The 120,000-nt window shown below is 45.6% G+C and overlaps 6 protein-coding genes, 1 long non-coding RNA gene and 1 pseudogene across 8 annotated transcripts; 3 read left to right on the top strand and 5 right to left on the bottom strand.

Moving 5' to 3' along the window:
• The first annotated feature begins 9,540 nt into the window (after window positions 1-9,540).
• Window positions 9,541-23,704, top strand: meiob (meiosis specific with OB-fold). Its single transcript, XM_056577274.1, has 14 exons — window positions 9,541-9,740; window positions 9,892-10,003; window positions 10,250-10,307; window positions 10,488-10,619; window positions 19,354-19,426; window positions 19,662-19,857; window positions 20,165-20,265; window positions 20,581-20,633; window positions 20,801-20,896; window positions 21,365-21,457; window positions 21,644-21,788; window positions 22,315-22,501; window positions 23,033-23,119; window positions 23,400-23,704. The coding sequence occupies exons 2-14, from the start codon at window positions 9,947-9,949 to the stop codon at window positions 23,505-23,507; spliced, it is 1,386 nt and encodes a 461-aa protein (XP_056433249.1). The 5' UTR covers window positions 9,541-9,740; window positions 9,892-9,946; the 3' UTR covers window positions 23,508-23,704.
• Window positions 23,705-23,928: 224 nt separating this feature from the next.
• Window positions 23,929-28,399, top strand: mlst8 (MTOR associated protein, LST8 homolog (S. cerevisiae)). Its single transcript, XM_056576948.1, has 9 exons — window positions 23,929-23,994; window positions 24,274-24,441; window positions 24,623-24,674; window positions 24,787-24,949; window positions 25,039-25,114; window positions 25,384-25,536; window positions 26,055-26,179; window positions 26,658-26,821; window positions 27,246-28,399. Exons 2-9 carry the CDS (start codon window positions 24,310-24,312, stop codon window positions 27,362-27,364), a joined length of 984 nt encoding a protein of 327 aa, XP_056432923.1. The 5' UTR covers window positions 23,929-23,994; window positions 24,274-24,309; the 3' UTR covers window positions 27,365-28,399.
• A 299-nt stretch (window positions 28,400-28,698) lies between these two features.
• On the bottom strand, window positions 28,699-33,890 carry bricd5 (BRICHOS domain containing 5). The gene is made up of 6 exons (XM_056577758.1): window positions 33,837-33,890; window positions 33,149-33,289; window positions 32,771-32,920; window positions 32,328-32,435; window positions 30,013-30,166; window positions 28,699-28,793 (listed from the first exon to the last, which is right to left on the bottom strand). The coding sequence occupies exons 1-6, from the start codon at window positions 33,888-33,890 to the stop codon at window positions 28,699-28,701; spliced, it is 702 nt and encodes a 233-aa protein (XP_056433733.1).
• Window positions 33,891-34,519: 629 nt separating this feature from the next.
• pgp (phosphoglycolate phosphatase) lies at window positions 34,520-38,155 on the bottom strand. The gene is made up of 2 exons (XM_056577143.1): window positions 37,286-38,155; window positions 34,520-35,732 (listed from the first exon to the last, which is right to left on the bottom strand). The coding sequence occupies exons 1-2, from the start codon at window positions 37,878-37,880 to the stop codon at window positions 35,407-35,409; spliced, it is 921 nt and encodes a 306-aa protein (XP_056433118.1). The 5' UTR covers window positions 37,881-38,155; the 3' UTR covers window positions 34,520-35,406.
• A 457-nt stretch (window positions 38,156-38,612) lies between these two features.
• zdhhc4 (zinc finger DHHC-type palmitoyltransferase 4) lies at window positions 38,613-42,360 on the bottom strand. Of its 2 annotated transcripts, none has more exons than XM_056577141.1 (7): window positions 42,244-42,354; window positions 41,875-42,047; window positions 41,682-41,755; window positions 41,409-41,587; window positions 40,840-40,965; window positions 39,835-40,079; window positions 38,613-39,416 (listed from the first exon to the last, which is right to left on the bottom strand). In XM_056577141.1, exons 2-7 carry the CDS (start codon window positions 41,995-41,997, stop codon window positions 39,108-39,110), a joined length of 1,056 nt encoding a protein of 351 aa, XP_056433116.1. In that variant the 5' UTR covers window positions 41,998-42,047; window positions 42,244-42,354; the 3' UTR covers window positions 38,613-39,107. The 2 variants fall into 2 exon arrangements, with proteins under 2 accessions (XP_056433116.1, XP_056433115.1); XM_056577140.1 differs by having other exon boundaries at window positions 38,617-39,416; window positions 41,875-42,004; window positions 42,244-42,360.
• An 18,665-nt stretch (window positions 42,361-61,025) lies between these two features.
• On the top strand, window positions 61,026-83,222 carry grid2ipb (glutamate receptor, ionotropic, delta 2 (Grid2) interacting protein, b). Its single transcript, XM_056577139.1, has 22 exons — window positions 61,026-61,232; window positions 61,377-61,438; window positions 63,908-63,993; window positions 66,155-66,224; window positions 67,422-67,583; window positions 68,836-68,991; window positions 70,307-70,458; window positions 71,474-71,611; window positions 72,793-72,878; window positions 73,408-73,567; window positions 74,122-74,441; window positions 76,238-77,005; window positions 77,841-77,999; window positions 78,336-78,423; window positions 79,016-79,105; window positions 79,588-79,784; window positions 80,732-80,887; window positions 81,256-81,342; window positions 81,538-81,667; window positions 81,925-82,043; window positions 82,648-82,812; window positions 83,143-83,222. The coding sequence occupies exons 1-22, from the start codon at window positions 61,026-61,028 to the stop codon at window positions 83,212-83,214; spliced, it is 3,630 nt and encodes a 1,209-aa protein (XP_056433114.1). The 3' UTR covers window positions 83,215-83,222.
• An 8,239-nt stretch (window positions 83,223-91,461) lies between these two features.
• Window positions 91,462-106,454, bottom strand: LOC130371422 (uncharacterized). The gene is made up of 5 exons (XR_008893190.1): window positions 106,403-106,454; window positions 94,766-94,847; window positions 94,311-94,430; window positions 93,471-93,522; window positions 91,462-92,164 (listed from the first exon to the last, which is right to left on the bottom strand). It is a non-coding gene; the product is annotated as an uncharacterized LOC130371422 (long non-coding RNA).
• Window positions 106,455-107,859: 1,405 nt separating this feature from the next.
• On the bottom strand, window positions 107,860-119,933 carry LOC130371834 (rho GTPase-activating protein 17-like; annotated as a pseudogene).
• Between the last annotated feature and the right edge of the window lie 67 nt (window positions 119,934-120,000).

The following is a 120,000-nucleotide window of genomic DNA, read 5'->3' as shown; positions in this document are numbered from 1 at the left end:
AGGGAGAGAGAGAGAGAGAGGCTTAGAAACAGAGAGAGAGAGAGAGAGAGAGAGAGAGAGAGAGAGAGAGAAGAAGAGCAAGCGATAGATAGAGGGAGGAAGAGAGAGCTAGAGAGAGGTCGGGCCTGGAGGCCTGGAGTTCATTCCATCAATTCCACTGGAGTCTGGAGATGGGAACCACGCAATAGAGCTCAGCTCTCTGAGGGGGTCTGAGCGACGACCAGATACCCTCTCTGTGAGTAACGTTACTTCATCTCAGAGTGCATTTAGGCCCACCGCTTACAGCTGCTCATAGGCTTGTACAGGAGAGAGGGAGTTGGTTCATGATTTCAATAGAGTGGAATGCTGAAATATTAAATGCACAATTACTGAGAGTTATGCTGGCCGGAAAAAGTGAAAGAAAGAAAAGACTTGAAGGAAGAATGAAACGGCAAGAGATGTGTGCCGGGACAGGATGTCAGTGTGCAGGGCCCGATGGAAGCTTTTTCAGATCTTGGATATTTGTGGCTATTGGTACAAGGACTTGCCCAGAGAGTAACTTCTCCCAGATGTGATTATCACTCACAATTTGCGTTAGCAAGAGAAATTATATGATTTCAATATGCGGACAAAATATCATATGTAATTTCTTTCAGTGTGCTTCTCTTTAAGCCGGGCCAATGTCTCCATGGCCGTAGGTTCAGTAGTGCTGGATGTCACAGAAGGACAACCGCTCGGGGCAGGCTGACATACTAGGGTTTGAGGAGGGGAGACTACCCAGAGCAATGCCGCAGAGAAGAATATTTGCATCAATATTTATATCATTCTTCCAAAAAGACTTATTACTTGGAGAATACCGAAGAAGTGAAGGATGGAAAAGGAAAGGATATTTTGCGATGTATTGAACCACGGATGTGGAGAAACAGGCCTGCAGGGTTGCATACTTTCATGCACAGAGATAGCAATATCTATATAAATATCGTTCACAACACAAGTCCCACACGGCAGCTGTGATAAACTCTGTATGACAATAAGCAGGCATCCTTCAACAGAATGGGGGGCCTGTGTGTGTGTGTGTGTCTGTCTATGTGTGTGTGTGTGTGTGTGTGTGTGTGTGTGTGTGTGTGTGTGTGTGTGTGTGTGTGTGTGTGTGTGTGTGTGTGTGTGTGTGTGTGTGTGTGTGTGTGTGTCTGTTACTGTGTGTGTGTGTGTGTGTGTGTGTGTGTGTGTGTGTGTGTGTGTGTGTGTGTGTGTGTGTGTGTGTGTGTGTGTGTGTGTGTGTGTGTGTGTGTGTGTGTGTGTGTTGGGGGGTAGCCATATTGCTCCGCGTTACAGACTGACACTAAGATGCAGGTAATAGAGCACATGGTAACCAGAACACGGACAGCCACCACTGGCTGGATCAATACATAGCTAACAGGTAATATGATATTGATGGACTGGCAATGAAATGGAGCGAGAGGCTGAACAGATGTTTCCCTTCTCACTGTCTGTGTGTGTGTGTGTGTGTGTGTGTGTGTGTGTGTGTGTGTGTGTGTGTGTGTGTGTGTGTGTGTGTGTGTGTGTGTGTGTGTGTGTGTGTGTGTGTGTGTGTGGGTGGGTGGGTGTGTGTGTGTGTGTGGGTGTGTGTGTGTGTGTGTGTGTGTGTGTGTGTGTGTGTGTGTGTGTGTGTGTGTGTGTGTGTGTGTGTGTGTGTGTGTGTGTGTGTGTGTGTGTCAGTGTTTGTGTACAGCGTGATGTGTGTGTGTGTGTGTGTGTGTGTGTTTATGTTTGTGTGTGTGTATTATTATATATATTTGTGTATATTTGGTACAGCATTTTTGTGTTAGTTTGGCGCACACACACACGCGCGTCTATGCGTGTGTGTGCATGTGCCGTTTCCATTCTGTGTGTTTCTGTGTGTGTGTGGGGGATGGTTGTGCACCTCCATAATAGATGCATGCACACGTGCCTGCCTTGATACCTAATACGAAAGTTTACAATATCAATGTATTTTCCTTTCACATAACATACCAATGCATTTTTAACCACCAGCCGCAGTGCTCATCAGTCTGATGTACTGGGCAGGCTATTGGCCTATAGCAAATCAATGACATAAAAACATTTTTTTTTATAAAAATAACGTAGCGTTACTTGATTTTAGATGGCAGGAGGAACTGAACAGTAAAACGATATATACAAATATGGATAGTTATAGGACATATAGATTGATCTATATACATACTATAGATGGATTTTCTTGAAATCGATATGATTAACATTTAGTGGTTCGCAGATAGGTCGAATTGTGTATGTGTGTGTGTATAGTTTGTGCGTGTGTGTATCCAGGTTGCGTGTGGGGGTTCGGTTGAGTGTATGTGTGTGTGTGTGTGGGGGGGAGGGGGGGTCTGAGAGAGGGAGTGTTTGTGTGCATACTCTGCCTGCAATTCATTTAATGATTATTCAGTTGGCCTGACGCGTTCCTAATTCAAAATGGAGACCTGAGAAAGGGCTTGTGTTCATTACCGTCGATTGAAATAAAATAAAAAACCAAAGATAATTCCCCTCTCCATTACTTTCTGTTGATAATAAAATACACGTTTCATTTAAGATTATTGAACCAGGTAAATGTGCGCAAATGGGCACATTCTATTAAATCACAAATATGATGGCTAGGCTCTATATAGAGAGAATTTGCTCTTCTAGTGACCAAGACTAGTGATTCAACTAAAGTTAATATCAAGATGTGTGCAACCATGGTGGTCCGAGATGGCAAACAAAGTAGGAAAGTCAAACTAATATCCAAATGTAACATGTTGTATTTTGAAAGGATAACGCAGACAGGGATGGTGAGTGGGAAGTGGTGAGGGGTGGGGTTGGGAGGTCCAACTCTGCCCTACACCAGCTAGGAGGTCTGGGGTGGTGGTGGTGATGGTGGTGGTGGTGGTGGTGGTGGTGGTGGTGCATGAGTCAAGTGTGAAGTCCGAAAATAACTAGAAATAAGGAAGTTGTCTCATTTACAGTAAAGAAAAGCGTTTCAACGAAAAGCCACTTACAAGTGAGGCTATAAACCATTAAACCATACTGGAAAATGGTCCACTTCAACCTTGGCTTCCAAGAGCTTAAATCTACAAGGGACAATTACATGTATTAATATTATCAAAATAACATATCAACGAACACATATACACAAGGAAGACGGCTTGTTTGTCGAGATGAAGCAACTGCTCTGATCCAACTGTCCTTGATATACCCCAGCAGCCACCTGGTAAAGCACACAACACACACACACAGACACCGTAACCAATCATTAAATACACCCTCGCAGAAACGCAAACCACAGGCAAATCAAAAAAATACAGGAGCGGTGGAGGTTCACTGACAACGTTAGACCAGCCGGAACAAACATTTCAAGTGCTGAAACGTTTTGAAGTGACGATAACTTAAGGAGAAAACTGGTGTGCAGAGAAAGAGTCAATGTCACATATTGTTTACAGGGCTCATGTAACAGACATCGCATGCGTCGCTGCTGTAGGTCTAAACTGACACACACTGACCAATTAGATCCCTCGGCCCTGTCGGCTGATTCAGAGGTACAGACAGGTTCCTGGCTCCAGGGAGCCAGGAGGTTAGCTACTTTCCCCTGGCCCACCCAACAAGCTTTAGGGCTCCCTGGCACTACCTCCACTGTACCACCGCCATTTTGATGAGCCTCATCGTTCTCCGACTGAAGCTTTCACAGGGCTGACGCTGACTTGTTTTCCTCCACATAGACCGATAAATTGAGGGTGTCAGCCATGCTAAGGCAAAGGGTTGTAATCCAAGGGGGTCCCAGGTGGGTATATAGACCCCCCATGTGGGACTCAATGTCACCACCCAATTAGTGTTAAAGACAACCCTGCTGTGTGTGTCCCCAAGAGCCAGTGTACAGTTAGAGATTTAAGCTGTATAAATACATTCTTTGAATTGGCCAGTGAAAGTCTGCAAAACATTTGATCTGTCATTTCCTTCAGGCGACATCAACCGCCTCTTATTTTTCTGTGTATTATTGACTCAACTTCAGAAATACATTTCTATGGTTTTGAGGACCTTCTGTCTTCAATTTCCAAAAAGTGCCTCGGATGATTTAGTTTTTTCCTTACTATGAATGTGTCTTTTTTACAGATTTAAAGATCTTTTAATACTTTTTTCAGTTAAAGAGATTAGCTTTCTTCTTTATTTCTCTTCTATCACTATTTTATCACACTTTTTTTATGGGTTCCTAATCCACAGTGAACCTCCCAAAAGACCATTCCATTCCCCGACTTTCTATCTCCCTCAACTCACTCTTCCATGTCCCCTCTACCTCTCTCTCCTTTTCTCACATCCTGCCTTTCATATCTCTCTGTCTTTCTGGATATATAACTCTCATCCCTGGCTTATGTACTCCCTCTATACCTCACTCTATTTCTTATGCACCCAATACACAATCTCTCTCTCTCTCTCTCTCTCTCTCTCTCTCTCTCTCTCTCTCTCTCTCTCTCTCTCTCTCTCTCTCTCTCTCTCTCTCTCTCTCTCTCTCTCTCTCTCTCTCTCTCTCTCTCTCTCTCTCTCTCTCTCTCTCTCTCTCTCTCTCTCTCTCTCTCTCTTTCTCTTCTCTCTGCCAGACTCGGTCGGTCTGGAATGGTGTCCTGAGCCACACAGCTCTCAGTACATGACAGTCTGGCTGCAATCTGGCTACAGTCTGGCTACAGCCTGGCTACAGTACAGCATGGCTGGGCCAGAAGCCATCCTTGGTTCCATTCCTTTCTACTTAACCCATGGCCACACTAGTTATTAGTGTGCCTGGTGAAGGGGAGAATCGCTAACACCATGATGTCTTCCATATGAGCTCCTCCGGAGAAACAGACCCCCCCCAAAAAAAACCTTAAGCAGAAGAAGACCAGACCAAGATCTTCTTCTATCTTGGTTACAGCATGCACGCTTTGATTAGTGAGACTGGTTCAAAAGCAGCTCACGCATGTGTTTTCAAAGACGCACGGTTTTTGCAGTTGGAAATGCATGACTTCTGCACTAGAACTCCTCACATCCATGATTAGAGAGAGAGCCTGCTGTGCAGAAGTCAAGTTGTCTGCATAGTTTAAATTGGTATGAAACGTAAGAACCCAAATCCTTATTTTTTCTTCTTGAATAAACCAATTAGCAGATAATTTATTGGAGGTTATTTTGGCTGAAAATGGGAGCAATATATTATTCCTTCTAACAATTGTTTTCATGGATGGATCAAAATTGTAGTTCAGAATGAGTTCAACATTCTGTTTAAAGTAGGACTTCTCCCAAGAAGGAATTTGTACGTTTTACCTTCCATTGTTTTCGGTAAACCTGTTATAATTTCCAAAAGTTATTGGAAATGTCGATGAATGTATTTAATTCGTGACCCTTTTCCTGTTCCAGGAAGGAAATATCTGGCAACCGTGTGATTGTTCAATGGAAGCCATATTGGGGCACAAATAACAATCATTCCCAAAGCGTACGAACATTGAAATGACACACGTAATAAAATACAGCATAAAGAGGTTCTCTGTAATGCATAATATTTTTCAAAATGCTGTACATAATATCTAACCAAGATAGCAAGCCAAACATACAATTCATCATTATGTTACAGGATTCAAGATATTCCAGATACCAAATGCAACATAATGAAGTGATATGCATTCCTTTGCAAAGTACTTTCCAGGCATGAAACCAGTGAGGAACCACCAGATCGATAGATCCCAGGCAGATCAGCACCATACAGGGTGTAATGCCTCCTGCTTGTGGGCCCGGTGTGATGCATTAAGGCTTAAGCTGAAGTGCTGGAGGGGACAACCAACTAACCCTCCCTGAGATCTGAACAATCTTGGAGGAACGTACATTCTGTACCGCGCTGACAGCGGGGACAGCTTGTGGGCAGGAGATACTGGACTATCTCTATTCTGCTGTCAACACCAGATCAGTTGGAAAATCGATGGACTCGCTTTTTTGATTGCCTTGGACCAGAAGGGAATATTTGAGTTTTTCAGCTTTTATGTGGTGGCTTGCCTGTGAGCGACATCACATACTTGTTTTTAAGAAACTGAATTTCTAATCGGAGAGGTTAATTTGTGTCTTCCACTTCTAATATTGCATGTTGACTTGGAGAAAAGAGCGAGTTGAGGCAAACCAAAACGGTGGAGGGACAATGGTGAATAAGAAACAAAGCAACACAAGCCGAGTTGATGGCTGTAACTCATTATGCTAGTTTAAACCTTTTTTTCCTCCGAACAATAGACCGTGTGAGTGAATGCGCCTACGGAACCGAGTTCACTTAAGAAGGGTACAAAAGAGGGGATCTATTTTGAAAAAATAACTAAAATAAAAATTAAGCCTGTGACGTGCTTCTTTTGAAACAACAAATCACATTTTCCACAGTCTTTTAAAGACCGCGGTGGAGCAGACACATGATTTTCTGTACATTTTGAGTTGGCACGGTGTGCGCACTCCTTCCACACAGTGGAAATAAATCCTACACACACGAATGGCGTGTACACATGGCGTGCAAAATCAGTGCATAAACAGAATATCGCAGGAATCACTTGACGAATCGGCATACGAAGGACATTGTTGTAAAATAACAGGAAGCTCTGAGCGGAGGCTGACTCAGTGCCTCCCCCTTCTCCCTCCCTCCCCCCCCCCCCCCCCCCCCGGCCCCCGAGCAAAATGGCTCCATTGTTCATTAGTGCACATGCCGTTAAGATGTAAAAGCTTCTGTTTTATATATCACTCTCAAATAATTGGATAAACATGTTACCCATCTCATTCGAAGGGGGAAAGAAGCTTCAAAGGCCTTGATTTCTTTTTTCTTTATTTGAAGGGGGAACAAATTGGGGGGATGGGGGGGGGGGGGGTTTGGGGGGGTCAAATTTAGAGTGAGACTTTGGTGCCAGGGGCTTGTCAGAGGGTGGTAAGCTAAACATTCAATGCTCATGAGGGACAGCTCCGATAGGCCGGGACAGAAGGGCATGCTTTGATGTCGGTGGAATTTTATGTGTCTCCGGGTATTTCCACGGTAAAAGGACAAATTGTACATCTCGTCTCAGTGTAGAATTAAAATGACAGTAGTTGTATATCAAGGTTTTTTTCTACTTTCTCTTCTATGTGAGTGGATACATCGTTTGGAACTGAGTGATGTAAGTGCACACGTGCGTGAAGAACACACAACCACACACACTTGCACGCACATACACACACACATGTGGATACACATAGACAGACACACACAAACACACGATTATGCATTACCTCACTCAAACCAATGTTACCCTGTTTATAATCTTTATAATTAGGATCATAATAGACATAACTATTACAGGCATATTTAACATGTTTTTTTTTAATTATCGTTGCCATATGTGGTATTACATAACATTATTTTTGAATTGTGACAGTATACACGAGTGAGTGAGTGAGCGGGTGAGTTCAGTGAGGGAGTGAAATACCAAACACTTTTTGGGTGTGGTGGTTTGTTTATCTGTTATCTTGGCAAATGGTTTCGGAAGACAATTGTCATGCAACTTCACTTTGATTACTTTTATATTTTCAGTGTCAATTCAAATGTATTTTTATTAATTATTTAGTTTCAAACACACTTGGGTCTACAACCTTACAAAGAAACATGGCAGGGCAATTTGAAATGACTAATGCGGCAGTGTGTCTTTTTATTACTTTAATGCTGCATTATAATTGACGGTTGACATCATGCACGATTCCAGCCCCGCTCCATTTAATCCGGACGACTTTTCACCAGCACGTTATTAACAATATTCAATGTTTCCTCTGGAGTCATGTCAGCTCCGTGCGAGGGCAGCGGGACGAAGAGACAAGGCCCATTGTAGTGAGCCCGAGCCCAGCTGGACCTAATACTGGAAGAGGGAGACTAGCGCTGGAGCCAGCCCAGGGCCCCATCGGCCTGCCATACAGGTGGCAGGTAAATTACCGTCTTGGAATCCCTCTCAAATTGGACAGCTTTCCACTTGGGGGAGTCAATAAAGGAGTGACTGGGACACGGCCAAGATGTCTGCAGATGCTCCGGTTGAATGTGAAAGCGTTTGGTGGTGCTCTGCCAAGATGTTCCTGTTTCATGCCCAGTTTTAATTATCTCCAAGAGAAATAATTGAGTTCCAAACATAATAAGACTACTTTAGGGCCATGGACCAACAGAGTATTTTCTGTGTGTGTGTGCGTGTGTGTTTTCGCACGTGTGTGTTTGCGTGTGTGTCTGTTTGTGCGTGTGTCCATAATGATTAATGCCTAAGCTTTCTTCCATGCTTTTTGCTCCTCCTTGCCTTTAACCGAATTCCACGTTTGTAAATGTTCTTCACGTTGTTGACTTTATGATTAATTGTATTTATCTTTGATTTATACGAAGGAGGTTGGGTTAGCATGCCGACTCTTTTCAGACAATGGCCTGTTTCACAATCACACACACATGCTCCTCGTAAAGGCCATAAACACTGACGGACACTCACAGACCGACAGACAGACAGATGGACACGCACACACACATGATGGAATCATGCATGTAACACATGGTGCGCGCACACACACACACACACACACACACACACACACACACACACACACACACACACACACACACACACACACACACACACACACACACACACACACACACACACACACACACACATAATCTATACACAAACCTTTCCATGCATGTGTATGCACATAGATTGATGTGGTTGATTAATGTTTGCAGGGGTCATCAAAACTCAGAAGGGTCTCACCAGGCTTTGGGCTTCCAGGAAGCTGACCTTCTGGCAGAGAGGTCACCCAATCAACCAATCGCAGCACATTCCTGCAGTCGTTGTGTTCAGGGGCCCGGGGCCACACACTTACTGGTTGACTTCGAATGCAGTCATCTTCAGAGATGCCAGGGGGAGGCTGGTGATTCGCAAATCGTACTCCAGTCAGGTCTTCTATTGAAGTACTTTCTATGGGGGGGATGGGGGTTCAACTGTGTTTAAGGGATGATTAATGGAAGCTATGCATTTATATTCGATAAATCATGAAGCTGAATGCGAGGATCATTTTGATTAATCCGTTTGCATAAGGACTCCGTGATTAATGGACCCTAGAAATGCAGTCTGAATATCTAATAAGATTGGAACTTAAAATCTTGCAATTTAAACCGCTGTAAGACTCACTGGTGGAGATTGAGGATTGATTATTTTACATATATGAATATTTTACTTATTCGTTTATTTAATCACTTTTTATTTACTCTCTCAAAATTAAAATTAAAATTAAACAACCTGACAGAATTTAGAAATCTAACAAATAACTAATCCTCATCAAAACAATCAGAATTGTTTTGTCTACCCATATAGCTACCTTTTTCCACATAGGCCTAGATATCCAGAATAAGAATCACTGTAAAATGTCAAACCGCAGTATTTTGGTCAGTAAAAGCTGTTGCAAGTATATGCCTAATCAAGGTGAGGGTGAGGTGAACTCACGCAAACACACACGCAAGTAGGCCTGCTCGCACACATTCGCACGCATGCGGGTACATTTACTCAAAATTGATGCACGAGCAATTTAGTTTTGTGTCGGCGCGAGGGCGTCAATGCCGCGAAAATCTGAAATGTGAGGATTGGAATAAAAAGTATATCATTCTACCCGTTACGTTTCTTTCAGTAAGATTAAGCTAGTTTATATGAATATATTGTAACCAACTCTACTGTCGATTACCTATCAAGGTGAGTCAGATGTTTTGAGAATCGTTAATTTTAATTCATAAGTGTAATTGTATGCCTACATACGCAAACCTATTCAATATATACGATAAGCTATGGTTTTGAAGAATAGACGTTGACAATTACTTATATATGTTCTTATCCCCACAATTAGGCAATCACAAGATATTTAAGTGTTCCAAAGAGAGCTTTTACATTCGGTGTGGAAGATGTCTGCTCAGAATAATATCGCCATCTGTGAATTGCACCCCAACATCTCCCACCCGGTGAGCTGAATATAATAAAGTTATTAAACTATATCTCATCAATAGGCTGAAAACAGCTTTTCTGTCTATGGACGGCTACCCATGTTTTGTTATAATTCCTTATAAATGTAGGCCTATATATACTTAATTGGGGCTGAGACTAAGGTCAGGGGCTACATCTCTGACGTAGGCATATTATTATTATTATTTCATCATTTGTTAAATGCAGAAAGTAAAACGTGATCGATGTACCTGCTGTTTTTGCAGAGGGTAGTTGGTGTAGTCATCGGCAAAACGGATGTCCGGAGCTTCCCCGACAGAAAAAGTGAATATATATTTTTCTTTTATAGTATTTTGACTGCTAGACTTTGGTTTTTATAGTTAACTTAAACTATAAATGGAAATAAATGTTTTGTACAATACTCCCACCTTGTGGTACTTTTGTTATTTTTTCTCCTCAATTGAAATATACAGCAGGACACAACCCCATACTTCTGAATTACAGATATCGGCTTTGATAGATTCACCTTCAGTTTTACGGTGAAGGACTCCCCGGATTACTTCATCAACGTGTCGGCCTGGGGTAACGATGGATTCATCAATGTCCTCTCTGGCAGCTTTAACATTGGAGAATGTGGTGAGCAGTGCCGTGCACAGGAATTATGAAGAGCGGGGTCTCAAGCAAAGATATAACCCCCCCTTTTAATGATACCCTGTTCATACCAAGCTTTTGTTACAAAAGAAAAGATGCAATGTCCTCACGTAGTTTGTTTTTAGTAATGTTTATTTTATATAGATGGGTTGAAAATCCAGTCGCTTCCGTGTAATGCAGCAGGGCAAGTTCAAAACTTTTTTATAACTTATGTCAGAGTTAAGGCTGCTCTGCTCCAAATATTGCATTTGTTTTTCCTTCCATTTTAAAGTTTTAATAGTCTGAGTACATTTCCCCTCATGGCGATTGTTACCACCCTGAGGTTGATAGACGTGGTAGGGAGGTAACATAGCAAAAAGGGATTGAAATTAAATGTTACCAGGCACCATTCAAACAAAGGGTTAATTATAAATAAACTGTATGGAATACAGGAACAAAGACATAAGCAAAAAAAATGCTTTGGGGTAGCCACAATAACCAGAAAATCCCAGATATTGAAACAAAACTTGCAGTCCAGGCTTAAAAATATTTTTAAACATCTCTAATCCCACTCTACACCAAGACAAGAGAAAAAAACATGGGAAAACAAAACAATGGCTTACCCTTCAAGAACTTATCAATGCTCTTTAAAAACAAAACACCACGACCAGAGCACTCACTGCAAAACAACAGCCAGTGAGCAAGCAAAAGAGCGAAAAGAGAGAGGGCACAGTCTCTGGTGCTGACAGCGATGTACACTAGTGATTCACATAATAGCGTAAACTTAAGTGGCCATGGCAGTGTCCAACAACAGTACACTCAGCAGTGGTGCAACTTAACCTAGTAACAGCATTTCAGACAAGTACAAACTACATAAAATGTTGACAAAGGGATTCAGACCACACCCCCTGCAATCCTGAGTCTTTCCAGGGGAGTTAGGAATCCCTCAAAGGTTTTGTGAGAGGCCACCAAGATAGTTGATAGAGAGTAGAGTAAGTTACAAGTTAGTTAAAAGAGGCCAAGGCAGTGAAGGGCTTAGGCCTAAAAAAAAATTTTGTTTGGTTCCGGTTTCCGACCGACCCTGTCCATTTGTGTGCGACCCAAATTATTTTATGAGCTTTAAAAAAATTTTTTTTTTTTTTTTTTATGCAAACTATAATTACGTTTTTGTACAGCATCTCTTCATTCTGTACAAGGATGAGCGCATTCTCTCGTTTTTAAATGAAAACAACCTACTTATCATTCGCTGCCGCTGGAAAAAATAAAATAAAAAAATAAAATAAATTCCCTACCTACCCATGACCTCAACTGACAACCAACAGGAACTAAACTTTTTTTTTTTTTAGGCCCTAGCAATGGCTTTGGCCATGGAGAGCAGTATCTTTGTGATCCTTGCTTCGCTCCCTACCACGAGGGGGTCCAATCTGGCTTGTCTTCTGGTTTGAGGATTCAGGGAGGCACCAGGGGCAGCAGGCTGAGATAGTCCAGCCCCTGAGGCTGGGGCAGAGGCCAAAGACTGCAAGTCTTTGGGAGACTGGAAGTATTCCAGGCTTCAAGTTGAATTGACCTGGGTTAGGGGGGTTAGGAAGCTGTCATCGAAGGGTTGGGGAGGGGTCGCAGGTAGTGAAGGGCTTGCAAACGGCTTTGACCATGGAGGACAGTATCTTGCGGAGGCTGCTTGGGCCCTTGGGCTTCTCACCGTCAGGGTCTCCAGAATTAGTATTTTGAAACTATTCACACCCGCTGCCCTTGTGGACTTGCAATCTGGTGTCGGGTGATTTACCGGCTAGGTTGTTGTGGTCGGTGTCAGGAGGAGGCACAGTGGGGACTAGCAGAGGACTGACTCTGGAGGACTCCTTCCTCGTCCATAGCTTCAGGGAGGCAGCAGGGGCAGTGGGCTGAGATGGTCTAGCCCCTGAGGCTGGGGCAGAGGCCAAAGACTGTCTGATCTTGGCCTCCGCCATTTAATTTCCTTTGCCTGAAAACGCTTAGCTGAAACCAGCAACAGACGACAGCAGGATGGAGTGCCTGGAACAGTCTTGGTGGTGATGGTAGTGGATTAACCACCTGATAATAAATCAGGGGGTTCCAGTTTAATAGGTCTTGAATATGGGTGTGGTTAGCGGACATCAAAGGGTTGGAGCAGGGGCGCAGGTAGTGAAGGGCTTGGCAGTCCTTGGCCATGGAGGACTTCCATCTTGAGGATGCCACTGGGGTACTTGTGTCGTTCCCCAGCGGGAAGGGCTCCAGTCTGGCCAGGCTTCTGGGCAGAGATGCCTCAGGAGGCAGCAGGCCGAGATAGCAGGCCGAGGCTAAAGACTGTCTGATCTTGGCCTCAGCCTTTTCGTTTCCTTCTCCTGGCAAAGCTTCGCTGACAACCAGCAAGAGACAACAGCCCTTGCAGGACAGCATCTTCCTCAGCGACTCGCAGAGGACTGACGGTGGAGGACTTGCAGTGGTCGCTGGGGCCATTAGGCCGCTAACCAACAGGAGGGGCTCCAGTCTGGCTTGTCTTCTGGGTTGAGATCCCTGTCCAACAGAACAATTATAATCAACTAGTTAAATATTGGTTCTTAATAACACAATGCAAAAACACTCTCTGTGTTCAAACGTATTACAACATCTTGTTCAATTTGTATTTTGAAACTATTTACACGCACTGCCATTTTTTACTTTTCTTTTAAATCTGTCATGTGTCGGGTCATTTACCGGCTAGGTTGTTGTTGTCGATGTCAGGAGCAGGCACAGCGGGGACTAGCAGAGGACTGACTTTACTTCTTCCTCGTCCATAGCTTCAGGGGGTCAGCAGGGGCAGCGGGCTGAGATGGTCTAGCCCCTGAGGCTGGGGCAGAGGCCAAAGACTGTCTGATCTTGGCCACAACCATTCAATTTCCTTGGCCTGAAAACTGTTTGCTGAAATCAGCAGCAGACAACAGCAGGTTGTGGGGCCTGGACCAGTTTTGGTGGTGAGGGTAGTGGACTAACCACCTGATAATTAATCCGGGGGCTACAGTTGAATAGGTCTGGGATAGGGGGATGAGTAGCTGTCATCAAAGGGTTGGAGCAGGGGCGCAGGTAGTGAAGGGCTTGGCAATAGCTTCGGCCCTAGGGGACGTCCATCTTGAGTATGCCGCTGGGGCACTTGCGTCGCTCCCTAGCGGGAAGGGCTCCAGTCTGGCCAGGCTTCTGGGCAGAGAGGCCTCAGGAGGCAGCAGGCCGAGATAGTCCAACCCCTGAGGCTGGGGCCGAGGCTAAAGACTGTCTGATCTTGGCCTCAGCCTTTTCATTTCCTTCTCCTGGCAACACTTTGCTGACAACCAGCAAGAGACAGCGGCCCTTGCAGGACAGCACCTTGCGGGGGGCCGCTGGGACCCTTGGGCCGCTCACCGTCAGGAGGGGCTCCAGCCTGACTGGTCTTCTGGGTGGAGGACCCTGTCCAACAGAGGGGTTATAATCAACTAACTCAACCAACTTAATATCGGTTCTTATTAACACAATGTATGAACACTCTCCCTGTTCAAACATATTACAACATCTTGTCAAATTAGCATTTTGAAACAATTTACCCACGCTGCCCTTTGTGACTTTTTTTGTACCTGGGTTATATGTCGGGTAACTTACCGGCTATGTTGTTGTGGTCGGTGCCAGGAGCCGGCACAGCGGGGACTAGGACTGACTTTGGAGGACCTCTTTCCCTTCCATAGCTTCAGGGAGGCAGCAGGGACAGAGGCCAAAGACCTCGGCTTATGCCTCAGCAGGGTGCTTTGATAAATAAAAAATAATAAAAGATCAAGACCTTGAAAGTGCTAGGATTATGAAGGAGGTCCTTAACCATGCTTGGATTTAGCCGACCGGGATCTCTGAGCGTGAGCCTCGTGCTCTCCGTCATCTCAAAATTCACCTATGATAAAAAAAATGACCTTGGCCTCACCCTTTTAACTTCCTTCTCCTGGCAACCCTTCGCTGGCAACCAGTGACAGTCGACCCCAACGCTGGACAGCAGCCCCCTGCAGGGTCGTGCTGAGAGGCCTCATCCAAGTACTCGCAGGATGGGGTGCCTGGAGCCGTCTCGGTGCTGATTTTCCAGACCCACCACCTAATAAGTAATCCAGGCTTTGAGTTGAATAGGCCTGGGTTAGGGCGTTAGCAAGCTGTTATCAAAGGGTTGTGGAAGGGGTGCAGGTAGTGAGAGGCTTACCTATGGCTTTGGCCAGGGAGGACAGCATCTTGCGGAGGCTGCTGGGGCGCTTGGGCCCCTCACCGACAGGAGGGGCTCCAGTTGGACTTGTCTTCTGGGTGGAGAACCCTGTCCAACAGCGCAAATATAATCAACTCATTAAATATCTGTTCTTATTGACACAATAAACAAACATATTACAACATCTTGTCAAATTAGCATTTTGAAACTAGTCACACACGCCGCCCTTTTTGACCTTTTTTTTTGCCATCTGGGGCAAGTGTCGGGTAACTTACCGGGCGGCTAGGTTGTTGTGGTCGGTGTCAGGAGGCGGCACAGCGGGGACTAGAAAGCCAAAGAACTGGGCTTGAGCCTCAGCAGGGTTGTCATGGGTCCGGCATCATCCAATTCCTCAAAAGATGGGGTTCAAGGAGCCATCCTGGGGATGGTGGTGGGACACCTGCGTCGCTCCCCACTGGGAAGGGCTCCCAGACTTCTAGGCGGAGATGCCTCAGGATGCAGCAGCTCGAGTCCAGCCCCTGAGGCTGGGGCAGAGGCCAAAGACTGTCTGGTCTTGGCCTCAGCTCAGCCAATTAATTTCCTTCTCTTGGCAACGATTCGCTGACAACCAGCCACAGACAACCGCCCTACCTTTGGACTCTAGAGAGCGCTAGTGCGTTAGAGCTGAGGGGCATCCGCAAAGTCATGGCAGACTTGGGTGCCTGGAGCCGTTTTGGTGGCGATTGTGCCAGACTCACCTCCTAATTAGTAATCCAGGCTACGAGTTAGATCGGCCTGGGTTAGGGGGTTAGGAAGCCGTCACAAAAGGGTTGTGCAGGGGGCGGAGGGAGTGAAGGTCTTTCCAAAGGCTTTAGCCATGGAGGACACCATCTTGCTGAGGAGGCTGGGCCGCTTGGACCGCTCACCGACAGGAGGGGCTCCAGTCTGACTTGTCTCCTGGGTGGAGATCCCTGTCCAACAGAACAATCACAATCGACTAATTCAATATTTTTCAATGTCAGATTTTTTGTAAACTGGGCTGAGTGTCGGGTCATTTACCGGCTGGGTTGCTGTTGTCGGCGTCAGGAGCCGGCACAGCAAGGACTAGCAGAGGACTGACTCTGGAGGACTTGCAGAGGCCGCTGGGGCCCTTGGGCCGCTCACCGACAGGAGGGGCTCCAGCCTGGCTTGTCTTCTGGGTGGAGGTCCCTGTCCAACAAAGCCATTACTCATTAAAAAGTGGTTATTATTAACACAATGCATTGTCCGATTTTTTGTACTCTGGGCTGTGTCGAGTAATTTACCGGCTGGGATGCTGTTGTCGGTGTCAGGAGCCGGCACAGCAAGGACTAGCAGAGGACTGACTCTGGAGGACTTGCAGAGGAAGCTGACAGGAGGAGCTCCGGTCTGGCTTGTCTTCTTGATAGAGATCCCTGTCCAACAGAGTAATTGTAATCAACTAATTAAATATTGGTTCTAATTAACACGATGCACAAACCGTGTTCTAATATATTACAACATCTTGATTTTTTTAACCTTGGCTATGCGTCGGGTAACTTACCGGCTACGTTGTTGTGGTCGGTGTCAGGAGCCGGCACAGCGGGGACTAGCAGAGGACTGACTTTAGAGGACCTCTTCCTCGTCCATAGCTTAAGGGAGGCAGCAGGGGCAGAGGCCGAAGACCTGATCCTGAGCCTCAGTCTTTTGATTTCCTTTGCCTGGGAAGGCTTTGCTGACAACCCGTCTTTTGCCAGCTTCATTAGCCGTCTAAAAATGCCTTTTTTGCGTTTCTGTTCTCTGCTGTATTCATACAAGAGGTTGGCCGGACAGAGCCCTGACTCAGGACCGAGCCCTGACTCAGGACTGAGCCCTGACTCTGGAGAGCCACCCCCTGCTGGGTCGTGCTGAGGGGCATCATCCAATGACTGACTGGGTAGGGTCCCAGGAGCCATCTTGATGGTGGTGGAAGCCTCCCCGTCACCCTCCAGTGTGCGCCGAGGGGCCTTGCTGACGCCACCGGGCTTACCCACAATATGGTCCAGTGAGCCCTTAATGATGGTGGCCAAGTGGACCACCAACATCTGCAGCGTCTCACAGGAGACAGTGGAGGCAACGCTGAGAGTCACCGGTACGCTGGACTCCAAGATGGGCGTGGTCATGGCAGTGAGGATGACCGCGTTGGCCATCAAGCTGACCTCAGCCACTATCAGCTGGGTCAGTGAGTCCATGGCAAGTCGCTGCGGGACTTCAAAAATACTGGTGAGGGCCTTCTGTAGGGACCCAACAAAGCTGGCTCTGAGTCCTTCTTCCGTCAGCTGGAAGTAAGGGAGGTCCTTCTCTGTGGGTGGAGTCTTGTATCTAAAAGAGCACCATTGGAACATAATATTCGCTTAATATTCTGGAATTACTGACCCGATCCTAACATGTTGAGGTGGCTTTTGGTGATTAACATTTCTGATCCTTTCAAATTAGTTCGTCCAAATGAGGTGAATTAAATCTCTTTGCAACCGGTTAGAATTTTTTTTAACATATCTACGCAAAAAATGAAAACAATATTCTAAACTTCAGACATCTTCAGCATCGCTTCAACGTACGCAACGTCCATGTTTCGACAGGCGTGGCCATGGCTCTGTATGTATTCCCCAATCCTCGGCATGACGGGAGCCAGAGTGGCCTTCACTAGGAACGAGATCAGGTCCGTTAACATGGCCACCATCTGGTCACACACACAGGGCTCCAGCTGCCCGCTCGTCAGATCCCTCCACAGCCTGAAAGATAAAGAGATTCGGTTTTTGCACCATGTTACGTTAAAACCAGAAAATAAAACAAAAACGTGTGTGGTTGGCATTTGGGCCCACTATCACGCTAAAATCCTATCTAGTGGACCCCCCCCCCCCCCATAAAAAAATAGAATTTAATAGATTTGATTTCCTGTATGTATGTATGTGCATTTTGGGAATGGCCACTACCTATTTACCTACTATTCATTCAGATTCATAGCCTACATTCTGACTTGCAGGGCCTGGACAAGCTTACGCTGCATATACAGACCTAGTTTATGGCCATTCCACCAGCCATTGCTATTTGGCCAATTGTTTTTATTCTGATATTGAGACAAATCATGATCACTGTCCTATAGCGTCCATTTTTTGTGAGTCTCAATGTCTACTTCAAATGCAGTTAGAAATATGGGACAGTTGCTTCATTTTGTATATGCTACAGGCCGAAAGACTAAATTTATATGTAACTTACTGCTGCTGAGGGAGGTAGCCTATTTGATTGATTCGCTGAATTGTCCAATCATGTGGTGATAACAAAAAGACAAGCGATACCATTGGCCCGGGGCGCACACTGGTGCGACCCGATGGCGAATTTTCATGCACCAATGAAAAGCTGTCTCTGCTTGATAGACAGCAAAAAGTTGGCGAGCTTACATTAGCTGTGTTCGAAATCGTTCCCTATTCACTCACTCACTATTCCCTATATAGTGTTCATGATATAGTGCACTATATAGGGAGCGAACAAACGAGAATTCGGACACTACGCTGAACATTTCTAAACGTCATTTGCGTCAGTAAATGCTTCGGGTATTTGCGTGATGCAGACAGAGATGCTCCCACATTATGTAAACAAACCGGGCACTCACGAGGAAAGCTGGAGGTTGTATTGATGTCGAGTGTTTCATTTTCTTGATCAAGTTTTTTTTTTTTATTAATTTTGAATGTAAAATCCCAAATAAATTGTTGACATTTCTAAACGAAAGCCGGAGACTCCATCATTAAAAGTATTCTTTTTCGCAGTTATTCAGGTTCTTCTTCTCCTCCGGAAAAACACGATGCACTTATGCCTGTGTGTAAATAGTTCTCAATCGACGAAGCGCATGTTGTTATTAGTAACTAGGCAACGGTTCGGCAAATAGCTCATCGCTATAAACTTTTTAAACATGTTGGCATAATGGTCTGATACCGTGAGAACTAGGCCTATATGAGAAGATGTTTACACAATCGGGCAGGCGAATAAACATAAAAATAAAGTTGATAAAGTGGCACACGATATGGCCCAACAAGCATTGCGATCACCAAACATTCCATTTGCGTTGCTTTAACTTCAGCGTTGACTTTAGCTGTCCAACTTACCGAGGTGTGAAACGGTTCAGGCCGTCGAGGATCACCTGTCGGATCGAGTTCATGCGAACCGGAGCGTACTCAGGCTGGATAATCTTGATAGCGAAATCAGTCATCTTCTTCCACTTCTTGATTTTTCTCCTGTCTCTCGTCGAGTCTTCTTTCAAAACCGACGCAAACGATGCCACACGCGAATTTATAGATGCATAGACGTCACAAAGGTAGATGCAGGCCCTGGTTGTTGGGGTTACGGATGGGTTTGGAACGTAATTAAAGCCTTCTGATTGGTCAGGCGATTGGTCAAAGTGATTGACAGGTTATTCCAGCCTTTTAATTGGACGTTTTGAAATGAGCTTTATTCAGTTCTGATTGGTTGCCATTTGCTTGCTTTTTGTTGACTAATTTATTTAAACATTTTTCTTTGTCTTTCTTGACAAAGTGGTTGTTGAAAATCCTTTAGTGTCCAGCAAAGATCCAGAGAAAGATGAAAAATATTGCCCCACAACACCAAGGTAAAAAAACAACTGTTTATTTGTTCTTACTTTTACCATTTAAACAGGTGATTTTTTTTTGCTAAGGCCTGGTTGTAGATTGTTTATATGGATAATATTCGTTTCATTCTTGTCCGTTGACAGCACATGTGTCAGTCTGACAGTTAAGTAGTTACAATTTACCAACATCGGACACATCAAAGTGTCCACCTTTGACCCATGGACTTCCCTTCGCCCGTCCTGTCCTCTCCTCCAGCCTCTACAGGCTGCTGGTGTCAGAGGCCCACTCTCGGGTGCTGCTGTGTGCAGACATGGACACAGCCGATAAGCTCCTCCCTCTGCTCCACCTGCCTGTGAAGGACCCCCGAGACTTCTACTCCCTCGGGGACATAGTGGCCAATGGGCAGAGTCTGGACGGCAGCGTCCTGAATATACTGGCTGCAGTGAGATCGGTAGGGTACTTTAATTGAGGGTGAGTATATGTAGGCAATGGGCAAATTGTTGGAAGCATGCTGGGTAGCAATTTAGCTGAGAATGAGCACGATACAATCTTTGAAATGTAATTCTCTTTGAAATGTAAAATGTAATAGGGTACTTTGGACTAGACTTGTTCATCTGGCAAATGCACTTGGATAATGTGAACACCTATGTGTTCAATGTAAAGAAGGGACTCAAAGCATATGTGATCAAATCATCCATCCTCCAACCAAAACCTAAAAAGGCTTAATGATATGAAACATGTTGTATAAATGTCTTTAGATTGCAGAGCCGAAGCAGTTCACCACATCAGACGGCCGTAGAGGCCAGAGGCTGGAGGTGAAGCTCTTTGATGACTCCGTGACTTCCTTCTCCTTAGTCTGGTAAGGGTGGCTTTCCATTTGCCTCAGCACAAAATGCTTGAGAATGTATATTATATGTGTGTATAACATGCACATGTAGATGAAAGGGAAAATAAAAGTAAGCAGTGCATGCTTATTTTACATCGAATTGTATTTTACATAGCAACAGAGAAAATAGCTCAGTAAGCATATTTTCAACCGAGCTTGCCATCAATCATTAGATTGATTGATTGGTCGAGTGATTGCCCGGACCTCTGTTCACCCCCATGTGTCTTTGATTTTCACCATGTGTCCACCCCACCTCTGCGTTTCAACTCCCCAACCTCACACACACAGCTGGGACAGAGAGGCCATTCAACTCATACAAACTCTGGTACCAAAGGAGACGGGTAGGTTAACAGCAGCTAACCCCTCTCGCTTACAAAATGAATATTTCCTTAACCTAATGCAGAAATAACATGCCTGTCAAATTCCATAGGCTGTGAGTCTTCATATAGACATTCACTATAACCGACAGTTGTGTTTTTTTTCTCTTTCCTGCTTTCTTTTCTCAAAGTTCTCTTCATCGCAGATGCCAAGATTAGTTTTGACAGTTTCCGAAACTGTATGGCGGCAACAGTTAACTCCAAAACTATTGTTACTGTCAACCCTGGTAAGAATATATTTGACCTGTAGGCGTAGCTTAATGTTTACCCAAACTGCATCCTGGGTACCAACTTGGGTCATGCATCATTGTTGGTTTGTAACTTAAGTGAAAAACTGCTACAATGTTGAACCCGTGTTTGTTACAGCCTCATCATATGGATTCCTGCCTTCATTGACATTTCATTGAATGAAGTCGATCTTGAATGACCTCTTGAATTATTAATAATAGGTTCTGTCAAATAGGACACACACCACAGTTAACCTTCTCTAAGCCACACATCACAACAGCACTGAGAAAGCCAGAAGCCATTCAGTTCCATTCCAACCTTTTGAGAATACTTCACATTTCACCAACCACAACTGTGATTGACATCTCTGGGCTTCAGTACATGTTACTAACACAAAAATTGCTGTGAACAATTTGTGTCTAACTATGTGTATGTAAACTTGAAGAGAGTGTTTGTGTCCATCACAGACACCAAGGAAGCTGGCCTGCTGTTCAGCCGTGCCAAGGAGATGTCTAGCTCAGGGCTGCTGGTGGACGACGACAGGCCAGACGACATGCCCGGTAGGTCAGACAGGAGCCTTGCTGTTTGACCATCTTACTGTTTTATCATTCTTCTATACTTGTTTGATATTAACACAAATACAAACAATGACTAATAGCTTGTCAGGAAGATGAAGGACGTCCATACTTCCTCTTTACGGTCAAATGTGTTGTTTGTGTGTTTGCGTCCTTCTCGTCGCTCCCCAGTGGACTCCATCACGGACGTGTACACGGTGAACCATCTGAAGCTGAGGGCCCAGGAGAGCCCGGAGGTCTTCTTCGGCCTCACCTACAGCTTCATCTCCAAGCTGGACTTGGACTCCTCCATCTCCAGAGTCATCAAAACCAAGTGGTAGGTTGACCCACCAGCATGACAGGCGGAGTCGTTCTACCACAGATTCACATTAAGTTCAGATCCTAACTTCTACATTTACCGCAATTTTCTATCCACCACTTTTCAGAAAATGTGGATGTTTAAAAAATTATAATTTCAAACAAAGTCAATAATATACAGATCATGGTTTTCATATTCATAGTAACAGAAGAGACGCAATTCTTCATTAAAAATCCCTATAAAAAACTGGTTGAGAATTTAACCAGCAAACCTCTTAAATCAATAAGTGCCATAGATATACAGATGAGTAGATGTTTGGCTGAATGGACAGACCTTTATTCATCCCACAGGAAATAACATTGATTACCAGATGTTTACCCTAGCACAAAGAGTATTTAGGCCCAATCCCATTTCTTCCCCATACCCCTTCCCCTTACCCCTTCAAAACAAGGGGGAGGGGTAAGGGGTAGAAATGGGATTGGGCCTTAAGGTATATCATGCTTCCTATCAGCATCCAGTGACCCAACCCCCACCACCTCCTCAGCGCTAGGTGCAAGTACCAGGTGAACGAGGAGCTGCAGAGCTGCACCAACCCCTCGTGTCCGGGCAGGGACCAGCCCCTGTCCCTGACCACAGGGTTCGACCTGACGGTGGATGTCACAGACCACACCGGCACCCTGCAGGCCTGCTCCCTAAGGAGCCCTGTGGCTGAGAAGACGCTGGGCTGCACTGTGAGTAGGCCCCCGGAGGGTGGGGACTCCTGGACTGAAGCGACCCTCAGACTATATGGCCCAATCCCATTTCTACCCCTTACCCCTCCCCCCTTCCCCTTACCCCTTCAAAACAAGGGGGAGGGGGGAGGGGAAGGGGTAAGGGGTTGAAATGAGATTGGGCCCTTAGGCATGAAGGTATCTCGACCAACTATGGATTTCATTGATTTATATATTACTAGTGCAGCACCACAGTGCCACCCAGTGTGCAATAGGTTGAACTCGAAACAATGATCCATACATTTTCTCCAAAATAGTGTCCAAGTGATTAAAAATTGATGTTAATGAATTGAGAATCTGAACCCTGTTTGACTTATAGCAGTAAAATGACTAATGTACTATTTAGATGTTTCTTAAAACCCTGTTCGTTGCCTGCAAATTTATGTGCAAGCTATTTTCTAGTGACAAAGAATGTATTTTTATACATGGAATTTGATTGAGTGTCTCTGAAACAGAAAGATAACAAGACGATTTTCATACTTTCTGTTGCAGATCGAGGAGTTCACAGGTCTCACTGATGAACAGCGTACTGCGTTCAAATGGAAGTTTCTTCTGGAGAGATGCAAAATACACATGAAGGTAGATCTAAAGAATTGGCCACACAGTCTACCACTGCGTTTCTACTACAATATAGTCGTTTGGCAGACACTTTCCATCCAAAGCGGCCTACGGTGAGTTCAGATACATGTTAGGAGAAACGGTATAGGGGATGGGCAATCTCGCTCATGGATTACTTCAGTTAGGCTTCTGGCACAGGAATCAAACCCAGTTCCCTTTTTCTGAGAATCAATTACCAAATGAATAATTAATATTAACATGTCTTCAACTTATGTTAATCAAAACATATAAACCATTGTAGGTTCTCCCGTCCACCAAGGTGAGGTCAGGTGTCAGAGGGATGATCCTTGCGTGCTCATTGGCTGATCCAGGGGAAGTGAAGCAGCATATGTCCGCCCTGCTGCAGTGAGCTCCAGTGTAAAGCAAGAGGAGCCGAGCAGGAAGTTCCTACAGCGCGGCTCTTTAACTGCTCTTTGATAGGTTACAGCAAAGACGTAGTGTTAGATTATATATTTGACTATGCTGAGAGGTTACTTTGTGTATGTCTAGGTCTATGTTTGGAAAAATGTATTTATGAAATTGATGCAGGTGTTCACATGTGTACTACTACTAATAATAATTATATTTAATAACATTTTTCAATAATAATAAAGATTTAATTGAACAAAATTCTGATTTGTTTCCATTAAATGTTTAAGTCCTATTTTTACTGTGTGTTCTTTTCTTTGCCTGTTTATAACGGGTTCAGCCTGGAAATTAATTTGACTGCTATAATAAAGCAACACAAAAGAGATTAAATATGAGCTTCATTTTAACGAAGCGGAACCATCGTACAGTTATGTTGTTGTGGGGGCATTTTACGGACGCACACACTAAACATCACATCTACCTTCAAGGTAGGGTTTACCTTGTGTTATTCTGTTTTGCAACGATTTTTTCACTGTTCATTGAGTTTCAATATTCCATTCCAAACTTAATCGACTCGATCAAAATCGTTTTCTCATAGCTGACGATTCGTCTAACTCTTAGCAAGTTAGCTTTCCATGCTATCTTTGTTGATACTGACCTTGTTGACATAGTTCAGTAAAAATATATAGAATGATACTATATTCCGAAAACAATGTGCAACCTTACATCTTATAAAATGACAAGTTAGAATGTGTTTATTTCGATAGCTTCCTCGATAGGTCCGGGGACAACTATCTGCAAGAATGAATGTAAACCAGGGGGGGACCGTGGGGAGTGATCCAGTGATACTGGCCACGGCTGGATACGACCATACAGTACGTTTTTGGCAGGCCCACAGCGGGATCTGCACCAGGACGGTCCAGCATCAAGACTCGGTATCCTTTGTTTTTACGCCCTTTGCCTTGGTATGTTTTGTTTGGCACAAATAATATCGTTCAACTGAAATGTATCTCGGTACACCTGAAATCTATTAACCAGCAAGTGTCAGTGCCGTGGTGTACTGTTTCATGTCGGAATACCAAAAACCTGTTATGCGTTTGCTTAACAAGCTCTCAGCAGGTAAACTCACTTGAGGTGACACCAGATAGGAGTATGATTGCAGCTGCAGGTATGTTTATCATCACAATTTATTGACCGCTCCTCAAATCTATATTATCAACCAATTCACAACATAGAAGTAACAACTTGTTTTTTTGGGGGGGGGGTTTCTCTGTTTTTAGGCTACCAACACATCCGCATGTATGACCTGAACTCCAACAACCCAAACCCAGTGATCACATACGATGGCGTCAGCAAAAACATCACATCAGTGGGCTTCCATGAGGATGGGCGCTGGATGTACACCGGAGGGGAGGACTGCATGGCTCGGATCTGGGACCTACGGTACTCCCCTCGCATTCGATGCATGCATGGGGGTGAATCAAATGCTAATAAAATGCTAACCTGTGTTGGTCTCCCCTGATATTTTTAAGGTCCAGGAACCTGCAGTGTCAAAGGATCTTCCAGGTCAATGCACCCATCAACTGTGTGTGCCTGCACCCTAACCAGGTGAGACAAAGAAGACCATTTACTGTGATTGTCAATGCTTCGATTTCCCTTGAAATTGAAAGTACAAAAGTACAAGTACAAAAATGTTTTAAGTACAAATTGTCAAAGTGCATAATTACCTTCTGTGTAAGAAATGTGTAAGAATTTGTCCTTTTTCTTTTTCCTGGTATTATAAGCGATGCACCGATATATTGTTTGCTATAGGCCAGACTGTGCGATATCAGTATCTGCAGAGTTGAACAACATGGCTGTCGTCTTGTGTGCTCCAGGCAGAGCTGATCGTAGGCGACCAGAGCGGCGTGATCCACATCTGGGATCTGAAGACGGACCACAACGAGCAGTTGATCCCCGAGCCCGACGTCGCCATCAACTCTGTCCACATCGACCCGGACGCTAGCTACATGGCAGCGGTCAACAGCTCGGTCAGTGGATTTGGTGGTCTCATGGAGTCCGACAGGAAGTTACTCTGCCCTCCTCTATAGCAATGCATTACATGCACAGATGCTCACGGTTTACATGTTCTTAGGTGGTGCTAGTGACCGAAATCTAGTGCCGGATCAGTGACTAGCTCGGATCGTCCGGACTCTATTTTGGCTTAGTTAGGGTTCTGAGTCTCCTAGTGGACAGGAAGGCTGCTCTCTCTCTCAAATAATATAAGGTTTCTCAACAACAACTGGATGGGCATCCTGAAGGTCTCTCTATCTCATTATTATGCCATTATTTGAGTGTTGGCCAACCCCCTGATTATAAAGCTATTACTTGAACCAAATCTTTATTAACTGTGTATTAACATGCAATTTCACTGCTGTGTCTGAGTTGATTTGGAAAGGAGGGACTGAATGGGGGCTCTTGGCTGCGTTGCTCTCTTCTGAAACGCTGAGCATTGTGTGGTGGCTGATTATTTATTTTCTGTCGTTGTGGGGCATCCATCTACCTCCAGGGGAACTGCTACGTATGGAACCTTGCGGGGGGCATGGGAGACGAGGTCACTCAGCTCATCCCCAAGACCAAGATCCCGGCCCACAAGCGCTACTCGCTGCGCTGCAAGTTCAGCCCTGACTCCACGTGAGTAAACCCTCTGCTTTCCTACTGTATTCATGTGTGGTTGTTCAGCTCAGACCTGTGTTTTGTGTGGCCAGCTTTTGGAGGATGAGTAAAGTCTTGTGATGAATGTTGCGTTGAATTAACTGAATTACCACGTCTTCTGTTTTATTTTTGTATTAAACATACCGTGGTATGCATACGGTTGATTCATACATTGCATCCAGATGCCATTCAAATCTTTTATCTAAATACTTGGAACCCCATTAAGAGTGGAATAATAAATAAAATAAACTTATGTTGTTGAGGAAATCGCATGCCATTACATTATACATTTTAAATGCGTATTCAAACCAGACCAAAGGACTCCTCGTTGAGTTGGATAACTTTGAGGTAAAAAGACGAGTGAGAATACCACAGGGACAAGCAACAGAACGCTTTTGCTTGCACAACAATCGTTGACTCACAGGAGTGATGCCTGTTTCTATGTTTGTGTCGGCAGCCTGTTGGCCACCTGCTCAGCAGACCAGACCTGCAAGATCTGGAGAACGTCCAACTTCTCCCTGATGACTGAGCTGAGCATCAAGAGCAACAACCCAGGGGAGACCTCTAGGGGCTGGATGTGGGACTGCGCCTTCTCTGGCGACTCCCAGTACATCGTCACAGGTTAGTACTACAGGCCAACTGAACGTGGCAGTGTTGGGATTCGGTATGATTGAGAAAAACACCTACACATCTAGTTGTAACTTAAACTTTGACGGTTTAGGCTTCAAGAAAACCACCTTGCAACGCTAATGTTGCCAAGGCCATCTAGAAACAACATAAAAAATTAATTGATTTGTTAAAAGCTGTTTGCACTCAAGCAAGGCATTAGAATCCCAGGTCCTATGCGAGACCATAAGATGAATGCTGAACTTGTACATGCTGCTATAGTATTATATATTTGGGTGGTTAAGTAACCAATAGCTCAATCAAAACCTCAACAGAAGTGTAATGAAATAGTACGGATGTGCTAACAAGGGTTTTTGATGTAGAACGTGAAACTTTGTCTGATTTCTCTCTCTCTGTCTCTCTCTCGCCATTCCTGCAGCCTCGTCAGACAACCTGGCGCGCCTGTGGTGCGTGGAGACCGGGGAGATCAAGCGGGAATACAGTGGGCACCAGAAGGCCGTGGTCTGCCTGGCCTTCAACGACAGCGTGCTGGGCTGATGAAGAGGAGGAGAAGGACGGCGTCGAGCGAACGGAAAAGAAAAAAACGATTTTGGGCAGGAGAACAGAAGTGCGGAGAGGAGGAAGAAGAACGAATGAATGAATGGACGCCTGCCAGCAGAAGGGTTGGAACGAGGAACGGAATCGACACGCATGGGAACATATTGATCGCTTGTTAACTCTGGTGGGGATGATCCGTGAGTTGGTATTGAGACCGCGGCAACTTCTTTGGATCGGCGTTGACGAGCCAGACCACGGTGTGATGAGCATGATCGGGACTCCATCCCCACAGCAGCCAGAAGACGTTGATGATGATGATGATGATGAAGAGGAGATCAGGAGTGTCTGAATGTCAGCCCTCCTTATAAGTTATTCCCAAACGCATCCACCTGCTGTCTTTTAAATGATGTAACATCTGGTAATAACGATATTAATATTTTGCCCGTATGAATGATTCCGATGCAGCTCTCTCATCTGCCAATTTGGAGGAATGAAATTCTTGACACTTCCATTCATTTGCTAACTAGGTTTTTAACTTTTTGTGCCAATCTTTCCAAAGGGCATGTCCTTATGGTGACATCTTTTAGAAATGAAGCAACCGGTAGCGAGCGGTCTGCAACACCACTGAGGGCGAATTAATACAAGCTTTGTTTTTAGAAATGGGCCGTATTTAAGACCACGTGATTTGCATTATATCCAGGATGCTGGCTCGCCTGTGCCGTTGGAATTGGTTATGTCTTGTTTGTGTCTTATGTATAAATGATATCATTATATTCCCGGGCCAATGTTTTAATATTTTGAAGACTGATTTTCCCCAGTAAAGACTTGGGTCAGTCATACGTCTTGCAAAACCTGTTTTCTGATTCGTTATCGCTCCGTTCTTACTTCCTCCTCACGCGACACACACAAATAACTGCCCAACATTACACAACAAATATTTATTGGCAAGATAAAAAACACTGCATCTCTATAATAATGGTTAACGGTAAACAGGATCTTGGGCCACCAGGGAAGAGGCATTACAACATGACGAGGGGTTAAGGAGAGAATAATGACGTCTGCATCATGTGTGTGTGTGTGTGTGTGTGTGTGTGTGTGTGTGTGTGTGTGTGTGTGTGTGTGTGTGTGTGTGTGTGTGTGTGTGTGTGTGTGTGTGTGTGTGTGTGTGTGTGTGTGTGTGTGTGTGTGTGTGTGTGTGTTGGGAAGGAGAGAGCCTGAGGCTACTCATCTCTCCTGATGAGGCTTGTGTGGAGCGAAGGTGGTGCTTTTGCTGTGTGATAAAGGTGAGGGTGCAGGGCGGGACAGAGGGGTGTTCTGGTGAGGGGTGCAGAAGGTCACTCAGGAAGGTAGTAGAAGCACACGGACACGCAGATGTTGCTGGGGAAGCAGATGTCGATGCAGAAGTAGACGAGTCTCTGTCGCCCCGGGCCTGGAGAGACGAGAGGAACATGGTTTGACAATACAGTGGTCTCACGGGAAACAAACATCTAACAAATGACCTGTTTTTACATACAATTTGGGCATATTAATTACAATGTTAAGATGCTTTTAGTTAAGTGTGTAAGTTGCCCGATAATTAGTACTTATGGTTTTTGGGAACAATTAGAACATGATAAGGTTAGACAGGTTGAGGAGAATTCTCACAGGGAAAGCTTCTGTCAGGTGGAACTTTAGAGGTTGTGTTAGAGAACGCATACAAGGTCACCAAACACCACTGAGTTATTGTGATTATAAGGGATAGTGTTATTTTCAAATGTCATGTCGACACAAGGATGCGCATCATTAAAACCTTTCTGGAGGAAACTCAGCCTTTTAGTTTCAAGTCAATCTCAAATGTATGCCTTGCTTGTTCTCAGACCGGTTTGTAAGTCGCTTTGGATGAAAGCGTTTGCCTAATGACCTTGATCTTTGTTGAGTGCTCAGTTCACACAAGCAAAAGTCTCGTTGGTAAAAGCATTGAATACACTGGAAAAGGTCAGTAAAGGTCAGGCAGTTATGGTTGCAGATTACATTTCTCTTGCTCTCACTCCCACACTACACATCCTTAGTCCATTGGCCAGCCACCAAGAAACCCCCTCTTCTGTGTTGGTTCATATCGTCTCAGTAATTCATTCAGGAGCTACACCAACGTTCAGTCACATTAACACACATTCAGGGCAACACAGTTCCGGTCCAGTGGTATCAAACTGTTGCAATCGCATTCATTAAACAGTGTTATGAGAGATGCTTTGTTCGTTGTAGTGAAAGGGATCATTTTAAATGCTACATACATACAAATAGATCCTTTCTGATCCTTTGGCTGCTGATTTCGTCTTTAGGTATATGTTCTGCGTGGTAGCCCTTCCATAATCCTTTATGTGTGAATGCAGGGTGTCTAGTGGTCGGGGTGTTCGAATCCCAACCAAAAGGTTCTGGGTTTGATCCCCAATGTCCACAGCCTATCGTCTCTGTGAAATCCCTTAAATACATATCTGAATTCACTGCAATGTTAATTTGGATTAAAACCTCTGCTAAATGTCTACATTAGTACCAATAAACCCCCTATTTAAGACCTCAGTCATCCTCCTGTAGTGACACCAATGATGACAGAAATACATGGCAGACATACAATACAACGGGAGTGTGTGTGGCCGTCTATGGGGTCTCACCCTCTGCCCTCCTGGTCCAGTGGACCGGGCTGTCCCGACACAGGGCCTGGAAGGGCTCCTCCAGGGTGGACACGTTGACCCCGTGGCCCCCCAGCACCCCCAGGAACTCAGTCTGTCTGTGGATCTCACTCCCAGACAGCTGGAACTGGCTCATCTGTGGAAGGGGAAACAAAATACCGACCAGGGGATTCAAGGTTCAGTCTAAGTCAGAGTCTTTATCTCCCCGTTGCGGTTAGCAAACACAATCAGAGTCAGAGATGGTTTCGCACACAGTGGCTACGTGGTGAGAGAGAATGAGAAGTGTTCATAACACGGCCTAGATATCCGTCAAAGAGCAAGTGAGGGCGGCTGAAACCCGAGCCGTTATAACAGCGATACGCCGGCCCACTTGCTTTGGCTCTCCTCCGCTGAAACAAAGGATGTGTGTGGGGGGTGGGGGGGGTTGATGCTGATGCAAATCAGCATCTATATCGCTGCACAGGAGACAATGGCAGGCCTCCCCTCCGCACTCTCCTCCACTCCTCACCCATTTATGAGGGCAGAGAAGGGGTGCGGCCCCGGAGGTCCACCAAGGATTAAATGAGCGCTATCTCCGAGCGTCTGAATGAACGCCGACGCGGCGGCGTCTCTGCGGGACATGGGACACCGTGGGAGAGGACGCTCTGGTGCATCAACACTAGTGGTTGTTTTGATTGGTTACTGTCCTCTGAGGAACTGGTTACAGATCGGAGGGAGGACCACCAGAGGAGATGGAAGACCCCCCCCCCCTTGCTTGATTTGGAGCCTTTTGACAGATGGTCAATATTAGGTTTAAGTTCACTTCCTGTTCCTGTCATTCTTACATTCGGTTTTATTCACGTCTTTTGCAGCCTCAGCATGGTCGGTTGACTAGTGGTGTCTATACTGGTGCACTGCCATACCTAAATCGAAAGCCCCATAATGAATGTTATGAGCTACAACTGTATCTTCCCTGGTGTGAAAAGGGTCTCTTAATAACACCAGCTCCACTTCAACAACAACCGGCCAGGTGGAGACAAGATGTACTTTCTAAATCCCAGATGGGGAAATTTGGTCCTGCAAAATGTTTTTTAAAGCCGAAAAAATCGGTTAATTGGCAGATGATAAACTGCTGGTGCTGCCAAGATAAACCCCACATCCTCTCTCTCTCTCTCTCTCTCTCTCTCTCGCTCTCGCTCTCGCTCTCTCTCTCGCTCTCTTTCTTTCTCTCTGGGTCATCATCGGACCTAACAGGCTGTATCTTCCTGCAACAGAGAAGACCTTAAAAGCTGAAAGCCCCCCCAGACAGAGCAGGCATTGTGCGGGGTCCCGGGCTCAGGCTTGCTGCCTGACCCGTCCGGTAAGACGAGCCTGGGCGCCGAGAGGGGGGGCTGGGGGGTTGGGGCGGGATCAGGTGTGCTGAAGAATTTAGTCATGGAAGAGAGGGCACACACACACACACACACACACACACACACACACACACACACACACACACACACACACACACTCACACTCACACTCACACTCACACACACACACACACACACAAATGCACCCTCCCACGCATGCACTCACACACAAACGTGCACACACTCATATTCACACACACACACACACACACACACACACACACACACACACACACACACACACACACACACACACACACACACACACACACACACACACACACACACACACACACACACACACACAAATGCACCCTCCCACGCATGCACTCACACACAAACGTGCACACACTCATATTCACACACACACACACACACACACACACACACACACACACACACACACACACACACACACACACACACACACACACACACACACACACACTCTTTCAGACACCCACACAGACGCACGTACATACGGACCCACACACGCTCGCACACCTTACACTCACAAACACGCATATACTCATTCAGACACACACAGACATGCACACACACACACATATACACTCATATGGACACATTGACGCACACATACGCATGCATGTGTGCCCTCACACACTTTGTGCTGTGTGGCGCAGGAGTAAGAACAGCATGAACCAACTGTTGCTAAGTGAGGTCGCTCCTTTCGAAATAAACCAGAGAGTTCAATGCACTGCTAATGTTAGTCCTCCTATCAGCAATCGTGTCAAAAAGAGACTTTGTTTCGGAAAGTTGAATCATTGAGGTGATTTGTATCCATAGCAACTTGCAGTGAATTATTTGAGACACATGCCATCTGTCTTCTTTCACCAATTAGCCACTGCATTCTCCTTAGTTGATGGAGAAAGGTCACATCGTTACCTGGTGCGTTGACTCGGGCAGGACGGAGCCAACACGTTGGTAATCCGATTGGTCCATTTCACGCAGGAAGCAGCTCTCCTGGTTGGCCGGTTTGTAACAAACCAGCCCCTGATGAACAGGTGACCTTTAAACTTTTATCTTATAACATAGGCTTGCTATGTGTACAGTGCAAAGACATTTCCTTCCTTTAGTTCACTCTTAAAACAAATATATACATATATATATGTATATATATAATATCTTAATCAAATTGTACACACACACACACACACACACACACACACAACACACACACACACACACACACACATTTATTTATATATGTATATTATATTTAAATGCATGCCAATGCACACATGCCATGTTTGATGGACATGACTCAGGAACACTGTATTGATTAAAAATAGGCTACAAAATACAATCCACAAAATGAATTGACTTACATGTTTGACATCAAAGAGCACAGTGGAGGAGAGGTTTGACGGTGAGGTCACTGAAAAGGTCACCAGGTCATTCTCCTTGTCCACTACTGTTGATTGGTTGATCACAGTGCCAGTTGGATCGGGACCGGTGATTCGGACAATGTGTATAGACTACGATACAAACAAAAACCATGGGCAACGGGTTAATGAAAGGGTAGTCAAGTCAATATTAAAACAATATACTATATTAGCAATATAAGTATTATTATTAGTGTATGAACATGCAATAGAAAACCATACATTAAGTGTAGGAAATATTCTAGACTGAAAAGAACAAGATGTTTGAAAGGGCGTACTGTAGATGAGGAAGGGGTGTTGTTTATTTCAGGGTAACTATACCTGGGCAGGGTCTTCCAGCATCCCGGAGTTACCCAGGTTGCCTGTCAACGCCAGAGCGATCAAGACCACGAGCAGACAGACCACCACGCTCACCCAGAAGGCCTTGTGGGGGAACCAGGGTTTCACCGCAGGAACTCCCTCCTAGCAATAAAGTGACAATACATAGGTTAAATGTGGACCTGTTGTTCAGGACAGATTCAGGACACTTGCTCAAGAATGCCAACTGGTAAACCAAGAACATTCAAGGTGGGAGTCACACATCTTAACCCCTGGACCATCCTGCTCCATGATTGTCCTTGAACAACAGAATGCTGAGCTGAATGAACTTCTCTCCACATAAAATGATTGCCGATCCTAGATTTGTGTTTCCTTATCGGAGGCTTCTGATGAGTCATTTCCAAATTACCCAAATTCCTGCCATCTATATTGATCCTTATACTTCTTGACTATATCTCTTGGCCACTTCTATCCACCTATCTCTCTCTCTCTCTCTCCCTCACATTTTTGTTATCAATGAAAAGTCATTTGGATGCTTATACTCCAACAAATCAAACTCTAGATCTGGTAAGAGCTAAAAATAAATCAATACAGCCCACTGCAGTCACAAAAGCAAGCCCAAAAACACTCGTTCCACCCCCCCCCCCCCCCCCCCCCCCGATGAAAAGTGAGTTTGTTGCGTATTTCTTACCGTGCATCGTACTTCCTCTACGCTGTGCTCTGAGGGTCTCCCACAGCCCACCATCCTGTGTCCTTTGACGGCTCCTCACACACTCTGCGGCCGTCCGCTGCTGCTGGCTATCGGCATGGAGCTGTGGTCCCAGCACTCATCCAGACTCCCCCACGCCACACACCTGCTGGCAGCCTTCTCTTTGGTCACACCCCCCACCCACCCCAAACCAGCCCCCTGCTCCTTCCCTTCCCATGGTCCCTTCCTCTCTCCCATTGAGATGTCACCCCCACCCCCACGACCCAACTCCAGTCTTCTGTTTCCTTCCAAAACCTCCCCCTTCTCCCTCCACCACTTTGATAGACCTGCCAAATTTTGTTTGAAGAGGTGTCAACACCTCCCCCCATCTTAGACGGCCAGGTTAACCCTAACCCCTACTTCCCCACACTCCATCTCACATACACACACACACACACACACACACACGTGACAGCCATTGGCTAGGCCTTCCTTCCCAGACAAAGAACAAGAGGGTGGCCGTGGCTGAGCAGGCTCTCCGTCAACACGACATGAGAGGCAATATGAGGTTCCGCTGGCCAGGGCCGCCCAGGCGCTGACAGCACCCCAAGGTGACTTCCAAACCCCAGGGATTAACAATGACAATGGAGGGCGGGGAGGTGGTGGTTGCACTTGTGACTGCACCAGTAATGAGACAGCAGAGGTAGATTTGTGTTTTTTAAATAAAAGTAGAGGTTTTATTTTGTGAATTTGATCAGTGAGTTTGCTCCTGGATGGCTTGAGGAGACAAGGATGGAGGATGACTGACAACAGAGAGAAAAATACAAACTCCTTTAAAATAGCAATATCTCCCTAGAATATATATATTGTTCTTTAATAATTACACATGCAAACAGTGCTTACAACATTACCCGCTCCAATTTCATTTGTGAATAGACACTTTAATATAGCTATATCCTGTGTTATTAGTTTGAATAAATTTGTACATACTTTAAAAGATCATTATATGATGATGACACATCTCTTGATTGAAACCAACCAAACTGGTCAGCTTCAACCACACAACTTGAGAAATCCATCAGCACATCGACATCATTGCTTAAGCATGTAGTGATTGCATCACAGAAAAAGAACGGAGAGTACACACAACACCTTTTGTCATTTTAAGAAACACACGCTAAATTTGATTAAAAAAAACAATACTGCACATTGTTCACGTGTTGTCGATCAGTCAATTGATACTGAAACAGAGTTGGAGTTGAATATGTGTGGGATTTTTTTCGTAAAGCTCTCTAGCCTCCCTTAGGTCTCAAATTACAACAGCTCACGTCGAACCACAGATTAGCAGCGCAAGGTTGATAGCTATTGGCTGATTGGTGTTGCGTGATGATTGGGCATAACCACCCCACACCACCGGCGCAATAGCATTAAACAAAAGCAGGTGCATTAAAGAGATCAATTTGCATCAAAGGGATGAATTTCACCATGTATCGCAACAGTGGACCGCATGAGCTAGCGTCGACCACAGCAGGGCAGGATGGGAGTTGACCAGAGGGGCCGTTATCCGCGGCGCCTACCCCTGGAGAAAGGGCAGGAGATCGGCGATGCTCTCCACGTAGTAGTCGGGGACCATCTTCTGCCTCTCGGGACACCCGCTGCCCTGGTGGGCCTGGGCGTCCGCCAGCGTGTTCACCCCCGTCAGGGTGAGCACCGTCTTCAGGCCACAGTTGGTGCCGAGCATGATGTCAGTGTCCAGGCGGTCGCCCACCATCATGCAGCGGCTGCGGTCCAGGCCGCACTGCGACGCCACGCAGTCCACCATGAAGCCGTTGGGCTTGCCCACCTTCTGCGCCTGCCGCTGGGCCGCCATCTCCACCGCGGTCACCAGGGAGCCCGTACCTGGGAAGGAAAGACAGCCATGTTATGGTCCTTCCTCTGACAGGTTTATCACCAGAGCTATTGGGTTAAAAAGACACCGAGTAAAGTGACAGTCTGGCCACGTCAAGCTGTGCACGATACATTATTTGCCATTCAGCAGACGCGTTTTATCCAATTATGTCATATAATGAGCATAGTTAGTCATGTTTCCCTGGAGAGTCCAACACTCTTAAAACTTTCCATTCCATCACTTGCAAGGAGTGGAACTGGCTATGCTATATGAATAAAGTAGATTTGATTTCTTATATACACATGGTGCAGTTTATATTGTGTATAGCATGGTTTGAGATAAGGCCCTAACCAAAACACACAGATGAACAGATAAACGTACAGATAAACGCTTATCTGTACGCCTTGTGCGCATTACCCAAGTCTTATCTGTTATCTGCAAAATTGATGATTCATGCCAGAAATCCGGTTTAAGCATGCTTACTAGGTGACGCATGGTTCCTAATTCATCCCTACTAGTATCAATCTGATCAACACAAGGTAGAAGGATTGGACAGTCAGAGGCTGACCTGGATGATGGGATTGGGTGTATCATAACAGGTCACACATGTGGTATGTGACAGTGGGTTATTGTAGGGCTGTTTTGTATGTACACTTCATGTTTTGCATCGCCAGTGTTTCCCCTTCAAGTCTTTGCAGCAGTGGCGCTGAGTTGAGTGTGAGGTGCACCATGTCGATGACGGTGTGTGCACTTGCAACAGAGGTCTGATTCTGATCACTGGTTCCAGTAAGGCTCTGGTACATTCCAACAGTAATGGTATGAAACAAGGTTATAATAGTAGTAATACATAACTAGAAATAGCTTGCGATAGTGTTAATTATTACATAACAGAACAATATTGAGCGGTCTGTACTTTTCCACAATACTTCCTCTATTACAATTTTCACAATGTAACTGTTGAGGAGGTTGCAGTTAACCTGAAGCACCAGATGGCTTGTTACACAGAACCATATGTGTCATTGGAATTGGGCAAGCACTTTCAAAAACTAGTTGGAAGGTGTTTGGATGAACCATCTGTCTATCATCGTCCATGTATGTATGTATGTATGTATGTATGTATGTATGTATGTATGTATGTATGTATGTATGTATGTATGTATGTATGTATGTATGTGTATGTATGTATGTAATGTATGCATGTATATTAATAAATAAATACACTTTTTCTATGAAACAAATAGGGCGCCCAACATGGTTTATAGTTCTAAAGTATGCATATCACATATAAATTATTTTGTTTTGCATGACTTGGCGCTAGTATTCCAGCGGTGGCGCTGTGCCACTGCGGGGTGCATGAAGAGGGAACACTGAACTGTACTTTTTTCGCCGAGCCTATGAATATGTACAAAAAGTCCCCCTTGAGGAAATAAAGTTACGTTATGTTGTATTCCATTTTAAAGTTTTGATGCTGCCTGTCTGATTAAGACAGGCTGTAAAATAAATGCACGAATACCATATCTGCATATTTCAACAAAGTGTCACAGTAAATAGACTCTGAAGTTACCTGGGACAGCCTTGCCTCCTTCCAGCGGTAGTCTGGTGTCTGTGTTGGTCGCGACGAATAGACAACTGGGATCGTTGAGGTACTGCATGGCCCTGTTAACCTTCATGTAACTGAAGTGCTCGTCAAAGCCCACCACAACCGCCTTGACCTCCGGGTCCAGGGGTACATTGGCCCAATCGCTCTGCGCGCCAGATATATGATCAGGTCCCACACCAGTTTGTTGTATGCCCACATCTTCCAGCTCTTGCTTCAACGCATTGCTTCCGATAAGATACACTTTGCCCTTAAAATTAGCGACCGTCTTGAGATACATAGCCGTGCAGTACGCGGTGCCGAAAACGTCCTCCTCTTTCACGTTAAATCCCATGCGTCCCATTTTCTGCGCGTACAGCTTTCTGGTCTTGCTGCTGTTATTGGTGACAAAATACACGTTCTTGCCGTGTTTCTTGAGGAGATTGATCACCTCCGCTGCACCGGGCACAGCGCTGTCCCCTCGCCAGATGACCCCGTCGCAGTCGAACAGGACGCTGTCTACGCTGTCCAGGACCTGCTTGATCAGGGCGCCGTTCAGCCGCGTGCATTTTGAACCAGCCATCGGATGAGATGATCGTGCTACTGTACTACCTTATTAAAATCAATCTGTCTGACGCCGTCGGCTCATACGTCGTTCCGTAAGCCGATTGTAACAGTCCACTCAACTTACTACGAGCGAGTGAGGCATGCAGAGTAAGTAATGGATTTATTTGCCGTATTTGGTATGTTGTAATTCAACATCCATGGGTAATACCTGACCTTCCAGTGCTGAATCAATTTAAATTGTGCCGTTTTACTTCCGTGCCGGCTTAAAGGGGAAGAGCACAAGGGAGGGCTTGAAGCTGTCAAACACGAGTGAAAGGGAGGAGTTATGATTTGGGTGTCTCAACCGAAATTTAACCTTTGTCAATAACTAAGTATTGTAAACCATGGAACAGAAGTAGCCTAGTCATGGCGGCACGTTTAAGTCCGTTAGCACTCTTCTTCCACTATTCGGCTGCCGCTCGAGCTAAAGGAATCACGCGCAGTGCCGCCATCATTCGGATTTACAAGCCGTAATTAGCCAAAGGCTTGTACATCTGAATGCGATATGGGAGTCATTAGAATAATAGTAGCCTACTGTAAAAGTCCTAAATGAATCTAAATATACCATAAGTAAAGAAAACCTTGTTTGGCCACGTCTTGCACGAGAACACAATGTTCCCCATAATGTCAAATCATTTCACTATGAATTACTAAACAATGACCAAAATACATTATAACTAGCACGATAACTATTATTAAAATCCTTATTGCTATATGCTTCTATAATGGAGGCGGTCATTGCGATGTTACAGCGATTGTAGAAGCTGTTTAGGTTAATGTATTGTAGTAACTAGTTTATAGACCTGAAAACAGATTACGTCAGAAAGTTCCCTACCTTTTGATTCTTATTTCAACACCCAAGATAGATGTTCTGAATTTCTTCTAAAATGAAATCACCACATACCTTAATTTAAAAGTAACAATTCTTATACACAGAGAAAAAACACACAAAAACAGATGAACCACTAGGGTTCAATTAGTCTATTCAACTTAGTAGGACTAATAGTTAAATGGTGTGCGTCTTAGGACTCAGACAGGAAATTTACATCAGGTTATTTGTAGTCTGACATCCCAAAAAGAATTACACCTTTTTGTTTATAAAAACACCTTTATTTAAATATCCACATCCCTTAGGTGTCAAATTAGAAAAACTATAAAACACAACTTGAACACACTGCAAAGCAGTGTCCAAATGACCATTGCCTCAATTGTCTTTCTTATGCACAGGACAGAGAGGGAAGAAGATCTCCCCTAGATTCCTCCACATGCCTCGACTGTAAAAGTGTCTTCTAGAACGGTCGGGGGCGGGGCCACAGTGGCTGTCTGCTGAGGTGGCCGGATTGTTGGGGTGGCAGTGTTGGCACACCGTGCCTCTGCCCTTGTACCACTCGTTGGAGGTCTGGTTGACCAGGGCCAGGTAGCAGTGGAACAGGGCGTAGCCGGCCAGCAGGAGACACACAAACACCAGGAAGCCCAGCATGAAGACGATTCGGGGGAAGGTGAGGAATAGATGCTGATGGTCGGTAGGGGAGGGAAGGTAGGGGAAAACCAAAAACAAATATTAAGAGAATATGTATTTTAAAGGATACTTTCCATCTTAGGGACTTAGATGAATTGTCTTCTGCCTAGTAACATGCTTGCCCGAACTTATTATTTACTTTCCCTCAAATTCATACTGGGTAGGAAAATAAGTTACTTGTTATGATAAAACTTAAATGTGGTTTCTCAGAAAATCCTTTCACAGATTTTAAATAGCATTTTACGGGCAACTTACTTTCAGAGAATTTTCTTAAACCAAATCTTAAATTAACCTCAAATTTGGTAAATCAAAATCGGCACAGATCAAAAACGACTTTGTCGACAATAACAATATCGTGGAGAGGGGCGGGGCTCAACACAAAAAGAACCTCAACAATCCAACATGGCAGTACCTGGAAGACAAACAGGGGCCCCGCCTGCTGCCGCTGGCCCTGCCCGTCCATGTAGGACGACCTCAGGAGCCCCGAGCGGAGCACGGCGTGGAGAAGCATGTCACCTGTCAGCAGCGCCATGCTCCCCGCCATGGCGCACACGCTCATCAGGTAGAGGATGAAGTAGCGCGTGTTGCGGGCCCCCAAGCAGTTGTTCACCCAGATGCAGTGGTGGTCGAAGCGCTGGACGCACCTGTCGCACACTCCTAATTGGAGTTAAACAAGTTGGTCATTCGTTCGGTAGTTAAGCATAATAAAAGGGAAGTATAGGATTTCATGGTTAGAAAAGGGGAGGGGTAGGGTTTGGTATACATATCTATAACTAATAAGTCACATTTAACGATAATGTAGCAGGACAGTCTAGTGCAGGGGTCGGCAACCCTAGGCACGTGTGCCACTTACACGGGGCAGCATAATCATTGGCACACTTGAAAAGAAAATCGTTAAAAAAATGTCGATTTTTTTTGCCCTTTATTCTGTTTTGGGCATTTCCCCCCAGTGCAAATATGTTTAAATTAGTTACAGAAAGCAGTGTTATGAAATGGGATCAATTAATAGTTTTAACCCGTCATTATTCAGCTTAATTTTAATATAGGTAAACTCATTAACGAGAAAATGTCAAACTGGCACTGCATGTTGAAAAGGTTGCTGACCCCCTGGTCAGGTGGGTAGGGAGGTAAGCTCCTAGCCGAAAGGCACTGGGTCTGAGATCGGATATTCGTAGCCTACCTTCAGTAGGTGAAGTATGATACCTGCCTGCTCTTTAATGAGCGGTAGCCGAACTTAGCTTTGGATAAAAGGGTCTGCTAAATATATTCATTGTATTACTATACTGAATAACTAAACATTTGGCTGTTGGATATGTTGAATATACTCAACATTTCCCTTGCTAATACTTTGTTATTTCTTTATTGCCAAGGACATTTTGTATTCAGCCGGATGGGACTTTGACGAACATATACGTACTGCAGTGTTTGGAGCGAGCCGGTTTGACCAGTTGGCAGGTTGGACAAGGCACCCCAGGGTGGAACATCCTTCGGTCATAAGGGTAGATGGAGAGCTGGCCAGACATCTTGGCCTGCGTGACTGTGCCTGGTGGAGCCAAGGTTGAAAAGGGCATAGGGTTGACAAATCCACACTGCCCTAATCAGTCCTCGCCAGATACACTATGCACCATCATCACTTAGTACACACACAAAGTGTGAGGAACACAATAGACCCAACTATAACCACAGTTGACTCAAGGGAGATTACATTCTTATTGTGGGCACCAGAGCGTTACTTAAACTAGGTAGTTTTCAAGATGGACTGCACACTCATTGCTCAGAAATTGATATAATCATCAGAATAAGATTAAGGTGAGGGCAATGGTTGACTACGGTGGTAAAGGATGATAAAGGAGTACTCGTTATCTCCACACCAATACTGTATTGACACAGCCACATGCTTTATACTTTGTTTGCAGGAATCACACTCATATATATCTCGGTGGTCATTGCAATGCATTGCCCCAATGAATTGAACAATGGCGTTACCTGGATCAGTGGTGATGCAAAGGTAGAACAAGTAGGTCTTCACAGCCAGCAGGATGTAAGGCACTGACAGGCTAGTGAGAGTGGTGTCCATATCCCTGCAGAAGCCAAACACCTCATAGCTAAACTCTCCGTAGGCCAACAGCTCCAACAGCAGATGGAGGTAGATGAAGGTGCGGTTCCTTAAATTAGATAAGCCAGACGAGGACATGAATGAAAGCATAGATACGTTTTCCTATAGTTGTTTTAACATACTTTTTATACTGAATAACCTACCTTTGATGGAAGAGACCATGCAAACTTCTCTGCGACAACCTTTGAAGCCATACTGGTACAAATGGTGCGGTTACCTGGTCATTAAAAGGTAATAGTCTTGTTAAGCCACAGGATGATTCCTACCTCAGAAACCAGTAACGTTACTAAACAGTGCCATTAAGCAGAAATACAATAAGTTGGTATTCATTCTTACCCTTGAAATACAGTTGAATATTACACCAAAAGGCGTTTGTTGCTGGCCCGAGTACTTGCAAACCAGGGCGATACACGTCAGGATCACCACAACATAGACGGCGAAGAGGGTGAGGAAATCCATGGTTCACCTTCACACAACAGGTGTGAACAACGGCGAACCGACATGGGATGCTCATATGTATGAAAGATATGTACGGTTTATTATTAGGTAAAGAGAACTTCAAATGTACAATTAAGTTAACGTTAGCTCCGAGAAGTTTGACGTCAGTAATGCCATACAAACACACCGCAGCGTTTCAACTACTACAGTTGAAACGCTGCCTGGTAACAAAAAGGCATTATCCATATTAAGTGTCCCACAACTTACTTTAAGTTAGCATCATTTAGATGAACAGTGGAGGTTGTAGCCACCCGCTTCTGTGTCGGCTCATTCTCCTGGGTCACTCCCTTGGCCACAACACTTCCTTAGCATTCATGCGGCTAATTCCCAGCTACCATTTGGGTTAATTCCTACTATTCAAAGAGCGCTTACATAATTTATTTTATGGTTGTTTTAATCGTAACAAATGTACACGCTTACAATTAGGAAGGTGTACAAATGGCACATTAAAGCATAATATGAAAACGTAAATGATTTCATTACTTAATTTTTTCATTTCACTATTTACTAATAATTTAATTCGTTTAGTCATTCTAATGGAGGAAATACAACGTAGCCTATTTCAAAGAAAGATTGTTTTTTATTTTCTTTTATTTTTCAACGGTTCGGTTCTGTGTTGCACCAAAAAAAAAAGAACATGCCATGCCACCTGTTGGATGTTGTTGCTGTTTATGCGCTTCTGTAGGCCGAGCGGCGCGGAGGTAGAGAGGTCCGGTGGTTGTGGAGGGGCAGACCGCACGTCTATGAATGCAGTTTAGTAAGGTAAGAATAAGACACAAAGAAAAAGTTTAAATTAGTATGGAAAGAAAATGCATGGAATGGCTTGAGAGAAAATATGTATTTAGCATAGACGAGACTATTCGTGATTAATAGCTGTTCGACATCGAATGGTTATACTCTTAAAACATGTTTATTTCAATCATTTAATTTATTTGGCTGTAGGCCACGTGGTACAGCGGTAAAAATAAGAGCAAATGCACATTTGATTTCATTGTTTTGAATTTATGAATATTCATCATGTTCTGAGCGTGGAAGCCATAAGACACTATTTAACAGTGTGTTCAATTGCGTCTGAAATGTCCTCGTAAGTTACTTGGCAGTGTAACCATTTTCGCTGAAAAGTGTAAGAGGAGAGTTAACTGAAGTGAACAGAGGCTGTTTGGAAACACAACCACTTGCCCTTAATTATTCAGTGTGAGTGCTGGACTAGGCATTCCTTATTGTGCTGCTGTGTCTATGATTACACAGGAGGTTGGACTCACATCTCTAAAATAACCCTCCTTTTCTCCCTTTACCATCATTTAATTCAACTGTGGCTTTATATGCCGGAAATACCTCACAGTTGTTCGGCAATGGTTGTTAAAAGTGGCTGTTAGACCATTTCTACTCTCCTTATAGTTTACTTTCTCCAAATGAAACGCTCTAAAGGCCCCTAAGCCATTACTTTACCAACAACTATAGACCACCATGTCTCCTGGCTGCATAAGAATAGATGCTTGATCGGAGTGCGCCACTGCTGTTATAGATTCTAGATGGAGAGGCTGTGGAATCCTATAGGTCCACCTTACCAACAACTACATCCAAATACCCTATTCAGATATTTATATGGGGGAAAACTCTGACCAATTTTTCAACGCCAGCATCAATGGTACTGCAGCCCTCGGCCATTGTCTTTGCACCTACCATGAGCATGCTTTATATCGCTCATGACTAATTAAGAACGGGTTGACATCTAGCGATAATAGATTCATTCTATCTTATTCTCTTATTCTCAGAAGGAAAATGCAATTTCATTGAATCCAAGTGTGAAGTCCAAGGCTATTACTGTCTGCCAGCCGTCTTACATTGTCTTTATTCCACTTCTACTGCATTGTTACTGCATACACTCTCACTCCCACCACTCAATGATAAGTGTGTCCCCCGATGAAAACACTCTTTACTTCCTGAAAGCAGTGCTGGTATAGGGACTGCTTAAGAAAAGCCCAATCTATGGAGTGGATCTGCTCAGTGGATCAGGTAGAGGGGGGTGTGTGGACATAGCCACACAGACCTCATGCTCCTAGGGGGGGGGGGCGGTAGGGGCTTAGGGAGGTAGGCTCTCTAGGGGGTGGAGAATGAGACATGAAGACTTGAATCTCAGACCACCCCCCCCTTTAATCCTAGTAGTAATCCTACTACTGGATAAAGAATTCAACTGCCCCTACTTCTCCTTATCCCGGACCAAACCATTCGGGCCTGCATGGACACATACATATTCCATGCACACCCACACACACACAGGCACGCACACATGCTAGCACGTGCACCATTATGGACATGCATACGTCCCAATTAGTGCTCATGAAGAATGGTGGCGTTGGAAGGGATTCTGGGCCATCAGCAGGCTCGGCCCCTCTGAGAGCCTTCTAGCCAAGAGGGGCGGAGGCTGGAAGAAGCGACACGGGTGTATTTATAGAAGAAACAAGGTCTCACTACACCTTCTTTGGGAGCGAGAGAGAAAGAGAGAGCGAGGGAGAGAGAATGATTAAGAAAAATAATTCGGCGCACGTCCCAGTTTTTCAACGTGGTGGTGGTGGTGGGGCTGTGCTTTTTTTTCCCTCTTTTTTTTTTACACGTGCACGAAACCCGGAGCCGGTCTCAGGGATGAGAAGTGCTCAGCGGTTGTGACTGGACCCACGCATGCTCGCAGTCATGACTGTTCACCCGGCATTTTGTGCACAGTCACCCCATGCTGGGGAGGATGCGGCGACCACGCGGCTTCCGCTCCCGTTTTGGCTGAGCGCACGCGGCGAGGCCGAGCTTTGATCCTCACTCCCTCCTGTTGACCCAAGGGCCTTTATTTTTGTGTCCCAGAGTCTGGAAAGAGGGCGTCCTCCCTATCTTCAACTTTTTTTTCTACTCTTGTCGAGAGTGTGGATGGTATCGCAGAAATTTACTATTGATTGGTGCTATCATTTTTAACAATTCAAGATGAAGAAGTTCTTGCAGAACCAAAAGGGGAGATACTCCTTCCGCCAGGGCAAGCGGGGGTCGACGTATCCTCCGAAAGATTTTTGTAAGTCTCCCATCTGCTTTTTGTCCAGGGGGTGAAATCCCAGGGTGGAATCTCTTCACAATCACTGCAGAACTGTAGCTTGAATAGAGAAGGATGTCAAGGTTTTCGTAATCGTGCCATTTGACAGGGGCATGATTGACACCGATATGATATATAAAACCTGTACCCCTAGGGGATAGTTTAGTTTTGAAAATATCCACCTCACCTTCACCTCACAGATGTGTCATGTTACAGACGTGTAATCACAGAAATACTTGGAGCAATCTGCATCCGCCAGACTTTGTCTCTTGCTCTGCTGCTAATGTGATTGCCTGCTGCGAACGGTGAACCAGGTCAGGGCTCTCTGAGGCTGTCATAGTTCAGCTCAGAGAGGGTCACCTACAGCGCAGTCGACGGCACCACCTCGGAGAGTGAACACGCACGACGAGCGCTTTTACCTTCTTCTTATATGACATGTTAGAATTGGCTGGGAGATGCTAAGTTTGACATCACTGTCAGCAAAGGGTATGTCTTTCGACTTTCATGTTCATGTTTATGTCTGTAGGAGTTCACCATCCGTGTATGTGTGTGTGGTTTGTGATTTATTGTATAGTTTGTACCAGTATAGCTTTGGCCCGGCGTGGAGAAAAACAGCTACTCCGACGTTATTTCGACGTGCGTTACATACGACGAAGGACGTTGTGATGAAGGGCGACCCGAATGGATGTGCGACGACGCATCCATTTTGGTCCCCTTTACTTCTTGTTGATTCGATGCTAACCAAACCTAAATCTCCCCCTCCCCTCCACTCCCTCACAGTCCTCAACATGCCGTCGTCCAATCAGGGCTGGCCGGAGGATTTCGGCTTCAAGATGGGTGGGACCGGCCCCACCTACATCCTGTCTGTGGAGGAGGGCAGCAGTGCCCACCTGGCCGGCCTGCAGCCCGGGGACCAGGTGCTGGAGATCGAGGGCCAGAACGTGTCCACGCTGGGGGCTCAGGCCGTGGCCGCCATCGCCCAGACCCAGAAGAACATCCCGCCCAGCATCGGAGTGGTGTCGCGCATCCAGCAGGTCTCACACAGGGGAGAACGCTTGATTGTCTCCTTGATTGAAGACAATAGAGTGTCATTCTCGATAACATCTTCTTGCATCACCATATTTCAGTATTTCTTTCATAGGGCAGAGAAACTTCTTATTTTTGACAATAAATTATTTAAACAACTTAGCGGTTGTTTTTGATGTAATGTTACTATGGGATATTTGCCGTCGATGAACAGCTAGGGGCTAGTCATCTTGCATGATGATGCGCTACACCAATCATGCCCCAATTTTTTTCCAGTTGCTATTGTCGTAATATCACAACGCAGCCCACCCAGTGTGTACCATCACCCTCGCCATTCTCCCCAGATGGACATCATCCCAGGCCCGGACGGTCGCTTCGGCTTCACCATCGTAGGAGACTGCCCCCTGTTGGTGGACGACTGCTCCCCGTGCTCCCCGGCGGGCCGCAGCGGCCTGCGGGCCGGGGACTACGTCATGGAGGTCAACGGCATCCCGGTCCGGCAGCACGAGATGGCGGCCACGCTGATCAAGTCCTCCCAGGGACGGACCCTGCGGCTGGGGGTTCTGTGTCTGGGCCCCAGGCAGAAACGCAACAGCGGCATCGAGGTCAGCACGCTGGGCGGTGGGGAGGGCCCCAAGATGGACCGCAAACACAAGGCCCTGGAGTTCAACCGCAGGGTGAGAGGACTTTGCCTTTATGATGTTGAGATTAGTTCTGAGGTGTGTGTGCGTGTGCGTGTGCGTGTGCGTGTGCGTGTGCGTGTGCGTGTGCGTGTGGGAGGTGAGCACGGATGCCAGGTGGTTCAGCAGATTGTAAATAATCTAAATACTTATCTTCTACGATATAACCCAGGATGAAATTAGTATTAGAATGACTCATCAAACCAATCAAAGCCCACAGGAATCTTAGCGAGAACGTTTTGCATGATGAGGACACCTCTCTCCTTGCAAAGTGGCATCAACACGTCGTCTCCTCCATCCATCAGATCGAGCAGATCCTCGGGGACGAGCCGGAGGTGAAGGAGAGGCTGTTTGGCGTGCTGAAGCAGTACGCGGCGGAGAAGAAGGTGGATTGGCTGGCGTCAGTGCTGCCTGATGTCCTGACCACGGACGAACAGAGACAGCTCATCTCCAATATCAGGTACAGCTGCACTGCCGCTGTTCTCCTGCCCAGGTTATTTCGGTACCCTCCACCAAAGTGGGTCGATACAGACAGAATACCGCCTGTGACAGGGAGAGGAGGAGAGGGCTCGCTGCGGCTGCCAAAGAGAGAGATAAGGTAAAGATGAGATCTTTATCTCACAGAGGCTCACACCGGACGCTGGGATGTTTGGGGAAAAGGAACGCCCTTTGGTCAAGGTTGAAAAATACCGTATCCACAGTATTTGTCAAACGCATGTTATAAAGTCACCAAAATGAAAGTAACACTTGATACAATGATGTCATTTACTTGGAATGGACCATGCTGTAACTATGTAACTGAGTCTTCTTCACAATCCTTAATCCACACTATGCCTATTAAAGCTAATGTTAATCTCCTGGGATAGAAATCCTTCATGACCCTGTTAGCCGGCTTTTGCATTTGCCTGTCCTGTTTTGGGGAGGGATTAGAGTGGAGGCGGTGGGGGTCTCGCTTAGTTCCCCACCCTCAATCACTAGGCAACTGACTTTGGGCTCCATCTGCCACCCTGGGTGAACCCCACCACCCGCGCACCATCACCACCCCCCACCTCCACCACGCCCACCTTCCATCTGAGATAGTGTAAAGCAAATACACTTGGACACAGTCCCCAGCTTGGCGTGTGTGTGCTTGGCACCAACTACAGTACTACCACTTGGATGTGTTTGAAGGTAATCCCACTGATTCAATTAAAATGGGTGATTTTTCAAAGTGGTGTTTGGAGAGCGAAGCATATGCGGAAAACTGACACGTTCACACCAATGCTGGAAAAATAGTGTTTCTTTGCTACTTCGTTTTCACGTTGGGCTTTGTGCTCGTCGTTGTGCTTGGTTAAAACAAACCGGTGATATATATAGATTACGTATCTGTCTTTGTGGATTGCCGCTGGTGAAAACGGAGACAATGTGCAGAGGGAAACGTTAATGAACATGTACGATAATTGGAACCACAGGCGGTAGGGGGCGGGACATGTCCTCGGATGACATGCCCGAGAAGAACAGTGTGATTGGTCAGCCCACTGGGAATCCTAGAAATGGTTTCAAAAGGCACTCAGGGGCTCCAATTAACTGTGTGCATTATCTGTATCTTGTGTCTTACTATTGCACCTGTATTGTTCACAATTGATATTCCTGGTTACTGAGATGTAACTATCATTTCAACTGGACTTCATGCTAATTATTATTTTGTTATTTCGTTTTTTATTCTAAGCGTCTTATATGGGATTCCTATACATCTTAGGGCATCTAGCTTAAGGATGCCAGGAAGACTTTAGAGACATTGGGGATCAAACCCAGTACCTTTAGTTTTGGAGTCAAATACCACAACATCTACTACTCTGTCCTGCCCCCACCACACTAAGATGTCCTTAATGGTTCTATCCAGAGACCGATATCATTGTTACATTTGATGATACTCTATGTTGAGTGGTGGCTGGTTGTTTAAAGCAGAATCGTTTGACTGAGTCAGGCAGTGATTGTCAGCAAGTGGCTCATGATAGGGCTGTCACGGTTGAGGAATTTTCACCGCGGTGAAGACAGGGGGCGCAATATCGCGGTATGCGATATTATTGCAATTTATTTATTTATTTTTAAAAAGGTTATTAAAAAAAAGACGAGGCAATTTTATAACACTTCTTATTTATTGAATGCAGATCAAAGGGCGGTAACGGCACAGATGCAAGTTGTTTCTCCTGATTGAACTTAAAAACTAAATTCAGGATAAGGCTGAACGTTTAAATGCATAAAATAAAATAAATAATAAATAAAATAATTGCCCGTTTTTTTTTTTTTAAATTAAGTAGCCTATACAAAATAAGAGAAACCAGGCACTACAATTTCACATTCACACACACACACACACACACACACACAGGGCGATGATTTATAACTCGGTCGTGTCCTTGTTACGAGCAAGGAAAACCAGCATGTTAACCTTATGCGGTTTGAGAGAGGATCTGAGAGGGGTGACAACATTTCCAGCGACACTGAAAACCCTCTCGGATGGTGTGCTTGTTGCGCAAATACGCATGTACTTGCGTGCCACTTTGGAGAGCAAGGGAAATCTCTCCTGGTTGTTTCACCACCATGCCAGGGGGTTGTCATTAGAGTCGGTGGGTTCCTCCGGCAGGTAGCGAGTGAGCTCCAGGTCGGCTCTCTTCGGGACGGTTGCAGACGTGCTTGTCCGTGACTTCAGCAGGTCTCCGAGCGTTCTTTTTTTGGTGGGTGGTGGCACCGCTGTCTGCGCCAAGGACTCTGGCTGGTCAGCAGCTGACGCACTGCTGGCACCGCTCTCTCTGTCTTCCGTGTCCAACATTTCATTGTTTAGCGCGCACTTTGTCTCCTCCTCCGCATACTCATCAAAATTGTTGCCCCGATATCTTGGGTCCAGCAAGCAGGACTTTGCCAAAGTTGCTTGTAGAGCAGCTGGTCTGTACTTCTCCTCGAGAACAGTGCACATCTTCCGCTTGATGTCTGAGGCGGTAACCTTCCGCGAGCCGGGCATATCAAACTGTTTATTGCCCTGCCTTGGGGTGATTATTCAGTTTATTCTACTTCGCGCCAGCCAACATAAAACAATTCATATACTTTAATAATTAGCCTTTTTCTTATTCGTATTGCATGCTTATTAAATGTATGCTCTGTTTAATTCCATCTCCCTCGAAAAGTAGTTCCCTTTAGAACTACGGTGAATAACGTTAGCTCAACTGTAGGTAACGCGTTTCTATAGCAACCACACAAGGCTGGATCTGATCTCACTAGTTTAACAACGTAGTTGTTACATTCGTATCAAGTCAGCTTTAATGACGATCGATCAAACATGCACTCCTTGGTTTATTTTTACAACGGACCTCATGTGTGAAATGTATGTGATAGAAAACGATACAAGCGGCGTATTGATCTACTGTGCTCAGTCAGCAGCAAGCAGAACCGACAAGTCAGCGGGCAATATGCCGGATTAATGCACCCCTCCCAGCCAATCAGAATCGAGCATTCTTAAATGAAGTATAGTAATGAACGTTAATGAATGGGTATCATGGCAACGCACGTTTCATTCTAGAATTCCACGGTCAGTTTCATGAACGCGCAACCCGCACCAGGTCATATGCGGTGATCGCGATGGCCCATTATCTACCGCGGTGTGCTCTAAATATCGCGATATTTCATTTTTGCGATTATTGCGACAGCCCTAGCTCATGAATCATTCAGAGTCCACAGACGTCCCCCGGTAGTGCTGGCGTTATCAAACATGCGTCTGTCTGCACAAATCAATCTAAACCAATATCAACCTAATAAATGCTGATTCCCCCTATCACTCACCTCTCTCTGTCTCTGTCGATATCTTTCCCCTCTTCTGTCTCTCTTTCTCTATTCCTCTGTCTCACTCTCTCACTCACTCTCTCTTTCTCCTCCTCTCCATTTCCCTCTCTCTATAACTGTATACCTCTCTCTTTTACTCCATCCCCACTCTATTATTCTCTTTTCTCTGTCACAAAGTCATCTGATCTATTGTGTTCTCTTTCTCTATGTCCCTGACTCCCTGCATGTCTCTCTCACTCTATATTAATCCCTCTCTCTTTCTCTCACCCTTTCTCTGTTTATCTCTCCATCTTCTTATCTTATCCCCCCTCCAATCTCTCTCTCATTCCCCTCCTACCACTCTCCCTCTCTCATATCCCCCCTACCGCTTTCTCTCCCTCTCTCTCCCTCTCTCTCGCTCATGCCCCCTCCCCCCCCCCCCCTACCTCTTTCTCATGTCCCCCCCCCCCACCTCTCTCCCTCTCTCTATCTCATGTCCCCCTACCCCTCTCTTCGTCTCTTGCTCTCTGTGGTAGTGTGAGAGGGGCTGTGTTCAGTTCATTTTCTGCTGTGGTCTCTCTCTCTCTGCTATCTCTGTATGGTGGCTCTCTGGGTTTTCCCATGTTGGTTTTCCCACAGCAGAAGACCCTTAGTTTATCCATCAGTTGGGAGGGCGTGTGTTAGACAAAGGCATGCGGGATGCTCAATACCTGTAATGCTATATAGTCCTAACAGACGCTACGCTAAGCTACACTACCTGCTTCTAATGTGTACCTGGGGAATGCCTGCCTGTTGAAAAAGCATGAGTTGCTTTGGGTGAGTACTTAATCATGTTATGATAGTAAGGATTGGTTTACAGTATAGCTGAATGCAGTGGTTTTAATATAAATGATGCAGTGTTTTTTGGTTTAATGCATTTGTTATAATATAAATAAATGCATTAGTTTATAGTAAAGTTTAATGCAATGTTTTTAATATGAATCAATGCAGTGGTTCATAGTATAATAGTTGAATGCAGTGGTTTTAATATGAATCAATGCAGTGTTTTATAGTATTGCAGTGATTTCATTATGAATGATTGCAGTGGTTTTTACTATGGTTCAATGCAATGGTTTTGGTACGAATGAATTCAGTAGTTTATAGTATAGCTTAATGCTATTCTTATTCACATCACGTTTGTTAGTGTGTGTGTACTTTCTATTAGTGTGTGTGTACTTTATAGATATCTGTGTGTGTGTCGGTGCCGTTAGTACATGATGCAGCAATTCCAGGGTTGACGGTTTGATTTCCAAAGAGCCTTTGCACCACAGGTTTAAGAATTCAGATGTTTTGATTGTGGAGGGGTGGTCTTTGTGTTTTATTTGTGTCTAGTGTGTTTTTATCATGAGCTCTCTGTTTATTTTTTGTATGTGTGTTAGTTGTTCTGCGTATGATTCTGTGTATGTATGAATTTGTTTGTGTGTGTGTGTGTGTGTTTTTGTGTGTGTTTGTGTGTGTGCGCGTGCATGTGTGTGGAATGCAATAATAATGCCTGTTCTGATCTAAATCAGTAGGGGAGGTCGTTTTTTTTGTTTGCTCCCTTCCTGCCCGATGCTGCAGTATTCAATTATGCCAACCAATTCTCTTGGATCAACTGCATTCATTCAGATGTAGGGCACAGTAGCTCAGCATGCTGCTAAGCTAAACCTGGTTAGGATGATTATAGCAGTACTGTAGCTAGCTGGCTTGAACCATAATCTATTGGTTATATCGACATGGTCCCATGATTATAAACAAAAGTTCTCTGGTTATTGTTGCTGGTTTAGAGGCTGGTTCCAGTTCTCTGGTTATTGTTGTTGTTAGTGTAGATGCTGGTACCAGTTCTCTGTGGGGTATTCCACAAAGCCGGTTTTACCACATAACTGGGTAAGTTAACTCACGGTTTGCGGTAACCCTAGGTTTTCCGTTCCAAAATGAACACGGTATGTTATTTACTATAGAAACATATCCTCTGAATCAAACCTGGTCGGAGCAGGTTTTGAGCAGGTTAAGTTTGGAACATAACCCGGTTTTGGGTATTTAAACCCGCGTTCACAGCAGATATCATGTGTTCACAATGGCATGCCGTTTTGATGAGAGAACTGCTGATATCGGAGCACAAATTATTCGTGCAATCCACCGGGAGTGATTAATAAGACCACGGCTCGACATCTTGGCATATCCGGATGACTTTTTGCTTGAGAGATATAGATTCTCGCGCAAATCTTTAATACATTTAAATAGCCTTCTCCAGCCTTACATAGCCACCACTACCAATCGAGGACCTGGCCTCAGTTCACTCATCTTCAGATGACCCATCCAGGTCCGGACCAAGATTTTCATCGGCCTCCTATCATACAAAGAGCAATATTGTCTGAGTACTATGCCGAGAGGCGCTTACAACATAAAGTATAAAATAGTCCTAACAGACTTACATCCACTGGAGAGTGTTCGATCGTAGCCAGGGGCTCCATTACAAGCACTAATCCATTTTGATCTGTGAAGTTGATGAATTGTCACTTTTAGTTTTTCTACCCAGTTACCAAAAAAAAACATTTGGAACATTTGCGCTGTGGCACGCACATGGTTTGCATGTGTTACTTCGAAGACAAACAAAATCTAAAAAGCAAGAAAAACAGAAAAACCTACATTCAACCAGTGGGGAACCCTCACATGGCCCCTGACTCTCTGAGGAGGTACCTCCAGGTACCGCTTCCTTGCCAGGGCGCCCTGAATTTATGTCGATTGCCAGCTCCTCCACCGGGGTCAATACAATCTGAGGGCCAAATCCAGTATGCCGACTGTCGGCCTTTTTACGATTGGCTTAAAAAAAAGGGCTTATTTAAATGCAGGAGTGACAAATATGGTATGACAATTTAAATGCTGGACTGACAAAATGTACCAATACGATGGTGGGAAAAGCTTACCAGTTTGTATGTTTTTATACTTCATTTTTACTTGATCCGCTGACCGCTTGCGAGCCATCGGAGTACATATTTTTTAGAAGAAAAGGGTTATGTGGTAGGAACGTTAAGAATGCTTAACTGGGGTATTAATAGATTCATGACTCAAATATTATGGATCATGCTTTTGACATGTAACTAACGCATTTACGCGGTCAACGATCCGCTGCCAGGCTTTGGTTCTCTGGGTTGCAGAGGCTTTAGCGTTCCCTATTCTTGTGATAATGTCCTTCTCCTCCTCATAGGAGAACCTGGGAGAACCTGGAGTTCCGTTTCATTGAAATAAGCGGCCCGTTTTTGCCATTTCGATCAGGGTTTCCATGATCCATACATCACGTCTTTATAGGTTTGGCGTGGACACGCACAACCCTGTGTTAACCAACCCCGTGGTGATTGAACTAATGCATAACCCGTGTGGTGGAACCGACAGCTCTGGTTTAGTTGGCACAGGGTCAATCAACCTAGAGTTCAGCGTTAACTCTGTGTTTGTTAAACCTTAGTTTGTGGAATACCCCTCAGTTCTCTGGTTATTGTTGTTGTTAGTGTAGAGGGTGGTACCAGTTCTCTGGTTATTGCTGTTGTTAGTGTAGATGCATGTAACGGCTACCTGGTATAATTTGCAGCAGTCTTTATTCATCTGCATTGTTCTTGCAGATCTCAGCTGTGTCAAACATGCTATAAATGTGAAGTTTAGTGCTGACAAGTCAGTTATTCACGTCGTTGACAAACAAGAACATGAATAAACTATTATCTCCTATCTCTTCCCTTTTCTCCAACTCCCACGCACTGTCATTCTCTCTCTCTCTCTCCCTCTCTCCCTCTCTCCCTCTCTCTCTCTCTCTCTCTCTCTCTCTCTCTCTCTCTCTCTCTCTCTCTCTCTCTCTCTCTCTCTCTCTCTCTCTCTTTTAGTTTTGGGAAATTAAACATTTGTCGGCTCCAGATTATCAAATGAATAATTTAGTTTTGCTCGGCTGTTTTTCAGACAAAGCATGCACACTCACGACAGGGATGGCTTTGTTCTTTGGTAACATGTGGTAGGCATTTGCCATTGTTTATGACAGATATGATAAGTAAAAGTGATTTAAACTGGAATTTAATTGAGAGATTGATTCATTAGAACTGTGAACATAATGTTGAAACTCAGCCCTTAGTAATTCTATCAACTCCACGTGACCGGTCCATAATAAGTCATCAGTGACCTTTAGTGATGGGTCGCTCAGAACGAACGAATCCCGAAGGTGAACGACGAGAACTGATTCCAAAAACAAGAGAACTGATTCTTTTTTTTCTTCTTTTGTAAACATTTAACACATTTTTTTTCACATAAATAAAATATACAAACGAACAGAGCTTCCTCTCCCCGCGACCTTATATTGATTGAGTCTAAAACCTTCTCAACGATTCAGCCGTTGCCATGGCACATGGGTAAACAAATGATAAGGCACCACCACACAAGTTGACTAACGATATACGTTTACATTTGCATTAACTAATGATATACATTTACATTTACATTTAGGGCATTTAGCAGATGCTGTCATCTAAAGCGGCTTACAATTAGTACATTTGTCAGAAGAGAGAGAAACAACAATATATTGCAGCCGGTACAGAAAGTATGTTCATAGAAACAAGTGCCAAGCCCTTACAATCGCTAGTCTAACCCATTCCCTGTATACAACATGATAGCTAGGATAAGATGCTACACAATGCTAGGTACTATTTGTAAGTGCCAGGACGTACAACATACAATAAGTGCGTACATTAACTACCATGACGTACAACACATATAGACTTTGATATAGACATATCTACTAACCGGGAGTTTGTGAGCCTGCAGTTCAACGCTGGCTTCATCGGTCCTCTATTTATGGCTCCGGATCATCAGGTGGCCTTGGAGACCAGTCATTGAGTTTTTACCTGTCGGAGTCTGACCCCATTGTGCCTGTAGAGAATGATAAGTGAGCGGGCATCTGACTTTGCTTCAATGACGCGCAGCACATGCAGACACTCTGTTCCCTTGACGATTTCAGTTGGACGTTGACCAAGAAGCTGAAAGGGGAAGGGGGGGGGGGGGGGGTTGGGGTGTGATGTAGTGTTAACCAATAATGGGAACCAAGCAGAATATAAACAGATTGATGAGTGTTCTTTTTATTATGCTATGTAATTTATTATGGCTGTTCCATATGCCGAGATATGCTGATGGATAAATATGAAGATTGTAAATGATAAAAGGAGTGGAATTTTAAAGAAAATCCCCATAAATAACTATAATGTTTGTGATTTTAATTAACAGTTAACTCTTATCAAGTGTTACGTCTTACACTGTGAGCCTTTTTAAAAGGAGTACAGGAAGTGGACCAAATTACTTGGAACAATAACATCACCGACGACCATGAGCCTCAAACTCCTCTATTCCAGTCTGAAAGCTGAATTACTCACCAGTACGTTGATTGCATCCTATCCAAACTGTAAGTTATGTGGCTGATTTACCCTCAAGATATAATGGGGCCGGCCCGGCCGGGGGCTGACATTAACATTTTCATTGAGTCACCATCGACTAATACAATCGATATCTCAGCAACTACACAAAAAAGCAACACAGGCTAGTTTATTAAAAAGTCTCACACCTGCACATAATTCAGATTACCTGCAGGAACCATAACACAAGGTCGGTATTGGAACTGCGTTGCTTCTGGAAGAATATTGGATCACATCAGCTTGCCTTATCGCATGTATCTGCAATCTCATTGAGAGTAGAGATTCCACTAAACTGTGTTCACTAGTCTGTTTGTGTTGAGAAACACGTGAAGCTACGTATATATAAAATGGAATAATGTTAGGGTTTAGAATCAGTGTGCAGGTGGATGCTCAACTCTGTATATTGTATTCACATATTTACGTTACAGCATTTATAAAATATCTTATTAATTAATATTTTCCATTTAGTGATGCTTTTATGCAAGATGCCTTACAATACCCCCTATGTGTAAAGTAAGTACGCTAAAGTACACAAATATATAACGTACATTACATTTTCTACTGTCCAGGAGTGGCATGTCAGCCTAGAAAGCCTGAGATCCATTCCACACCCGCATGTAGACATTAAAACTGAAACCAGGTCTCCTCTATATAGATTTCTGCCTGTCATTCTTCCCTTTTGAGAATCTCTCTCTCTCTCTCTCTCTCTCTCTCTCTCTCTCTCTCTCTCTCTCTCTCTCTCTCTCTCTCTCTCTCTCTCTCTCTCTCTCTCTCTCTCTCTCTCTCTCTCTCTCTCTCTCTCTCTCTCTCTCTCTCTCTCTCTCTCTCTCTCTCTCTCTCTCTCTCTCTCTCTCTCTCTCTCTCTCTCTCTCTCTCTCTCCCGCCCCTCTATGTTGCCCACTCAGCCACTCATCCACTCACCCACCCACCCACGGATATATATAGATTGTCATTCTTTGTAAAAAGAGGCCAAATCAGGGAACTCAATTAGTTTAGAAGAGAAAACTTTTATGTCGTGAGGAAATGGTTTCAACAGATGCTGTCTGGAATGTGCAGAACACATAAGACGTGTATTGACGTGTGCTCACAGGCAGATGGATGGATGGATGGAAGGTTCTTGGGTAGAGTGGTATGTAGGGATGAATAGATGGACAGATAGACATACCACACACACACACACACACACACACACACACACACACACACACACACACACACACACACACACACACACACACACACACACACACACACACACACACACACACACACACAGCACAGAGTGCTTCTGTGTGGGCTGACACCGTCCTTGCGTATGCGTTCCTTTTGATATGATGCTTAATGGAGCCACTCCCTCCATACGTCAGGAGACCCTGACCCCCCTGGCTTCACATGAAAAGGCTGTCCACGAGGAGACCATGAGAGTTCTGGCCCGAGATGGGTTTTGCATAACTGCGCCAAACATTCACTCTCTCTGCTGTGACCAAGGTCACGCCCGTCCACTCTTCATGAGATCAGTATGGCGCTCGGGAAATAATAATTAAAAAAAATGGTCTGCTTTTTAATAGTAAATATTGTTTCACAAAGGAATATAAAATAATTTATTGTTGGTATTCAAAGACTGCGAAGAGGAGTATCTGCTGCACTGTGAAGTGATAGTTGATGCATGTTTACCCGTGGGTTTAGCTATGGAATGAATGATCGATGAGATTGTGCGCTCATCTCCTGTACATCATCCCACTTTAGATCAGAGGTTTGATTCCCTGCCCAAACCCGGTGCCGGGTCGGGTTCGCATTTCTCCTCCACTCCTTGTGCCAATCATGTTTTTATCACAATTCAATCAAAGGTTACCATTTTAAATTGGTAACCTAACCTTTGATTTGTCAGTATGGGGTTCCTGCTGCCTCCGGCACCACGGAGGAAGTGGGCTGGTCAATAACATGTCCTTTTGAACAGATTTTTGTCATTCAAAAGTCTTTGAATTAGTGAAATTATCAACAACAATGAGTAGCCTGAGTAGACCCCATTGTTACCATTCCAATGATCTATCCACACATTGCATGTTTTTCTCTCTCTCTCTCTCTCTCTCTCTCTCTCTCTCTCTCTCTCTCTCTCTCAAACACCTCCACTCTGTTTGCTTTATTTAGCCACCTAGGCTCTTTTCTCTCATCTGTGGCACAACCGGGTTGTCTTGGTGATCTGCAATATTTCAGCTTTTTAAAATTTTCCTACCGTTGTCACTTGGTCTCTGTTCTTCATCAGTGCTAATTACCTAGTTACTGTATTTAATTGTATATCAATTTACTTGCTATTATTGATCTTCTGGTAGTGTATATTTGTATGTTTTTTTTTACCCAGATAATGAAGCAACCATTTGCACATCCATGTGTGTTTCAAGGGGCTTCAAGTGAATCAGCCTGAGTGATTCAGGGCAGGGGAGTAGGGGAGGGTGGGGGTGGTGGTGACGACAAAACTGCCAGTTGGAGCAGCCTGCTTGTGGGTGGGGAACAGAAAACAAAACATTGTTTGTCCCCTCCACGCATTATGGCGCTGTTCTGTTCTGTCAAGTGGCTAAAAATATTACCCTCCCCCCTCACAATATTTACCCAGATTACGTAATCAATTAATCAATCATTGGCAAACCTTTTTGATTAACTGTCCTGTCCTTTTAGAGTATTCACATCTGTGGCTTTTTTGTGGGTGGCTGTAGTGAGTTACTGTGTGTGTGATTTTAGTGGGTTACTTTGTGTGTGTGGTTCTAGAGGGTTACTTTTTGTGTGTGGTTGTAGTGCTTTACAGTTTGTGTGTGTGGATGTAGTGGGTTACAGTGTGTGTGTGGTTGTAGTGGGTTACCGTGTGTGTGTGTGTGGATGTAGTGCTTTACAGTTTGTGTGTGTGGATGTAGTGGGTTACCGTGTGTGTGTGTGTGTGCGGATGTAGTGGGTTACAGTGTGTGTGTGGTTGTAGTGGGTTACCGTGTGTGTGTGTGTGTGTGTGGATGTAGTGGGTTACCGTGTGTGTGAGGTACCGTGCGTGTGTCTGAAGTGGGTTATAGTGAGTGTGTGTTGTGTTAGTGGGTTACTGTGTGTGTGGCTGTATTGGGTTACTGTGTATGTGTGTTGCTGCAGTGTGCTACCTTGTGTGTGTGGTCTTAGTGGATTACTGTGTGTGCGTGTGCGTGCGTGCGTGCGTGCGTGCGTGCGTGCGTGCGTGCGTGGCTGTAGTGGGTTACTGTATGTGTGTGTGTGACTGTACTGTGTTAAAGTGTGTTTGTGGTTGTTGTGTGTTAAAGTGTGTGTATGTGTGGTTGTAGTGGGTTAAAGTGTGTGTGTGTGGCTGAAGTGGGTAACAGCCACACACTACTGTATAACTGTTAGTCAACTGTCAGTAGTGTTGAGTGTTTTGGGTGTCAGCTTGGTTGTCACACATTTGAACTTCAATCCATTAGTCAATGCAGGGGAAATAAACAAACATAAGACTGTAACTAAAATAACACAGGTTTGAAAAATTAATTATAGATGAATGGATAGGTACTGTGTTTGGTGCCGTGCTTAAAATAGTGCATTTGTCATATCAGTTTCTATTAATAAGTAATAACACTTTGCACACTTAATAATGTGTGGTAGTTTCATTCAGTTCGCTATATAGTCCTCCTGCTGAAAATATAATTCATTCATTCAAGATTTCTGATCATCTTCCTGCCGGCATCATGTAGAGACACTGCGTCACTTGACAAATGTGGAGAAATTGGTCCGGTCAACAGTTTGATGACAGCTGTGGCGTTGGCCAACCCTAGTGTGCACGAATGACGGGGAATGTCAGCTAATGGAGGTCATGTAAGTGGTCGGTAATAGCCATGCATTACCTACGGACGTACACTAGCATTGCCATTGGGCTTGTATGTGAGTGAGTGGCATGGAGAGAGAGACAGAGGATGAGAGAGAGACAGAGGACGAGATAGAGAGAGAGAGAGGGAGAGAGAGAGAGAGACAGAGGACGTGAGAGAGCGAGGGAGAGAGGGAGAGAGGGAGAGAGAGAGAGGGAGAGGGGGAGAGGGGGAGAGGTATGTATTCATGTATAGGGTGAGAGGGAGAGGATGAGTTTGAGGGAGCCAGAGACAAAGAAAGAGAGATAGACATTTGACGAATTTGACTGAAAGAGAAAACCTAAAAGGTATGTAAGAAAACAGAACTCATTCATCAACAATTATATAAATATACAGTAAATGATAAAAATTAGTAAGTTTATCTAAAAATAAAAAGACAAAACACACTGATCCATAGGTTGAGGTTATATTTAGAAGGCAAGGCATGCACAAATGCAGGCCGAGCGATGGAGAGATCGGCATAAAGGGAGAGAGAGAGAGAACGCATCCCCATGCTCGCTCGCCCACTCCCACACCTTCACTGTTGCTGTGTTTGCGCCGCAGCAGCGATCTCTCCCCACAGTTGCAGTCGCCACCGAGAGGCAAACAGCTTCAGTCCACGGAGATATCAACTCTGTCCCTCGTTCTTTTTCTCCTTCTTTTCCTCGACCGTCACTTCATGGATGCTATCTGTGTAGGCTATCAGTTACCGGAGAGTGAGGTCCGGCTTAGCCTCTTCACCGGGATCGGCTTCCAGAAACAATAAGAGGTTTCCATCAGGTCTTTGAGGTTCTTGGATGTTTGATGGTTTATTTCATTCCACACCGCACGCCGGACCTTGGGCGCCGTTAGAACGCTCTGTCTTTTATGGATTCTACAGTTTCTCACTGAGGAGGAACTTGACGATGTAGACCTTAACCCCCCCCCCCCTCCCCTCCTCCCCTTGAGGGAGAATCATTCTGAAGTAGGAACCATACCTGGCTCTCAGTCAGAGCAGACTTTTTCGAAAGCAAACAAACAAACCAAACCACCTTGTCTTTCTCTCTCCTTCTCCCTCACCACCTCCACCAACACCACCGCATGCGGCATCATGTTCGGCAGGATCTTCATCCCCAAGAAGCACCGCCAGCGCTTCGACCAGGCCGTCTCCCAGAACCTCATCCAGCGCATGTGCCGCAGCAAGAGCATCAGCGAGCCGCAGGGACGCCTGCGCCGCAGCCGCAGCGAGGACCACCCCGACCGCCACCGCGGCTCCAAGAGGGCCAGCTCCGTCCCCCGCGAACCCGCTGAGCACGTGGCCGGCGGGGACAGGGAGAGGGACCGGGACCGGGATCGAGACCGGGATCGGGATCGGGACCGGGACCGGGAGAGGGAGAGGGACCGCGACCGGGACAGGGACAGGAACCGGGACAGGGACCGGGACCGGTCGAGGGACCGGGAGAGGGAGAGGGGAGCCAGGAAGTCTGTGATATCAGTGCATCCAGGGCCGGGAGCCAATCAGAGGTGAGTCTGGTGGAGTCAGGTGACTTTTGTTTTGCTGGGACTTTGTTGATGTGTTGTAGAGAAATGTGCAATGCTGCAAATCAAATCTCGAAAGGATCTGGAAAAGAGGTGGAGCTTAGCTTCACTGAGTTTTATTTGTATAAATTATAGTCCAATGCAAAATACAAATATTAGCATTTAAATGACTTAAAGGCTTATGAGACTGAATTGATTTTTATAATGGTGTTCTTTCACTGTATGTTACATTGATCTGTGATTTCATGTTCCTTAAGGGAGCATGGACAAAAATAACACGGCAACACTGCAATTACTTTGACTATTACTAGAACTAGAGTATTAGAACATATACACCCGGCCCTCATATACAACCCATGTCGATTAATAATGAAGAAAAACCAATCACACAGAGAGCCGTTTCCCCTGTGAGCGGGAGTGAAAGCCCACCACGCACGTAGGAGTGCTCGCTACTCGCTGCTCGCTGCGTTCCCTGGGGCCGCCGCGCTGCCACTCCAGGTCCGCTCCACCCAGCACGCCTCCCCACCCACAGCTACCCACCCACCCACTGCCACGGAGAGCATTACGGAGATCCCACCGTGTCAGGGAGGACCTCCGCTTACCGTTTACAACACAGTCCCCCGAGTGCTACGTAACGCATCCGAACACAATACCGTAGCGTCGGACCAGATCCACAGCTAATCGATCCAGCCTTAATCGTAGAGGGCAACACGCCCACCTGAAGGGCCGGTCCAGGCTCAACAGGGTGCTGTCTCTGTAATCCCCATGTGAAAGGTGGTGAAATATTTAAATATTTACCGTATTGGCAGGTCACGCTGCACGGCTAAAGAGGGACGATGGTTTATTGCGAGCACAGGAAGGTTGACGCACTGCTCAAAGTGGCTGTTATTAGGAGGGGGGATGCGAACAGTGGACGATTGTTCCACATAATTATGTTGGAGAGAGCGACTTGACGGAGAGAGCGAGGGAGAGATAGAGACTGAAAGCAATATGCTCTTTACTGATACAAGACGCTCTGTCTGATGCGACTGACCGGACATTGTGCTGCATTTAGGGGTTAGGTATCTCCCCTACTGGATACCAAGTAGTATGGTACTTATTTGTGGACTCTGGACATGAGGGTCAAAACTCCAGAAGTTTTTGAAGGAGCTTAGGAGTGAAACAGCCCTCACCACTAGACTATCATCCTCCTGAATCCTCCTGTGGGTCCCAATCCCGTAATCTCTTGAGTCAAGTGGGGCCGACAGTCGCTCTCTCTAACCGAAATTCACCCCAGCTAATGAGCGCTACCAGGGGGGGCAATCAGCAGCCCATGCCGGAAGCCCACTGGGCTGACTCCCAAAAAAACACCTAAAGAGCTGCCAATGATTTAATTGGCCAGTGTGTCGTGACGAACTGAAACTGGACGGACACGGGCTGTCAAAACGTCTGGGTTACGGATGGTTACGGTTGGTTACGGATTTGATGGTCTCTGCGTTCTCCAGGATGTGGCGAGAGGGGAGGCAGGGCTGGACACACGCACACAAAAACACACTCGTTTTTTTAATTGGTTGTGTCTTTGTTGTTTGAGAGGACAAGTATCCCGAAGCGGAGGTTAACACTCATTGCCAATGATTCGCACGCCAAGCTAATTCAGTTCTTAGAGTTGATTGTTGTTATTCAAACCATGCGCACAACAATTGGGATCTGGAGGAGGGGGGGGGGGGGGGCAGTGGTTGTATCCAGCGCTAATCCTCCCCCTCTTTCCTCCCCACCCTCCCCCCTGAGCACCACCTCCGCGAGCACCACCCACCCCCACCTCCCCCCATCTGCAGGATGCTCCCTCTTACATAACTGGCCTGTGGGGGCAAAACCGACGGTAGAAAGAAAATGATGTATTGCTTCTTTTCTTTTACCATCCCCTCTTCTCCCTTTAGTGGTTTATTCTGCGGACCTCTCCGTGTTTACATCTTGCAGTGGTGTTGCCTCGAATAGTTTCCATGGCAACAAGCGGCCGATAGCACCGGTTCTTGCTCGGTGTATCTCTCGTCTCTGGGGAGTTAGAGTAGGGGACATCACTGTCGGCAAAATGTCAATGGTGCCTGTGGTTTTAATGGAGGGCTGTCCTTTTGGCTTCATTATTTATATATGAGTTTGTCTAGTGGTTTGGTCTTTTTTTTCAAGGCACAGAGAGGGATATCAGTTGGAAAAAAATAGCTGGAGGAGAAAGAGTTTATAATGATCGGAGACAACTTCAAACTCAGCTGCCGTCCCACCGGCTAAACTTTTTCTTCTTCTTTTCTTTGGTTCTTGTCGCACCGTAGCAAAAAAATTCACCCAGAAAAGCTCCCCAAAAATCCTAAAAAGATTCTGTGCAAGCATGTTGTTGTTCTTGAAGTAGCCTGTCTGAAGCAGACAGATCCAGAACGGTTACTTTGGTTGCCATGACTCAATGCGTCTCTGTTCTTTCTCTAGGACTTTGCGTGTCTACCGGGGGAAGAAGAGCTTTGGTTTCACCCTGCGTGGTCATGCTCCCGTCAGCATCGACTCTGTTATCCCAGGTACGGTTGTTCCCAACCCATGTTATCTAAACCTACCTGCTACTGTTGTTCACTATACCTTGTTTTCTAAACCCCTACCACCTACTGTTGTTCACAATACCTTGTTTATTAAACCCTACCAGCTAATGTTGTCCCCAGTATGATGCTAGCTGAAACCTGCTGTTGTTCCTAGTAGGATTTGACCAGCATGGTATTCCATGCTAGTTAAATCCTACCAGCTTCTGTTGTTCCAAACTATTTTCCCAGCTACTCCACCTCAGGTACTGTTCCTTCCAACCACCATTCTAGCGTAATCAACATGAGGCTAACTAAGCCACCAGGATACTATCTCAGGGTGTTTTAACACCTGTAGTTTGGTTAAATTGGTCAGAGAGAGCAGTTCATTATGTGAAAGCAGCATTATTTTTTTCCGAGGCATTGTTCCTTCTTCCATGATGCTAGATAGACCTTCTCGAGTTGGTACCTCTCTTCAAAACTGGATGGTAGCCAAACCATCCACCTCCCCAGACGCCTCCTCTCTCTCTGTGTGTGCGTGGTGTGCTAGCCCAGACAGTCACCCTGCCCATTCGCCAGCGCACCGCAGCGGAGGCGTGTAAATGTATTTTGGTAGGGTAGGCAGCCCTGTTTGTTAGCAGCGGTACCGGTGGTTTTCTGTTCGGGAGATGCGTGGCGTGTGTCTACAGTAGGAAGTTAGATGTTCGCTGACGCATTAATGCGATGCCAGTGACCCTTTAGAATTACCTAATGGTTCCTTTGGGGAGGGAAACCAGGGGGGGGGAATCCGTTGCATAATGGTTTTTTATAGTTTCATTTTAAGTTTTATATTTTTTGAGGGTCTAACCTAATTAATGCATCTTTATTTATACATTTGATTTATCTTGTTTTCTATGATGGGAAAATCTGTAGTCATTTTGAAAACAAAGACTAAACCTTCAAAAACAAAACTAAATCTTATTTACATCTTATTAATACAAGTTACAAAAATATTGAGCCTCAAAGGGAGTTTTATTAATTGGTAGATTATGGCTTGCTAGCATATTCAACTTTTCTCCATGTTAGAGAAAAAATACAGATGTTGATTGACTTTGAAAATGCAATATCAACACTTTGGGGAAATAAGTTATTTTTTATTCTATTTGGTAAATTCTCAACTAATCCCTACTTTATTATACATCATCAAAGAACTCGAGGATTAACAATCGAAACAAAACAAATTTGTCTATGAAAATTAAGCCCTCAATGTACCTCTGATCGCAGTGGAGTTCCTAACAAAAGTACCATCAACAATTGAGTGGGCACATGTATTGAGTCATGAACTATTGAACAGTGCTTATCAAAGAACAAAGCTTTTCCCAACTAAACTCCTCCAAAAGAAACTTGTCAGTGCGAACAATACTGTGTGTGATTGTGTACGCATCTGTGTGTGTGTGTATGTGTGTGTGTGTGTGTGTTACAGAGTGACAAGTATAGTCCTAAGGGAATTGGCGTCATACAAGTGTTTGTGTGTGTGAGTGTGTGTAACTGTGAGCGTGTGAGTGAGAGTGTGTATGCCAATGGCACCCTTGTGGGGAGATGCTGTGTGGACCTAGATTCCATTGTAGACAGACAGGACTCTAGAAAGCCATACATTAGGAAGAACGTATTATTTACTGCTAGGGGACATTTTGTCTGTCTTATCAGTTGAAAATATGCTCTTGTTTTTTTGACGGTTGTTACGTTTCCTTAGTCAGGTATGTAGGATGTTAATGTTCAATAATCAAGCTCAGAACCAGCAGATCCTACTCTGCTGAAGTAAAACCTCAGGCCAAGAACTGAAAGGGCAGAGTGACACCAGCTACTGTTGGGAGATATTCTACAGAAGAGAAACTTGTACGTGTGAGTGGATGAATCTTTCAGAAGGGGAATTAAATCAGTGTTTTTCTACATTTGCCCGTCTACATAGTGTTGATTTGAAACTTTTACAGACACTTTTTTTTACAGTTTACTACTCTTGGCCGAGTATCTGTTCGCCAATTGTGCCGCTAAACGATGTGCAGACACTGCCTGGCAAGCTTCTAAAAAATGCAACTAAACGTCTCTTGCTGTCAAGACACTAGTGGGATGTGATAGAGGGACCACAGGACCTCAGAGCCTTGACCCTGGCCCTCTCCGTCCCTCTCAGACAGCCCGGCTCAGGAATGCGGCCTGAAGCCAGGAGATCGCATCCTCTTCCTCAACGGGCTGGACATGAGGTTAGTGTGTGTGTGTGTGTGTGTGTGTGTGTGTGTGTGTGTGTGTGTGTGTGTGTGTGTGTGTGTGTGTGTGTGTGTGTGTGTGTGTGTGTGTGTGTGTGTGTGTGTGCCTGTGTGTGCGTGCATGTGTGCCTGCGTCCGTGGGAGCATGTGAGTATGTGTGTGTGTGTGTCTGTGTGTGTGTGTGTCTGTGGCATGCGCACGTGTACCTCCTCATGCATGAGTCATTTTCACTGGAAAAGTGTGTTGTGTGGGTGGGTGTCAGTCGGATTGCTTGGCGGGTTTGATTCAAGTGCGTGTCCACGTCTGCACGTGTACGTGTATCATAAGGGTGTGGGTGGGTGTGTGTGGTGCATGGATGTGTGTCTGTGTGTGTGTGCGTCTGCGTGACTTTGTGTGCGTTTGCATCTTTATGTGTCTACGTGCACATGTTTGTTCATGAGTCTTCAAGTAGGAGTTAGGATCGCCTCCCATCAGTTTCAAATAAAGATTTGAAACATATCCCCCACAAATCTCGGTCGTTATCCGCTTTAACCGAGTGTATGGCAGCGTGTGCCCGACCGAAGAGGGGGGTCAGAGGTCAGCTCTGGCCTGGAGGAGTTGAGCGGGCCACAGCAGTGGGAGGAGGTGTTTATGAGACAACAGAAAACACAACGAGGCCAGGATGTGGGGGAGAGCCAGTGTGTGTGTGTGTTGCTTGTGTGCGTTTATCGTATTGTGAGTGTGTGTGTGTGAGTGTGATGCTTATGTATTGTGTGGTATTTTGTGTGTGTGTGCATGTGTGCGGTGGTTGGTGCACGCGTAGTATTGTGTGTGTGTGTGTATGTGTGTGTGTGTTTCTGTGTTGGTGGTATTGTGTGTGCGGTGCTTGTGTGCGTGCGTATCATTCAGTGTGTGTGTGTGTGTGCATGTGTGTGTGTGTGTGTACTGGTCCGGAGGATGAGTCAAGTCCATGAACAGCTCTGTTGGCACCATAGGTCAATAGAGACAAAAGGGAGAGAGCTACCGAGAGCCAGCAGGCCCCTTCAGCCTGTATCAGTACAAAGGGTACAAAGTCCTGTGTGGGGTCGGATCATATGCTTTGTTTATTGCTCTGTTTGAAGCGCTTGTTATCTTTGTGGACGTGCTCTGAAAAGAGAGCTTAATTATCTTTTTTATATATATAAACCTTCTTTTCCTCCCTCTCTCTCTCTCTAGGAACTGCTCCCATGAGAAGGTGGTGTCCATGCTGCAGGGCAGCGGGGCCATGCCCACCCTAGTGGTGGAGGACGGCCCCGCTGACTACTGCTACTCGGACCACAGCGACCCCGAGGACTCCGGGGGCTCCATGCTGGCCCCCACTGCCGTGCCACGCTCCAGGTCCTCACCAGCAGCACTCATAGAAAGCTTTCTGTTGGATGGATGTTGGCCCTCAGCGTCGAGAGATTGAAGCTTGGCTGCTCTGTTCATTTGGACAGAGCCCGTTGGAAGTCCGGTGGCTGCGGAGGAGCTTCTTAATATTCTGCCGGCGTTTTCACGCCTGAATGAAAAAGTTGACAAAACACTCATTAGACGCGACGCTGGTGGGTGGGCAGCTAGTCCAGGAGGGAGACCATAGACTATATGTAGAGAAGGGATTGGAGAGAGATGAACAGTGGTGGAGCAGTGGACGTGTTTGTTAAAACTCTGTGGGGTGGGATTTAGAAAATAATCTAGAATGAGGAGAACTGGCCGTGGGAGCATAACTGCAGTACAGGGTGTTGATGGGAAGTTCAAGGGTTCAGTCTGGCCTCAAATCCACGTCTGGAATCGTACTGATTTGTAGACATCTTTTATGTGAAGTTGGTTGCATTTTAGTTTGGAACATGATGGTCACATTTAAAAGAGTACACTTCTGATGTCGAACTTGGTGGCGCTGATTTGGATTCTTCCTCATACTACTGGGGCATCATATTTTGTTTTCCATGAATTAGAGACCCAAAGTAGGCAGTATATAACGTCCTGTAACAGATATGAGAGCTAATGAGATTTGTCTACCTTTTCTTAAAATAAGATGTTGGTATATGGTAATGCAGATGAAAATGCAGACAACATATTGTGCTAACAGACCATGCTAACAGACCATGCTAACAGGTCAGGCTAACAGACCATGCTAACAGGTCAGGCTAACAGACCATGCTAACAGGTCAGGCTAACAGACCATGCTAACAGGTCAGGCTAACAGACCATGCTAACAGACCATGCTATCAGGTCTGGTTAACAGACCATGCTAACAGACCATGCTAACAGAGCATGCTAACAGACCATGCTATCAGGTCTGGCTAACAGACCATGCTAACAGACCATGCTATCAGGTCAGGCTAACAGACCATGCTAACAGACCATGCTATCAGGTCAGGCTAACAGACCATGCTAACAGACCATGCTAACAGAGCATGCTAACAGACCATGCTATCAGGTCTGGCTAGCAGACCATGCTAACAGACCATGCTAACAGACCATGCTAGCAGACCATGCTAACAGACCATGCTAACAGACCATGCTATCAGGTCAGGCTAACAGACCATGCTAACAGACCATGCTATCAGGTCAGGCTAACAGACCATGCTAACAGACCACTGTTCGGTTGCAGTTCCCCGGCCCTCAGCTCTCTGCAGTGGGTAGCGGAGATCCTGCCCCCCAGCATCAAGGTGCACGGCCGCACCTTCAGCCAGCAGCTGGACCACCTTCTGACGGTCCAGGAGCGCTACGCCGTCTGCAAGGCCCTGGAGACGTTCTTCCAGCACAGGTTAGCACCGGGGCACCGGAGATAGAACCGTAGAGGGGCTAGGACAGTGGGGTTCAAGAGGGCCGCAACCCGTCCGTGGGCGACAGTGAGGAACCAATCTGTGGGATTGCCACAATTATATATATATATATATATATAGATACATAGATAACACTTTAAATATAAAAAAAATATTACAAGGTGAAAACGGGACTATTGCACAGAAAAGAAAATGTTAATGCTCAATTCTATGGAGTCTTTCCTTGGACAATGAAAATGATAATGTTTTATTTATTTTACTGCACTGAATATTTGATGGTTCCATGGCCAAAGTACCCCCACTGGTGGTTACATCATGAACAAGTTATGGAAACCCTTTGCTTAGAGTGTGCAGTGACTGTTTAACTAGTTGAACCTGTGCTCATTGATCGCTCAATGCATGACAGGTGTGCAGCCTTACCCAACCCCCCCAATCCCATCAGTCTGACTCAGGCCAGGTGAGGCTGCTTAAACCAGCTGTCAACCACACACAGTTTGGATTTGAATGATTTAGATACAAAATAAATGTTTGGTATACCTGGAGCCATCGTTAGGTTAAGCAGGGTTGAAGCACTGACTGCATTAGAGCAGACATGCTGGTAGCAGTCTAAGTGTATGTCATTAGTACTTCCACGTATGCTGTATGTAGGAGGTAGGCAGGGATGCCAAAGGGAATCGCCATGCCGCGTCACGCACGCACACGCACACGCGCAAACACACTTTGGCGGCTCGATTCCGTTGGTTTCTTTATCCTCCATGGATCAAGCAGAACAGCAGAGAATGAAAGGACGTGGGCTCAGTCTACTCACAGTGCAACTGAATGCTGGAGACCAGTATTCAGCTGAATAGCATGTCAATTGAATGTACATGTTTAGTGCTCCACTCCCCCGACAGTCACGTCTCAGAACAAAGACACAGAGTTGACTCTATAGCATACCCCTGGTGTTGAGTACCAATCAACTCAAACGCTCCAATACTATGTTAAAACATTATGTAATGTATGCTTATGTATTTAAGGTATTCGCGTGTGTGTGTGTGTGCTTGTGCTTGTGTCTGTGTGTTTATGTTCGTCTATTTATTTTTGTGTGTGTTTGTGTGTGTGTGGGGGGGGTTTGAGCTTATGTGTGTGGCTGGGTGTTTGTCTTTTTATGTGTGATTTTGTTTGTCCATATGTGTGTGTGTGTGTCTATGTATTTTTCTATACATGTATGTGTGTGTGTCAATATGTTTGTCTATGTGATTGTCTGTGTGCGTGTGCGTGTGTGTGTGTGTGCCATGCGCGGGCCCCCTCCTCCAGGAACGTGGACACCCTGATCGTCGACGTGTTCCCGGTGCTGGACACCCCGGCCAAGCAGCTCATCTGGCAGTTCATCTACCAGCTGCTGACCTACGAGGAGCAGGAGCGCTGCCAGAGCAAGATCTCACGCTTCCTGGGCTTCAAGAGCGCAGGTCAGCCCACATGTAAGGCCCGAACGTCTTCTTCTTTGGTTTGAGTGAGCGGCGTTTACTGCGCTAGCATGACTGGAAGTTACCGACCGCACGCTCGCCTATCTATTTGTTTAACTGGAAGGTAGACATTGGAAGGACAACTGAGGTGAAGTCTAGACTACTTTAGTACGAACAGGAGATGATAAAAGGGAGGAGAGGGAGGAGAGGGGGTGGTGAGTGGGAGGAGACAAGGGGAAGGGAGACAAGTGGAGGAAACCGAGGGAGGGCAGGTGAGGTGAGGATACGAGATGAGTGCAGAGGAGAGGAGTGAGGGAGGAGAGTAAAGTGGAGGAGGAGAGCAGGGGAGGGCGGAAGGAGAGGAGTGAGGAAGGAGAGGGGAGGAGAGCAAGGGAGTGACGTAGGAGAGCAGAGGACTGAGTGAGGAGAGGAAAGGAAAGTGGTAAGGAGAGGAGGGGAGTGGGAAATGGAGGGGAGAGGAGGAATTAAGTGAGTGTGAGGGAGTAGTATAGGGATGAGAGCCTAGAGCGAGACCATATGCTCTCTAAACTGGCGTGCTTGATCACACATTGCATTAGGGAGATCCTGGAAAATGTTAATGACCGTTTGGCCGACATTCAATGAAATGTACATCTGTATTCCCAGTGATATCTGGAGGCAACTGCATATATAAATATTAAACATAAAAAAAAAGAAAAGTGATCCTTTATGTGTTTGTGTGTGTCTGGATGTGTGCATGACCATTTGTGCAAACATGCAATCATGCATTGGGCTTGTGAATGTCTATATGCATGTGTTTTTTCTTAATGTGTGTGTGTGTGTGTGTGTGTGTGTGTGTGTGTGTGTGTGTGTGTGTGTGTGTGTGTGTGTGTGTGTGTGTGTGTGTGTGTGTGTGTGTGTGTGTGTGTGCGTGCGTGCGTGTGTGCGTGCGTGCGTGCGTGCGTGCGTGCGTGCGTGCGTGCGTGCGTGCGTGCGTGCGTGCGTGCGTGCGTGCGTGCGTGTGTCTCTGTGTGTGTAGCGGCGGTGGAGCCTGAGCCTGTGCTGACGGAGCACCACCGTAGGAGCAGCTCAGTGCGTGTACGCAGCACGTCGTACCGCAGCAGCATGCAGGAGAGGAGCTCCGACGACTGCATCATCGGGACCCACCTGGGGATGGGTACGGCCCACCGCAGGCCTCTGTCACACACCGGCCCCCCGCCCGCTGTCACCAGGGAGAGGTCACGGCATTGGCCTCATACAGGGGGACAATACGGGGGTGGGGGGGGCGCAAGGTGTACCAATTGTGTGTGTTTTTAACATCCTATTGTGCTCACAAACCTGTTTTAGGGCACAATGGGATATTAATAATATTGCCAATATTGGTTTAACAATTCCTTTCTAAATTCTAAATTAAATTCTGGCGTAATTTGTTAAGTAAATGCTTAAGAAACAGCATGTCAGGGGTGAGGCATGTCGCTCAGGGATGCTCATCCTAAAATAGTTCTCGAACCCAGACCGTGTGAGTCTGTGTGTCCCTAACCTGGACCCTATCCACAATAAGTAGGACTGAGCATGAATTAGATCTCTCTTTGGCCTTCAGACGCCAGCGACAACAAGGTCAACAACAACACAGAAGGGAAGCGACACGAAGTGAGGATGAAATGCAATTCATGGAGAAGAATTGCATTTAGTGGTGATACAGGGACACGAGGATCACATGACCCAAAGAGGTCAGGGGTCGTTTCGTCTGTGGATGGGATTATTCGGTTGCTCTTCCCCGCGTGCCTACGGGATCCTCGTAGGCAAAGATCGACTGTAGAGGCGTGGGAGTGTGCGTCGTGTTCAAGGGAGTGTGTTTCATAAGAGTATGAAAACAGACAGACTAGCACCCATGTCCGCACTCAGCTGCTGTCTGCGTTCTAGAGGCAATACCAACGGTCGGCTCTGCTGCCTTTTGAATTCAGCCACACACGCTGGCTTCCAGCAGCCAATGGAGGACAACGACGTCACAGCGTGGCGCCGGTATTGACCCCATTGCATCACGCATACACCTTACAACGCTTATGTGTCCCCCGATGCATCCTCACGCTGTTAAGAATAGAAGCGTTGTAGCTACAGAGCCTCATCGGGGCGACCCACCTGTTTCACTATCCCCATCGCCCCCCCCCCACCCCCCACCGTGTGTTTAAGAGCGCTGATCCATGCTGCTCCGTCCGGCCCCCCCCTTCCTCCTCCTCCTCCTCCTCCTCTCCTTCTGGGCCCGCCTCCAGCGGGGGCCCGGGGCTGCAGGAGGCCGGAGCGGAACAGGGCGGGGCCGACGTGCTCCAGTCGCGCCGCTGACGCCCTCTTGTGCTTTAGGGATTCATGTCGAAGCGCCCGACAGCCCCGAGGAGAGGGAGTGCGGAGACGGGACCTCGTTCCCAGAGTCCCCCGACATGAAAAACGTGGGTATCCGTCCATTCCGCTCCCCCTTCGCCCCCCCCGCCCCCGTCCCGTCCCGTCCCGTCCCGTGAAACCCAACGGGTTTACCGACCGCCATGGGGGTCGATGACGTCTTCATCAACAGCCATGCGGGTCGTGTTTGCTTTGTTTGTCCTTTTCTGGAGTTTGTGTGTCCTTTTCAAGGTCTGTTGATCTACGTTCATGTTTTACTGCGATTCAACATCTCCTGGCTGCCTGTTTGTTCTGGATATAACACATTTGAAATGTTTTTTAATATAATCCAACATTTCAAATGAACAACTTCAGTGAAAAACACTTTAAGCGTCAAGGTCCACATTTATGCCAATGCTTAATAACAAAACACTGAACCCAATTGAGCGACGTTGTCCATTTTTCTCGCCGCCGTTAGCAACCATTTGTTGTTTGCTCACGGCGTGACGGCCCACCGAGCAGCCAGGCGGCCATGTTGTGCACGTCAAGCTTCCAGCCGCCGCCATGCTAACCCGCTGGTCACGCCTCCATCCCCCGTAGATGTCAGGCCTGTACACGGAGCTGGGCAACGTGTACGCCGCCAAGAGCGCCTCGCCCCCGCACGCCGCCGCCCCCCCCTCGCCAGCCCCGGAGGGGCGGGGCCAGGCCGAGCCCTACCGAGGGCGTTCGCTCTCCCCCCTCACCCTCCCCCCGCTGACAGGTACCAACGAAGCCGCTGTCGTGCACACACACGCACACACATACATATAGACACACACATACACACGCACACACATACATATACACACATATAAACATAAACACACACACACACACACACACACACACACACACACACACACACACACACACACACACACACACACACACACACACACACACACACACACACACACACACACACACACACACACACATATAAAAGAGAGACAGTTGCAGGCGCACACACACAAACAAAACCTTGGACCTGTAAGTCGTCAAAAGATGTCCAGACACGTGTACATTTACGATATGGCTTGCGGCTTGTAGCCGTGGCAACACCTCGGAGAGAAAAAGGGAACAGTGTGTTTGCGTATCACCATGGCGACGACGTCTCCGTCCACCTGTTATCGACCCAGAGGTCAAAGGTAACCCCCCAGCATGCAACAGTGAGACTGTGGCGTCCCTGTCCGAGACGCGGGGAGCCACCGTTCACAGGACTCCCGCCTCACCCCCGAATGTCCCCCCCCCCCCCCCTCTCCCCCCCCCAAACAGGGAGCCACACCAAGTCGGGCCTGTCCCTGTCCTGGAAGGAGCCCCTGCCCACGCCCGTGTACGAGCTGTACCACCAGGGCAGCCAGGAGTCCAACCCCTACGTCAGCCTGGAGAGCCCCCCCGCCTCCCCCCACCCCTCCAACGGCAGCAGCGGGGGCCTCAGCCCGCTGGGCCGCCGCAAGAAGCTCTTCACCTTCTCCCGGCCGCCGCGCAGCCGCGACACCGACAAGTTCCTGGACGCGCTGAGCGAGCAGCTGGGCCACCGCGTCACCCTGGTGGACGAGGGCCTGCCCCCCGCCGCCGACAACGACTACGAGGAGGTGAGGAGGGGCACGGGGGGGCGCCTGTATATGACGTGTGCTCGCCTGAATGCGTTTCGTCGTGCCGTGATACATGTTGTTTTAGGACGGTGTAGGGCTTGTACGGCAGAGTGCATCATGGGATGTTTTGTTCGGTCGACACTTAATTCGGCCATTTTGAGAGTACTCCAGAGAGGTGTAGTGCTAGCCTGTGACAATCGTAAACTAACGTAAATATACTATAACTTCGGCTAGTGAAAATGTTGTTTTTGACGCGTCTCTCATGAGTCTCAAAGACAGCAATGTCTCCCCATTAAGACAAGTCCTTTGACGGTTAATCACAAAAAAATTATCCCTTGCTCGTACGCTTCCAAAATGGAGGCAATGTACAAGCACTATTGCCATGTTCTGTTGTGCTGGGAGTTTGCACGATATTTTTTGTGAATTTTTGTATATAACAGATAATGATCAGATTGTTGTCAGTGTGTATTTCATGTTACTAATCATTTGATTACTTTGATGCGTTCTATCTTTAAGTTGTGGTGCTTCACGTGACGTTAGATGCCATGCTAATGTACACTACGATGAACACTTGTGTCACATGAACAGATATTTCAAGGTGGTTGTCATGGTTTCAGAAGAAGAGATGGGCCTGTAAGTAAAACAATAAATAATAATAACAGTAATAGTTATATCTCATAATTATTATTACAACTATAATAACCAATCTACACTAATAAATATACTCTGATTGTATCTAATTGTGATTAAGTAAAGTAAGCTGTACTTTTTTGTATTCCTAATTGAACCATAGCTGTAACATATTTCTTACAAATATATTACAAATATATAAGAAACAAATTTAGGAATAATAAAGTAATAAAGTGAGTAATAAAGTGACTTAGCTTCAAGGTAAGTGAGGACCACGCCTGATACTTGAGACTCAGGAAACCGTAGCGATGAGGCCGTAGCGAAGCACTCCTCAACCCCAGGGATGATGGACTATCAGCGGCTACCAAGCAGCCATTAAAACGGCTGCTTGCTATTAGAGCCGTGTATCTCAGTGACGCCACCAGGATGTCAGGAGAGTTGCAGTAGACAGGGGGAGGTAGAGAAAGAGCTGACGGGGCGTCTCGTTAGACCCCAGGAAAGTTTGCGGTGGAAGTCTGGGAGTAAGCAGATTTCTCACCAGTGGACTTCACCAATTAGTCTGTTACCTCTTACTGCTGTGGTCATTCGTGGAATCAGTTTGATGAGCACTCTGTGAAACAGGTTTATAGGAAGGAGACCTACAACAGACATTTAAGAGTCCTGAAGCAGCCATACAGGGAGTGGGAAGTAGATGTATACGAAGTAGCAATTTGATTTGCTGTCAAATTAGCAATTATACAGTAAGAGATGCAGATCAACACTAAGTGGTAATTAGACACGCAGTAAGAGCTGCAGATCAACACTAAGTGGGACTCAGACAGACAGTAAGAGATGCAGATAGACACTAAGTGGGAATTAGACAGACAGGAAGAGATGCAGATAGACACTAAGTGAGTGTCAGACAGACAGGAAGTGTGAGACAGTTGTACAGACGGCGGGAGGTAGATGTATACAAAGTAAGAATTAGAAAAACAGTAAGAGATGCCGATAGACACTCAGTGGGAATCAGACAGACAGGAAGTGTTAGGCAGCTGTACAGGAACTGGTAAGTAGATGTAAGGATGTGATGTGGACACCCAGGTAGCACAAAGCAGACGTACAGTAAGTGTAAACCCGACGCCCAGGAAGTGTGTGCGTGTGACAGGAAGTCCCTCCCCCCGGTACAGATGAGCTACCAGGAGGAGCAGGAGCCGTGCTTGGCGCCGCGCCAGCTGAGCAGCGACGGCAGCGACGGCCGCAGCAGCAGCGACGACATCACCTCCTTCTCCTCGGGCTCCGAGCCCATCCCCCCGCCCCCCTCCCAGAGCCCCCCGCCGCCGCCCTCCTTCGCGTCCCCCATCCCGCCGCCCTTCCAGTTCACCGACCCGCACCCGACCGTGCGCTTCTCCCCGGAGCACATCCCCCGCGCCCGCATGGCCTTCCACCCCCAGCACCCCATCATCCCGCCGCCGCCGCCGCCCCCCAGGCTGCTGCTGTCGGGACGGCCCCGGCTCCACCAGGCCCCGCCCCCCAGGGAGGAGGAGGAGGAGCCGCCGCCGCCGGGCATGACCCACGACCCCCAGCGGTTCCAGGGCACCTTCGCCCGGATCCCGCGCTCGGGGACCCAGACGCTGGCGGGCCGGCGGTCCCAGCCGTCCACCCGGACCCCCCACCTGCCGCGGCAGATCAGCACGCCCCAGCCCCTGAGGCAGCCCTCGCCCCAGCCCTCGCCCCAGGTGCTGAGGCCCAGCCACCTGGTGCTGCAGCGGCACCACCAGCTGCACCACCAGCACAGCTACCAGGGCCCGCTGCCGCCCTCGGCCCAGGAGCCCGCCCCCCCCCACACCCAGAGCCACTCTCTGGGCCGCAGCCCCGCCACCGCCCACACCACCCGCACCACCCTGCTCACCCACAAGAGCTACGACGCCCCCCTGATGGAGCTGCCCCCACAGAGGGTGAGGTCACTCTTATGGTTATATGCTATATATATCAACGTTTTAATTCAAATTTTCCCCTATAGAATCCCTATCATAAAATCGATGTGTTGTAAATAATAAGAATAATCCAAGTAAGGAATGCATGTTATCTTTGATTTAACGTTACAGGATGAAGTGGATTTTCAAACCGACATGTAGCCTATATCGTTTAAATTAACCCGGGCGTTAAGGTTCACATATACAAGGCTATAAATTATGCAGCGTTGTTGCGACGGCAGATTGGGAAGCGATGCCATAGTAACAGAGGTGCAAAAGTGTACTGTATCTATTTGGATGATACGCAGATTAGAAGATGCTGAACAGATTGCTCAGTGTTCAGGTGGTTCTCTGGTATGAGCGCAGGCCTGCTTTCTCCCGGTCTCTCGTGATGTTGCTGTGAAAGTGGTGATGGCGATGATATTGATAATGATGAAGATGATAGGGTTAACGGTGCTGATACTGAAAAGGAGGATAGTGATGAGGGGGATGATAGCGGGGATGATAGTGATAATGATGAAGATGATAGGGTTAACGGTGCTGATACTGAAGAGGAGGATAGTGATGAGGGGGATGATAGCGGGGATGATAGTGATAATGATGAAGATGATAGGGTTAATGGTGATGATACTGAAGAGGATGATAGTGATAATGATGAAGATGATAGGGTTGATGGTGACGATAGTGATGTGGGGGTTGGTGATGATGAAGATGATGATGATGATGATAGAGATGATGGTATTTATAATGATGATGCTGATGAAGATTAATGTTTAAGTTCATGGTGAGGTTGAGCTTGTTGATGTTCTCCCCCCAGGTAGCCCCTCCCCCACCCCCCCCCCTGCCCCCCCTGCCCCCCTGCGAGCCCCCTCCCCTGCCCAGGGCCAGCCCCACCCCCTCAGAGTCCAACCACATGAGCGTCAAAAGGCTGCGCTGGGAGCAGGTGGAGAAGTCTGAGGGCACCATCTGGGGACAGGTGGGGTCGGATGTCAACCTGCACACACACACCTTCACACACACACTCACACACACACAAACGCACGTCGACACACACACAAATATATACACAAACTCACATATTGAACCCTGTTTAGGAATAATAAAGAATAAATATATGCAAAGACAGCACTTTCTATTGTGAAATGGCGGTTCTTGCATTTTTTATGTTTCTTGTGGCTCACACTGGTATTGGCACAGATTCAAACCAGCCAGCAGGCCCCTTGTGTATACAATTAGAACACTCAACATGCAATGGAATACGTCAGACCCAAAAATAAACTTAGTGTCCTGTTTTTTTGTTTTTCCTGTGAAGCTTGGAGAGGACTCAGACTACGACAAGCTGAGTGACATGGTGAAGTACTTGGACCTGGAGCTGCACTTTGGGACTCAGCGCAGATCCAGTAGGTTCAGTAGGCTCCCTGCTTCATCATCACCGTCATCGTTACATCAAATGACCCCTGAGGGCTTGTATGGTGCCTAGAGTCCTTCATATATCTGACCAGTGTTTGTTGTTGGAAAATGTCCTTGTAATTGATGTTGTTTTGTTACCTCTAGAGTCTCCATGTTCATCATTAAGCAGCCTTGGCCTCCTGATCAAATCCATTCTCCATGAGGCACCACCTCCTCCTGCTCCTCCTGCTCCTCCTCCTATACCTCCTCCACTGCAAAGCTCTGTCATTGAGGAAAAAAGGCGACTGGGCTTTTGTTTTGAAAAAAAATCCAATAAAATGAGAGGCAGATACATTGTGTGTGCAATGACAGAGCTTTGCACAAAGGTTCCATTCCGTTGACCTTCCACAACCTGCTTTACCTCTAGAGTGTGTGTGTGTGTTTATGTGCGTGTGTGTATGTGTGTGTGCTCGTATGGCTGTGTGTGTGTGTGTGTGTGTGTGTGTGTGTGTGTGTGCGTGTGCGTGCGTGCCTCTCTGTGTGTGTAGTGTCCCTATTCGGTGCCTGGAGAACGTAACCTTACCGTGTCATTGAATGTATCAGTGTCCCCCCCAGAGCCCACCTTCCTGCCTGAGAACTTTAAAAAGAAGGACGTGGTGGAGATCCTGTCCCATAAGAAGGCCTACAACGCCTGTGAGTAGCCGGCTGGGGGTGGAGGGTGGCGGTCTGTGGGACGGCCTGAAGCCTCTCAAAGGCTCCAGTTTGTGAGACCCGAGGTCAATCCGCAAACCTCAAAGTGCCAGCTCTGTTAAAAAGAAAAGTGTCCCTTGATGAATTCTTAGTTTGATTGAATTTTCAAATTGTAATTATTAAACACAACCACCACATAAGAATCCAGGTTTGGCCTAAAAACCCAACCTGGCCCCAGCCCATGCCTCTCTATCAGCCTTCAATCATGTTAACCCCCCCCTCCCCCCCCCACACCATGAACCTCTATAACTGTAACCTAAACATCACCCCTCCTTCCTCCTCGCTTACCCCCCACCCCCCCCCCCCCCAAAATCACCACCCCTCCTTCCTCCACACAACCCCCCCCCCCCTTCCACCTGGAACCTCTATAACTGTAACCCCAACCCCGTCCTTCCTCCATCCCCCCCCCCCCCCCCCCCCCCCAGCCATCCTGATCGCCCACCTGAAACTGTCCCCAGCCGAGCTCCGCCAGGTGCTGATGACGGTGACCACGGAGCGTCTGGAGCCCGCCCACATCAAGCAGCTGCTGCTGTACGCGCCCGACGAGGAGGAGGTGAAGCGCTACCGGCAGTTCGACCAGGACCCCACCAAGCTCAGCGAGCCCGACCAGTTCATCTTCCAGGTTCATTTTTTATTTAACCAGGAAAGTCCCATTGAGATTTAAAAAAAATGAATTCAAGGGAGTGCTGGCCAAGAGGCAGCAAAAAAGGCAGCAAAAGTTACACAGTTACAACATACAGACAGCCACTCAAATGATAAAAAACAGTTACAAGTAAAGGAGGTCGTCTCAAGTGCTCTCAGCCTGGATTTAAAAGCATTCAAAGAAATGAGTTCAGTTATTCTCCAGTGTTTTGCAGCACGCTCCATGTAGAAGGAGCAGAGGAGATGAAAGCCCTTTTTCCCAGTTCTGTGCGGGCAAATGGAATAGACAGCAACAACTGATCATTTGAACGCAAACCGTAAGAATCAACACTTCTCTGTGTGATCAGATTACAGATGTAGGAGGGCAGTAGAAGCATGGCCTTGTTAATAAAAGGGCACCAGTGTCCCATCCACCTGGTGGACAAAGGAGGCCAATGATGGGTCATGTTAGGGCTTGTTCGCCAAAATTGCATCATGAGAATTTTGGCGCTGATACCATTGCCATTTTGTGATGACTCGAGAATTATAGTAGTGTCAGGTCGTAAAGCAATGTAAGTATACTGTAAACCAGGCTAATGAAGACGTTGCTTTGGCTTTGGTTTTACCATCTGAAAAGCGTGGTTTCTGACCAATGAAATTTTGAAACTTATATTTTGATTGGATTCAAACATTAACCAGGGACAGGTGTGAGTTATTGAAGGACATGGAGCTCTGGTTGTCAGGACTATTAACACTCAATAACGGATTGATCCCATCTAGAAATTAATAAAACATTTGATTCACATTTTCTACCTTAGAACAGCCATAAAGTACATGGGTGAAAGGCCTGATTGCTGAACGGGCCTCAGCCAATTATCAAACTAAATGTATCAAAAGGAAAACAGAAAAGATCAGACGTTTTCAACGGGTTTTGACCGTGTCGTCCAGATGTTGATGGTGCCAGAGTACAAGACGCGCCTGCGGAGCCTCCACTTTAAGACCACCCTAGCGGAGAAGACTGAGGAGATCAAGGTGGCCTATGAGTACATCTACAAGGCCTCCACTGAGCTGAGGACCAGCAGGAAACTGGCCAAGATCCTGGAGGTAGGACCAGCAGCCAGGAGCGGGAAGGGTGTCGTTTGGTTTTAGCAGATCTCAAAACGATTTCTTCATCCAACTCTATCATTTCTTTTTTCAACACATGCATTTTTACTCTTTTTATCAATTGTACTTTGTAAGTCTTATAACTTTAACTGTTATGCACTTCTGCTGTAATACCCATATTCCCACTCAGGGGTTAAGAAGGCATATCATATTTAATAATAATAATAATTTGGTTCAATACCTGCATTTCATACAGCGAAGGAATCCATAAAGCCTACAAGTTACGAAATAATTTCCTTCTTCTTTACTCAAGCGCAACTAATCCTGTGAATGTGTGAGTGACGTTCTGGTGCTGTGTCCCGACCCAGTTTGTGCTGGCAATGGGGAACTACCTGAACAATGGCCAGCCCAAGAACAGCCGTACCACAGGCTTCAAGATCATCTTCCTCACAGAGGTACCCTGGACGCCTGTCCGCACTGCTGTGTACTGGAGAAACACGTGTGCTCAGCTGTCGGACTGCCAGATGTCCATAGCCGTACCTGTAGTGCTCCATTAGCAGGACAGATAACCCATCTATGCACAGGTCCCTCTGTATAGAAGCCTTCTTAATGAACTGGCAGTAATAGCACCGACCTCTCTCCTCTTCCAGCTGAGTACGACCAAGACGGTGGACGGTAAATCGACGTTTCTTCACATCCTGGCCAAATCTCTCTGCGAACACTTTCCAGAACTGCTCAACTTTGACAGAGACCTCACAACAGTGCCTCTGGCAGCCAAAGGTACAGCACTAATACAGCCAGCAGGTGGCTGATTAATATGCAGGGACACTGTGTTCAGATTCCCTGGTGATCTGTTTTATTTATGGAAAGTTTCTTTTTTAATAATTTTGTTTTAGTTTGTGTTGGATGTCAACGGAGAGGGAGGTGAAATCCTCATAGTTAGTCAGGTCTCAGTCCTGTTCTGGCCGGGCTCTTTTGGTAGACTGAATTACTGGAACCCACTAACTAGTGCTACTGTTGTTGTTGTCACCGTCCAGTCAATCAGAGGGCGGTCACATCGGAGCTGGTTGACCTCCACTCCACCATACAGGACATACGGACCGCCTGCGCAAAGATCCCTGCCACCTCCGAGGACCACTTCGCCTCTGTCATGAGCGTATCCTTCCAGCCAAAGTAGTGGCTCGATAAACTAGAAACTGTTTCGAGATCTGTTCGCTCAAAATAGATTATTTATTTTGACCAATCAGATCGCTCAAAAAAAACAACAAAGAACATTTAAATCGATCTAATTTGCAGATTTTTTTTTATTTTTAGAGCGATCGGATCTGTCTAAACAAAGCTTTTTGGGAGTGATCTGATTGGGCAAAATATAAATATTTTCAGAGAAATCTGATTGGTTGAAAAATATAATTATTTTGTGTTAAAATTAAACTAATATTAATATTAAACGAGAATCTATCGGATTGTATCATATCTCATCAACCGTTACCATTCGCACCAGAATGTGAGAACATTGAATCGAAACGCATCGAATCGTTCCATATTAAAATGGATTGTCCCTGAATCGTATCGTAGCGCATGTAGATATCTAGATACGTATCGGATCGTCCTATGAAGGAGAGATGCATACCCCTAATATATACACTAATAAACAGAACAACAACTCTAAAGTGAAACAACATTCACTTTACTGTTTACAATGCATAGCACCCAAACAACCTCGGGACCCAAGCGTTCGACCCTTGACCCCGGTCCCCCAGAGCTTCCTGGAGAACAGCCATCCTGCGGTGCAGTCCCTGGACGCGCTGCAGCACCGCGCCATGGAGGAGTTCTCCAAGGTGGCCTCCTACTTCGGGGAGGAGAGCAAGGCGACCAGCACCGAGGTCTTCTTCGGCATCTTCACAGAGTTCATGTCCAAGTTTGAGGTGAGACGACCACTCTTTTATATTGAGTTACAAAAGGCCACCAGGGTAAGATGTAACCAGTGGTGCTTTGTCCTCCCTAAATGAACAATGCTCCCCTCCATGTTAACCTGCTACAGTAGCATCTGGAACACCCTTAGCAATAACCACTGAAGTCCTAATATTAAGTGAAGTGATTTAGACCTTTATTCTTAACAGGATATTCCTACTCGATTAGAGCACGTTCAGTACAGGGTGTGTGTTTTTGTTTGCGTGTGTGTGCGTTTGTTTGTTTGCGTTTGTGTGTTTGCGTGTGCGTGTGTGTGTGTGCGTGTGTGTGCGTGTGCTTCACAGCGAGCCCTGGGCGAGACCAAGGCGTCCGAGAACCCCCGCAGCCCCCGGCTGGTCTCCCCTCTGGCGTGGTAGGAACCCCCCCCTGATCCCCCCCCCCCCGACGGCCTCATGGCTCCTAGCGCACCGCCATGTTGACGGCGACGCCCGTAAAATCCCCCCTCTCACTTTGCTCTCTTCAACCAAAGTGCCAAGATGACCCCCGGATCACACCCCCACACGACCTCCACTGCCAGGGCTCAGACACCCCCACACCGCTCACTAGAACTCCTAAGCCGCCCTGTTTAGAGAGAAGGGAGGTTTCAGGTCAAAGGTCAAAAGAGGGTCCATTTAGGAGGAAACCGAGGGGCTAGTTCTACATTGATGCGCATCACTGTGTAGAGAGTCGGGGGCCAGGGCACCTGGGTGCTGACTGCACTGCTCTCAACACACCGTCTGGGTGGCTGTTGGGAAGGAGTGACAGAGACGTAGGTCATAGCAACGAGTGGTCTAAATATACAATTAGTACTTTGTTTTATGTTTGATTATACAGTTAAAAAAAAGAAAAAAAAAAGAAATATATATTTTCTATCTGAACGGGTTCAAGAGTTGTATAGATTAAAAGGTTGATATATAACATAGATATATGATACATGCCAGTTGATTGTACTTATGCAGATAGCAACAGGCTATACCAGGGTTTGGCAGATTACAGTTAAATACAGTTATGCTCTCTCTTCCAGACCCCTCTAGAGGACTATTTGATTATATTGGTTGTAGAAAACATTATGTAGGCCTACAACAATATGCAAAAATCTCTACAAAATTAAAGTACACTGATATTTAAGGGTTTTTTAAAATGCGATATCAGTGCAGGGTTATCGTCAACATGAATGCCGTCCGTTGTTTGAAACAAACAAGTTCCAGAAGTTTGCTTAGTTCAATGTTGCCGGCTTGTTACAATAGACGTACCGTTAGTTAAACGGCGACTGTAAATAGATATTTTCTGACGACTCCATTTTCACAGATTGAATGACTCACATACGATGTAGCGATGTTGCTATGGTGTTTTTCTAATGTTGGCGTTATTGACGTTGAATGTTCATACAGTTTGCTATGCATTCTCTGTCTCTTTTTTGATGATATGCTCTATTTATGCTGAGACTCCCGTGAGCACACACTTGAAGCGTTTGGTTATTGCACAGCTTGAATCAGGCTTTAGAGGTACCTGTGACCGTTTGTTCGAGTGTACGCTGGCTGCAGGACAGTGCACTACAGTGTTTCGTTGGTTTATTTTTTTCAAAGTAATTTGCATGTTGTGGAAGTCAGTGTTGTAATTTATGTTAAAAATGCACATCTGCTCTTGTTTAGTTTAATTTTATAGTTGTTTTAAAATAAAAAAAGAAAGTCTGTTTAATGTTTACCGTATTGTTGTCTCCACATTATTTGGAAAAGGGCCCAAAAACAATAGGACTAACAAAACTGTTATTGATTCACTTCTTCTACGGATTGAACGGGAAGGTTGCTCTCATTACGCACGCTCAACCTCTAGTTGTAATTAACAGGGTTAATTATACAATGGAAAGTGCAGTATTCTATGCATGCAAATCAATTATTAAATAGCTTTTACAGTTATTCAGGGCTGATGATTGCATTGACATTTTAAAATGCAAGGCAACTGCTATTGGTTAGCTGAAAATAATAATCTTCATTGAGATAAACATCACTTCCAGTGTCCTGGCCAAGACGGGCAGTAGTAGGCTACACAGTAACACATAGCATACACACAAAACATAAGAAAAGTAAAACAACTACAACAGTCCGCAGGGGGGAAGGGAGATTTCAATATCGCAAGACATTTCGTAAGGCTCAAGGAGAAGAGTAAAATTATGTTTGGGCAATTCCTGTTCAATTCCTGTTTAATGTATGTGAATTAACTAAGGGTAAGTCTAGTAAGTCTATAAAATCTGTAATGATATTTCTATTGAACTGATTGATATAGCCTTCGACCACAGAATGATCCCAATCTCCATGGGGAAGTGGAGAGAGCAGTTGGCTGACATTCCTGAGACCGGGGTTCAAGTCCATCTAATGTTCTCTAATGTTTTTTTCTATATCATTTGAGTTGTAAAGTCAAGTCCAACCGCCATCAACAAAATCGTCAAATCATCAAAACTCAGACGCAGGTTCGAGTCCCAGCTCACAGTGATTAAGAATTTGCTCATCCTTTCTTGCTGAGCCTAGATTCTGTTCACCGCTTAGACCCAGGGTTTAACCTGATGGAATAAGTACCTTAATGGATACCGCTTATTTCTAGACTGTGTGAATTGTAAAGTCAAGTATAACCCCCAAAACATCAAGATCTGCGTCTTGGTGGTGTGGAGGTAAGGCTGTGGGTTAACACTCTGCAGGTGCAGGTTCGAGCTCGCACGTACGGCCAATAAGAAGCTGACCTTCATGATGAGCTTTCAGACACTATGTAGGTTCAGGTTCCCTGTTCAGAACCAGGGTTCAAGAGGTACCTTAATGGATGCAACTTATTTCTCTATCATGTGAATGGTAAAGTCAAGTATAACCTCCAAACATGCTCTGGTTAGCGTCTTGGTGGTGAAGCGGTCAGGGCTGTTGGTTAACGATCTGTAGACCAAGGTACGAGTCCCCGCTCACACGGCCACCAAGAAGGGAGTACCCCCATAACGTCCCCAACGTGGCCCAACCCCCCCATCCCCCCCTTCAGAGGGGCTGGGGGGGGGTGTTAGGACTAAAAGGGTCTTGCTACTTTTTTTAACATTAAATTAGTAACTCTTTGACTGTCCACGTTGGGGGTCTTTTGGGGGTACTCCCTTCTTGGTGGCCGTGTGAGTGGGGACTCGTACCTTAGTCTACAGAGCGTTAACCAATGCTGATTTAATTAAAGCCATATCAATCAATATTTACTTAGAAAGCCCCCACATTTAGATATTTTGACTCAATAACATTATACTTAATTTATTGTGGGATGAGTAAAGCCTCACATTTAAACATAAAAGGTTTCAGACAAAATTTTATAAATTATTACTGAATAATTACAAAATCAACCTGCCTTACAACAAACACCTGCACTATTACACCAGCAGGGGGCATGGGCTTAAAAATATATGCAAAGAGATATGTACTTTAGTTAACGGCTTAGCCGTCATTTTTAAAAACATAACATCTTACCTGTTCGAGTGTGTCGCTGCGGTGTGTGCGTGTGTGTTCTTACCTGGGCGCGTGTGTCGATGTCGGAGCCGTTATGTTTATTATAATAACTTCTTACCTTAGTGAGTTTGTCGCTGCCTTTGTCTTGATGTGTGATGTCTGCGCGTGCGTGTGCGCCTGTGTGTGCATATCCGGGTATGTGTCTCTGCCTTTGTCTTGAAGTGCGGTGTGTGTACGCGTGCGTGTGTGTTTCCGTGTATGTTTGTGCGCATGTGCGTGTGTGTGCGGTATGTGTATGCGGTGTGTATGCGGTGTGTATGTGCTTGCTTGCAGTGGATGTATGCGTTTGCGTTTCGTAAATTGTGTGTGTGGTTTGGGTGAGGCTGCATACCTGTGATGCATTGAGCAATCAATGCGAAGGTTAACGCCTCGTTTCCACATACGTATGTTTTTCGTATCCGTGCTTCCGTAAATTTACGGAAGGGGGCGCTAGTATTTTACGTACGGACATGGATTTATTTACGGTCAGCCAAAAAGATTGGGGAACGTATGATAATGGCCGTTTTTAGGAGACCGGTACTTTGGAACGTGAGGATCGACATATACAGAGATAAAAACAAAACCAACCAGGCTTGGAAAGAGATCGGCGAGGAGTTTGGCCTGCCAGGTACTTACATGTTTTGTGAAAAACATAAAAACTTTCATACGGTATCTCCGTAAAACGACGGCGAAAGTTAATTTTTTTTAACGTATATTACGGACATACCGGACAGAAATTTTACGGAGGGGAGGAGTCTCGGAGGAAAAACGGACATTACGGAGGAATGAATGGACTTTCGGTCGGAGACGGTTGGATCGCATACGAGAATGTACGTATGTGGAAACGAGGCGTGAGGCCCCGTTTACACGAAGGGAAAACGCAGATATTTTCACACGGTTTGGCCTCTCATTTACACAAAAACGCCGTTTTTGTCACAGAAACCGATCATTTCTAAAAAAACTCTGGCCAAAGTGGAGATTTCTGAAAACGCCGGTTACGTGTTGTCGTGTCAACGGGTAGAAACGGGGTTTTAGGTACTGAAACGTCACATTATGCACCAGGAAATGCTTAAAGATCCCATGCCATGCTATTTTATGGATGCTTTAATATAGGTATTAGTGGGCCCAGTGGCGGCTGGCGATCAAACATGTTGGTGGGGCACAGTAATAGATAGGGGGTCTGAGGTCCCCCCCCCCCCCCCATATATATTTTTTAATTTAATAAATTTGATTTCCTGTATTCTGGTGCATTTTGGGGATGGCCACTACCTATTTACCTACTATTCATTCAGATTCATAGCCTACATCCTGACTTGCAGGGCCTGGACAAGCTTACACTGCATATACAGACCTACTTCATGGCCATTCCACCGAGTAACCCCTGACTGCAGCTCGCAGATCGAGGAGGAGCTAAATGAGGGCGGGCTTAAACGTTTAAGCCAGCCCACATTTAAGGAAAATTCCGCGCAGTATCATGGACTCAGCATCATGGTTTTACCCTCACGGGCGCCATCTGGTGGCGGAGATCCGGCAGCACATTCTCAAACATCAATACAGCACAGCACAGCAGAGCACAATGACTTACCGGTAATATGGAAAAAGGTTCATGCATTTGATAGACTTAGACATTTCTACTTTTAACTTGTCATTTCAAATGTCTTTTTTAGTATAGACACATATTATTTCTTACACTCAATTATATTAGCTAAGTCAAATAAACCAAAGACAGAAGACTTTGCATCATTGATTTTTATTTTCACCCCAGGCAAGAAATTTTGATCTGTAAAGAAGAAAAAAAAAAAAGCTTCCATAAATGTTTAAAAAAGGCAAGTATCAGGGTATTATCAAGTATCTGGCCCATAGCAAGCAATCCTGTTCCCGGTTTCCAGGTCCGTCAATTTCCCAGGGTCTAGAAAGGAAACAGATTGCGGTTCTTATAGGCACAATAACAATGCAAGATGTGAAACAGTTAATTGAAATAAGTGGAGGGATTACGCTTTAGTCTAGCAATAGTTTGCTACAAGACTAATTAATCACATTACCTCTCACCTGTAGCTCTCCTTGCACTCGTCGCCGTTTTCTGTCCTGCAATCGGTCTTCCTCAGACCTTAGTGATTTTATGACAACATACAGTAACTATGAAAACATTCACGTTGGTCTGTTGGCAGTGCGTAAAACTGTTTTTTTTGTCATTTGATTCAAAAGTGTGATATTCAGGGCACTTACGGCTAAGGGAAGTTCTGCAGGAGAGCGAGACACCACCATCTCCTAATTTGCAGGAAGATGTTAATATGTTGTAAAAAGAAATAACACCTTGTACACTAAGCATAATGTGTCACGATTTACACATACCTCTCTGAAATCACAATTGGCCCCCATTACTATGTACAGAGTGTACTGAAAGTCAAGAGGTACTGGTTAATATAATGTCAGGCGTGTTTCCAAGGATAATTTTTTTTCAATACAAATTAATGTGGTTTTAATGTAGCAAGCAAACCTTTTTACAGACAACAGCAATGCTATAACATACTGATTAGGTCTTACCATCAAAACAAACACGCCACAGTTGTTGGAGCACCCTTGCTTTGTTAGGCCCTGAGGTGTGAACAATGTATTTTAATAAAAGTATGGCAATCGCAGTGGTACACCTGTCACGCACATACACACACGCACATGTACGAAGGCAACACAAGGTCAATCAAAGTAGCTGTGGGTAACAAATGGACACAAAGAATGGATAAATGAATGTATTTCATTAGTTTTATTTTGATCATTGTCAACGCAGAATTCCAATATCAAAATGGAATGCCCTATGCAAAGAGTAAGGCCATGCATTAAATGTTGATATTCAAATCCTGTTATTATGCCTTATCATACTCTAATTCAAGTGAATGATTTATTGATTACGTTCTTTATTACTCTAGGGTAGAAACACACACAAATATAGCGCATTAGTAACTGTTTTTATAAACCCGGATATGAAATATGATTTTTTTAAGCATTGCAGTGAACCTACCTGACCACAGAAAATAAGGACACAGACGGTCCGTCAGACAGACAGACCATCAGTCAGTCAGTCAGTCAGTCAGACAAAGACAGACAGAGAGGAGTTCTTAAAAGAACTGTTGGTTTCGTAATGTGTGTGTTATGTGGTGCAATGTGCAGGCAAATCTGGAGGGGAAAAGCAAAATTTAAATCAGGTTTCAATGTTTCACGAAACATATCTTACCAATGTGGAGAATATTACCGATAAGCAAAACATTGGAGTTTATTTAATTGTCCTCATATTATTTAATTGTCCTCATAACGCCATGCCCTCGGGCATGGCGTTAAAAAAATATGAAAAACACTGCCTAAATGCTATTTTTCAAACAACCTCATGACATAAACATGAGGCCTATGCATGTTACTTCCATGAATATTTTAATGATCAACTTGTTGGTCTATCCATACATTAGTTTATAATGTACACGAACAGAGAGCGGCAACTTACCTCTAGGCAGAAAAGCGCGCAGTATCATGGACTCAGACGGAAATACAAGCGGGAGAACGTATTTCCGTCTGAGTCCATGATGCTGCGCGGAATTTTCCTTAAATGTGGGCTGGCTTAAACGTTTAGACCCGCCCACATTTAGCTCCTCCTCGATCTGCGGGCTGCAGTCAGGGGCACTTGGAGTAACAGATCAAATAAATAGTAATTTGGTTCCATGTTAGATATTTACCAATCATTTCCTTGTTTACTCCTCGATCATTATCTACCTTGTCTTTTCACATATTCAGCCTTATGTTATTGGCTTTGTTACGTATTTTAAGAACCTGAGCTGCCCCCACATAGCCCCAAGGAAGCAGGACCAAACATATAAGCCCTAAATACTATACATTGCCACAAGGGGAGCAGGACCTTATTGAAGGCTGCAATAGCTGCTCCAACCACACAGAAGGCAGCACCTTTAGATAGGTGAAGCTGAGGCTAATACGTCACATAGGCCACGCCCACTTCACCCTATCAATCTCAAAAAGGTAAAAAAAAAAAAGGTTCCAAGGTTCAGGTTTTTATTCGCCATTTGTGCATAAACCAGACAGTTCAAACACATTGGAATTCTTGTGCAGGGCTTCCCAAGTCAAGTACAGTATTAATACAGAGAGAGAGAGATCGAGAGAGAGAGATCGAGAGGGCGCAGCACAATAAATAGTAATAATAAAAAATATAAAAAGTTTTAAAAATTGAGATAAGGACAAATTGCATGTTGTGCATTGCATTTCAGTTCAATCTCGACAGAGAAGTTGGACTTCAGAATCTTCTAGCTGCTACCAGACAAAGGGTTAATGTTTTTGATCAGCAGGGAGACGCTCAGCAAGTGTTCAACACGCTTCCACCTCCTTTTGCTCCATAGTTACATACCGAAATACTTTAACAAATAAAGTGTGTTAAAAGCTATTCTGGATTGGAACCCTTTCTTGGAAGAACTCTGCAGCTTCATAGTCCTATGATTGATATCGTCAGATCAGATTCACCAGTAAGGATGCTTAAGCTGCTCAGCTGTCCCAATTCCCCAAAACAAAATCTGTAAAGATGAAGTATCTTTATTCAATTCAATTTTATTTGTATAGCCCTTAATCACCATTACAGTCTCAAAGGGCTTAACAGGCCAAATATTTGTGACACCCCCCTTTACCCATGCCCCCACACGGGCAAGAAAAAACTCCCTTGAATCAGCAAGGAAGAAATCTTGAGAAGAAACGCAGTGGAGGGGATCCCTTCTTCCAGGGATGGTCAGGAGTGCAATGGGTGCCACAATTGACCCAAGAACCCATGCAACACTTTATGGCACCCCACCTGAAGTCCTCAAGGAATAAAACACAGATGCAGGGGAAACGAGATGCCTTTAAAGAAACAAAGTGGAGCGACCCAGGGACAAGTCTGGTTTGGGTTTAAGATTAAGGATGGTTAACTTTTATTATTGGTGTTTTTTTAAGTTTAGGCATTAGTGATTGTATTAAAGATTGTTTAGGTATTAGGAAAGAGTTTAGTTATTAGAGATGCTTAGTTAGATTGTCAAGTTTAGGTACCAGGTTAGGGTAAGAGTTTAGGCATTTGGGCTTTTATGTTAGATGGTCAAGTTTGGGTATTAGGTTAGGTTGAGGTAAGCGAGTTTAGGCCTTTGAGATGTTTAGTTAGATGGTTCAGTTTAGTTACTAGGTTAAGGTAAGAGTTTAGGTGTTTGAGCTCTTCAGTTAGATGGTTAAGTTTGGGTATTAGGTTAGGTTGAGGTAAGCGAGTTTAGGCCTTTGAGATGTTTAGTTAAATGGTTCGGTTTAGGTACTCGGTTAAGGTAAGAGAGTTTAGGCATTTGAGATCTTTAGTTAGATGGTTAAGTTTGGGTATTAGGTTGGCTTTTTGTTTTGTTAGACAAGTTACTTTAGGCATTTTATATGTTTCAATTTAGGACATTTGAAAGAAAGATTAGAAAGATTGTTAAGCTCAGGTTTGCTCCAGCTTTGTCCCTTTAGTCGCTCCCTTAGAAAGAGGGTTACGAGGTTACTGGGTTAGAAATACAATAGTTGGGGTCACAGAAATAGAATGTATAAATCATTGAGCTAAACATGCTTTTCCTACAACATGGTGTGAATTACAGTACTTTTTTAGTTAAAGTTAAAATGGTAAAGTGGTAACAGTATGGTGTGTAGGAGGCAGGAGGAGTTGTAGGAGTTGTTGAGCTCCGAGTGGTTATGTCTGGGGTAGATTGGATTGTAGGCGTAGCCAGGGATCCTCAGGGTGGATGGGGAGTAGGCCATCGTTGTAGATCAACCGTTCGGTCATCATACTCTGAAATAAATTGAAGGCACAAAGTAAAGTCAGTCTCACAGTGTGCTGGCAGATTTAGAAGACATTTTGATCACCAAACGTGAAGGCCAATCAAAGACACAAATGCAGTAACAACACCATCTGGCATCAAACATAGGTCATTACATTCAGTAATTTAAGTTGGATTTTATATTGATTTACAGGAGAGAAAAGGCTTCAAGTCATTACGGCAACAACATCAAAATCGTCAGTGCTGGATTACCATCTTTCATCAATAAATGTATGTATAATTGATACAAGTCAGTTGAGCTATTCCCAGGGAGTCTTCAACCTTTTTATGAAACAACTGCAAATGTCCAAGTACACATGGATTCAATGGCCGAAGCATGTCATGTCCCAGTACGATAGGTGGCATGGCATTGTACCCATTTCAATCACCTTTTTTAAATAAAATCAGTTTCTAGTCTTCCTCCCATCCATAAACTGTAAATTGTGCACGTATTTTAACTGGTGCATCATGGTGAGTTTCCTCGTCAGTCCAAAAGTGTGTCTTGCTCCTGGACCTCTCCATCGTGTTTGCCGTTTGACAGTGACAACACCATGACTATTGTCTCCTTCTATTTCCTGCTCTGGGAAAAAATCTCCAACATGCGCAGAACGCATAACCCTGACTGAACGTACATGCACGATTAATGAGATCATCAATCGAATAATCTAGAGGTCTTAATCCGACGATGAGAAACCCGATCCGGTCTGATTTTAGTCAGACTAAGGTGTATACATGCATCTTAAAAATACAATCACAGTGAGACTAACCCAATAATTTGGTTCTCGAGTGTCATGTCTCGCTGGTGATTACATGTTTAGATGGATTGAACCAAAAGGACACCGCCTGAGAACAATCACAAAGGAACCGCACTGCACATATTCCGTTTTATACGGCACAGAATAAAACCATATGGCAAAGAATTAAAATCGTACAGTGCATAGAATTGCACAGAATTTAAATCGCAGTGCATAGAATTGCAAAGACTTAAAATTGTATAGTGCATAGAATAGCAAATAAATAAAATCGTATGGTGAATAGAATTGCAAAGAATTAAAATCGTATAGTGCATAGAATTGCAAAGAATTAAAATTGTATAGTGCATCAACATCAAAACCACATTAAAATAGTCAGTGCTGGATTACCATCTTTCATCAATAAATGTATACAAGTCAGTTCAGCTATTCCCAGTCTTCAAATTTTTTATTAAAATCGGGAGGGATTATGTGATTGCCATTTGGTCCATTTAAGAATGAAGGAACCATTTATCAAAGTTCTCACCTGGGTCTCTCCACCATGGCAACTGCACAGCCATCTGCTCTTCCATCGTGACCTGAAAAAAACAGTAATTTGTTGATCCCAAGTGGAAATTAGTCATAGCAAGAAGGGCAAAAAATATACACCAAGGGTAGGTATAAAAATTATACAAAGGATGGAAGCAAGCATTGTGTGACCGGAAGAGCAATTATTCATTTTTACGATTCTTAAGCATTAGCCAATATCAGTTTGGCTAATGCTTAAGCTTCAAAAAAAATCAAAAGCACACACTATGAGAGCATTATTTTGAGATGGTATCGATGGATTAATTTTATACAATGGCCCCAACCAAGTTTAAATGTATCCAACAGTGGCATTGTCAGGATGCACTGAAAGCTTCCCGAAATGTTAGCGTTGGGTTTGACAGGTTACAACATTAAGACGTTGGGGATACGGTACCGCTGATGGGAGTTGATCCCCCTAGCATCTTAACAGGTCATCCGTTTCATGTACCATCTCTCTCTACCATAGGAAATAATAATAATAATAATAATACATTTAATTTAGAGGCGCCTTCAAGACACCCAAGGTCACCTTACAGAGCATATAGTCATCATAAATCGTTTAAAAAACAAGACATTGTGAAAAAAAAAATAAACATAATAAATAAAAAATAAATAGGTAGATCTCTAACTCCCCCCCCATCCCCCAAGAGAGATAATAAATAAGGGGGGGGGGGGGGGAGTCACCTGAGCAGCGCTCCTCAGCACCATTGACGTTTATTCTGGGGGACCAAAACCCCAGCTACAATTTGCTGATGAACCCAGCTACTGTGTCCTAGATTTTTTAGATGATAAGATTTACTTTATTGAACCTTTGAAGAACGGTCTGAAGAATTCCCCTTTCCTGGACGAGGAGCTGGTTGGTCTTGACACCTCCCGCTGACCGCCACCGCAGGGACCTCCGACTGCGTCGCCTCAGTCCCTTCAGGAACACACGTGACCCTTTGGCACACTGGACTTTTGTTTTCTCCCCATTAATGCAGTCCAACACTTCACTCAGATGTAAATAGGGTATTTTATATGCACTTTTACAGCACAGTACATAGTGGGCTGTTTTGATAGAACCCCAAAAGCCAGCCACATGTAATACACATCCTGACTAGTCCTAGTGGCCGAGAATGCTTTCTTAACAGACAGTCAGAATGAACACATCTGTATGGATTACTTTAGATCTGCACGATGAGTCGCTGACCGTGTCATTCTAAACAATCTAAACAATCTAAGCAAGCCATCAATATGTGTATTCCACTGTCTTACCCTTCAGCATCTGCAGAGCTGCACCACTCCTGGTCTTCCCTCCACCTACAGCTTCCAGCGCCAGTCCTGAATTTGACAAACGCTGTAGAACACTGATCTTGAAATAAATGTACAGGGGCAAACCCACCCTGAACAAAAATAATTCAATTCTTCATGGTTCAACGTTCATAAATAATTGTCAATGCTTAAATTCCTTGCAAATAAGTAATATAAAAGACAGCATGAGGCATATCTAGCAAGATGATTATGGTACAGTGAGAACCATGTTTTTATAGATTAAATAATTTAACTCAAGTAAATTGCAATAGAAAGTGATAAACCTTACTTGCCTCCATTGCTGAAGTTCGTACATATCTGGGAATGGACTTTGTGAAATTTGACAAAATATTGAAATGGAAAATTTGTCAGAAATTTTAATTTGCAGTACTACAAATCCGAATTTGCCGGTGTTGATGTTCATAGGACCAAGTGCAAGTACTAACAATCGCTAGGCAAACACATTCCCCGTATACAGCAGCTATAGCTAGCTAATGCAGATGCTAGACAATTGAGTAATATGAATAAATACAACACACAGGTTAGCTACCAGGCGAAAGGCTCCCAACACAGTTGCGTTGGAGCAAACTGCCTTCCAGTCTACCAGGTGAAACGCTCACAACACAGTTGCGTTGGAGCAAACTACATTCCAGGCTACCAGATGAAACGCGCCCAACACCGTTGCGTTGGAGCAAACTACCTTCCAGGCTACCAGGTGAAACGCTCCCAACACAGTTGCGTTGGAGCAAACTACCTTCCAGGCTACCAGGTGAAACGCTCACAACACAGTTGCGTTGGAGCAAACTACATTCAGGCTACCAGGTGAAACGCTCCCAACACAGTTGCGTTGGAGCAACTAGCTTCCAGGCTACCAGGTGAAACGCTCCCAACACAGTTGCGTTGGAGCAACCAGCTTCCAGGCTACCAGGTGAAACGCTCCCAACACAGTTGCGTTGGAGCAACCAGCTTCCAGGCTACCAGGTGAAACGCTCCCAACACAGTTGCGTTGGAGCAAACTAGCTTCCAGGCTTCCAGGTGAAACGCTCCCAACACAATTGCATTTGCTGTACAGTCAGTATGTTTGCATACACTTCTTATAGCCATAGGTCGACTCTACTCCCCAATTGGCCAACTGCAATTGTCCGAGTACATATTTTAGATTATATTGCACAGAATAAAACCACATTGCAATGACTTAAAATCGTAGTGCATAGAATTGCAAAGAATTGAAATCTTAGTGCATAGAATTGCAAAGAAATAAAATCGTATAATGCATAGAATTGCAAAGAATTAAAATCTTAGTGCATAGAATTGCAAAGAATTAAAATCGTATAATGCATAGAATTGCAAAATAATTAAAATCGTAATGCATAGAATTGCAAAGAATTAGAATCGTAGTGCAAAGAATTAAAATCGTAGTGCATAGAATTGCAAATAATAAAAATCATATAGAGCATAGAATTGCAAATAATTAAAATCGTAATGCATAGAATTGCAAAGAATTAAAATCATATAATGCATAGAATTGCAAAATAATTTAAATCGTAGTGCATAGAATTGCAAAGAATTAAAATCGTAGTGCATAGAATTGCAAATAATAAAAATCATATAGAGCATAGAATTGCAAAGAAATAAAATCGTATAATGCATAGAATTGCAAAGAATTAAAATCTTAGTGCATAGAATTGCAAAGAATTAAAATCGTATAATGCATAGAATTGCAAAGAATGAAAAATCGTAGTGCATAGAATTGCAAATAATTAAAATCGTAGTGCATAGAATTGCAAAGAATCAAAATCATATAATGAATAGAATTGCAAAATAATTAAAATCGTAGTGCATAAAATTGCAAAGAATTAGAATCGTAGTGCATAGAATTGCAAAGAATTAAAATCGTAGTGCATAGAATTGCAAAGAATTAAAACCGTATTGCATCGAATCAAACCACATTGCAAGGAATTAAAATCATTTAGCACAGAATAAAACCACATTGAAGTATGAAGCACTAGTAGCCTACAAGTTCAGCAGCAGTCAACAATTTGCAAATGTATGGAAAGTTGTAAAAAGGGAGAATGTAGAGTACTGTGTGGATGTGTAAATGAACTAATCAATCTCCTAAATTCAAACCTACCAAGCCAAAAACCAACAATTGAAACCAAACCATAACATGCCCGCAGTCATTCGTCCAGTGAAGTCAGTCTGACAGCTTTTCATACACCAGTCCAGTGGGGTTACGGGTGGAGCGAAAACAAACCCCATTGTGGAAGTTTGAGGTCACAACTTCACACTCGCCCTAATTTCGGTTTGCCAGACATCCGTTCTGGGTTTTTCCCAGAACTTCCAGTTCTTTGTGGATTCCTGAGGGGGTGAAGCATCGGCAGAAGGTGCTGTGACATCAAATTGTAAACTCCAGAATTGCACAGATGTCATTTCCACTAGGGATGTTCTGTAGTCCATTGGTGCTGTGAAACAAAAAAGCAATAGGCGAAAATAGTTGCATTCGCCAATTGGTATACTTACCATTTAACTTGCGCTTGTTTGCTTTCACCAATTCCAATTTTGCCCAAACGTTGAACTTTCACAATAGTTGCAGGTGTTCTTCCATTTTGCGTCCAGTTTCAAGAGCACACCCTTCCCAGTGTCCAGACAGGTTGTTGTTGTTGTTGTAGCGGTCCGCAGCGTTAGTAAAGTCAGTCGTTTAGTCGTCCCCCGTTAGGCCTCATACAAACACGAGCAACAATGCACTCAAAAACCACCTACAACACTGCACTAAACTTAGAATGAGCCAAAACCGAACAGACGAGCGGTAAAATACAGGTTAAGTTTAGGGGAAAGAATATAGCGATGTGTGTGTGCGGTGGACACATTCTGAAAACAGCAGCCAAACACAACCAAACAACTTCAACCAGCTCAAGGAATAACAAACGATTGGTGACTTGCATGCAGGGGTCCTCGCTCCCCTGTTGGTGGCCACGTTGTCTGGATTGTTCAGTCAAAAGCGCACAAAAAAAAAAACAATCAACCGCGTTGCGTTGGAGCAAACTACCTTCCAGTCTACCAGGTGAAACGCTCACAACACAGTTGCGTTGGAGCAAATTGCCTTCCAGTCTAACAGGTGAAACGCTCACAACACAGTTGCGTTGGAGCAAGCTACCAGGTGAAACGCTCCCAGTACAGTTGCATTGGAGCAAACTACCTTCTAAGCTACCAGGTGAAACGCTCACAACACAGTTGCGTTGGAGCAAACTGCATTCCTGTCTACCAGGTGAAACGCTCACAACACAGTTGCGTTGGAGCAAACTACCTTCTAAGCTACCAGGTGAAACGCTCACAAGACAGTTGCGTTGGACCAAACTGCCTTCCAGTCTACCAGGTGAAACGCTCACAACACAGTTGCATTGGAGCAAACTACATTCCAGGCTACCAGGTGAAACGCGCCCAACACCGTTGCGTTGGAGCAAACTACCTTCCAGGCTACCAGGTGAAACGCTCCCAACACAGTTGCGTTGGAGCAAACTACCTTCCAGGCTACCAGGTGAAACGCTCACAACACAGTTGCGTTGGAGCAAACTACATTCCAGGCTACCAGGTGAAACGCTCCCAACACAGTTGCTTTGGAGCAACTAGCTTCCAGGCTACCAGGTGAAACGCTCCCAACACAGTTGCGTTGGAGCAACCAGCTTCCAGGCTACCAGGTGAAATGCTCCCAACACAGTTGCGTTGGAGCAAACTACCTTCCAAGCTACCAGGTCGAACGCTCCCAACACAGTTGCGTTGGAGCAAACTACCTTCCAGGCTACCAGGTGAAACGCTCCCAACACAATTGCATTTGCTGTACAGTCAGTATGTTTACATACACTTCTTATAGCCATAGGTCGACTATACTCCCCAATTGGCCAACTGCAATTGTCCGAGTACATATTTCAGATTATATTGCACAGAATAAAACCACATTGCAAAGAATTGAAATCTTAGTGCATAGAATTGCAAAGAATTAAAATCGTATAATGCATAGAATTGCAAAGAATGAAAAATCGTAGTGCATAGAATTGCAAATGATAAAAATCATAGAGCATAGAATTGCAAATAATTAAAATCGTAGTGCATAGAATTGCAAAGAATTAAAATCGTAGTGCATAGAATTGCAAAGAATTAAAATCATATAATGCATAGAATTGCAAAATAATTAAAATCGTAATGCATAGAATGGCAAAGAATTAGAATCGTAGTGCATAGAATTGCAAAGAATTAAAATCGTAGTGCATAGAATTGCAAATAATAAAAATCATATAGAGCATAGAATTGCAAATAATTAAAATCGTAATGCATAGAATTGCAAAGAAATAAAATCATATAATGCATAGAATTGCAAAATAATTAAAACCGTAGTGCAGAGAATTGCAAAGAATTAGAATCGTAGTGCATAGAATTGCAAAGAATTAAAATCGTAGTGCATAGAATTGCAAAGAATCAAAATCATATAATGCATAGAATTGCAAAATAATTAAAATCGTAGTGCATAGAATTGCAAAGAATTAGAATCGTAGTGCATAGAATTGCAAAGAATTAAAATCGTAGTGCATAGAATTGCAAAGAATTAAAACCGTATTGCATAGAATCAAACCACATTGCAAGGTATTAAAATCATTTAGCACAGAATAAAACCACATTGAAGTATGAAGCAGCAGTAGCCTACAAGTTCAGCATCAGTCAACAATTTGCAAATGTATGGAAAGTTGTAAAAAGGAAAGATTAAAAAAAGGGAGAATGTAGAGTACTGTGTGGATGTGTAAATCAACTAATCCATCTCCTAAATTCAAACCTACCAAGCCAAAAACCAACAATTGAAACCAAACCATAACATGCCCGCAGTCATTCGTCGTGAAGTCAGTCTGACAGCTTTTCATACACCAGTCCAGTGGGGTTACGGGTGGAGCGAAAACAAACCCCATTGTGGAAGTTTGAGGTCACAACTTCACACTCGCCCTAATTTCGGTTTGCCAGACATCCGTTCTGGGTTTTTCCCAGAACTTCCAGTTCTTTGTGGATTCCTGAGGGAGGTGAAGCATCGGCAGAAGGTGCTGTGACATCAAATTGTAAACTCCAGAATTGCACAGATGTCATTTCCACTAGGGATGTTCTGTAGTCCAGTGGTGCTGTGAAACAAAAAAGCAATTGGCGAAAATAGTTGCATTCGCCAATTGGTATACTTACCATTTAACTTGCGCTTGTTTGCTTTCACCAATTCCAATTTTGCCCAAACGTTGAACTTTCACAATAGTTGCAGGTGTTCTTCCATTTTGCGTCCAGTTTCAAGAGCACACCCTTCCCAGTGTCCAGACAGGTTATTGTTGTTGTTGTAGCGGTCCGCAGCGTTAGTAAAGTCAGTCGTTTAGTCGTCCCCCGTTAGGCCTCATACAAACACGTGCGACAATGCACTGAAAAACCACCTACAACACTGCACTAAACTTAGAATGAGCCAAAACCAAACAGACGAGCGGTAAAATACAGGTTAAGTTTAGGGGAAAGAATATAGCGATGTGTGGCTGCGGTGGACACATTCTGAAAACAGCAGCCAAACACAACCAAACAACTTCAACCAGCTCAAGGAATAACAAACGATTGGTGACTTGCATGCGGGGGTCCTCGCTCCCCCGTTGGTGGCCACGTTGTCCGGATTGTTCATATTAAAAGCGCACAAAAAACCAACAATCAACCGCGTTGCGTTGGAGCAAACTACCTTCCAGTCTACCAGGTGAAACGCTCACAACACAGTTGCGTTGGAGCAAATTGCCTTCCAGTCTAACAGGTGAAACGCTCACAACACAGTTGCGTTGGAGCAAACTACCTTCCAAGCTACCAGGTGAAACGCTCCCAACACAGTTGCATTGGAGCAAACTACCTTCTAAGCTACCAGGTGAAATGCTCACAACACAGTTGCGTTGGAGCAAACTACCTTCCAAGCTACCTTCCAAGCTACCAGGTGAAACGCTCCCAACACAGTTGCTTTGGAGCAAACTACCTTCTAAGATACCAGGTGAAACGCTCACAACACAGTTGCGTTGGAGCAAACTGCCTTCCAGTCTACCAGGTGAAACGCTCACAACACAGTTGCGTTGGAGCAAACTACCTTCTAAGCAACCAGGTGAAACGCTCACAACACAGTTGCGTTGGAGCAAACTGCCTTCCAGTCTACCAGGTGAAACGCTCCCAACACAGTTGCGTTGGAGCAAACTACCTTCTAAGCTACCAGGTGAAACGCTCACAACACAGTTGCGTTGGAGCAAACTGCCTTCCAGTCTACCAGGTGAAACGCTCACAACACAGTTGCATTGGAGCAAACTCCATTCCAGGCTACCAGGTGAAACGCGCCCAACACCGTTGCGTTGGAGCAAACTACCTTCCAGGCTACCAGGTGAAACGCTCCCAACACAGTTGCGTTGGAGCAAACTACATTCCAGGCTACCAGGTGAAACGCTCCCAACACAGTTGCGTTGGAGCAACTAGCTTCCAGGCTACCAGGTGAAACGCTCCCAACACAGTTACGTTGGAGCAACTAGCTTCCAGGCTACCAGGTGAAACGCTCCCAACACAGTTGCGTTGGAGCAACCAGCTTCCAGGCTACCAGGTGAAACGCTCCCAACACAGTTGCGTTGGAGCAAACTACCTTCCAAGCTACCAGGTGAAACGCTCCCAACACAGTTGCGTTGGAGCAAACTAGCTTCCAGGCTACCAGGTGAAACGCTCCCAACACAATTGCATTTGCTGTACAGTCAGTATGTTTACATACACTTCTTATAGCCATAGGTCGACTATACTCCCCAATTGGCCAACTGCAATTGTCCGAGTACATATTTCAGATTATATTGCACAGAATAAAACCACATTGCAATGACTTAAAATCGTAGTGCATAGAATTGCAAAGAATTGAAATCTTAGTGCATAGAATTGCAAAGAAATAAAATCGTATAATGCATAGAATTGCAAAGAATTGAAATCTTAGTGCATAGAATTGCAAATAATAAAAATCGTAGTGCATAGAATTGCAAAGAATTAAAATCGTATAATGCATAGAATTGCAAAGAATGAAAAATCGTAGTGCATAGAATTGCAAATAATAAAAATCATATAGAGCTTAGAATTGCAAATAATTAAAATCGTAGTGCATAGAATTGCAAAGAATTAAAATTATATACTGCATAGAATTGAAAAGAATTAAAATCGTAGTGCATTGAATTGCAAATAATAAAATAATAGAGCATAGAATTGCAAATAATTAAATCGTAATGCATAGAATTGCAAAGAATTAAAATCGTATAATGCATAGAATTGCAAATAATTAAAATCGTAGTGCATAGAATTGCAAAGAATTAAAATCGTAGTGCATAGAATTGCAAAATAATTAAAATCGTAGTGCATAGAATTGCAAAGAATTAGAATCGTAGTGCATAGAATTGCAAAGAATCAAAATCATAAAATGCATAGAATTGCAAAATAATTAAAATCGTAGTGCATAGAATTGCAAAGAATTAGAATCGTAGTGCATAGAATTGCAAAGAATTAAAATCGTATAATGCAAAGAATTGCAAAGAATGAAAAATCGTAGTGCATAGAATTGCAAATAATAAAATCAGAGCATAGAATTGCAAATCATTAAAATCGTAGTGCATAGAATTGCAAAGAATTGAAATCTTAGTGCATAGAATTGCAAAGAATTAAAATCGTATAATGCATAGAATTGCAAAGAAGGAAAAACGTAGTGCATAGAATTGCAAAGAATTAAAACCGTATTGCATAGAATCAAACCACATTGCAAGGAATTAAAATCATTTAGCACAGAATAAAACCACATTGAAGTATGAAGCAGCAGTAGCCTACAAGTTTAACAGCAGTCAACAATTTGCAAATGTATGGAAAGTTGTAAAAAGGAAAGATTCAAAAAAGGGAGAATGTAGAGTACTGTGTGGATGTGTAAATCAACTAATCCATCTCCTAAATTCAAACCTACCAAGCCAAAAACCAACAATAGAACCAAACCATAACATGCCCGCAGTCATTCGTCTAGTGAAGTCAGTCTGACAGCTTTTCATACACCAGTCCAGTGGGGTTACGGGTGGAGCGAAAACAAACCCCATTGTGGAAGTTTGAGGTCACAACTTCACACTCGCCCTTATTTCGGTTTGCCAGACATCCGTTCTTGGTTTTTCCCAGAACTTCCAGTTCTTTGTGGATTCCGGAGGGAGGTGAAGCATCGGTAGAAGGTGCTGTGACATCAAATTGTAAACTCCAGAATTGCACAGATGTCATTTCCACTAGGGATGTTCTGTAGTCCAGTGGTGCTGTGAAACAAAAAAGCAATTGGCGAAAATAGTTGCATTCGCCAATTGGTATACTTACCATTTAACTTGTGCTTGTTTGCTTTCACCAATTCCAATTTTACCCAAACGTAGAACTTTCACAGTAGTTGCAGGTGTTCTTCCATTTTGCGTCCAGTTTCAAGAGCACACCCTTCCCAGTGTCCAGACAGGTTGTTGTTGTTGTTGTAGCGGTCCGCAGCGTTAGTAAAGTCAGTCGTTTAGTCGTCACCCGTTAGGCCTCATACAAACACGTGCAACAATGCACTCAAAAACAACCTACAACACTGCACTAAACTTAGAATGAGCCAAACCGAACAGACGAGCGGTAAAATACAGGTTAAGTTTAGGGGAAAGAATATAGCGATGTGTGTGTGCGGTGGACACATTCTGAAAACAGCAGCCAAACACAACCAAACAACTTCAACCAGCTCAAGGAATAACAAACGATTGGTGACTTGCATGCAGGGGTCCTCGCTCCCCCGTTGGTGGCCACGTTGTCCGGATTGTTCAGTCAAAAGCGCACAAAAAACCAACAATCAACCGCGTTGCGTTGGAGCAAACTACCTTCCAGTCTACCAGGTGAAACGCTCACAACACAGTTGCGTTGGAGCAAATTGCCTTCCAGTCTAACAGGTGAAACGCTCACAACACAGTTGCGTTGGAGCAAACTACCTTCCAAGCTACCAGGTGAAACGCTCCCAACACAGTTGCATTGGAGCAAACTACCTTCTAAGCTACCAGGTGAAACGCTCACAACACAGTTGCGTTGGAGCAAACTGCCTTCCAGTCTACCAGGTGAAACGCTCACAACACAGTTGCGTTGGAGCAAACTACCTTCCAAGCTACCAGGTGAAACGCTCCCAACACAGTTGCGTTGGAGCAAACTACCTTCTAAGCTACCAGGTGAAACGCTCACAACACAGTTGCGTTGGAGCAAACTGCCTTCCAGTCTACCAGGTGAAACGCTCACAACACAGTTGCATTGGAGCAAACTACATTCCAGGCTACCAGGTGAAACGCGCCCAACACCGTTGCGTTGGAGCAAACTACCTTCCTCCAGGCTACCAGGTGAAACGCTCCCAACACAGTTGCGTTGGAGCAACCAGCTTCCAGGCTACCAGGTGAAACGCTCACAACACAGTTGCGTTGGAGCAAACTACCTTCCAGGCTACCAGGTGAAACGCTCCCAACACAGTTGCGTTGGAGCAACTAGCTTCCAGGCTACCAGGTGAAACGCTCCCAACACAGTTGCGTTGGAGCAACCAGCTTCCAGGCTACCAGGTGAAACGCTCCCAACACAGTTGCGTTGGAGCAAACTACCTTCCAAGCTACCAGGTGAAACGCTCCCAACACAGTTGCGTTGGAGCAAACTAGCTTCCAGGCTACCAGGTGAAACGCTCCCAACACAATTGCTGTACAGTCAGTATGTTTATATACACTTCTTATAGCCATAGGTCGACTATACTCCCCAATTGGCCAACTGCAATTGTCCGAGTACATATTTCAGATTATATTGTACAGAATAAAACCACATTGCAATGACTTAAAATCGTAGTGCATAGAATTGCAAAGAATTGAAATCTTAGTGCATAGAATTGCAAAGAAATAAAATCGTATAATGCATAGAATTGCAAAGAATTAAAATCTTAGTGCATAGAATTGCAAAGAATTAAAATCGTATAATGCAAAGAATTGCAAAGAATGAAAAATCGTAGTGCATAGAATTGCAAATAATAAAAATCAGAGCATAGAATTGCAAATAATTAAAATCGTAGTGCATAGAATTGCAAAGAATTGAAATCTTAGTGCATAGAATTGCAAAGAATTAAAATCGTATAATGCATAGAATTGCAAAGAATGAAAAACGTAGTGCATAGAATTGCAAAGAATTAAAACCGTATTGCATAGAATCAAACCACATTGCAAGGAATTAAAATCATTTAGCACAGAATAAAACCACATTGAAGTATGAAGCAGCAGTAGCCTACAAGTTTAACAGCAGTCAACAATTTGCAAATGTATGGAAAGTTGTAAAAAGGAAAGATTCAAAAAAGGGAGAATGTAGAGTACTGTGTGGATGTGTAAATCAACTAATCCATCTCCTAATTCAAACCTACCAAGCCAAAAACCAACAATAGAAACCAAACCATAACATGCCCGCAGTCATTCGTCTAGTGAAGTCAGTCTGACAGCTTTTCATACACCAGTCCAGTGGGGTTACGGGTGGAGCGAAAACAAACCCCATTGTGGAAGTTTGAGGTCACAACTTCACACTCGCCCTTATTTCGGTTTGCCAGACATCCGTTCTTGGTTTTTCCCAGAACTTCCAGTTCTTTGTGGATTCCGGAGGGAGGTGAAGCATCGGTAGAAGGTGCTGTGACAGCAAATTGTAAACTCCAGAATTGCACAGATGTCATTTCCACTAGGGATGTTCTGTAGTCCAATGGTGCTGTGAAACAAAAAAGCAATTGGCGAAAATAGTTGCATTCGCCAATTGGTATACTTACCATTTAACTTGCGCTTGTTTGCTTTCACCAATTCCAACTTTGCCCAAACGTTGAACTTTCACAATAGTTGCAGGTGTTCTTCCATTTTGCGTCCAGTTTCAAGAGCACACCCTTCCCAGTGTCCAGACAGGTTGTTGTTGTTGTTGTTGTTGTTGTTGTTGTAGCGGTCCGCAGCGTTGGTAAAGTCAGTCGTTTAGTCGTCCCCGTTAGGCCTCATACAAACACGTGCAACAATGCACTCAAAAACAACCTACAACACTGCACTAAACTTAGAATGAGCCAAAACCAAACAGACGAGCGGTAAAATACAGGTTAAGTTTAGGGGAAAGAATATAGCGATGTGTGTGTGCGGTGGACACATTCTGAAAACAGCAGCCAAACACAACCAAACAACTTCAACCAGCTCAAGGAATAACAAACGATTGGTGACTTGCATGCGGGCGTCCTCGCTCCCCCGTTGGTGGCCACGTTGTCCGGATTGTTCAGTCAAAAGCGCACAAAAAAACCAACAATCAACCGCGGGACCATTTTAATTGGCGTTTGGGAGCAACGCAAAAATATTCATCCCGCACTTCCGGGGCGAAACAGGTGAACTCAATTAATAGCTAATGAGAACGAGAATGGGATGGCTGGGACAAGCCAGAAGCTCGAGCCGATAAAGAGTTTCCCTCCGTATCGAACGCAGCGCATGAAAAGCCTTTCTAGAATAAAAGTGATCAAATATTAATGTAGCCTACCTTTTCTATTTAGTATTTGGGTCGCATACGAACTAGGTATAATGAAGCCATTTGGAAATGTGATTATTGCAATTATTGATATCTATGTTTGGTTTATTAGTCTGTCCTGTCGGGCTCTCATTAACCCCTTCATAACAAGATAAGCGGTCTCCCAAATGGATGAAAACCAACTCTGTTATTGATTGTCCCTCTCCATTGTGAGGCTTTACCCCAAAGAAATGTAACAGTGCCCAGGTCAATCCAAACCCGGGATTAATTATTTATCGTGTTTATGTTTCTGTGTGTGTGTGTGTTGTGTGTGTGTGTGTGTGTGTGGTGTGTGTGTGTGTGTGTGTGTGTGTGTGTGTGTGTGTGTGTGTGTGTGTGTGTGTGTGTGTGTGTGTGTGTGTGTGTACGACGTTTCTCCCTGTGTTTATTACATTTATTTAAAACAAGACACATTTGCAGTTCGGTGGTCCGAGGATCTCGTCACTGCTTTTTGCAGATGATGTGGTCCTCATTGGATCATCGGCCTGTGACCTTCAGCACTCACTGGATCGGCTGGCGGCCGAGTGCGGCTGGGATGAGGATCAGCACCGCTAAATCTGAGGCCACATATTATTTCGTACACTCAATTATATTAGCTAAGTCAAATAAACCAAAGACAGAAGACTTTGTATCATTGATTTTTATTTTCACCCCAGGCAAAAAATTTGATCTGTAAAGAAGAAAAAAAAAAGCTTCCATAAATGTTTGACAAAGGCAAGTATCAAGGTATTTTTCTGGCCCATAGCAAGCAACCCTGTTCCCGGTTTCCAGGTCCGTCAATTTCAGCAGTGGTACACCTGTCAGGCACATACACAAACACACACGTACGAAGGCAACACAAGGTCAATCAAAGTACACAACATGTACTACATTGGTTTGGATGAGATTACCTGTTAAACGCATGCTATTACCTGCATAACCTGATTGGATGATATAGTGATCAGGTCATCTGCTGATTACGCGTTTATGCACACACCTGTGGTCTACTTAGTACCTCAATGAAGAAACCCTGAAAGCATGTGTACATTTTTTGAAAGACTCCAGCGGGTTTGTTTTTCCTCGTGGAAGACAAACAGTATTTAATTTAATAAAAATAAACGTAATATTTCTTTTTTTTTTTAAATATCCAGATATTCATTTGGATGGCCAGTTCTACATATAATCTAGCAACATTTCCTCATTTTAACTTTATAGTTTATTTTCTGAATGAAAAAAATGCATTATCCACCATCAGAGGAACCCAAATTTGATATATAGGGATAAGTAACGTCACACGAGGAGCAGTTAGTTACTTATATACTTTATTTTCTTTGGAAATGAACTATAACCAACCATTCATATCACATCGTTTATTCAACATTTTAAGCTCACTTGGCTAGCATATACAACAAAACTAGAGCTTAAGAAAAAAAATTGCAGCATTATCATGTCTAGTTGAATGGCATTTGTTCGTCTCGGGGGACACAAGGACTGTCGACTGTAGCGGGATAAGGCGATGAGGTACACTAGGAGAGAGCAGGGGTGGACGTCGGACATTAACAGAGCGTGATTGTCTACCGAAAAAGCGTTTCAAACTCGCCTCTTGGTACCGTGTTGGTTCGGTGAGACCAACCAACCCTTTCAAACATATTCAAGGAAACAAAATAAAACTAGTCCCAAGCGGAGCAAACACATACAAATACGGACAAATAACACGGTCGTTTTTATTTCTGACCTTGCAGACGAAATGAAAATCTAACACCACCTCACTACCGAGTTTATTCATCATGACATTTCGTTTTGATAAACCCAGCTCAGCGGGAAAGACACGGGCAAGCCCGCTAGAGACCTCGTGCTACACTAGAGTGCAATATCCAGTCAAGTGATTAATTGAAGCGTTTATAAGCACGCAGAGAAATCCTTTGCTCCTACCTTTTCCTTTTACATTCACTCCGGGCTTTTATTTATTTTTTGCCTGTAATGCCCCGGGCAAAACCAGATACATGGAAGAGATTGGAAAGGCAGAATACATGTGGGCTGTAGGGTGGGAAGAGATGCTACAACACTGTTCAAGCCATATGGCTCTGCCAAACATCTGCTTGTCAGTGCAACCCTCATCACACCCGTTCATCTCTTACTAAACAACCTTAACTGGTTAGTCCCGGCCCGGCCCGACACCCCCACGAGAACCTTAACTGCAAAGTGAGTTTCCTTTTTAGGAAAAAACTGAACGCATCGGTGTTCCTTCCCAGCCATATTGTAAATAATATAGGGACAAGATCATTGTTAAAAAAAAGGTTTCTGGTAGAAACCGGTTAAGGCATGATTTGTGTTTCAAGGAGACTGCAAACTTGAAAGGCCATCAAGACACAGGGAATGTGTGTTTTCTCTTACTTCAATAAATACAACCCAGCGAGACGGCCAAGGGAGGAAGGGTTTTGAGACGGAAACCAAACAGGTAAAAATGTCAACCGAGCGGTTCGGACGACCGGATCCCGCAGTCACCAGCTACAGCCTCGGCAACACTTTTGGTTCGCTCAGTTTCCTCTGCAAAAAAACAAATCACCCGTGGAAACACAACCAGTGTTTCCTCGTTCCTCTCCACCCTGTGTGGCAACTGACTTGTGCCACAAACAGCCCCGCGGCTCACACACCGAGACCTCTCAACTGTACAAGGACCACCTCGCTAAAGACCTTCCTCCACCACCAGCCCTCGCCGCAGTGGAATGGAAGTGATGGAAGCTCCTCAGCGCTGTGTTGGTGGGTGGCCTGCTACTGTAACATGAGCAGAGGGCCTCACCCACCTCACCCACCCTGATGGGCTCTGTATGCGTTCACTATTGATATACTGTCAGGGATCTGGTTCATTATGCATCCACAGTCTCAAGCTGAAGCTTCTAGAAACGTGTAATATGTGTGTGTGTGTGTGTGTGTGTGTGTGTGTGTGTGTGTGTGTGTGTGTGTGTGTGTGTGTGTGTGTGTGTGTGTGTGTGTGTGTGTGTGTGTGTGTGTGTGTGTGTGTGTGTGTGTGAGACAGTGCACGGCGTCTGTGGGTGGGTAGCGTACAGCAGCGGGTGGGCACTGCAGTAGGGAAGGGACAGAGAGTGGAATCCCAGAGGTGATGGTGGGGATGGGGCTGGGGTGGGCGGAGTTTACTAATCCCCCCCTCTCTCCGTCCCCCCTCCTCCTCGCTCTCTCTCTCCTCATAGGACGGTGGTCTCGGTTTCCAGGTCAAGGTCTTTGAGCGTGAAGGGGGGGAGGGTGGAGGAGGTGGTGGTGGTGGGGGAGGGTCTGGCTGCTGGTCCGCATCGAGCACAGGGACCAGGGCTCGGGTTAGGCCTTTGAAAGACATGGCCGGGTCTGTGGAGACACACACACACACATACACACACATTTGTTGATCTCCTGCTAACCACAACATCACGCACACAAACATGGACTAAATGAACAAGTTATTGGGCATTGTACTGATAGACATTCTGAATGTGGTGCCTGGGTTTCTATTTGATACATGTCACCATACACATGTACATGAATAGATGTAAGGCTCTCTCCCGAGCGGTTGTGTTGTTACCTGGTATGTTTCACATGCATTTATGTTTCACACGGGACATGCTCATGCTTGTGTTCATGCTTGCATTGACACTACAAAACCATTTCGAAGCTTGGAAACATTTAAGCAGCAATGTCGTTTTGCCATTCGGTTATAAAAGCCTTCATAGGGTCTATCTGCAGTATGTTTTAGGCGTTGTGCGCTTTATGTCCAGCAGGTGGCAGTGTTGAGCTAAAGCTGAGGGCAACACGTAAAGGACAGCAGAAGAGGGCAGAATGAGTGATGTAACAGCTGTTCGCTGCTAGCCAGAGGCTCGGAAAAAATGTTTTAGTAGAATGTTCAAGAATGGCTCTGGGTTGCAACAGTTTACAAAACTCCCTTGGGGTAAATGAACTATGAAACATTCTGCGACCCAGGGCAAATTCAGCTGACTAAATGCACCAAATTCCTCTCATTAGTAATTGGGAAATAAACACAGGGTTCAATCTTGAATACTTTCCCATGACGAATAGCACAGAAGAGCTTACAAAAACATGCATCTTCATGCTTTGCATGTTTCCATGGGTACACATGCAGTATGCAACTCAGTGAACCCTGGTGTTAATAAACAACCATGACAGGGGACATCAGGGCACGTGCATGTGACGCGCACGGAGGGCTGATGTGTAGTGCTGGAGTCGGACACATGAATATCCAGTTCCTTGCGAGAATATGTCGGATGATGTACAACCATATATGGACAACAAGTAAACCCTATTACTTAATAAACCAAGATAATCAAACATTGAACTTATATCGATAAGAAGGATTTGAAACAGACGAAACTGTACATTGTTCCTTAAGGTATTAGCTGAACTTCAAGTACAAGCCTTTAAGAATGAAAGTTCAGCTCCTGTGTTGACCAATGGGATGTGGTCTGTGGGTCGCTGGGTTAAGTGCTCACCAAGAGCTCAATGCAAGGCCGGCTTGTAAATCCAATTTCAGTCGATTACAAATCACAGTTTAATGGAGACCTGCAGCTTACGTCTAATACCTTTGACTTGTTTCTAACGTCGGTTGCAAACCCTTCCAAAAAAACCATTGAAAATATAACGATGAGTAATGAAGGTTAGATAAAATCGAATGATCGGTGACGGTGAAATCCCAGTGGACAGCAGGCAAAACGAGAAGAGGCAAACGAAAATAAACTGCAGGAGCTGTGAATGTCAATTCAGTTAACCACAAACCTGGTCCTAGACGCTCTTCAACCTGCGGAGGTGGAGGATGGCAATACGACACCGTTAGAGAGGGCAGTCACACAGAGCTCTCCAGTACAGGCCAGTTGAAACCACGTCCTGCTACAGCGGGCCACAGCCCCACGGAACGTTTCCCACTACATCATGTTCGATGGAACCGGTTCAATACAGGCGACAGGAGACGGCGTGTGCTCACCCAAGATCTTGTACGAGGCGGCGCAGATCCCGTTGGCGTCTCCCGCGGCGACGGGAGGCTGCGGCGGCGGCGGGATGCTGGGTCTGTTCCGGGGACGGGGGACCGGGCGGGGCCGGGGCAGCGAGCCCGACTGGAAGGGGGGGGGGCGGAGGGAGCGACCGGCCCGGGGCTGTCCTGGGCGGGGGCGGCGGGCGAGTAAGGAGGGGTGTGTCCGGCGGGGGGGGTGTCTGGGGGGGAGGCGTCCCCCGTCCCCCCGGGGGCTCCGCGCTCGCCGGGGGCTGGCCCAGCGACCGGGGCTGGCTGGAGGGGCTGGTCTGGGTGGGGGGCTGGGGGGCGGGTGGTTGGGCGCCTGGATGGGGGGCTGGTTGCTGGAGGGGCGGCGCGGGGTGGCGCACGGCCCCGGGGAGGGGCGGTGGGCGAGGTGGGGGAGTGGCTGGAGATGGGCCGCGTGGTGGGGCTCAGGGACTGGGAGGAGCCGGAGGAGGAGGAGGAGGGAGGAGGAGAGAGGAGGAGGCCGAGGACTGGTGGTTGGTGGAGGTGCTCAGAGGGTGGCTGGGTGGAGGGTTTGAGGGCTTGGGCGGGGCCGGGGCCGGCTTCTTGGCTGAAAGAGTGGAGGTGAAACCTCATGGTAAGAACAATCACTCGTGACCATACAGGGCTCTTACATCAGAGTGCATCATGGGGGTTTTCATGGTCATACTCCACCACTTAGGGATGACTCAACAGAGATGTAGCACTGTCAAATCCTTAGGAAGCATATATACACTGATCAGTGTTTTGCCATGGTACACATGAGAGACGTGGTGGCCATCACAATGTAACCAATGACAACATAACAATTCCACGATTATATACAAAACACACCAAAACCATTATTACCAACCGCATTGCCATGCTCCTACACTGCCAAAACGGCGTGGGCTCACCTCTGTGCATCAGATGTTTACCGGGGGCCGTAGATCCGGCCCCGGGGGTCCCCAGCTGGCCCCCGCCCCAGGAGCCATTCCTCTGGTGCAGGGCGGGCTCTCGAGGCTTGGGGTTGCTGGGGTGACAGGAAGAAAGGACAGAACTTAGAGCTCGATCTGCGGGGAGCTGAGGTGCTGCTTGATGACTCAGATAGAGGCCTCGGCTCAGCATGCAAGGGCCACTGGGGTCAAACGCAGAGAGCCCAGCGCACGCACGCTTAGAAACGGATCCTTATCTAGTGACCCAGCGGGCCGGTCGACGTGTCAGACCGGTCTCCTCCAGTTCCTCTCGCTGATACGACTTCTGTAGGATCAATAAGAATGCTGAATCCAATCATCTGTCCGGAGTTATGAATGCCGTCCTTTCAGCGGCCGACTCAAAGACACCCTTCAGGGCTGGCATGAAGGCCACCAATGTCTCCGAAGGGGCCCGCTTGGTGTGAGCGGCTCCCTGTAGACGTTACTGTTTTAGGGAAGAGGCACGGGGGCCCTGGGAGGGGGGGGGCGGGCCCCTGTGTGTGGGGAATGCGAGGCCGATGACAGCGTGCATTGTGTGGCGGCGTTTCAGTGGGTCGGGTCGCGACGGGTCAAAGAGCTGGATCAGGACTTGTGAACCAAACCAAACCAAAACGATAGGCAAATGTGTTGCTTAAAGTCAGGAGGCTGAGTGGATCGGGCACCAAAGAAGTCTGCTGACATTAACAACATAGCCAATTAGGATTAACTGCCTATAATACGAATTCATCTAAGAGATGCATATCTAAAGGGACATACGAGGTACACAGATATTGGACATTAAGGGTCAGGAGTGATTCATCTTGCACAAGAATTTCAATCTTGTTCCCGGCTATCGAAACTGATACAAAGCACTACGACTGTTCCTTACTAGTCCAATCAGCAATGACTTGGCTGCAAACCTCATCAAAGACCTGTAACGTGACGCTCAGCTCCGGGAGGTCTGCGCGTCTCTGGGCACGCTTAGCTCCTCAGTTAGCAAAGAGGCGAGAACCAAAAAGGGAGCGACGTGGATCTGTGCACACCGTGCAGAAGCAGACGCGTGATCAGGCCTTTACTCTCCTTGCATGCAGGGCCCTTGATGTCAATTGACCAGCAAGGCCGGGGTCAGAGGTCGACCTTACCTGATGTCCTCTGTGCTCTGGGCGAGCATCTGCTGAGCGGTCGCCAGAGCCGCCATGCTCGCCGCCAAGCTGGGCAGGCAGTGCTCCGCGGCCCCCAGCCCCCCCGCCGGGGCCGGGGGCTGGGGCTCGGGCGTGGGGTGGGGGACCTGCCCGCCACCGCCCCCGCCCTGACCCAGCCCGGGGGCCTCCACGGGGGGCAAGGGGGGCTGGAAGGCGGGCGAAGCATGCTGCTTTCTACCTAACGTGTTGCTGCCTCTACGGAGGGTGTGGTTGTCCGAGTGCTTGTTAGCGGAGCTACGGGAGGGAGGGAGGGAGGGAGGGAGGGGAGTGGGGGGGGGGGGGGGGAGGCGAGTGGAGGAAAGACACCACAGAATCACCCATAAGCACACAGGAGGGTTACGGAATTGAACAGAAGAATTAAGAACCTGTTAGAATTAATGAGCAGAAACAGAATCGACCGAGAATCCCAGAATCCTCACATGCCCAAAGCTGACTAGTCATTAGATTGATCACGTTTGATTATGTATTATTACATATGTATAAAAGGTATCACTCCAAAAAAGAAAAGCAGTAAAAAAAAAATCAAGGGGTCTATCAGTTAGATAGTTAATTAAAATGGACAATAATATTTCAAAACAGATTATTTTATACCCCAAAACAAGGTTTGCAGATCATTGTTTGACTAAGAAGCATCTTATTTTGGAATGACACCCTTCAACAAGGCAGCCCCCAAAGCAAATCACACATTTAGAAGAAGTGACTGAATGAATCAAACATTGGCTGGTGAACATGGCTGCAGTACAGGAGCCTCTGGGGGCTGAAGAGGACCAGACGTCAGCACCGAGGGGATGGGGTCAAGGTACGGGTCTGGGGTGGGGGGGGGGTCTGGCGGTCTGGGCCTTGGCCGTACCTCTCCTTGCGCGAGGCGTCGCTGGGCTCGGGACACACCATGCTGCCGGCCTCTTCCGCTCCACCGTGCTGCAGTCGTAGTCCAGGTGGTTGCTGGAGCCCGAGGCGGGCGCAGGCATGGCGAACATGCCCGACACGTTGAACTCAACGTCTGGGGAGGGAGAGGGGGGAGGAGGGAAGGGACGAAGGTCACTGGCTGATGGGGAGGTGGCCGTGCGCCAGCTGGCTTTGGTCATGTATTAGTGGAGGGTTGTGATGCCCTTGGCCGCATTGTGTTGCAATCTCCCCGCGTCCGCCATCAGTCTGATGCCCTCATGTCTGATTATAAAGAGGTGAATGGGGAGTTTTTCAATTTCTTTTGTAGCATAAGACTTTGCGAGCTATGTTCTGTCACAAACATCCTTCTCAGAATAAATCTTGAATCCTGACATTTTACCCGAAAAACCCGATACCCTAATAATGAAATCATTAATGACTAAACTAGACATTAGTGGCCATAAACTGGATCAGGACTGTATCGTCGGTGTTTTCTTTTCATTTGGATTAAAGGTATGAATAGTGGTGGAACAATACTTGGAATTTAACTGTTATCATGATGACATTCTTCAATACAATATCTACTGGAGAAAGACAGAGTGAAAAATCTTTGCATAGTTATATTGTTCATATATTTCCAATCTGACCAACTATAGATTATTAACTTTAGCTGAGTATATGCGTGTGGCGATTGCTCTGAATGCATTCGACAGGACCAAGAGGTTGGTGCCAGTACAACCAGAAAGGACATACCCTCGGGGAAGAACCAGTGGGCTGGATGATGGGTTCTATGATGGTGACCACGTGCACAGAGGTGGCTGCAGCCATCTCCGCCAGGCTCCTGGGAGGGGGGACACACACACACTACGCACACACATACACGTTATGCCTTGGACACTAGAGATCGAGCACAGGACCTTTCGGCTTAGCAGCGACACCCAAGCTACCCTGCTCCATTCATGACTCCTACGGATTGCAGAAATCTGTATACATTATATTTGTACTTTACGTAACCATTTATTTTTGCTGCTGAAACAACAGAATTTCCCTTCAGGGATTAATCAAGTTACTTTGTGCGTTGTCCCCCCCCCCCCCCTCACCCCTCGGTCTTGGCCCAGAGTAGGTTGGGACCCAGGACGATGGCGATGTTGCTGGGCGTCATCTTGTTCTGCTCGCTGTCCTCGGCCAGCTTGGCCAGGAACTTGACCAGATACCTGCAGAGCCGAGAAGCAGACGCCGCATGAGCTCCAACCTTTCTACACTTTTTCTCAAAGGATTATTACAGTAGTCAAAATGTTTTATCATCAGACGTTCAGTATAACATACTCTTCAACATGGCGGCGTCCAACAGAAAATGTCATGAAGCACTGTAACTTAAAAGCACTAAAGAGTGAGCAGTAGAACGAGGCCTCACCGCAGGTTAGCTTTGTTGTTCTTTGGTAGTTGGTCACATACGACCCAAAGGGCCTGCAGCCTCTTATCTGGATCTGAAACACTAGGATGACCACACACGCCTGGTTAGTCAGCACAGTGGGGAAAGACATTATGATCGGATTTCATATTTCTGGTGAGAAGGACCTTTGTTAGAGTGGCCCTAAAACGTCGTTATCGACGTTTTATAAACCAACATTTTTTCTTTCTGTGACACAAGATCATCTACGGCCTTTAGACCACATTTAGTGGGCAATTCCCAAATTTTTAATCGGCTGAGCCCAGAACGTTACCTGGAGGCCTGTATCCAATCATCGTAGAGCTGGAAAGTCATCAAAGGGTCTGGAAGTTCCCTCAGGTATGACTTCAGGCTCCTATGAATACAAACACGAGTTTAAACCAAGGGGAAACAATGCACTTTCTCTGATCTGCTCATTGCTCTGTGGAAGAAATCAAGCTGTTCTTCAGACTGACCGCGTAGCTCAAAGGGATTGTTCTCTCTTGAAAGAGGGTTGCTTTCAGGTCATTGGTGTTTGTGTGTTCAATTGCTTTCATTTAAAGTCGGCATGTGTTACATTTCAACTAGCTCTCAGCTTAAAAGCACCAGGACATATCAGACTATAGTCAAGGCTGATCGAAAGTGATTCCAATAACTTTAATAAATCACATCCTATGACTGATATATTCTGGCCAGCACATACCTCTGTCTTTGTTTACAAGAATCTGACCATCGGCACTCCCAAAGCCCCTCCCACTCACACACCCAGCCAGCCGAGCTACCATAGATCGTCCCACAGTTGTCAGAGTGGACAGAACATTGAGTTTATGATTCTGAGAGCCTCCCACCACCAACTCAATCTTCCACCCCGCCACCATAAGAAGGCCTTCCGTGTCCTGACCCCAACAGGGGTCGGGACGGTAGGGATTTGGGACGTACCAGCTACGGCGTGGGGGTCACAGTAGAACTCCTGCAGCTGTGAGGTGGAACAGTCCAGGGCGGCTTTGAGCTTCTTCAGTTTGGAAGCCCCGGCTGCTATTCTGAACAAACCCTGTACACACACAGTCGTAAATAAAGTGTACAATAAAAGCGACAAAAACACATTCATTATACACACAAGGACCTTCTCTCGGGGAAACCAACATTTGGTTTACCATATGGTCACACACACTTCCCCAAACAAACACTTTTCAGCCCAGTTAAACGCTTTAAACTGGAAAACACAGTGTACACTCTCCTTCTCTCACTCCGCACAGAATGAAACCCTTAAGGCACACACAGGCTGGCAAACAAACACCCCAGCCCTGCACACACCAACGTCAGTGTCACAGCAAAACAAAAGGAGTCCTCACACACAAACGCACACACATACAGGTCTCACCGGGGACTCAATGGCATGACAATCAATGTGGTGCATACACACACGCATGCACACACAGTTGCACACACTTCTGATTTAGAGACAGGAGACACATGGATTCCATTGTGTGCTAAAATCGTCTCTGGCATGGGGGAGAACGAGGGGGGGGGGGGGCTTCATAAATTGCTGCAGCGTCCGACAGGCTCTCTGTATGATGTTTGGCGCGCAGAGAGAATCCAAAGGAGGCGTTTCCTCTGTTTACAGCCTATCTGTGGACGCGGCTCCCCTGGCCGGAGAAATAACGTCTTCCAAGTCCTTCTCGTCTAGGCTATTCTACGGACCCGAAGCACTGGCCTGCTGGGTAGCTTAGCATGCTAAAACAGCGAGCTCCTGGGTTGGGCCTTTATCTAATTTCAAATTACCTTTTATTTGAGATGTCATACAAATGACCCATCACATACTACGAGAACACACACACACACACACACACAGACACACACTTAATTGAAAATTGGGAAACCGTAATCCAAAGTGCGAATCAATTAATCAATTAACTCCTGACCAATGGTGAGCCCCCCAGTGCTGTGCGTACCTCCTCCTTCATGCCCGTCTCCAGCAGCATCATGACGCAGGCTTCCATGGGCAGAGCGATCTCCCTGCTGCTCCTCTTCAGGTGCTCGTCCAGCCCCGTGCCAACGCTGGCTTCTCTCCTCCACGAGTCTGCAGGGGGAAGGGGACACCGCTTGAAGCCCAGACGCACACATCAGGACCCACTAGTGTTACCGTCATTTATTTACATTCTCAAAGTGACGCCGTTCATTCCATTTGACTATTAACCTATATCTATCATTCAGCAGACGCTTTAATACACAGTGAGCCACCATTTTAGATGCATCCCTTAAGGCGCAGGTTGGATTTCAGAGGCGTTTTCCTCCGGGACGCAAACCCAAAACCTTTTGTCCGCAAACACCCACCCACGAGCCTATCCTGCCCCTAAAGGGACTACCAAGTCTGGTTTGCATTGCTTTTCCGTTGAGACTCGTACATTTTAGCGACCCTGGCATCAAACGGCTGTTTCCACGCGGTTGATGACGCAGTGCATGTGATGCTCAGCGAGGGAGCGGTGCTGATCGGGTGATACGGGCCGGCCGCCTGCTGAGTCCCGGTGCTTAGGAACGAACAAAGCAGCTCTCGGTAAATATCCAGCCGTCAGGTGATATTCCACACCTTAGACTGGGAAGTGCTCGGAGAGGCACATTGCCAGGCGGCACAGCACCGAACACCTCAACCAATAAGGACAAACATGACCATTGTATCCAGCCACGCCAAAGCCAATGAGATCGACTTTAGTCTACCCGAGTACAAGTCCAATTGAACTTGAAGGAGGTCCAAACTATGGAAATGTCATTATTGCAGATCAGCAATAATAGTGGCCAAACAGGCTGGTACTACGACAAAAGGGCTTACTCACTGCCTGAAGTCTCAGCTGTCCTCTCCACTTCCACTCACCCTCCCACACACCCTCCCCCTCCCTCCCTCTCTCTCTCTCTCTCTCTCTCTCAAATAGTTCCATAAACGTTAGGAAATCGACCCGGTCTTAGATTTCAGCAGAGCTGCTGCCAGAGCTCCAAGTAAGAGCTGTGTGCATAATGTGCAGTGAGTCAGGCTTTCTGTAGCGGGGTGCTGTCTGCAGCCAGGGCCCCAGGGCACGCTGCCCACCACACCGCTTCTCGGCTAGCGCACGTGATCAGATAACCTGTCACGTGTTGGGGTTTCTCGTATTGCTTTTCTTCTTTTTTCAGGAAGCCCAATACCCCAGTGTTTACATTTCAGTGATCAGCCGAGGGTATGGGAGAGAGACAGAGACAGAGAGCGAGACACACACACACCACAGGTAGAGAAACAGAGAGACCAGGAAGGGTCCACGTGGGTTCAATGTGAGTGTGGTTAAGCAGTGTATGTGGAGTACATGAGTCATGATCTCATGCTGGGAGAACAGGCTGGCTGGTGGGTTAGAAAGAACACATGTGTTCCTGCTGCACAACAACAAGAGCCTCTAGCTTTACCACCTCACAGAGAGAGAGCGAGACAGACAGAAAACCAATCACGGTGATCAGGATTAAACAAGGAGCGAAATACAAAACTGTCTCGCGGCCAAGTTCCGACCAAAACAACTGTTCATGGAACAATCTGGGGCATCTGGCTGTCATGACGACAAAGCCAGATTGACTGTCGGACATCATCATGATTCTACAGTCAGCGACCCAACCACACCACTGATACACCCAAATGTAACAACCCCCACACCCCCGCACACACACACACACACACACACACACACACACCACACCACACACACACACACCACCACACACACACACACACACACACACACACACACACACCACACACACACACACACACACACACACACACACACACACACACACCAACATATTATTCGGCCAGCATCTAGCCACTCCGTTAAAACCTTACGCCCCTCTGTGGGCATGCATTTGTGTGTGCGAGGGTGAGTGTGTTTGTGTATGTGTGAGTTTGAATGTGCGTGCATATGTGGGACACTGGGGATTTACAGCTAACTGGTAGAGGCCCTGGACGTACTGGCCCACTGGTTTCTGCACAGCAAGGGACCGGGTGGAAAAGTGGAAGAGTGTTGTTGAACTGTTTCCCAGACGGGTCCATTGCCGTTGTGGTTCACATAGAGTGTGTGTGAACGTGTAAATACGTTATGTTTGTGTTTGTGTTGTGG

Source organism: Gadus chalcogrammus, chromosome 18, assembly GCF_026213295.1.
Source record: "Gadus chalcogrammus isolate NIFS_2021 chromosome 18, NIFS_Gcha_1.0, whole genome shotgun sequence".
Classification (NCBI taxonomy): Eukaryota; Metazoa; Chordata; class Actinopteri; order Gadiformes; family Gadidae; genus Gadus; species Gadus chalcogrammus.
Note: the sequence above shows the minus strand (reverse complement) of the source record. Positions and strands in the feature narration are given on the sequence as shown.

What these genes read in the sequence shown, in the direction of transcription:
- meiob (XM_056577274.1), top strand. Translation starts at nt 9,947, where the DNA reads ATGTCTGCTCAGAATAATATCGCCATCTGTGAATTGCACCCCAACATC. An exon ending in CAGGCCAGACGACATGCCCG is followed by an intron (nt 21,458 to 21,643) that starts GTAGGTCAGACA and finishes GTCGCTCCCCAG; the next exon opens with TGGACTCCATCACGGACGTG. An exon ending in AGAAGACGCTGGGCTGCACT is followed by an intron (nt 22,502 to 23,032) that starts GTGAGTAGGCCC and finishes TTTCTGTTGCAG; the next exon opens with ATCGAGGAGTTCACAGGTCT.
- mlst8 (XM_056576948.1), top strand. Translation starts at nt 24,310, where the DNA reads ATGAATGTAAACCAGGGGGGGACCGTGGGGAGTGATCCAGTGATACTG. An exon ending in CGGTCCAGCATCAAGACTCG is followed by an intron (nt 24,442 to 24,622) that starts GTATCCTTTGTT and finishes ACAAGCTCTCAG; the next exon opens with CAGGTAAACTCACTTGAGGT. An exon ending in GCTCGGATCTGGGACCTACG is followed by an intron (nt 24,950 to 25,038) that starts GTACTCCCCTCG and finishes GATATTTTTAAG; the next exon opens with GTCCAGGAACCTGCAGTGTC.
- bricd5 (XM_056577758.1), bottom strand. Translation starts at nt 33,890, where the DNA reads ATGGTGGGCTGTGGGAGACCCTCAGAGCACAGCGTAGAGGAAGTACGA. An exon ending in TAGAGGAAGTACGATGCACG is followed by an intron (nt 33,290 to 33,836) that starts GTAAGAAATACG and finishes CTTTATTGCTAG; the next exon opens with GAGGGAGTTCCTGCGGTGAA. An exon ending in CTGGACCAGGAGGGCAGAGG is followed by an intron (nt 28,794 to 30,012) that starts GTGAGACCCCAT and finishes TCGTCTCTCCAG; the next exon opens with GCCCGGGGCGACAGAGACTC.
- pgp (XM_056577143.1), bottom strand. Translation starts at nt 37,880, where the DNA reads ATGGCTGGTTCAAAATGCACGCGGCTGAACGGCGCCCTGATCAAGCAG. An exon ending in AGGAGGCAAGGCTGTCCCAG is followed by an intron (nt 35,733 to 37,285) that starts GTAACTTCAGAG and finishes TTTCCTTCCCAG; the next exon opens with GTACGGGCTCCCTGGTGACC.
- zdhhc4 (XM_056577140.1), bottom strand. Translation starts at nt 41,997, where the DNA reads ATGGATTTCCTCACCCTCTTCGCCGTCTATGTTGTGGTGATCCTGACG. An exon ending in TATTCAACTGTATTTCAAGG is followed by an intron (nt 41,756 to 41,874) that starts GTAAGAATGAAT and finishes TTTAATGACCAG; the next exon opens with GTAACCGCACCATTTGTACC. An exon ending in GGCCCCTGTTTGTCTTCCAG is followed by an intron (nt 39,417 to 39,834) that starts GTACTGCCATGT and finishes ACCGACCATCAG; the next exon opens with CATCTATTCCTCACCTTCCC.
- grid2ipb (XM_056577139.1), top strand. Translation starts at nt 61,026, where the DNA reads ATGTTCGGCAGGATCTTCATCCCCAAGAAGCACCGCCAGCGCTTCGAC. An exon ending in TAAGAAGGCCTACAACGCCT is followed by an intron (nt 79,106 to 79,587) that starts GTGAGTAGCCGG and finishes CCCCCCCCCCAG; the next exon opens with CCATCCTGATCGCCCACCTG. An exon ending in AACTGGCCAAGATCCTGGAG is followed by an intron (nt 80,888 to 81,255) that starts GTAGGACCAGCA and finishes GTCCCGACCCAG; the next exon opens with TTTGTGCTGGCAATGGGGAA.